This window comes from Dryobates pubescens, chromosome 9 (assembly GCF_014839835.1).
Source record: "Dryobates pubescens isolate bDryPub1 chromosome 9, bDryPub1.pri, whole genome shotgun sequence".
In the NCBI taxonomy this organism is placed as follows: Eukaryota; Metazoa; Chordata; class Aves; order Piciformes; family Picidae; genus Dryobates; species Dryobates pubescens.
The window spans coordinates 38153572-38275467 of record NC_071620.1 but is presented as its reverse complement, the minus strand read 5'-3'; the positions used below and the strand labels follow the sequence as shown (position 1 = coordinate 38275467).

The following is a 121896-nucleotide window of genomic DNA, read 5'->3' as shown; positions in this document are numbered from 1 at the left end:
GGAACCGCCTCGGCAGCCCCCCCGCCCCGCGGTAACGACCACTGCGCACGCGCCACCACTCACACATCTCCCCGGCCGGGCACAGCCACCTTCCGCTTCCGCTTCCTCTTCCACTTCCGTTTCCGTTTCCGTCTGGACACGCCCCCGACCAGGCGTGCCCTGCAAGCTCCGCCCCCCCAGCTGGGCACCTCCTGTTCCCTCCGGTCCCGCCTCGCGCCCGTCCGCGGCGCAGAGGGGGCAGGTCCGAGGCCGGCAGAAGGGCCTGACCGCCAGGGCACTGCTCGCGGTTGGTTGAGGAAGCTCTCGCGAGAGTTGGGATCCGGAAGCGGTAGTGGGACCGGCCGGAGGTGGCTGAGGAGGCGGCGGGAAGGGAGTCGCTGTTTCTGCTGGCGGCAGCGCCCGCGGCAGCGAAGGGGGCTGACAGCGGCGCCGGCCACGCCAGAAGTGGCTGCTGCAGTGGCGGTTCCACACGGCTGTGCCGAGGTGGCGCCTTGGCAGCGGTCGCGCCCTGTCGGGCTGTAAGATGGCGGCGGCGGGCGGGGGCAGTAGTGTGAACCCCTTCCTCAGCGACTCTGAGGATGACGAGCTAGAAGAGTCTAGGCCCGGCGGCGGCAGCAGCAGCAGCAACGAGCCGGGCGGCCCGGCGTACCCGCAGCATCATCCGGAGACGGCATCTGCGGGGAGCCCTGAGGAGCTGCCGGGTTTGCGTACGGCGGTGTCGGTCGATGGCGGCAGCGATGCGGGGGCGGGCGGCGGTGCCGGCGCGGCCCCCGGCGCGGGGGAGCCGCCGCGGGTGCCGATGGACGCGATAGCGGCGCAGCTTCTGCGGGACCAGTTCTTGCTGACGGCGCTGGAGCTGCACACGGAGTTGCTGGAGAGCGGCCGGGAGCTGCCTCGGCTCCGCGATTTCTTCTCCAACCCGGGCAACTTTGAGCGCCAGAGCAGCACACCGCCCACCGGCGGGGCCCTCGGCAGCCTGGGCGGCGGCAGTGTGCTCGGGGGAGCAAGCGGCAGGGAACCCGGGTCTGGGCAGCTCAGTAAGTGACCCTGTCTCTGAGGATGGGGAGGAGGGTTGGGGGCGACGGGCTGAGCGGTGAGGGGCTCAGGGGAGTGATGGCAGCTGTGGCTGGGCGCACGGAGCTGGGCGGGGATGCTTCACGGTGCGGCACTTGCCGGTGCGTGTCGCTAGGGAAGCTGGACGGCCGGGCCGGGCAAGGCGTTGTGCGTCGCATCCTGCTTTCTGTGACCTGCGTGCGGGGCTAGGGAGGCTGTAAGAGCCGGGTAGCAAGGGGGTTGTGAAGAAAGGCTGCCAGGGCCGGTGTTACCTAGGTCCTACTCACGTGTCTTCTCGAGCCCTAGTCTTTTGTGAAGGTTATGTGTGTGCCAAATGTAGAAGAAAGGTGAGGATTGGAACTGTTAACCGTACTTTTTATCTGACTCAGGATATCTTGTTCCTTCTGTAGTGTTTACTGTCAAAGGATTAGTCGTGTGCTGCTAGGGGAAAGAGTTAAGTGTTAAGCTATGGCTGCTATATATAAAGTCTAAACTTGTCAAAAATGGGGTGTCAGGAACCAGCATGTTATTTCTTCTGATGCATTGGAGTGGCTAAGCCATCCAAGGATAGGTCTGAGTTTCACAAGTCATACACCACTAATGCAGTGTTTCCTGTAATTAATGGTGGCACGTTTACCAAGTGCCTGCAGTCTATAGCTAACCATTTTGAGATTTGGAATTGGGGAGTAGTAAATAGACTGGGTTCATATAGTGCAGATACTGGAAAATGACCACAGAGATGGCCCTAGAAGTTCTGAGATATAGTAGTAGAGCAGGTGACTTAGAATACAGCTGCTTGTGTGTCTAATTAAATGTTACTGTCACGAAGGGTAGAGCTGTAAAAAAGGAGGTAGCTTGTGGGATGTAACTTAAGAGAGAAGCTGCCCAGCCACTTGACTTTTAAAGTTGTGCATTGAAATCTGTTATCTAGATTGTGCTTGTCAAACCTGGGGTTTTTTGTCTCATCAAGGTAGTTCACACTGAGTGACTTTGAAAGGTGACAGATCCAGAACAATAACCAAAAATATTTTTGTATAGCTCTGGTAGATTTATTATTTTTTTTTAACTTAATTGCCATCAGATTTTCTTGCAGTCTGGAGTCTAGCATTGTGCCAGCAATTGTGACAGTGCTGTTCTACCTGATTCTGGTTCATGTCAACAAGAGCTGATAGTCTTATGCCTCTGAATTTATGCCAGTTTCCAAATGTTAAAAACCACACTGCAGAGGACTCTGATGGGCTGACAATTAGATGGTCTTTGAAGCGTTCTTTTTACTTCTCTCTTAACTGTCTGGTGTTGCTGGATTTGGGTAGAGGACTAAGCCAACAGTAAGTCTGAATCACATCCTAAGTTAGTCAAAACCAGTTCAGTTTTGCCGAGAGCTCCATTCTGTTGTCCCCACATTCGCGGATCCTCACATGGGGACTTTCAGAGAGTGTATGTAAGAGTAGTGCAGGTAGCTTCTCTCTCTTTCACATGCCAAAAGGCATTTAAGAATAAACCAAGAGTTTTCTTTGTAGAAATGATGCAGAAAGTAGTGGAGTTTGGCATGATTGTAATTTTAAGGTCGCTTAATTTTATGCTTTAGTGAAGAACAGTTCTTAACATGGTCAGGTGGGGATTGGTCTCTTCTCCCTGGCAACCAGCACCAGAACAAGAGGACACAGTCTCAAGCTGCACCAGGGGAGGTTTAGGCTGGAGGTTAGGAAGAAGCTCTTCATAGAGAGAGTGATTGGCCATTGGAGTGGCCTGCCCAGGGAGGTGGTGGAGTCACCATCACTGGAGGTGTTTAGGAAGGGACTGGCTGGGGTGCTTGGTGCCGTGGTTTAGTTGATTAGATGGTGTTGGATGAGAGGTTGGACTCGATGATCTCAAAGGTCTCTTCCAACCTGGTTAATTCTGTTCTTTTCTATTCAGATGAATAAAAAACCAAACCTCAACATCTTTATTTGTGTTGATATCTAAAGTCAGAATTTCTTCTCAGCACTGGCTTTGCACCTGCTCTTCCCTGCCCCCAAGTGAGATGAATTTCTGTGGTTTTACACTGAAGTTTTTGGTAATTTGAGCTGATGAAGACAAAGTGTGACTGGCAATTCTTATTGAATGTGAAGTATGTTTGGAATGCTGCCTGAGGATTTCCACAGAGCAATGGAAAGCTTTTGTACCAAGTGTTCCTATACAGAAGGGGAGAATTTCAGTGCAAGTGTTCATTGGCACTTCTCAGAAGCCTTTTAGGCAAGCTGAACTATAAATACACGATGGAATTTCTTTGGGGGTTTTTTCTTGCCTCGTCATAGGCTGCTATAAAGAGATTTTAATGGAATATCATGGGATTTAAACAACTGGCATCATGTGATCAGCTAGTGACTTAGAAGCTGTTTTGTCTTTAAACCATGCTTCAGAGCACTTGGTTACAGAAGCAAATGGTAGTCAGATGACTAGGATTTCTTAGCTTTTTGCAAAAACATCTTTCCATTTTCCACCAGCAGTGATGTCACATCTGTGAACAGAGATTAAAATACATTTTAATGAGCAACATTGAAATGCATATTGTGCCCTGCACCTTTGCTCTTCTAATTTGAAGCAATTTCATTTTGTCAAGGAGTCAGTACTCTTTTCTTTAGGTGCACAGCACCTGTGTACAGTCATCCTTCATGTCCCACATCTCTGCTAGAGCTTCCCAAGCTTCTATGACAGCTTTGTCCATTGACTTCAAAAGCAGTAGCTGCACATCTAGGAGGCTGTTTTGATACCACGTTTCTATGCTGCTCTAGTGAGTGGTACAGTGTGGAAATCCCTCCTTCAAGCAGTATTCGAGATGATATGCAAGGCTTTGGTTATCACCTACCCATCAAAGTTGAATTTATATTCCATTCCTTATCATCTTTGCATAAAAAAGCACACTATAAATTGAGGCACTTGAAATTTAGGAATGAAACTGTGGCATGCATCTCATCCCTGCTCCTGAACCTCAAATGTTTTCCTATGTATCATAGTATCAGTCAGGGTTGGAAGGGACCACAAGGATCATCTAGATCCAACCCCCCTGCCATGGGCTGGGACACCCCACACTAGATCAGGCTGGCCAGAGCCTCATCCAGCCTGGGCTTAAACACCTCCAGTGATGAGGCCTCAACCACCTCCCTGGACAACCCATTCCATATGATCATAATTCAAGCTTGAGCATAGTGGATGAAGAAACCTTTTTCCCCCCACCATGTGATTGATAAAATGCCCTTTGATTGGTAATGCTTGGCAAATGCCCTTTCCTAAAAGGGTGTAGCTTACACTGTTAGACCTAGATTTAGTCTTAAAGAAAAATAAATTAAATTTAGTTTATGGCTACAGAAGTTTTGAAAGTTTGAGATACTTTTAAAGAAAATCATAAACAAGGGGCTTGAACATTTATGTTACATCTGTGCTTTTCAGGAAATTATTTGTTTCGATGAATTTCCAAAATAAAGTTGTTTGTACCTTTCTGGGGACTCAATTTCAGTTATTTTTAAGCTAGTCTGTGAGTACAGAAATAGAAAGCATTGCTGCTTCTTCATATGCTTTGGGCATTCTTTTACTTTCTTTCAGATATTGTGAAAGATCTCTCTGGTTTTGCTTGTAGCCTTTGAAATTCACAGAATGACAAAATTGTCAGGGTTGAAAGAGACCCCAAGGACCATCTAGTCCCAACCCCCCTGCCACCTGGGACACCTTCCACTGTGTTTTTTCCTGTTGTTTTTGGCCAGTAAGTGTAGGCTAGTTTTCTTCTGGCAGCTTTAGGTTTTTTACCTTCATATGCTATGAATTTGTATGGGTTGTTACTAATAGGAAGAAGGTAAATGTATGGATCACCTGTTTTCACTCTGGTTTGGGTTGCCCAGTTCCAGGTAATTTCGAAGTGAATTGCTCTGGCAGCCCGAAAGTTTGTTTTGTTCTAGTAGCTTTAGTATCCTTTTCATTTGATGGTCCAAGGACTTATTTTCAGAACATACAAACTGAATATCCAATAGGTCTCACTGACTGAAAACATCTGGCACAGAGCAAGGGGCAAATCAAGGATGATGTGCTTACAATTTAGTGCCTGATGCAATTAATGTCTTTAACTAAATAGTACCATCTCAGAGTTACCACGGTGGAGTGGAATATGTTGATCTGTTAAAGTTTAGAGCTACAGGCTGGGGTCAGAGTGGCTGGAGAGCAGTCAGGCAGAGAGGGACCTGGGGGTGCTGGTTGACGGTAGACTGAACATGAGCCTGCAGTGTGCCCAGGCAGCTAAGAGGGCCAATGGCATCCTGGCCTGCATCAGGAACAGTGTGGCCAGCAGGAGCAGGGAGGTCATTCTGCCCCTGTACACTGCACTGGTTAGGCTGCACCTCGAGTACTGTGTCCAGTTCTGGGCCCCTCAGTTTAGGAAGGATGTTGACTTGCTGGAACGAGTCCAGAGAAGGGCAACAAAGTTGGTGAGGGGTTTGGAACACAAGCCCTACGAGGAGAGGCTGAGGGAGCTGGGGTTGCTTAGCCTGGAAAGGAGGTGGCTCAGGGGTGACCTTATTACTCTCTACAACTACCTGAAGGGAGGTTGTAGACAGACGGATGTTGGTCTCTTCTCCCAGGCAGCCAGTACCAGAACAAGAGGACACAGTCTCAGGCTGCACCAGGGGAGGTTCAGGCTAGATGTTAGGAAAAAGTTCTATACAGAAAGAGTGATTGCCCATTGGAATGGGCTGCCTGGGGAGGTGGTGGAGTCGCCATCATTGGAGGTTTTCAGGAGAAGACTTGACGGGGTGCTTGGTGCCGTGGGTTAGTTGTTTAGGTGGTGTTGGATTGGTTGATGGGTTGGACGCAATGATCTTGAAGGTCTCTTCCAACCTGGTTTATTCTATGTATTCTATATTCTGCAAGTTCAAATTGGCTTAAAAAGTGAAACAGAAGTCTGTTTCTACTGTAAAGATTTTAGACTAGATCAGGTATCTGCTGCCATGGATCAAGTTTGCTTTGCTGGCTGATCTGGCATTGGTAAGCTTGGAACAAGTTGAAACATCACAAGTTTTAAATGTAGCACCTGATACTTGAGAAGAAAGACTGACCACCACTTCCTTCCAGCCTCCTGTCAGGGACTTGTAGGCAGCAGTGAGATCTCCCCTCAGCTTCATCTTCTCCATACTGAACAATCCCAGTTCCCTCAGACACTCCTCATAAGGCTTGTTCTCTAGACCGTTCACCAGCCTTTGTTGCCCTTCTCTGGGCATGCTTCAGCACCTCAACCACCTTCTTGTAGTGAGAGGCCCAAATGAACACAGTGTTGGAGGAGCCTCACCAGTGCTGAATACAGGGGCACAATCATTTCCCTACTCCTGCTGGCTATGAAGTTGGTTTTGTCTATGGAATTTGCCTAGGAAATAGCGTTTGTTAGCAGAAACCTGCATATCATAGAGGTGACAGTTCTGGGAATAAGAAATTAATGAAAATTCCTTTTCTCTGAAATTAAACATGTTGTATATTTCAACAAGGAATTAAAACTTCTTAGCTCTAAGTATCAAATATTGATCTTAGGTTTTTGATTTTGTTAATTCTTTTCCAGTGGTAGAGGTAAGAGGCAGGAACTATGCACAAGGTCTCCTTTGCTATCCTGGTCTGGCTCCTGGCATTTCACTGGTATGAGCTACGAAAAGCCTAAGCCTGTTTAACTTGTTTTCTGTATACCTGTGGCAATCTCTTTTTCCATACTGCAGTGACACAATTGCTGCAGTCGTTTTTACCTGCTTGTCAAAACTCTTCTTATTATGTTGTTTTACCATTGCTGAAACATTAAACTGGCAGCAGGGTTTTTGTTTTTTTCCACTATTCACTAGGAAAGCCTTTAGCAAAAAAAAAATTGCTGATGAGAAAGAAAAGTGTTTTGATTTGGAATACAGAAGAAGTGTAAAATCCATGCACAAGAGGCAGTTGGTAAGAACAGCAGAATGGCTTTCCTGTGTCACAGCTGTTGTGCTGGGTTGTTTTTCTAGAAAAGAAACAAAACTCAGCCAAAGTGTACTCCCTTTCAGCAGTTTCCCCCTGCTAGATTCTGCTTTGATTATTCTTCACCAAATAGCTTCAACCTAAGATTGTTAGTTACAAAAATTCAATTGAGAAACCTACATTGTTCTTCCAACAACAACAACAAAATACTTTCTTTTCCTCTCTCAGTTCAGAAAGTAGTTCTCTTTTCTGAATCACAGACTCGTGGAGTCATGGGACCTCTGGAGATCATCTAGTCCAACCCTCCTGCTGCTGTTGAAATGCTTTAGTTGAAATACTTGCACTCAGTGTCCTGGAGTGCAGTGATTTGTACTTCAGAAAAATAGTGATTTCACATTCCTCAGGTGAGCTACTTGCCTGAGCACAGCCCTTCCCTTGCTGATTCCTCTCCTTTAAACAGCCCTGCTTGTTTTCCTGGGAAATGAGGCCATTGCATTGCCATCAGGGAGGTACCATTTTCACCTTCTGATCCTTCACTAAACAGTTGTATCCTTTATGGAAGCATAAAATTTGAGGTTATAAGATGTTATTGCATCATTTTCTGGATGATGGTGGTAGTCTTAGGAGATAAATGTCCACTGATAACTGACTACAGAGACAGTGGTACAGTGAGGGGCAACAGTTAGTTACCCCTATGGTGATGATCTAGGTAGGTGAAGCGATGGGGCAGGCCTGCCGCTGTTCAGTCTTCAGCACAGCTGTGCCTGGCAAGCACTTAGTTGTCTCATTCAGTTTTCTCACCTTGTTATCCCATGGCTGATAAGATAGCTCTATCAGAAGTCCTTCTTTGCTGTTTAAACCCACTAAGTTCCTGTGTGGTGCTTGGCTCTGTTCCTTGAGAGACTTCAATACGCTGTTCAACAACAGCTCCAAGATTCATCTTGCCTGTTACTGGTGGGGTGAGATCCAGGTCACTAGTGCTGCCTTGGCATTTGATAGAAGCAGCAGGTTCCTTTGCTGCTTGCTGTCCCCTCAGCCACAGCCCCACTGCATCTGTGCTTCTGTCAGCAACTGTAGTGTAGCCACAGCAGGCAGGGCAGGGCAGGGCTGTGTGGCACTACAAGCTTTGCAATATGAGTGCAGAGGGGTGGCGCTGCCATTCAGATCTCGCCCAGCCTGGCTTTGGTGGAAGCATGTCTTTCTAGGTGGGTAGCAGAAGCAAGTAGCTTTTGTGGGACTGAAGGCAGAGGGAGTAGCTCCCACATAGCTTCCTTTCCCACTGCTTGAAATGTCTTCTTCAGTGGCAGCTGTAGCAGTGCAGCAGTGTCTGTGACTGGGCATTCCCCGTAGCTGGCACTTGGCACGTGGTATAACCTGAATACTGATGATTCATTGATGCCTGTGGAGCCACTTGGGCCAGCAGATGCCTTAGCTGAAGTGCTTCAGCACTGGTGTCCTCTTGCTTTAGCAGCAGGAACAACTTCTGTAGTCACATCACATAAGCAAAGTGGTGGTAGAAGTCTTGTTACATTATTCAAGCTAACCATTTAGTTTGCGTTGCATTATGGAAGCCATAATTGCCTAACTTGGTTGAGTTCTGCGATATGTATCACCAACTGGAACACTCCACTGCCAAGACAGCGTTCAGCTTGTGTGTGTATAGTTGTCTCTTACTGTTTCAATTCCTTCAGCTTTGAGTTTGATATCTGCAGAGAGTTCACTGTGTAGATCGAGCTTCTGCCCACGCAACGCATAAAGACAGGCAGTTTTCATTTTCAACTTCACCTTCATGACTTCTAGCACCCAAATTACTTTGGTTTAGTAATGACAGCATGCTTGGGGGATGATGATACATGGGGCAGTATTTTTGTAATGGGAAGGGGGATCAGCATTCCTGGGAGAGAGAAATGAAGCTGGTGTTCCTCAGCACATCTTAATTCGATTTAAGTAATCTGAATTCATATATTTATGTCTCTGTAATGCCAACCTGTGTGTAAATAGTGTGTCAATGTTTCCTATTTTCATGAACACAGTAATGATAGGGAGAAATCTGAATGGTGAATGAGCTGCAACCCCACAAATTGCTGCTGTGTGTGTAGATACTTTCTGGGTGTTAGAATCATCCCTTAATTTTATTTAATTTCTATAAGGACCATTAAGGTTGTAAACCAGATTGATGTTCACTGGCTGGGAACGGTGAATCGTGGGATACACAGCTGCTGGTGTGACCTTAAATGGCTTCAGCTGTGTGCATGCTAATAGAGAATCTGATTACCTCATGCTTTTTTCTAGGTAGCTGGTTTTTTCAAGAAGTTTGTGGCTGCTTTGGCAAATGAGTTTGCTTTATGATTCAATTTGCCTTTCTCTGTCTCTGAAGTGTGTCACCAGTCATATGCAAGCTTTGCATGCTTTAATACTTATAATGTGGTTTAGCTTGCCTGAAAATTGGAGCATTGTTTCTCTAATATTAACCTGCTTCATATAGGAAATGGAAAATTGATCTGTGAATGTGGCAAGACTACAGGAAGAAACAGAGTTGTATTGCTGCTTTTGCCATAGCTGTGCTATATATGAGACTGGGTCACTGTTCTCAAGTGTCAGCTTTTCATTGAGATCTGTATTTGAATGTTGTCTGAAGACTTAGGCTGCTATGTATGCAGAATTTTTACTTACTTCTGAACTGAACTTAATCACTCTGTATATGGTTTCCTACATATAAAATCTGTTTTATTTTTGTAACAGTCCCATTTTGCAAAGATGCTATCAAAAGAAGAGTTTGTACTGTGCTGCTAAGTGCTACAGAAAAGCTTAGAGAAAATTATTACATTAGCTTTTGGCAAAAATGCAATAGATAAGACCAGCACCTGCAGATGAGCAGTGAGTTTTAAAACTAAATAGTGACTAGAGACTCAATGAGAAGCTGTTTCATTGCCTGGGTGACAAAGCATAATTATGGGAAACTGTATACTATTATATAATTCATGTCCCTACTAAAGGCAAGTTAGGCTTGCCAGGCACTTTAATTTTTTTCCTGTGTAATTTGGCTACAGTTGGCAAACTTAGTATTCATAGATTCATAGAATGATTTGGGCTGAAAGGGACCTTGAAGATCACCTAGTTCTAACTTCCCTGCCATTGGCAGAGACACCTTCCACTAGACCAGGCTGCTCAAGACCTCCTCTAGCCTGGACTTGACCACCTCCAGGGAGCAGGAAGAACTGTGACCTCCCTAGGCAGCCTGTTCCAGTGTCTCACCACCCTCAAAGTAAAGAATTTCTTCCTAATATCGAGTCTAAAGTCCAGAAGAGGGCCATGAAAGTTGACTGGTAAGAGGGCTGGAGTGCCTTCTCTAAGAGGACAGGCTGAGAGTTGGGGTTGTTCAGCCTGGAGCAGAGAAGACTATGGGGAGACCTTATAGCAGCCTTCCAGTACCTGAGTGGGATCTACAAGAAAGCCAGGAAGGGACTTTTTACAAGGGCTCATAGAGATAGGATGAGAGGGAATGGATTGAAGCTTGAGGGGGGCAGATTTAGGCTAGTTTTCAGTTGAGTGCAGATGCTTTGTTCAGTCTCACTCCAGGTGTTCTTATTTCAGTCTAGTAGAGAGGGTGTCACAAGACCTTAGAAGTTACACTCAAATGCGCAAAAAAGAAACTCATTAATAAATTCTTCTGTTTTTTTTCTTGACACAATGTGGAATTGAGGGAGGATTTTATAAGTTTGTGCTGGTCATGGCAGTACCTGATTGACAACTGATGAAATAGTTTCTATTTCCACTGACAGATATGAGGGTTTTTGACAGCCTTATGAAATTTGTTCTTTATAAAGGTGACAACAGCCCTAGTGTAATTAAATTTATTTCTGAGTTACTGAACAAAAACTAATTTCCAAAGGAGGGAAAAGATATTAAGTTACTTCATACAATTTCTGCATGTTCAGTTGTGATAGGAATTTTGGATTCTGTCACTGAGTAATATCTTTGCAAGTTTTTTCTAATAAAACAGCAAATATGTTTCAGACCTGAAATCATCAAAAGTGCATTTTATTTGGTTTTCTCCCTTTTTTTTCCTTTTATTTTTTACCTGAAATGAAAAATGTCAGAGTCAAATCAAAACCTTGTGCTGGTTACTGCATTTCTTGGGGTTTTTTTTTGGTTGTGGTTGTTTTGGGGGTTGTTTTGGTTTTGTTTTATGTTGAGTTTGGTTTTAGTACCAATTTAGTTCTAGAGTGTGATGATTAATCCTGCAATAGCATGGATTGTATTTGCTTTGCTTCCATTTTGCTGGGTAATTGCATCCATTAGGAAACGTTATATTGGCTATGTATTGAAGTGAATAGCTGCATCAGGAGATGTGTAGAGAAATATGCCTTAAAATATTTCTGAAAAGGAAATAGTGGTTTGGGGGCAGTTACAGGTTTCTGTAAAATGAGAACAGAACTGCTTGAAACTTGTTGCAGAATATTTTGTGGCTGAGTGTTTTGTGCACGTTCATTTGCATTTCAAAGCCAAGGTCCCAGATCCTTGTGGAAAAGGGGAAGTGCTACACTGCACTGTTCCTTGTCTACTGTCTGCAGGGTAGAAATGCTGGGTGGATTTCTTACAGTGTTTGTTTACTGAACTTGCTGTAATGCTGTATTTTCTTTACTCTTTACTTAGACATTTAGAAATGTGTAGAAAATGCAATAAAATTTCGGTCTTGCAAACCATTTAAGTAGTGTTTGGTTTATAGTTTCTGAAATGCCAAGATGTTTTAATTTTGAATATCAAATCCAGTCATCTCTTCAGGACTTTCTTTTTTTAATCTTTTTGTTTGTTTGTTTGTTTTTCCCTTTTTTCTCCCCCTTTCCCCACTAAGATCGTGCTGGAAGCATCAGTACTCTTGATTCGTTAGATTTTGCAAGATACTCTGATGATGGCAATAGGGAAACGGACGAAAGAGTAGCAGGTAAGTGTTTGGTATGATTTAGGAATCATAGAATGCTAATTTTATTGTTTGACTTGTTTCTCTCATAAGTGTGTTTAAAGGAACATTCCTGAAGATGACAAGACTTCACTGGGATGGTCACTTGATATTATCACGTTTCGGACACTTCTGGTATAATTACTGTAAATATTCAGTTAGATGTCCTTCTGTATGCTTCCAGATGTCACCAGGGTAGAAGCAAGCAGTACACTTGAAAATTGTGGCCAGGTTTTGACAGTATAACAATATCTTGATATTGCCTGCTGACTACTACTGGTTAGCTGAAACACATGCTGAAATATTGTATGTGGTAGTCTGTGACTGCAGCAGCCACTGACAGACTCTGTGACTACTACATGGGTTGTAGCTTTCTGATGTAGTGATCTGCAGCAAGTTGTCCCTTAAATATAGCTCATGTGTAGACAAAAAAAAAGCATTACCCAGCCCAGAATAAAGTTGGGGTTTTCTCCATTTCATAAGGCTTAATTGGAATCATAATTGTGCTTTCCTTCTCTCCCAATTGATTTCTTGATCACATAGGATTGTTTCCAAGAAGTGACAGGGGTTTTGCCTCTTGAAGTTGTTCCTGAATTCAGAAGCCTGTGGCATTTGTAATGTTGGAATTTGTGATTATCTCATCAAAAGCAGAGACCGCTTTTATCTTAGATTTGAAGTGATTATAATAATCTCTTCTGCGTGTGAGCCATGTTTCTCTAAGCCAGGCTTTTTTCTAAGTTCAGCTATTAAGTTATTGACAGCTGCTACACAGAAACCCACAAAAGCACTCTGGAAATTGCTGCAGAACTGTGTTTACTTCTTGTCAATTAATACTATTGAATATTGTGAGGACACAAAGCTTGTCCGTGCCTGTGACCTTTGTTCACATACTTTACCTTTATGAAAGCTGAAATTATGCAAGCTGCTGTGTCTCTGCTCTGAACTGCTATGCTTCATCCTAGCAGAAACACTGCCACGTTCTTAAGCAAAGAAGACTGGTGAAACATAATCCTGTAAAAGATCTTTATTCTGAAATTTCATCTCTCAGTCAGTCTGAAATGGCAACCAGTATTAACCCAGAGAGAAGAAACAAAAATGTTGGGAAAATACTTTTCTTACCTGGCCTGTGTTTCTGAAGTAAAGGACTGGTTAAGTTCTTAAACAGGAAGCAAATTCAGGTATTTTGGTACTTTGGTCTTGGAACTGTATGTACTTGCTCTTCTTCAATTTATATGGAAACTCTCAGATTCTTACTACTATCTAATTATTGTCTTTTTTCCAATAGATGTAGTCAGTTTCAATGAACCCATGCTTGTAAATACACAGCTAGTCTTCTAAACAAAGTGTTTAAGGAAGCCAAGAGTGCCTGCATTGTGCCCTGGAATGCAAGGAAGAAACAAGCAATTTATGAATATTTTAACTTTTTCCATAATTTTGGTAGAGTTTTCCTGTTTCTACTGAATATTTTTTGGCTGTAGTGTTACTGAAAGAGCTAGTTTTGGTCCTTGCTTCAAGCTGTCTATAGTAACTGAATTGAGTTAGAAATGCTCATAGAAAGTTAAGACCAATCAGAATTGACATCCAGTAAAACGATTAATGTTCTGATGGAACATTAATGGCAAAATAGTGATTACTTCCAGTGTGAAATCAATATATCCTAAAATTGAATACTAAATTTAATTAAGTACATCCTAAAATAGAGATTTTTGAAGATTAGAGAATATCAGTTGACTCCTGTCATATGTAATAGGCAAGCAAATTATGTGGCAGGATATTTGTATTGCATTTCTGTGTTCCTTCGGAGGTTTTCCAAAATACATCGTTTCTACTTAAAATTCTGGTTCAGTTATAATTCCTTAAAATCTTTTACCTCAGTTCTGTTTAAAACCATCTGCCTGAGCAATATACTTCAGAAAACTTCTAAGTATTTCATTTGCACATTAAAAAATTTCATCAGCCGTGGTTTCAAAAGCTTTTCCTATCCAGCTCCTTCTTTGAACAAATTCTGGCTGAAACCTGCTTTTGAAATAGTTCTTAGCTGCACAGATACACTTTGAAACATAACAGGAAGTCCATCCTGCTGATTTCTTCCTATATTCACTCTTCCCATGAAGAGATTAGGAGATAAAATTGTAATTTGTTGTGAAAGCTCGAGGCCACGGTATCTAATAGTCCTATTTTTCTTTTGCTAGTTCTCAGAGTGAGGTTTGAGTAGTTTCTTTTTCCAGCTCATGCTGTTATCTTTCTTTTTTACTGTTTGGACAGAACACATGATTTCTATATCAATTCCATAGCCAAATGTCAAATAAAGGATAGAGAATAAATGCACATCAGTCACTAAAGGAACTGGTCCTGAGTAAGAATGACTTTTAAAATGTGAGTTAAGACATATCCAGTTAGAAATACTTTTATACCATGACAATGTTAGAAAGCATTGAATGAAAACATGTCCAAAGCCATCATATTTCTGGTTTGCCCCTACAAATGGTATTAGACCTAGCTACCACATTTTTTATTTTGCCAATCCAAAAATTCCTTGAAGTAACTAGAGATGCACTTGGTTGAAATTAATGCCAGTATTTCAGATCTGTTAGTTCAGTTCATTCCATCTGGCATTAAAACAAAATTTTGGCCTAGGAGCATATGTTTTGCAGTGTTAGTGTGAACTTGTCACTTGGAAAGTTTGATTGAATTAAGCTTAACTGAAAAGATGGAAGTCATGAAAGCTAGTCAGGATGTCGATGAGCATGGCAGAACTAACTGCAATTTAGAAAACATCCATTTTCTTCCTCACCTACTTGTTTTTAACACAGATTGCTGTTTAACAGAGTGGGTAATCATGTACTTAACAAAGACTTCCAAAATCTGCATCCCTAATGCTTGCAGTTTAGTGGATGGAAACAACTTTTTCTCTAAGACTAGTAAATCTTGGATCTGAATTCATGTATTAAGTGCTGAAATGGTCCTAAGAGAAATTGAGTATTGAAGGATTTATTAGGGTTAGTAAATGTGAAGGATTTATTAGGGTTAGTAAATGTCCTCCAAGTATTCATTGTTGTGACACAACCAGAGAATGGAAAACCTGTTCCATTCCCATGGAATAAGAATATGCCTAAGTTGGACTCGAATACTTACAGCTTTGGGTGTAAATAGGTCATCTGGCATTCAATCTAAGGAACTGAATCTTTTGCCACATCTTAAACTGATCATGTGCACAGGTATGTTTGTGATCTCAACCTCTCACTTTCCATAATTCAAAATACTTAGTATTGCTAACCTGCCCTTGACATCTACTGTTTGGAGAATCTGATCAATGTTATGTTTTCAATTTTTAATAAAGTTAATTCTCATAATTAAACTCCAGTTCAACCATTTGTGTTCTCAGATGTCCCTGCATTACTGCTTTCTGGCTAGGCTATGTGTCTGTGATTAGCAGAACAAAATACTATCCCTATCAGAACTTGAAGGGAAGAAACCCCACTTGATTATTTTTGAGGATTTAATTTGTCTAGACTTAGGTTCACAATTTCTGGTTGGTTTCTTTTTTTTATAGAGCCTTTTTGTCTCAGCTCTATAAAAATTGTGTGCAGTCAAAATTAGAGATGAATCTTCAAAACAACAGCTTCAGGTCTGGTTCAGGTCAGAGTTGTTAGGGTTGGAAGAGACCTCAAGGATCATCCAGTTCCAACCCCCCTGCCATGGGCAGGGACCTCTCACTCTCATCATGTCACACGTTTCACTGACTGTAAATGTGGTCACCTCTTCCTAGGACTTGTATGAGAGAAGTGGGACTTTAAGAAGCCTCAGGTCTTTATGTACATATTAATAGTGGCTTCACTGGTAATTACTGTCAGAGAATTTAAATTTCTTCTGTTGGATTCAAACTGTATGCACAAATCCATCAAATGTAATGAGATGTCATCCATGTTTTAGAGGGCATAATTTAGGACATCTAGAGTTCCCTGTTTACTTTACAAGGAGGAATAACTCAAAATGACAGTTAAGAAATAAACAACAAAACCTTCTAACAATATGTCCAAATTTGAGAAAAGCTACATAAGCAAGTACTTCAGAGAAGTGCCTTCCCTTCATAAAACTAGCTTTCTAGTGCTGTCTGAAGTACTTCTTACTGAAGTATGCAAAATCTGATGCGATAATTCATATGCAGAATGTAAAATTCTACTACTGTTTGAAAAAATACTGCTTGTACAAAAGCAAGTACTGAACATTCTTGTTATTTCTTCAGCTTTTTGGACTTGGCCCAATATGACTGCTGCTCATGTAGCTCTCAACTCGCTAAGTACCACAAATCACAGGCTGTTCTTCATAGCTAACTGCTCAAACTCTGGTTCAATAATTTATGAAGTCACTAAAAAATGGGGGTGAATAGAATAAAATCCTTGAGCAAACTTCATTTGTAGCGTTTGAAGCTGAACAGACAAGCTGCTCACTCCTGATACACATCTAACGTTTTAAGCTGTATTAGATGAGCTGCATGAAAATGGAGACATTTAAAAATCACTACTCTGAAAAATCTTTGTTTAGTGCTTAGCTGCTTGTGTGAAATTGTTAGCTCTTTTAAGTAAGTTGAAGTAATTTTGTTTTTCAGAATGCTAGCTGTAGAAATTTGAGTACCTTAGAAAAAGCAAGAGGACCACTTGAATCCCCAACAGTTTTCTGCCCTAAGGCAAAAGAGATTGTTCAGAAATGCCCTTTCCTTGCATAAAGATTAATCCATTTCAGAGCTCTAAATTTCTGTCTCTGCTTTCCTGAATATCCTGAGTAGAGGAGTATCAATTTAGTTCTGTTTTTGCCTAGGCTTTCTGCAGCAAAATTGTCCTGCCCTGTTCTTAAGGAGTATCAGGTCCTTTCACCAAGTACTGCAATGAGTTATTCATGTTATCAGTTCAGTCAAGCATAAAGTTAAATTTCAGCTGGCTTTATCAATTCTTTGCTTCTCTTAAGGTACATAAACTTCACAACAAAGGAGAGGGAGGGGAGAGACATGAGGTCATTTATTTTAGAAGTCAGTAACAATGGTTACAAAGAAAGGTGTTAGAGGTAATGTTTTTTTGTTAAAGAGCATGCCATATCATCAACAAATGAGGATTTCCAGTATTGCTTTCATTAATACCCCTGTGGAGTTAAAAGTGATGACACATTTCTGCAGAAGATTGCATTTCAGTATAGCTTCTCAAGAGCTTTTCCTTGCAATGTAAGATTTAACATTATGTTGTAGTTATTTACAAATACTTGTGCTTGTATTCTAAAACCTACAAACAAACTTCTTCAAATAAAAGCTGAGTTTGTATGGTGGTACTTTTATAATGGTGGCATTAGTAAGACTAGTAGATGAGGTACAACTCTAACAGTGTTTGCTGAAGTAGAATTATGTGGCTGTTGTGATATGCTGTGAAGTGACAACTTCTCAAATGTATTACGTTCAGAGTCTTCCACTGTATATAAAGAAACATGCAGCAGAGTAATCTTCCATGGTTGAATGTCTATAATCCTAATGGCTTCTAAGTATTTCCAGCATCATGACAGTTCACTAAAAATGAATTCTTGCCGTCTGACATGGGGTTGTCTGACATGAGGGTTTTGGCTTTCTATGCCTTCAGACATGTCTTACTCCTATTTTCCTTAATGGGATCCCTGAGTTTTTCTAGCTTGTGTTGGTTTTTTCCCTAACTTCTTTTATTTCATTATTTATATCATTCTAGTGCAGGGCACTCCTGATCTGCAACTGTTCTGGTCTTTGAAAATGTGTTCAAGAAGAAGATGTTAATCATACAGTCATTTCCATCAGAGAAATTACTTCATTTGAATTCTTTACGGTTTTCAAAAGCTAACAAATTAATAACAACTTAGAGTAACTGAATTAGTAATTTAAATGCAAGGAAGTGCCAAAATTGTCTGATACTTTACTACAAGAGCATTTTCTGACTTTGTTGCACAGAAGTATTTGCAGATCAGCATTGCTGAATACTAGAGAGATTTTTACATACCTTACTCATCGTATCCTCAGTTGCGCTTTTGTATCGCTGCAGTAAAATTCTGTGCATCAAACAAGTTACTTTCATGTAGCAAATGTGATGTACTGTAGTTATTCCTTCAGTTTTTATGGGTAAATGCAAACTGAGTGAATCTTTTTTTCCATGCATGCCAATTGTAAGCAAATTCTTAGATGCTCAAAAGAGGAAATGGTTTTATTTGCAGTCTTCAGTAGCATTTCTTACAAGCAAGAGCCAATGTGGTGTTTCTGCCATGCATTGTCCTCTCTAAATATTTCAAAATGTCAAATTGTTTCTAGGCAGTGAGCAAAAATCTCATTAATATTTTCTCATTAAAGGCAGTTGCAACATTTTTAGTTTTACATGGGAGTAAAGGAAACATTAGGTGATCTACTTAACACTTCAGTGGTAGCTGTTATGTGCTCGTCTCTTCTAGTTAAGTACAAAAGTCCTCCTTTCTGGTGACTCTTTTCCAGTGTGATTAGATGAATGTGGGGAATTAATGAAATGCATGTAATTATCTGGTAATTCCTTAAATAGGTTCCCCGAGATGCCATAACTGTAGACTGTTATAAAAATAGTATCAGTCAGGATTGGAAGGGACCACAAGGATCATCTAGTTCCAAACCCCCTGCCATGGGCAGGGACACCTCACACTACATCAGGCTGGCCAGAGCCTCATCCAGCCTGGTCTTAAACACCTCCAGGGACAGGGCCTAAACCGCCTCCCTGGACAGCCCATTTCAGGGCTTCACCGCTCTCATGGGGAAGAACTTCCTCCTCAAATCCAGCCTGAATCTCCCCACCTCCAGCTTCAGTCCATTCCCCCTAGGCCTGATATCCTGAGAAGTCCCTCCCCAGCCTTCTTGTAGCCCCCTTCGGATACTGGAAGGCCACAATGAGGTCACCTTGGAGCCTTCTTTTCTCCAGACTGAACAGCCCCAACTCCCTCAATCTATCCTCATAGGAGAGGTGCTCCAGCCCTCTGCTCATCCTCGTGGGCCTTATCTGGACACCTTCCAGCACCTCCATATCCCTCTTGTAATAGGGGCTCCAGAACTGGATGCAGTACTCCAGGTGGGGTCTCACCAGAGCTGAGTAGAGGGGGAGAATCACCTCCCTCGACCTGCTGGCCACACTTCTCTTGATGCAGCCCAGGATCTGATTGGCTTTCTGGGCTGCAAGTGCCCACTGAGAGCTCCTGTTGAGCTTCTCTTCCCCCAGCACCCCCAAGTCTCTCTCCTCTGGGCTGCTTTCCAGCCAGTCCCTGCCCAGCCTGTATTTGTGCCTGGGATTGCCTCGACCCAGATGCAGGACCCTGCACTTGGTCTTACTGAACATCATGAGGTTGGCTTGTGCCCACCTCTCCAGCCTGTCAAGGACCCTCTGGATGGCATCCCTTCCCTCCAGCATGTCTGCTGCACCACACAGCTTGGTGTCATCAGCAAACCTGCTGAGTGTGCACTCAGTGCCACTGTCCATGTGACTGACAAAGATGTTGAACAAGACAGGTCCCAGGACTGATCCCTGAGGGACTCCGCTTGTCCCTGGCCTCCACTGGGACATGGAGCCATTGACAGCCACTCCTTGGGTGTGGCTATCAAGCCAGTTCTTTATCCATCTAGTGGTCCACCCATCAAACCCATGTGTCACCAGTTTGGAGACCAGGATGTGGTGCGGGACAGTGTCGAAGGCTTTGCTCAGGTCCAGAACATTTACTCTGTTTTGCAAAGGTACAGGGCTCTAAAATGTCAAGCCACAGTATATATTGTGACCTCAGCTTCAAAACAAATGACATTCCACTGTAAACAAAGCACTACTGGCCCTTATTGGAGGAAGCATTGTAACATGAGAGACACATAACAGTGATCCAGGGGGTGGGCAGGTGGAGTAGGTAATAAGAGCAGCCAGAAATACCCATTTTTGATTCTGTGACTCTAGACTATTGAAACTGTTCTATAGTCTAGAGTCACTGGGAACTGCTAAGGATGATGGAGCAAAGACATTTTTCTTTCAAGTGTCTCTGTAAGCAATACAGGAAAGCTGCATATTTTGCCCCCTTTTTTAATTTATTTTGGACTGGTGCATCTCTTAAATGTATTCAACTAAATTCAAACTCTTAATCAACTGTAGGATATTCCTGAAACTCCACTATTTTAAAATAGAGATTTTTTTTTAAAGATCTTTTTTAGTAGTAAAATAAAGTATATTTCAAGTTCTGACACTACTGAAATGTCAATGAATAATTAAAAAAAAAATACAAAATCTGTAGTCTGAATGAGACAGTCCACTCACCTCATGGTTTGAGCACCGAGACAGTCCACTCACCTCATGGTTTAAGCTTTGAGACAGTCCACTCACCTCATGGTTTGAGCACTGAGACAGTCCACTCACCTCATGGTTTGAGCACTGAGGCAGTCCACTCACCTCATGGTTTGAGCACTGAGGCAGTCCACTCACCTCATGGTTTGAGCACCGAGACAGTCCACTCACCTCATGGTTTGAGCACTGAGGCAGTCCACTCACCTCATGGTCTGAGCACTGAGACAGTCCACTCACCTCATGGTTTGAGCACTGAGACAGTCCACTCACCTCATGGTTTGAGCGCTGAGACAGTCCACTCACCTCATGGTTTGAGCACTGAGGCAGTCCACTCACCTCATGGTCTGAGCACTGAGACAGTCCACTCACCTCATGGTTTAAGCTTTGCTACATGGAGACAGCTTCCTCTGCTGCCAGCATGTGTTTGCTTAATTTAGGTCTGTCCTTTGCTTGCATACTCCCTTTGTCCCAAGAAATCAAAACACTTGACAGTGTCAGCTGATCATAAGAGTGGGGAAGAAATCAGAAGCATTTCCCAGTAACATGCAAAACCCCAAAATCTTACAGCGAGTCCTTGTCAGACAGCTTGAAGTTTTGATTCAGCTACCTCAAGGCCTATGAAACGATGGAAAATGTTCACCAGTTTGCTTTCAGACCAACTCTGCTGCATGTGTTCATTAGTTCCATAAAGACTGCATGCTTTCTGTTTAATACAAACTGTATCTTTTTTTTCACACCCATCCTTGCTTTTTATATTTTATTTTTGTTTCCCTTGCCTTGGTTGGATGCCTGTGTGTGTTTAATCCAAATCCCTGTCCAGTCCTGGAGTTTGAACTACGGAAAGCCAAGGAGACCATACAGGCCCTCCGAGCCAACCTGACTCAGGCTGCAGGTGGTGTACATAAACCTTTTCTTAAGTCTCTACTTCGAACAATGTAGAAGTAGCTGAGCTCATCCTGTGTGAAACAGTAAAATTTAGTTGCTTTTTTTTCCTCCCCAGAAAATGAAGTTCCTTTGCAGGAACGAAAAAATTATAAATCCAGTCCTGAAATTCAGGTAGGTTGCTGGAGATAACTGGGAGTTGCATGGAATTTAAGACAGATTTGCTTCTATATTTGGAAGGAAGATGAACAAAAAAATGTAGTGTATTATTTTCATATTTTCCAGGAGCCAATCAGACCTCTTGAGAAAAGAGCTCTAAACTTCCTAGTTAATGAATTTTTATTGAAGAATAGTTACAAGCTTACATCAATAACATTTTCAGATGAAAATCATGATCAGGTAACATTTTAATTTGATTTTTATTTTTTTTAAGTGTTTACTTTGCATATTCTAATCTTGTAATAACTTCAAGTGAATTTAAATGGTATTTCCTGTATAAGTAGTTCACTTTGTACATGTGAGTATTCCGAGTACTCTAAATGTACTAGCGTTTTCATGTGTAAAGCATTGTGTGAAAATAGCACTTAGAGGATTCCCAACATTTGTAGGAAGGGGCCAGAATGCTTGCATTCTTTAAAAGAAGCAAAACAAGGAGGAAAATCATGGGAATTATAGGCACTTACACACTTTCCTGTATTCTGATAGACACCCTTTCAGTTGAGGACCTGGGTGTTGTAAAATTTTGAACATCATCTTTTCCTCATCTTATTCGTGCTGGATGTACAATATACTCACTGCTTCTCATCTCCTGGGCTGTATGTGTGTATGAGTATACACTTGATCATACCATAGCATTGAATATAGCCTTGGAGGAGCTCTCCATAACAACATTTTGTCTTAGATAATTCCAAACACAGCTGTGCTGTGGTAAGTTTTTCTTAAGATCATGAGTTTTATGTCTCTTGGGAAAATTTCTTTCAAATGTCTGGAGGGTTCTAATTATGTTCTGACTGTTAACTGGGTGAATGAAACATCCAGTAACATCAGCACTCAATACACATTCATCACAACACAGGAATACTGTGAGAAGAATTCAATATTGAATTAAATATTGAATTTCAACCAGTTCTGCCTATAATTAGTCCTCCAGTATCTTCTCTTCAATTCATATCCTAATCTCTAAAGGAAATGGGTTGTTAAATAAAATTTCTGGATCATCCACTTAAGATTTAAGATTAACAGTGAGAAAAGAACATGGAGTGATGGTTTAAGACAAAAGGTCCTACTACTGGTTACACTTCTATACAATTAGGACAACTATGTCCAGATTTCACTTGAGAACATGCACCTTGTCTGTCAGTCACCTGCAGAGCTGTCTGACTCTGCATCTGGAAAAATTACACTGGCTCTTGTCAATGAGATGGGAACAAAGTGTTCCCTTTTCTATTGACTGCACTGATTTCCTGCTACAATTTAATCAGTGTTATATCTGATTCAAAAGTGTTCAGTCCTAGAAAAACTATAAATGTGATCTATGTGGTTTTGGAAGCTCCTCTCTTTAGCTCCCTTGATTCAAGCTTTCATCTCCTTAATTGCAATGCAGTCTATATGTCATTTTTTTGTTGTTGTTGTATGACTTGCAGTCAAATGAGGAAGAGAAACAAAAATAAACAGAAATATATTGTATGCTCTATTTTATTTCTTTGAAGGATTTTGAACTTTGGGATGATGTAGGATTGAACATTCCAAAACCCCCTGACCTGTTACAACTCTATCGTGACTTTGGCAACCATCATGTTACTGCGAGAGATGTAGTGGATGTATCCGTTGGTGTGGAAGATGATGAGTTAGAGGCTGCTACTCCTGTACTTGGGAGCGTCCCTGTGTTTGAAACAACACCACAGTCAATAGAAGTAAGATTGTACAGAATGAACACTTCAGCTTTTTTGCAGTAGTGCTTAACTTCCTTGTACTAAACTCTTTTGTTTCTATCTTGTATTTAGCAATGTTTAATAGTGCAAAAGTTAGAAGATCAAATTAGTGTGTTAAACAATGAGAAATGGTCTTTGATGGAACAAATCCAAAGACTTGAGAGGTATGTACTTGTCAATATCTGCTCAACTGCTGATAAATGCTGAAATAACTTCTCAATGTTTTTCTAGCACAGACATAAAACCAAACAATTTACTTTAAGGAAATTACTAGGAGTGCTTCAGAGCAGAGTAGTCTTTCCTTTTTAATATGTAGTATTTGATTTAGAAAATGGAAGACATTTCAAACTGACTATTTCCCTTTTACTACTTACATCATTTAACTTTATCAGTTTTGTTCTTTCAGTACAACTTACTCACTTCTTTGAAAACAGAATACATTCTGATGTGTTACGTGTAGGTTTTCTCCTCAGTCAGCTTTATTTCATTTCTTAGCACTAGGGTGTGTACAACTTGCAAACACAGTTTGTAAGATACTTGTTTTAGTAACTTATTTCAACACAATTTTACTTTCAATAGAGCATGACTAGTAGAAATAACAGTATCTTTAACAACAAAGGTTGGGTCAAACCATAATTCTGGAAGGTACAAGATATCATTCCTCTTAAAGAGATGCACCAATGCAACATATGGACAAGTGCCTAATGTTGAAGTGGTTTTACTGGCTTGTGTAGTTACCATTTCAAGCTAGATGGGATGCCACATATTAATTCACCAAGTATTGGAAGTTTCACATCACAAAGAGAGTTCTGTCTCCTGGTGATTTTTGACTCGATGCTTAAACTTCAGCCAGAAGCAGGTAACACTATTGTTCATTTATTTAATGGATTCATTCCCAGTGCAGCATTTTTCCTGCTATTAATTATTGACTAAAGAACACCCTTAAACTAGCACTGATTTGAACAGCTTGTGTGATCTTAAGTTCTTTCTTTGAAAAGAAATTTCAAACATACTGGAGCTGTAGCTACGAGTAGCTGAAGGGAGGTTGTAGCTGGGCTGGGGTTGGTCTGTTCTCCCAGGAAACCAGCAACAGAACAAGTCTCAAGCTGCACCAGGGGAGGTTCAGGCTGGATATTAGGAAGAAGATCTTCACAGAGAGAGCGACTGACCATTAGAATGGGCTGCCCCGGAAGGTGGTGGAGTTGCAGTCCCTGGAGTTCTTCAATAAAAGACTGGATGTGGCACTTAGTGCCATGGTCTAGTTGACTGGATAGGGCTGGGTCATAGGTTGGACTGGATGATCTTGGAGGTCTCTTCCAACCTGGTTGATTCTATGATTCTGTGGTTCTATAAAAAGGGAGCTCTTCAGTGTGTTGTCTTTGTTTCTGTGATTCCAACAAGATTCTCATGAAAACTGCAAAAATGTTTCATCCTTTACTTTTCCCCTCTTTTTTTTTTAGTGAAATAGATATTCTCAAGAATGAAAACTTTGCTGTGTCAACAGTTTATGGTGTAGCTCCCCCACCTTCTTTGAAACAAGTGCCTCTCACAGTCTCGGAGGACAATGGACGGTACTTGGATATCAAGAGCTCTGAGAATGACAATAAACATGGAAACACTGAGGAGACAAGCCTTTCTTTATCAGCTGAAGTGGATTCAAGGACTTGTAAAGATGATCTGTTAAGTTCAGTGCCCCGTAAAGAAATGGAGAAACTGTCCTCCTGTGCTCCATCAGCTAAAGCTGCAGTCCACTTTGATAAACCGAATAGGTTAGTGATACGTTGTCAACTGGAATGCTTTAATTAAACATCCTTGTTAAGTGGGTAGATCTTTTTCTAATAGTAAAGTCATGCAGAATTCACAGATCAATTTGTCTTTTGAATGTGAATAAAAGACTTAACTTTAGGGTACGGTGCTGGTATTTTTGTTTTCCTAACCATTTAAGAATGGAGTACATTTAAGGAAGCCACATTCATAGTATTAAATTTAAGGGTTTCACCTCCTACTTGTTTCTAAAACCAGTCCTTTTCCCAGCAATAACAAAAAAAACCAACTAAACCAACAAAACACACTAAAATCAAAGAGTTGAATAGGAAGATAGGATATTTTCATTCTCTTTTCAAATTTAATTTCATAATGAAATCTCCTCTGCTAGAAGAGTGCTTTGGAAGGTTTTTTCTGTGTAGATGAGTCTAAATTCTTTTAATACTCTGAGAGCTGTATGGATTTTTTTAGGGCTTTATAGTTGTGTTTTTTTTAAATAATCAGAATATTCAATGCCATTCTGCTCCTTGAGCTTTGAATTTAGGGCAAGTCTTCACTGGGTTACTATAATCTTTCAGTCAAAACAGGGTATTCATGTTGTGTTGTTACATGGAGGCTGATGAGTTTGTGTCTGAGTGTTCTTAACACCTCTCAAACCCATGTAGATTTTAATCATTACAGTAAAGAGTGGAAGTGGCATGTTCATTAAGTAATAGACAAACCACTGTGTAGCCATCAGGAGTAACACAAAGCACAAACCTTACTGAGGGCATGTACATCTTCTAAAACTACCCTTGTGGACGCAGATACTTGAGTAGCTCACCTTATGGCTGCTATTCCTATGGGAGCTGATAGTCATTCTGCTTTGTATTTTGGCAGTTCTCTTAGCCTTCTTTTGCTGGTGTTGATACAGCATTATGTTTCTAGAATTATTTTTCATCTGAAAATACCACATAGAAGTCTGTGTGTTATTCCGTGCAGATGTAAAATTAATACAAGATGTGAGGGGGAAGAAGAAGCAAAGCCAGAATTTCTACCCCTGCTAGTAATTAACATTTCTTGCATACCCTAAGTATCCTGTTTCCTTTGGATTTCCTGAACTTCTTGGACTAAACCTTAGGGACACAGGCACTTTTTCAGTGGTCTCTCAACTTTACAATTGAACAGGAGGAAAGATGTTTCTGATTTACAAATATAATACCTTAGAGTCTTAATATAAATCTCTTCCACTTAAATATACTGGTGTGTAATGGGAGAGTAAATTTGGACTTAGATTTGTCTGAAAGACTTCCAGTGCTTCCATTGAAGTTTTCCAGATTTTGTTTTTATAATTTCTTTCCTATCCTAGCTGAATATCCAGACTATGTAATGAGCAAAACTTATGGACATTATATATCAATTGCTATAAACTTGTCTACCTAATTTCCTCTGTGACTTGCTGCCAGCTTTGTTTGCTCTGAGAAATTGAGAATGCTGGGAGGCATTAAGTGCATGAATGTTAGTTTTATGGTTTGGGGGTGGTGAGAATGGATATCAAAATAGGATGAAATCTCTGAGTGAGGAGGGAACTATGAGTATGTCCAGTGGGGTTTGTGACAGTAGTCTCTAGAAAAACAGAATTGATTTTGCTGCTCACAGCTTTTTTAAATATAACTGCATGTGATTTTGAAAAGTAGTTGGAAAAAGCCTCAAATCCCCATTGAGTTAACCTCAGAAGTCCCCTGAAATGCAGTTCACTGCAGAAATAAGTAATGCATGTTTAGTGTGTAGCTATTTTTGCACTGAGTTTGGGGCTTAACATGTCAGTGAAGCGTCAAAGAAGACCATATTTGATAGTGTTATGTAGAGCTGTATGACTAAATTTTCTTCCTGGATTATGCACTGAATTTGTAATGATAGAGTAAATTTTTTTCATTTAAAATTCTGTTATTTGTTGTGTATTGTGAGATCTGTGGGAGAAGCACACTAGAAGTGCAGGATGGTCATTGCAGCCCAGGGGTAATTATTTGTAGACAACAATTACTACCATTTATTCAGAATGTATTCATCTAGCTTGAAAGGCAGAATTTTTACTACTATAGCTAGAGAGTGGATTCTTGGCACAATTCTTGCCCAGATGGGAAGGGAGGATAGAAGATCAAGTGAGCCTGTTTTGTGTGACTGCCCTAGGAGAAGCTGTGCATGCATGCCTGCAAATGAGGACATGGCCATCGTTGGAAAAATGCCTTGTCTAACAGATTGCAGCAGAAAGCACTAGCAGCAGTTTAAATAGACTGTACCATATGTATTTATTCAGCTCACTTTAGGTGTTTGGTAGTTTGCATCAAATACAAGGTGTTTTCTGTATGTAGCAATCACTCTTGACTTTTCCAGTAAATTGACTCTTTTGTCTCCTTTAAGGAATAGAATAGCAGTGCTTAGGTGGTGGATTCATTATACTTTCTTGTATTTTAGCACCTTCACTACTGGAGTCTGCTGGCCCTTGAAAAGACATACTTTTGTGCAAGAGGGGTCAGTCTGACACCATTTCTGTCCAGCCTAGCCATCAAAGATTTTATTAGACTTCATGAAGGAGAAGTTTCCTTGACTAAATATAGCCAGCAATTGTAATGGGATGCATGCTGCCCAGAGCTTGCTGCTAATTAACCCACAGGGAAAGTCAATGGTATACTGTCATACGTTGTTTTCAGTCTCTGCAACAGAGGCATGGAACTTTGACCTCATGTAGGATTTTAATTAAGGTTTCAAGTGGGGAGAGCTCTGCTGTTCTGAAGAATAAACCTTGAGGTACTTCTTCCCTTATATGAAAACTGGTATTACCTCACAAGTCTTAGAATTCTGGTTTGGTTACAAAGTCTAATGGCTGCAACTATGTGCATGGACACATTTTTATCTAATAGATTGAAACATCACACTACTTACAGTAAACACACAATCATTCGCCATTGTCTGACCAAAATGCTGTTTGAGTCCTCTAATGGCATTATGACAACACAGAGTGGGATGGGGTGTGTGCATGTTTTGGAAGACAAGTGTTCCTTTTCCCTCTTTTTAAGCATAGTGGATGTGGCAGTCTTAGATGAGCGTCTAAATACAGGGCTCAGATAAAGCAGAGGGAGTTGTTACTGGGAAAAATGGGATGCCACTGATGTTTGCTTGTTTTATGTAATGATCAGTCCAGTAATAGGTTTCTGAGAACATTTCTGCCAGATTACCCTCCTCACACAAGGTCATTTTGAGACTCTTATCAGGATTCTATGTGTATGCTTAAGGCTTTGAGGAGCTCAGCTGTGTTGGCTGGTGCTGTGCATGGCAATGAGGCAGTACTTCTAGCGATACACATCTACCTTAGGGATTAGAAAGAAATTTAAGGTTAATTTTGAGATTCTCAGCATGCACTGGAATCCATCTTTTATATCCCAGAGTGGCAACTGGGTGATCTCTGTTTAATCCTGAAGTTTCTAAGTGTCTACTCATATGTTTTTATGCAATATGCAGAATCAGAACTTGAAGCAAAAATGCTGTTTCTTGTGATTTCCGCCCCTACCCCCTTGTTTGCATAATTGTGTGCTTCCTCTTGTATTGCTAAAGCTTCCTTTTCTTCCTACTTTAGTCCTATTTTTGTCTGTGCAGTTCAAAGGATGTTACATATTTCAGTACTAAAATGTATTTCTTAATTAGGACACCCAATTCTTTTATTGCTACAGCTGAAACACCCTAAAAGCCAAAGATTATGTGAAAACTTCGGTAGCATGCTTCACTTAAAACACACTTTCTGAATACTGTTTTAGCTAGTTGTTTGAGTCAGCATGAAAGGACTTGCTCAGTCACTTTTCTGATGGATACTTTCTTTTCCCCCTCCCTTTTTGACAATGTTTCAGGAAATTGTCACCAGCTTTCCATCAAGCACTACTGTCTTTCTGTCGGATGTCAGCAGACAGCCGCTTGGGATCAGAGGTATATTTCCCCATTGACATAAACCAGCGGACTCTTTATTCTACATGGCAGCAGTAGTTAAAGAGGCAATAATTGCTTTCAAACAATACTTATTAACATGTATGGAGAGGCAAATGTATGTGCGTGAAACTTAAGGATATGCTTTCAGATTTTAGCTTAAATCTGAAACCTGCTGATAGATGTAGAATTACTGGGAAGTTTAGAGTCTGTACAAGGGGATTCATGCTTTTGAAGTTAGCTGCCAGATCAAAAACATAATGTGTGTGAGGAAAGAAAATGTTTTCTGTTAAGTGAACAGCCTACTGCAATCGTTGTATTTCCTTTGAAAAGATGCTTTTCTGTTGCTGTGCTTCATGTGAAACACACACACAAAGCAATAAACAACCCCCTCGGTTTTTCAGGTGTCTCGAATTGCAGACAGTGAAAAAAGTGTCATGTTAATGCTGGGACGCTGCCTGCCTCATATTGTTCCTAACGTGCTGCTTGCGAAGCGAGAGGTGAGGAGCCCTGAAATTCTGCTTTCTATTGTTATCAAGATGTTTGCTTTTTAGTATTGATGATGTTGTGTCTAATTTCATCAAAGGCTGTTACTTGCAATCATATTCTTACTTTTGTGCATGCATCTCTTCTAGAAAATGGTGTTACACCTCTGTCAGGTGAGTTCATTAAACCCGCATGGTACCCTAGTATTTCTTCCTTTGCTTAAGGCACCCACTAGCATTCAGCAAGACTAGCTGTTACTGTAGGTCCATCTGCTTGTGGTAGCACAAAAGTGTTTGGTTGGTTTGTTTAGAGATCATGGCTAAAGTGTTTTATAAAGACCAGGGGATGTAATTTCAAACCTTATATTTGGTTTATTTTCTCCATTAGTAGTTTTACTAAGGATTCATGTTCAGATTCTTACACAGTACTATGTGTGGAATTAAAAATTTATCATCTTTTTCTAGAAGCTCCATGTATTAGCCAAGATAAAGTTCATCAAAAACATCCTTTCATAAAGAAAAACAGCAATCTTGCTTATATGTTTTCCTTAAATTTAACATTAGAATAGACTAGACTAGAATAGAATAAACCAGGTTGAAAGAGACCTTTGAGATCATCGAGTCCAACCTAACATCCAACACCATCTAATCCACTAAACCATGGCACCAAGCACCCCATCCAGTCTCTTCCTAAACACCTCCAGTGATGGTGACTCTAAGCTAAATAAACTTATGAACATGCAGTATTTATTTTGAATGTAAATGAGGATGGTGTTTTGCATAATCATCCATGCTATATTGTGTAGAAAAGACTTTTGACTGTGGATGGAAAAAAAAGAGACTGGCTTTGTATTGTTGTAAATATTGCTCATTATCAAATGTGTAAAACAAGGGGAAATATGAAGATGTATCAAACGAATGTAACAGCCTTAAAGCTGACACTGAACTAAAGGGTTTGAAGTAGCACAGTTGCAGTATGTTTTTAGTCCTGGTTGAGGGGACGTACTGTATGGTAGATTTTGTAGTGTGTTTTGCATAAATTCATTTGAAGGCTTTGAAAAATCCCTAAGAAATTTGTACTGATCCTATAATGTGAAATTATAGAACATTCGAGCCAATTAGCAGCAGTTGAAATGGTGAGTTGGAAATGTACCATGTTTTGAAAGTCTCAAACTTCATCAAAGGTTGGTTGGTTGGTTGTTTTTTTCTGAGGGGATAGGGATATTGACTTAAGTGCTCAGGAAAGGATTCTGTTAAGAGTCTTTTGGAATAATTCTATGAGTGTTCCTGGATCAGTGCTTAATTTCTGACTTCTTACTCGTTCCTTTCCTTCCCTCTCCTTGGCAGGATGTGGTATTTTGGCTTCTTTTCACAGCTTGTAGCATAATGTGTGTAATGTATTTTAATAATTTTGTGACCTTTTAGGCTAGTTGCTACTTACTTTGTTTTACAGTTGAAGTTAAATTTGATGACACGTATTTTTGTCTTAAATGAATCACCTGTTGAAAAAACCTGCAAGTGAGAATTGTGTAACTGGATTGCATAGGATGCTTAATGTTCCCAGAACTGAAATTTGCTTTTAAAAATAGCTTCTTTCAGTTACCACCCATTGCTGCAACTATTGTAATGTTCTTTCAGATGTAGGCGTGGAATTTGAAGGCAAAGTTGGGTAGACCATCTGTTAATATTTATTAATAACCTGAGAACTAGGCTCTCTTGAACAAAGTACAGCTTTGGGTCACGTTTGAAAGAAACCATATCGTAAGAGAGTCTTAGCACAATTTCATGGAGAAATGGTGTAAAAATGTACCAAAAGATCACTAATTCAAGAAAGATACAGAAGAACTTGAGGTTATAATGAGAAGTGAATCGCCAGTCTGCTCTGAAAAGCTACAGTGGTAATCTTTAAGATCTTATACTGTCAGTGTGTTAGACTTGAGAATTAAACATAATTTGACTTCCTCAAGTACCTATCTTTGTTCTTTAAGCATCCATCATGTTGATATTGGTTGCAAAACCTTATGCTGAAAATGTTGTGCTATATATTTTCATTTTGAAGAAATTGAGTTTGTGGAAGTTGGCAATCTCTCAATAGGTATTGTCCTTCATCAGTGATTCAGGAGCCATTTCACCATTGCTTTCATCCCTCTTAAGGTCCATGGGAGCCTGCTCAACTTGGTAATAAGGGGTCCAGTAAATGTTACAGTTAACATCTGAGCGACTAGTTAGTGTCAGAATGTCTGATGCATTTCTAAAATTATGTTATTTTTGTGTATTGGTGCAGATCTAATTGTTCTTCAATGTCTGGAGTTTAGGTTGTGATGGGAGTTAGGAAAGAAACAAAAATACGGTATCGACATGGTGTGGGTAAGGAGGTCATTTGAGTTTCTAGAAGAGCAGGTCATCTGTGGAAAATCAATAATGCATAATATAAGAAAATTGCCTGAAAGCAATTTGCAGTCTTTAAAATTCCATGTGTCAACATGAAAAATGAATTTTGTTTTTATCCCAAGTGCCTAGGTTACCTTGACTGCTTGAAAAGGTTTATCAGCGTGCAGGTTGGTTTGTGAACGCACTCAAAAATGACAGGGATATGGAAGCCAAATAGTGATGGAATGAATGGTAACAACATGCTGAAAGAGGTTTTTCAGGAAAAAAAGCCCTTTGGCTGGGTTTGCAGTCTGTGATAACACTTCTTGCAGATGTGCAGCTTGAGTTCATAAAATTTAATCTGCGCTGGCATCTGCTTCTTTAATTGTGTTTTTAGCACTTTAAAACATTTAAGATTAAAAAATAATGAAGTCAGCCACCTTGTGCTTGCCAAGAGTTGTACCATAACAAGGGTCCTTCGACTAAATTGTAATTAGAGAAAAGCAATCCTTTCTATTTTTATGATAACTAAGCAATGTGATATTGATTGCTCACCCTTTATACTAATTTTTCCATCTTATCTTTTTTTCAGTTATCAGGAATAACCTTGTTTGGCCTTTAGCAGAGTTTGGGCCAGAGCAAACTCCTTCACTTAATAGAAGGATCTTGTTATTCTTGTTCTTAATCAAGAAACACTTTTTCTTAATGAGTCATACTTTTCAGGATATCTATTATTCCAGGGTTAGTTTCTGTAACTTTCATTTTTCTCATGCAAGCTTAGCAAGGCCTCACTCTGACACAGACAAAAAGTGATGGCGGCAGTCACACGCCCAGAGCGGAGAGGGAGAGGGAGCAATGACTGCAAGGTCTGCTCCTTGTAAAGGGAGATACAGGAAAAGGGAATAGAGTAACAGATGACAATATCCTGTGTCCTCCCCTTGAGGCTGGAGGAATTGATGGTAGGACAGTTAATCCCTAACCTACAACAGTCTGGGGTTTTTTGTTGTTTGGGGGTGGAGCTGTCCCCGCACTCATGAAAGAGAGACATACCCATTTTTTATTGAAGTCCTTTAGTTCTGTTCTTTGGATGTGAGGGGCTAGTGCAGTTTTCTTAGAGGGGAAATGGCACAATCTTAGAGTGTTCTTTTACTCTCTGGTCTGAATTTTAAAACCATGTCTTTAACATAATTCATGATGCAAGGAGTTGAATTATAATGTTTGTGTATTTATGTTTATGCCAATAGTTCTGTCACAGTGTTTCTATATGCACATTTCCAAATAGGAGATACAAAGAAAGAAGTAAAAGGATTTTTGTCACATGTATGTCTGCCTTGATTCTTCTGTAAAACTATTCCTTTGGGTCTGTGAGAGGCATAATTTGAGTCCTGGAATAATAGTCTTATCCCATGAAATGTAATTAGAGTTGTAATTTTAACATGAATAAGATGAGGAGCACAAAGTTCTGAGTCATGGATTAATTGTATAATTAACTGGTTTTTCATTTTAAAACTAAAAGGATTAATTCAGAACTTTAAATCCATTTTTGTGCAAGAGACTCCATATCAGTAGTACCTGCAGCTACTGCCTTTCCTGCAGCTAATCTTATTTTGCTTCATTTACTGGTTGTCAGATGCAGAGCTACAGAAGAATTTTAACACAGCATTGGTTCACAGTAGAAGCACTGACTATTGGAGAAGACTAAATTTGCAAATTCCATCCTCAAGTTATCCTGGTTTATATATTATTTTGTCACCTGTTTGCCATATGATTATGTTAGTATTTGAAATAATAAAAAAGATGACTATCCTAAGCTATTGAAGTAACCAGTCTTGCATTTAACAGTGAGTAAATGATTCATTGAGATAATTATTTCACTCATGAGTGCTTCAAGTAAGACACTAATGAGAGAAAATAACATGTAGAAGACTTTTGTCAGAATATGAACTTAAAAATTAGAGTGAAGGCAACAGAAGAGACAGAAAATTCTTCCTAGCTTGTAAGAAAATGGTCAGCAAATCTGACAAATGCCTCCCATAGGATGCATTTGAAAATGCATTAATATTTTTTATTTTTATACTTCTACCATTTAAAAATACTTCTAATATGTAGGAGAAACTGTTTGACATGTGGTTTACATAAGTGATACCAGTTAGCATTAACATCCATAATCTTTTGACCATAATGCAGAGATGCTCTATGTGCCAGTGTAAATATTGCCTGTATTGAGAACCTGAGTTGGGTCAGTGAATCCTGCTCAAAGGTAACAACAGAGCATGTCATTATAAGTTAGGGAGAAGTTGTCCAAAGGAACTGTGGGGGGTGAAGTGAGGTTTTCTTTGGAGAGACCTGCCTGAACAGTTAACAGAAGTAGAACAGAGAGAAGATGTGCTGTTTCAGTTCTTCTGTGCAATGTCAGCTTCATTCATTCAGTCTAAAATAGAGCATTTTGCTCTAAAATAAAATACTGTTCTGTGTTGATTTCAAACATAGCACATGCTGTTTAGGAGAATGCAGGTTGGGCAGTGAGAATGTGTTCAATCTTGTTTCCATGTGTCCCTTTAGTTCAACAGGCTTACTCTCAAGACCATCATGAATAGGTCACTTAGCAGGGAGGTGCTAATTTCTTCTTGCAGACATGATCATTTATTACAAATAACTATAGGTTTTTCCAGGTTTTGTATAATCTTCACTAGTAACTTCAGGAGCATTTCCCACTGTCATCTGCTTTTCACAGTTTATTAATTCACAAAAAGCTTGTCTGCTAAAAGTGGCTCAAAAGTATGAAACAGGTGGGAGAGTCTCCCTATCACTTGCCCATGTTTTCTCTGAAGGCACCTAGGTTTCATCTGTTTTTTTTTTACCCCTGACCTCTCAGTGCGATAAACGCCTCTAGAAATTATGTGGCTTCCAAATTTGCTTAGAGTGAAGGCTCACATCAACAAGGTCAAGGAAGGGGACTTCCAGTTCATGTTTATAACCATTTGGGTGTTGTTTTTTTTTCTGGGAATGAATACCATTACCTTTGAAGGCATATTTAGGAAGGCGAAAGTCTTCACTATTGTGGACAGCCTTCTGTTTTTGGTCAGTTAATATTTTACACAGTAGTTTCTTGCTAGTTTGTTCCTTAAAGGAATTGAATTGCTATAGAAAGAAAATTCAGCTTCAGATGTTGCCTCTTTATTGAAAAAAAAATCAACAAACATTTAAAATCTTACAGTTTTCACTCATCACAAAACAGAGGGTATCTCCCTGGAGTCACCTTTACCATTGTGTCTTTCTCAGTGTTTATTCTAACTTGTGCTCAAAACTGTGCAGGTTTAATTGGAAACTTTAATCTTTCAACTCCATGGCATTGGCAGTAACTTTTCCCACAGCTTTGTTCCATAGATAGCTGTGGAATTTGTTTCGGTTCAGTAGGTAGTGAAGACAATTTAAACTGTGATTGTCCTCTAAACAGGTTACAGGTGACCTGCATTTGTTAATTGTAATCTTTGCAGACGTTTTTATTTTATCTACTGGTTCTCCCCTGATCTTTCCTAGCAGGAAAACATTTCTAACTTGTGTAGAGTTTCACTTTTTTTCCAGGTCACTTAAGAAATCAAGACTCTAAAACATCTTCTCTGACTGTTTTGGTGTTATGTGGCTAGATTTATCTTCTTAGATTCTTTTGCCATTTATGAATATATGCCCAAAGCATTTTTACTTTGTTTGGTTTTTCCCCTACCCACAACTTTTTAGGAGTTGATCCCACTCATACTGTGTACAGCCTGCCTCCATCCTGAGCCCAAAGAGAGAGATCAACTTCTACACATACTGTTCAATTTGATCAAACGACCAGATGATGAGCAAAGGTGTGTTTGCGTTTGTGTGTTGCGGGACAAGAAGGAACTCTTTTTCTCTGTCAAAGAAGCAGAACATAATAGAAACTGGATATTGTTGGATGATTTTAGTCAAGTTTTGCTTAAGCTGATACTTTGCTGGTGTAGTGTCAGCAAATTTATGTGGATTTCAGCAGTTTCCATGATTGTGCTATCTAGTTAGTGAAGTGTAAGAATATACTCGGTAAGCTGCAGTGTGGCATTTCAGTTCCTCTTTTATTTAAAGAGGATCTGAAAAACTTTGTTGAAATGACCTTTAAGATCATAATTCTTAAGCAGTGGCTGATGTAGACATCAAAACAGCTTTTTTCAAACCTCTGTCTTCATGTATCTTAGTGATCTTGTATGTTCTTACGTTGACTACTATGTTTAGTTGGGGAAAATAACATGAGAACATAGTACTCTCCCAACGTATGCTTCAGTACTATTTTAGCAATAAAAAATTCAGAAGACTGAAGCAGTGATTTAGTTGTGACAAGTGTTAAGAGCTTTGTTTTATGACTTTGAAACAGAAGTATGTTTTATGTGTTGTTGTATAAAGTTAGTTCTTCCATAGTATTCAGAAAATCTGACTTCATACCAGATTCAGTAAGAATATAGTTAAAGTTGAAAGACAGTATCCTAGCTGATATTTTTCCTCCTCTAACTGTGGAAGGTTTTTTCATATTTGTTCTGGAGCTCTTCCATTATTTTCATCAGAAGTGTTTTGTAAAGTGTCTGTATCTATTGTGGCTCTATTCTGTCTTCAGACAAAACATCCTTCATGAAATAGAAGGAAAGCTTTTTCTTTTGAAGATTCTCTGAAACTGGAGTGTTCTAAATTGTTTCCATGGTGAAATTTATAAGTGAGACACAATTGAAAGAGATTGCTTTGGAGGTAAAAAAAAAACCAAAACACACCAAAAATCCATACATTAAACCCCAAATTTATAGCATGGTGGCACTGTGCAGGTTGAAATTACAAAAAGAGGCAGTCCTTGTCTTACTTGAGATTCATTAGGAATCTGCTTCTGAAACATCTACCATTATCTAAAATGTTTTGAATGTCCCATGCAGATTAAGAAGCTAAAATTATTTTGTTGTTGAGCAAGGAAAGAAGTTATACTGTAGTCTTTTGTAGTTAATTTGTCACAGGATTGGTCATGTGTCAAGAAGATTTGCCATATGCCTATTCAGCTGCAGTTAGGTTTGTCTTTTCCAGTTGCTAGGAAAAAAAACCATGCAGCTTTTTCTTGAAGTTGTTCATTCTTTTTTGTGAGTAGAAATTTATATGCAAAAGTAATTAATTTTCATTACAAATCTGGGAAGAAAGTTCTCCATAACCTCCAGGACAAAAATTGCACCTACATAATATGCATTTACACACGTGAAAATCATGATCTGTTTTAAAGATGCCATAACTCCTGACCCAAGAATAAATAAAATTCCATCAAGTAAAAGAGATTCTGAAGACAAATTAGATAAAAAAGTATATTCCAAATTCCAGTATGGTTTTGTTCTAAAAGTAAGTGTATGGAAGTGTCTTATAGGTGCTTAGTTTTTAGAATAAGTTTAAATTGTATTTTGGCAGTCTGGTGCAATATGAATTAAGCAAAGGCATTCAGGTTTAGGCACCAGAACAATGGTGTTAAGGATCTTGCATGTTATTTATTTACCTCCATTGCAGTCACTTTCTAAAAGCTCTGCTCTAATTTCTGCCTTGTTTCTCTAGTGTGAGTCTCAATTTCACTTTGGTTTCTATACTGATGAAGCAAACTAATGCTCTGTTGAATCATACTGATTTGCTTTGTGTTCCCAACTAAATGACCTAAGTGATTATAAGTTCGTAACCTGGAGAGAGTTCTTTGAGGGAATCATTCCCAGGATCTTGTTAACCAAAGGGATCATTATGACAATGAGGATTTCTCTATATCCAGCCTAGACTGCAATTTTTGTGATAGGTTAGTGTTTACATTTTCTCAGTGACCTGTCATTGAGATCTGTCACAACCCACTGTCCCGAGCCAACCTTGGGCAGCAGGGGAGGTCTTTAAGGTCCCTTCTGACCTAAACTGTTCTATGAATCGCTGTGCCTATGAAATTTAAGGAACAGCAGTGATTTCTAGCAAACTTGGAGGAAAGTTAAATGAAGAATATAAATGCAAGTTAGTCAGGTGATCATAGCTACTATTGGCAGATGAATTGCTTCCCTTCTGTAATGGGCTTTTGATGATTTCTGACAAGAGTTAGGTCCAGTAGTTTGAGAGAGGTGACAGTAACTTGGGTGTTACTATGTTGCAAAACCATGTCATAAAATAGTTAATTTACTTGCTTTGACCAATGTTAGTTAAATCTCTAAATAAAAACAGTATGTGTACTTGACTAAAATACCAATGGTATGATGGTGTGAAGTAATTTAGATCCTTTTACTGCATGCTGAATCTTTAATATTCAATAATAATTGTTAAATGAGAGATTTAATCAGAGATTCCTAATCCCAGATATTAAGCAATCAGGTTCCCAAATCAAATATTCTCAGGGTCTGGTTCATGGACTTTGGAGTCTGCAGGTTTCTATAAAAGGTACATTAAATAGAAAACAAGATAGAGTTTTATAGAATAGTTAGGATTGAAAGGGACCTTCAAAGGTCATCAAGTCTGAGTCCTCCTGCAATCAGCAGGGACCATAGTGGCTTTCAGTTTAAGATTCAGCCTTTAAGTCAGTGTGCATGGTGTGAAATTTTGATTGTAGAGATCTATCTGTTGCTTGCCAAGCATCTGTTTTTCCTAACTTAAAGATTGTTTTCTATATGTATTATAGAACTTCACTTTCTAATAGAAGAAACCTTTATGTTTTCAGACAGATGATACTGACTGGGTGTGTGGCATTTGCTCGACATGTTGGACCAACACGCGTAGAAGCTGAGCTTTTACCACAGTGTTGGGAACAGGTAATTGATCACTTTGTGCTTTAAGCTGGGAAATCAGTTGCAAATTGCTACAGGTTGAGTTTTGTTTGAGAGGGAGCTTTTTTCAGTCATGTTTTTCAATAAATGGCCATTGAAAATGTTTTTCAGGAAGATATTTGCACGTTCTTTGTCCTCATTATTTATACATTAATATAGTAACATTAAAGAGAACTCAGAAGCAGAAAATATCTCAAGACTGTCTGGAGATTCTATCTAACTTGCATAGATTTGTTACATTGAAATGTAGATGTGCACATGTTCATCAGCAGTTTTACCTAACTATTACCAGGTCTTTGTAATTTGTACTGTAATGTCCAGGCTACTGGAAATCCATTTTCATTTGAAGATTTATTCACTGACTTTTTTAATGACTTTTTGTTTTTAATTGCATTGAGTCTGTGGAGTGGTGTCCACACTAGAGCTGGTTTAAATTAACAGAAACTTAAAGATCAAAGTATACAGAAATAAGTCCCCTGTAGAGGGGACCTGTAAGATCAGCTGAAGTTTACATGTGTCTTCTAGAATCACAGTGGTCTTTCATTTTCCCAGTCCTCATAAAATTTTAACTGTTTAAAAAGTCTTCAGGAAGAGCCCAGCATCATACTGGTTTCTTGCTAATTGCTGATGCAAAAGAGAAACAGTAGCAGTACAAATAACAGGCTGCCAAGCCATATGTCATCTTGCATTTATTTAATGCAATTTGCCAGACTTTGTTTGCGGTACCAAAACCAGGTCATTCTTTTCAGCTGGCAGTTTGGCAGAGAACCTCATTGAGTTTGTAGAATAAACACAGGTTTCTACATTTCCTCAGTAGACACTTTAATCATGAAAGCATTCATGAAGTTGGTCTCTAACCAAAATCTATTTACAGATGCTAAGTACTGGACCTTCAGAAGACTCGGCATTTTTGTCCACGTGTTGTGGAGCTCAAGAGTTATTAGACTAGACTTTGTGATGTTTCTATGTGCTCTTCACTGGTAGAATTTGGTAGCTTGCTCATCTGAATTTAGATGAAGGTTCTGTGAACACTAAAATGTGAATTGGCTTCCAAAGTTGTACTACTGCTTATTAAATACAAATGGGAAAGAAATGGTAATAAACATTTTACAGTTCTGTTTAAGTTTTGAAGATCTAATAATCTTTTCTGACCACAGACCTTGCAGGTATTTGAATTGCCTGCCTCCAGTGTGTCATTATGGTATTGCATTGCCAGCCCTCATAAACCACTTGAAACTGGTCTTTGTGATTTCCCTCAGATAAGCAGCGCTCCAGTAGGCAAAGTCTCTGTTACCTGTAGGAAATTTTCATTTGGGAATCTGGCATGCAAGCAAAGATCTTTAGGTACTAAAGCAGCCTGTTGCGTGCCCATAGTGTGTCTCATCTATGAAATCTCCATACTTAGAAAAAGTGCTACAAGTGTCCTACTGATATATGAATGCAATATAATGATAGACACACCTAAAGACATTTCTCCCATGTTTGAGACTCCCATGTTTGAGACAGTTTAGTCCTGAGGCTTGTGGTTTGTTCATTCAAGTCTTTTTGAAATGGTCTTTGCCATTTCACTCTCAAGAGAGTTCTTGGTGGTTTCAGATCAAAACCAGGAGAGAGCTGAAGACATCAATACTAACTGAATTAGTGGTTAGGTACCATTGTTGAGTGTGCTGTGGAAATAAAGTCAAGATAAGAAATTGTCCAGAGTTGATTTATTACTGTATTATCTGTAGTTTCTCCTAAGCCAGCAGAACTGAGAATCACAGAATGGCTGAGGTTGAAAGGGATCTTTGAACATCCTGTAGTGCAAGCCCCCTCCTTAAAACAAGGTCAGCCATAGCAGGTAGTCCACCCTGGTTTTGAATGTGTCCAAGAATAAAGGCTTTATAACATGTTCCAAGGTTCGGCCGTCCCCTCAGTGAAACAGAAGTTCCTGTTTTCCATTTCTTCTTGTCCTTTCATGGAGCATCTCTGTTCTTTACCTTTCTGCAAATAGCTATAGATATTTATACATGCACGTAGAGTCCTTCCTGAGCTTGCTAAAGACAATCACAGCTGTCTCATCCTCCTCCATATGTCAGATACTTCTGGCTCTTAATCATCTAAATGTCTTTCTGCTGGACTTCCTCTAATATGTCTGTGTAGCTGGAAAACCCAGCACTGTACACTGTACTCCAGATGTGGTCTTAGCAGTGCTGAGTCAAAATTACCTGCTGGTGATGTTTATCCTAGTACTGGGCAGTGTACCATTGGTCTTCCTGGCAGCTTGGTATTTTTCAGGCCCTCCAGGTCCTTCTCTGCTAAACTGCTCCAGCCATCTGTCCCCATGTCTATCCTGGTGAAAGGGAATTATTTCCACTCAGGTCCAGGACTTTGCAATTCTGTGTCTTGAACTTCATAAGGATCCTGTCTGCACATTTCTCCAGCCTCTTGAGGTGCATCTGAGTGGCAGTACACCCATCTGAATATATCAACCATTCCTTCCAGTCATCTGCATACCTGTTGAGGTGCATTCTGCCTTGTCATCTGTCATTAATGAAGACAAGCCTTCATAATAAAATCAGAGACAAGGAAAGCAAAGAAGACCTTGGTCTTTTCTGTGGTAAGATGGTTGTCTCACCAAGGCTGTATGCTGCATAGCAAGCAAGCAAGACATAGTTACACAACATGTATACATTGCTTTATCTGACAGGATCCAACTAGTCACATTTCCTTCACCATTTTACCCTAAAACTCTTTATTCACAAAGTATGGTGGAACATATCTTGTATCTCATCCTTCAGCTATTGTGCTGGCCACTACAGCTGACTGTTTCCACAAGGATGCAGAATTGGTTCCATACCATCAATATTAAGTTTGTAAGGCAGAATATTCAGATGACCTTGAGTGATAAAAGAGAGCAGCCCTGCAAAGAATGACTTGGGGGTGCTGGTTGATGAGTCACTTGACTTAAGCTAAGGCTCTGGGGAGACTTTATAGTGGCCTTGCACTACCTGAAGGGGACCTACAGGAAAGCTGGAGAAGGACTTTTTATAAGAGTGTGTGGTAATGGGACAGGGGACAATGGTTTTAAACTAGAGCAGGACAGATTTAGATTAGACATTAGGAAGAAACTCTTTACAGTAAGGGTGGTGAGGCACTGGAGCAGGTCGCCCAGAGAAGTTGTGGATGCCTCATCCCTGGAAGTGTTCAAGACTAATCTGTATGAGACTTTGAGCAACGTGGTCCAGTGGGTGGTGTCACTGCCCCTAGCAGGGGGGCTGTAACTAGATAATCTTCAAGGTCCCTTCCAAGTCAAGCTGTTCTGTGAAAAGGGGAGGTAGCACACGATCGAGAGGTTCTTGGGTATAGAAGCTGTTGTTTCATTTTGGAGACTGGACAAGCTAGTGCTTTTTGTTTTAATACATGTGTCATCTGACTTTGGCTGCTCAGCAAGACCTTGGCAGCTGTGCTACAGTGGTTGGCTCAGAGCACTAGAGGGCACTTTTGTCTTTCTTAGAGGAAGACAAAATATTTCATAATGTGCCTGCTCAGAAGTTACTCATATTCTTTAGAGTTCAGCACCCCATATGTTGCTTTCCACCCTTGTTTTTACTGCATAAATGCTTTCCAATTCTTCTCTTACTACCAGCTGTATTTTGTGTGGCAAAGAGTAGGTTGTATCTGCCTTGCCTTTATGCCTCCATATGATAATCTAAGGCTCCTTAGTACCTTTATACAAATTCAGTGGGCACAGTTAGTGTCTGTCTAAGATGAGGACACCTCTTCTACATTTTAATCTTACTGCATTTTCAGTACTGGCTACTGCAAAGCAGCTAACCATTCTGTTTCTCTTTACCAGATAAACCATAAATACCCAGAGAGGCGGCTACTGGTAGCAGAATCCTGTGGAGCACTAGCACCTTATCTTCCAGTAAGTATTAAATCCTTTATTAAATCCTTTGCTAGTGAAAGCAAGGTGCAACTCTGTTGCATAAGACAAATGTCCTTTATTGTTTTAAATTGTTTAAAGTGTGTGTGTTATGCATAGTTATTCACATGGTCTTCAAAAATGTGAGATTCATTAAATCATATGAAGAAGGAGATTGCTTATTATAAAGGAATTGGGTCAATCTAGCTCTATAATGTCTTTTTAAGCACAATGTTCTCTTATGTTAGGACCAATTAAGGAAATAATCTCTTTTAAAATAATTGGCACCCAACAATAGAGTTCTTCAGATACTGGAATGGTGCATGGAGACTGCTACCAGTCAGAAGCAGCAGCAAAATGAAATCAGTGGTGAACTACAATTTGAAGCTTCAGAGAAAGAGGAGAGTAATCCAAATTAAGCCCTCTGCTTCAGCAATGCAGTGATTACTGCTACTGTCTTAAGTCTAGGCCTATAGTAGTGTTTTGCTGATAGTTATTTTTGGTTCTATATAAATCAAAGGCTAGGCCTATAGTAGTGTTTTGCTGATAGTTATTTTTGGTTCTATATAAATCAAAGGACCTGAGTTCTGTGCTTAGTAGAACAATATACTCTCTCTGGTGAGGCTGCTGACTTTTTATATTCATACATTTTCTGTTGTGAAAACGGAATGTCTTAATATAAAAGGATCTGTGGTTGGAGGAAGGGATTTAATTTGTGAGCACTAATAGAAGTGCAACCTATTTGTAAAATGGATACAAACCTATATTTCTTTGTTTCATTGAATTTTACAAGTCTGTTTTCCTGTTTACAAACAGAAAGAAATTCGTAGTTCATTAGTCCTTTCCATGCTGCAACAAATGCTAATGGAAGATAAGGCAGATCTGGTACGAGAAGCTGTGATCAAAAGCCTTGGCATCATTATGGGATATATTGATGATCCAGACAAATATCAACAGGTATAATTTGGTTTGGGTTCTGAATGTATAAAATGCCTTCAGTAGTTATTTCATTAATAGAGAGATGCATAATTTCATGTATTTCTATTGAGTCTTTCTAGATGCTTTTAAAGATGTTGGTGGTTTATTGTTTGAGACTGTGTGCCTTTAACAAACCATAGAGTACAGGCCTCCAGAAGTGAGACAGGTCCAGGAGGTGGACTGGAAAGTGTAATTGTTGTTATTTCATTCCCAGAATGCCTGCATCTGGCCTTTAAAACGAGACAGCACAAGCTGCATCTCGCCTTCTCCTTTCCCTGCTCCCTTCCAACATGGTCTCCCTTATCTCCTGTTTTGGTATGGGGGGGTGTTTTGGCCTTGAGCAGCCTGCTAGCAACCTGGGCAATACTGAATTTCTTGCTGAGTCATTTTGGGCTAGCGGGGTGGAGGGGAAGGGGCAGTAGCAGGGAGGTATGGAGGGGTGCATTTGAAGCCTGGATTTTGGCCTGGTTTGGTGGAAGTTGGGGAAACTTTGGCCCAAGGAGGTTCTTGGATAACCGCGGCCTGTGGATTTCTTTGTATGTTACATGTTTAGCACTGCAGCATGGAGCTATGAATAGCACTTCCATTTAAACTTCCAGTAATATTGTGTATTTCTCTCCAGTCCTGTGTGGAGTTTTTCTTTAACTACTTGGAGAAGAGTTAGAGAGCCTGTCTTGCTCCTAAAACCAAGGCAGTTGATTTTGTTGTATCACCAAGAGCAAAAAGAAAACACATATTTAAAAGTATCATATTTAAAAGAATCATATTTAAAAGTATCATATTCAAATCTTTAAAAGAACCTCAGGTATAAGCCTTATATATAAGTTTCTCTCATATCCCATAATTCAGCTTCAAAACATACTGCTCCAATGCCTACCTGATACTATTAGGCAATTTGATACCATCACTTCCTAAGAGAGATTTGTCTACTACAACAAACCCTTCTTGTAGTTCAACTTAATGCTGCCTAATAATCCTTCTGATAAGTGATAAATTAAGAACTCCTAATCCTGTCTTTGAATGTTTGAAAGCAGAGTGGAAGAAGGAGTTTGTATTGATTCTGAGAACCTGTCTGCAGAGAAATATTGGCCAGGACCACTGAACCACCAGCCATTTACCTTTTAGATGTGGTGGAAATATCTGTTGAGATGTCTCCAAGTACTGACTTGTTTTATTTTTATGGTTGTAGAGTTTTAAAAATAGGTTCTAATCTTTCTAGTTTTCATCTTCCATGTAGGGAACTGCAGCATAGATTATAGGAAAATAATGAAATTCATTGTTATCTTTTTCCAGGGCTTTGAACTGCTGCTTTCAGCTTTAGGAGACCCTTCAGAACGTGTAGTTAGTGCAACCCATCAGGTGTTTTTACCTGCTTATGCTGCTTGGACAACAGAACTGGGAAATTTACAGTTCCATCTTATACCTACACTGCTTAATAAAATAGAAAAAGTGCTCAGGGTATGTGTTCAGCTCTTTCCACACTGGAGAATTTGCTTTGTCTCTTAATTACATATGCACTTTAAAAAAAAAAAAAAAGTAAATAATTGCTGTTTAATGTTCCATGGGGGCAAATTTTTCTGGAGAATTTTGTTGTAACTCCATAACTCACACTGTGGAAGAAGGAGGGGGGGGGGGGGGGGGAAGGAAGGAAAAAGCCCAAACCAACCAAAAACAACAATAAAAAACAACAAACAATACACACCACAGAAAAAACACACCCAAACTAACCAACAAAACACAGCACCAAAAGCAAAAGAAGTGAAAATATTCATCTGTAGTAACATTTTCCTTTATAGCCCAGTAATCGGGGTGCAATTTAGGAAAGGTTTGCTTGGGGTGGTGACTGCATGATCTCTATTAGTCTGAATACATTAGCCCTACCTTTAAATTGTTTTGTAGTGCCATATACCATAGTTTGCAACTTTTATTGGATAAAATAAGTAGAATTTAATGGTTTAATTAGGTCAGTTGCAATGATGAGCCACATTGTCTGCCCAATTCATTTGGTAGATCCCTGGAAAGTTCTGGAAGATAGAGTATCTTGGTATGATCTAATACACTTATCCAAGATGCTTGTTTTCAGAGTTCAAGCCACTAGTTTATTCAGTTGTCAGAGGCATTGGTCTCTGAGACCAAGGAGACACATTTCCAAGATGTGTGGAAAATGTTCCTTCAGAATATCAGTATATTCACTGACATGAATAGTTTGATTCTTTTCAGTAGAAGTAACTTAAGGATGACAAGGGGATTTGGACAGTGACAAAAGTAAGCTTGTGGTTAGGATAAATTATAACTAGAGTCTCTGTATAGAAGCTCATCACAGATGTGTTGATCTCTTGCCAGAGAATACATGCCTAAGCAACAGATTGTCCAAACCAATAACTTGAAGTAAATGTCCTGTTTATTTCAGGAAGGAGAACATGGCTTGGATGAACATAAGCTCCACATGTATCTGTCTGCTCTGCAGTCACTGATTCCTTCACTGTTTGCGCTGGTGCTGCAGAATGCACCTTTCACAAGCAAGGCTAAACTTCAGGGAGAAGTACCACAAATAGAAGGTAAGTTGTTAATTTCTGACCTATGGAATTTATGCAAAGTCAAGTGTAATTCAGTGATGAATCTCAAATCACTATTGGCTGAAAAAGGAAGTATTTCAGGAAGTGGTTTGTACTCCACATGTGGATGGGATTGGTATGTATTTAAGGTTGCTACATAAACATCTTACATGTGTATAAATTTCAGACTTTTATAGCACAGTGCACAATAATAATTCAAGTTTATGCCCCAAAGCCTTTTGTTCTAATCCACTTGTTCCTTATACTGTGTTTTCATGTATAGCAGGCACAGAGAAAGAAATTCAGGGAACCTCTGCTTTATGTTGTGAATTTTCTGTCTTTAATACTGCTGTGTTGGCAGATAGAATTATTTTTTTTAAAGGCATATTGCAGTATAGGAAGATTTTTCTTGACTTGTCATGACTTCTGCTTGTATTCTATTTCCTTTCTGGAAAAACATTTTTTTACTTCCTTTACTCCTTCTGCTTCTACTTTATTGCTATGAAAGAATTCAGTCCCACATGAACCCTTATCAGATAATTGCCTAATTACAAGTATCAGCTTACTGATGCAGAAGAAATATGTAAGTAGTGAATATTTACAAAATGATTGCCAGCAGAATGAAGGAGAACTAAATGCTACCTTTATGCATTAGTTTTTCCCCATATGTATTTAGCAGTGTTACAGGCAAAATGGCTTCTTCGTGCACACTGACATGTCTTTTTGTAAGGCAATGTGTCTTGCAATGAAATATTTCTTGTCCTAATGCACAACATAATTTGTGGGGGAAAAAGATAGCATGCCTTCTGTATTGTCTCTTAAATGTTTCTTCATATTGGTTACCCTTAGCAAATCTTAAAGTAATTCTTCCTGTTCCCACTCTGCCTGAGGAGGTGGTGGAGTCACCATCACTGGAGGAGACTTGCTAGGGTGCTTGGTTGCATGGTTTAGTTGATTAGGTCGTGTTGGATGATAGGTTGGACACGATGATCTTGAAGGTCTCTTCCAACTGGTCTATTCTATTCTATTTCTATTCTATTTCTATGGTTGAGAGACCTGATTATCACCAAAAAACCTCCAATTTATTTAACCTCCCATTTCTCTCCACTTTAAAAAAAAAGTGAGAAAGCACAGCAAGTCTTAATTAACTTCCTAAAGGTTTCTTGAGAATTGATTTGCACTAATAGCCAATAGTAGCTCAAGAAGGCTGGACTCAATTTTAGTTAGTTCTTAACCAATAAAAAAAATTAAGTGGGGAAAAAATACAGCCTAGTGCAGGACCTTTGCCATCTGTTGTGTATTTGTGCAATATCTTAGCAAACTGAATTGCCTCAGAGTGAAAATTATATTTAGATCAGGAATCCCTGCTTGCAGTCCAGAAGGCCAATTGTGTCCTGGGCTGCATCAGGACAAGGAGGGCGGTCCTGCCCCTCTACTCTGCTCTCATGAGACCCCACCTGCAGTATTGCATCCAGTTCTGCACCCAGCATAAGAGGGACATCAAACTGCTGAAGAGGGATCAGAGAAGAGCCACAGGGACAGGGCTGGAGCACCTGACCGGTGGGGACAGTCTGAGGGAGTTAGGATTGTTCAGTCTGGAGAAGAGGAGGCTCTGAAGACACCTCATAGCAGCATTCCAGTAGCTAAAAACTACCTACAAGAAAGCCTGGAAGGGACTTTTTACAAGGCCTGGTAGTAATATGACGAGAGGGAATTAATTGAACCTTGAGGAGGGCAGTTTAGACTGGATATTAGGAAAAAATTCTTTAGAGTAAGGCTGGTGAGACACTGGAACAGGTTGCCCAGGGAGCTCTTGGATGCCCCCTCCCCTGAGGTGTTCAAGGCCAGGTCTTCCTGGTCTAGTGGGAAGTGTCTCTGCCTATGGCAGAGGTGGTTAGAAATAGATGATCTTTGATATCCCTTCCAGCCCAAACCATTCTGTGAATCTATTCTATAATAATTTTTGTCTTTTTAAGGGAGGGTTGTGTAATCTTTTCAGAGATGGATTTAGCTCACTGGTTTTTATAAAGCAATTTGATAACCTTACACAGAAGGCACTAAAAAGCTTTGGACTTCCTTTGCTATCTTTACTGACCTCACTTCCAAGAAATTTTCATCTTTTGTTCATGGTACTTGTTCTCTGCTGTTACAGTCACTAGATTTCCCCGACCTGTGTCACCTCTTCAGGATGTGGCCATCATAATTGGAAGCCGCGAACAATTGGCAGTATTGTTGCAACTCTACGACTATCAGCTAGAACATGAGGGTACCACAGGCTGGGAGACTTTGCTATGGGTAGTCAATCAGCTGTGAGTTAATTTGTATCTTACAGTTCCTCATTTTCAAGTGTTTCAAAATCAATAGTTCTTAAGCATGATGATGTTTACCAGTTACTAAACACAAACATTTGAATTACTAAGGAGTGAAAGATTGCGATTTTTGGTAGGCGTTTTAATTTTCATAGTGAATTGGCTTGGGTTTTATTCAGAAGATATCAACAGTCTAGAGAATGTGTAGGTAACTACTTGCTTCAAGAAATTACTTATTTATCTACTAGGACAATCAATTCTCTGTTGGAGATTGTTTTCTGAATATCTTGTGAATATTTCACGTTCTACAGTAAAAGATGTTAGAAAATACAGGTCAAATTTTCCTGGCACTTAAGCCCTTGCTTTGTTCAAGTGTTAGGAATTGTACAGAACAGTAGGTAATTCTATTAGAACCAATAATGCTGTATGTCTGAATGTATAAATATATATTAATATAAGCAATCAATACAGATATCAATACAGATATAACTGGAGAGAAAGGAAAGGTCAGAGTAGTGTTTAATGTCTTTCTGTTTCCTGATTTTTAGGCTACCACAGCTTATAGAAATTGTTGGCAAGATCAATGTAGCATCAACTGCCTCTGTCCATGAGTTCTCTAGATTTTTCTGGAGACTTTGTAGGACATTTGGGAAAATTTTTACAAACACTAAGGTAAGACATTACCTTAAATATTCTACATACAGAGAACCTTGATGATAAATTCTCCATATTTATAGTGTGTCTGAATACCTGTGCTTCATGTGACCATTTATATTTGCATGTCACATCACCGCTTTGCCACAAGTACATTTAAACCTATTTTAGAACCTCTGTTTGCATCCTTCTGACTTCTGCTTTTTACTGTTTTGGAATGACCTTCTCACCTTGCCCAACATGGAAAAATGTTTTTGGGTTTGGTTTTTGGTTTGTTTTTCTTTTTTGAACAGTATTCTTCATAGTTACTTTCTGAATGGGGTGAAGAGTGGGAGAGTTCATAATAATTTAACAGTTTTCTTTCTTCAGAACTCCCTACTGTGAACAATAGTTGTGGTGCACATAAGAATCCATCCTCTACTTGATTGGAAATCTAAAATTAATGGTTCCCCTGCCCAAAATATTTTCTGTGCATGACATCTAAACATTTTTATCATGGAAAACTACTATTTTCCTCAATAAAATAACTTCTGACTATAATTTGAAAATATTTGAATGGGAAATTAAAAAAACAAGAGCTGATAACTTCAGATAAAATTACAGAACATGGCTAGCATGATGTGCTGCTCCCAGAGAGCAGATTAAAACCGGTCTCTGGTCTTGGAAAGCCCCATTCCTAAGTTATCTTTCAAAACTTTGCTTTTGTAAAATTGTTCTGATAGTGATTATCACAGCTTCATTTTGGCAGAGAGCAATTCATGGACAGCAAAGATATTTAATATATATATATATATATATATATATATATATATTGCATATAGCTTGGTAAACCAAAAAGCCCAACCAAGCATGATGTTACCACAGTGTCTGGTTTTCTGTATCTTCAAAATGTCCTTTTTTTTCTTTCCTTGTTTGTTTGTTTGTTTCATTTGAGGTTTTGTTGGTGGGTGTTTTAGGGGGTTTGTTGGGGCTTTTTGTTGTTGTTTTGTTTGTTTGTGGGGTTTTTTTGGTGGATTTGGTTTTGTGGGGGTATTTGTCTTTCCTTTTTGGTTGGCTGGAGTTTTTTTGTGGTGTTTTTGTGGTTTGGGGGTTTTTTGGGTTTGGGGTTTTTTTTTGGTGCTGTTGTGGGGTTTTGGTTTTATTTTGGGCTGGGTTTTTAAATTATTCTTAATCATTTCCTCAGTTAATTGACACCAGTAACAGCTTTTCTTACATGAGATTTATTATTCTTTGAATAGGTAAAACCACAGTTCCAAGAAATCTTAAGACTTTCTGAGGAAAATATAGGTAAGCAGCTTTTTAATCCAATGAATGAAAATTAGTCTTAACCACAGGTGGGGGAAAAAAACCCTTGGTCTCTTGTTCACATAACATTTTCATACTGCAGTTCTCAAATTTGGCATCTTTCTGGAATGTTGAAAATCTCATCTTGTTCTGAACAGAACACTCAGAGTTGAAAGAAGTGTGTGTTTTGGTAAAGTACAAATAAAATCTCAAGTCCAAATACCACTCGAGCATATTTTAGCATACACATGCATACATATGTATACAAGATTTCATTTATCTATAAAGAGGTGAAGATATATATATTTGTATTTCTTTATATATATAAAAAATATGAAATACTTACAGTACACACACATAAACCTACCCTATATATAAAAAAATAAGATTATATGCATTACACTTACATATTCAGCCTGGAGAAAAGAAGGCTCTTGGGAGACCTTCCAGTACCTGAAAGAGGCCTACAAGAAAGCTGGAAAGGAACTTCTTACAAGAGCTTGTATTGCTAGGATGAGAGGGAATGGACTGAAGCTTGAGGAGGACAGATTTAGAGTAGATACTAGGAAGAAATTCTTGACAGTAAGGATGATGAGATTCTGGAACAGGTTTCTCCTGGTCATGGATGCCTCTTTGCTGGAGGTGTTCAAGGCCAGGCTGGATGAGTCTGGTCTAGTGGAAGGCATCCCTGCAAATGACAAGGGGAGCTGGAACTAGAGGATCTTTGAGGTCCCTTCCAACCATACCATTTAATGAATCTATGAAGATAGATATAGATATATATGTATATATATGTATACAAAGTCTCAATTTTTCACTTTGTTCCATTAGATTCCACCTCTGGAAATGCAGTGCTAACAAAAGCCACAGTTCCCATCTATGCAACAGGGGTCCTTACATGTTATATTCAGGTAGGTTTGTTTTTCTTTGTTAAATGTCCAGTAACATGCAAAATTCATTCTATAAAAAAGCTCTTTTAAGACTTAGAGTGCTCTTGTGCTTTGAAGATAAGTAGAGAAGTTGTAAACACATTTAGAAGCAAAGTTTTCTAGTCAGGTTGTCTACTACATTTAGATCATAGTCATCAATATTGAAACCATTTCAGTAACTCTGAAAATGACATTTTGCATTACAGGAATACAAGGTTATTGTGTTTGCTTTAGCCCACATTTGATTGTTAGAGGCTAAATCTAGTTTGTTCTCATTCATAGTTTATCTTTCATAGCTGTAGGTCATCACAACTGCAGCAATAATTTTACTACATTCAGCTTTCTACACTTTTCTTTCAGGAAGAAGACCGTAAGCTATTAGTTGGATTCTTAGAAGATGTCATGACCATGCTTTCACTCTCTCATGCTCCTCTTGATAGCCTGAAAGCTTCCTTTGTGGAACTGGGGTAAAGAATATACCTTGGAGTTGACTAGATTTACATATCTTAGAAATTCTTATTCTACTAATCTCGTTGTAAATTTAATAAGTGACATTTCAGGTAAATAAAGAATATACTTGAGGGTTTGTTTTCCTTGATGTTTAACATAATGTAAGCTTTTCATCTCTTAGAATAAAAATGTAGTGGTGAAAAAAATTCTGGAGTGTATAAAATAAACACTAAAAGCCAAACAAAAGCCTGCACAAAATAAGTCACTTAAAATAAGGTGGAAGTGCATTTTGTATTTTCCATACAATTCTGATGTATTCTAGATATATATTTGCATTTCAGTTCAGTGTATTCACTGAACAATAATTTCAGTAATTTCATTTATTGAAAACTATCTTCTGAAGGTTTTTCATTGAAAAAAATGAACTTCAAAATGCAGCATGTTTTCCAGAGAGCATCATGTTGCATGTCCTTCAGAATGAGCTAAATGTTAGGAGTCCTTCAGAAAGGATAATTGTTGGAGTTCTGTATTTGTTCAGCAATTAATTCTAGAGACTACATTTTTGTAGGCAAAGAACATATTCTGGGTTTGGGAGTAATGTTTTGTTTGTTTGTTTGATTGCCTGTTTTCTTTTAGTGCAAACCCAGCTTATCATGAACTGCTATTAACTGTCTTATGGTATGGAGTTGTCCATACTTCTGCTCTTGTTCGATGTACAGCTGCTAGAATGTTTGAGGTAAGTGTTATTCAAACTTTTTTTACACCTGCATAAAATCAGAGTTTATTTTTAAATGCTGTATCTCAGATCATGTTGCTATGTTCTTAAAAGGTATGAAGGGCTTAAATAAGTTATGTACTGTGTGATGGAGCAGGAAATTGTTGTACAGTTGCTTCTGTGTGTTTTCTGTTCAACAGCACATCTTTCATTAAGCAATTCTTCCTATCAGCCACTTGCAAGATACTTTTGAAGTAACTGTGTATGTCTTCTTTGTCCTGCTCCTTACCTGATTGCTGCATTCTGTTTATTGCATGCTGCAAACCTTTTTTCTGATGATGAAAATGCATTTTGTTGCTAATCTGTGTTTAAACTAGAAATAAATAGTCAAATGTCTCTGCTCAGGTGTAGAGATAAACATAAGCATCTCTCTGAGTGTTAACATTTGCTTTTGCTATTCAATACATCATCAGTAGCTTAATTCCCAAGTTACCAATTTTCCAGTACTTTTTGTGCTTACTCATGTGGTGGTAAAAACAAAACACTTAACCCATTTTGTATTTCTGAGTTGTGATTACTTTTCTTGCCACATAGTGACAGCTTCATTTTTCCCATAACATTAATCCATTTGTTCAGGATACAGACTGTTATTAGCTAATCAGAAGAGTAAACTTATATCCACATCATGCCTTTGTTTCATCAAGTGTTACTTGAAAAAGGGATATATGAAAACACTGGGTCACATTCCACTTGCTGAAATTGCATGTCAAAAAAACTTAACTTCTAATCACACTGTCACAGTTTCTTGTTTGGTTGGTTGGGTTTTCATGTTTCTTCCACATTTGACTCATGGAATTGTTTTGGTTGGAAAAGATCTCTAAGGTCATCAAGCCTAACTGTCAACCTAAAACCACCATGGCCATCAAACCATGTCCTGAAGTGCCATGTCCACATGTTTCTTGAACATGTCTAGCAATGGTGACACAACACCTCCCTGGGCAGCCTGTTCTAATGCCTGACCACTCTTTCCATAAAGAATTTTTTTCCTAATATCCAGTCTAAACCTCTCCTGGCACAATTTCAGCCATTCCCTCTCATCCTACCATCTGATACTAGGGAGAAGAGGCTGGCTGATCCCCCCACCTCACTATAACCTTCTTTCAGGTACTTGTAGAGAGTAATGAGGTCTCCCCTCAGTCTCCTCTACTCCAAACTAAACAACCCCACTTCCCTCAACTGTTCCTCATAAGACTTCTTCTCTGGACTCTTCACCTCTTTTCAGGGATTTGTAGAGAGCTAGAAGGTCTCCCTTTAGCCTTCTTTGTTTTTCTAGGCTAAACAATCTCGGTTCCCTCATTCGTTCCTCATAAGACTTGTTCTGTAGACCCTTTATGAGATTTGTTGCCCTTCTCTGGACCTACTCCAGCAACTCAATATATTTCTTGTAGTGAGGGGCCTAAAGCTGGTGCCAAGTACAGGGGCATCATCACTTCCCTACACCTACCGGTCACACTGGTGACCGGTACAGGCCAGGATGCCATTGGCCTTCTTGGCCACCTTGAGCACACTGCTGGCTCATGTTCAGATGGCTGTCAACCAGCACCCCCAGGTCCTTTTCCACTATGCAACTTTCCAGCCACTCTGCCCCAAGCCTGTAGCATTGCATGGGGCTGCTGTGGCCCAAGTGCAGGACTTAGCTTCATTAAAGCTCATACAGCTGACCTCAGTCCATCAATCCAGGCTGTCCAGATCACTTTGCAGAGCCTTCCAGTTCTCAAGAAGATCAATACTCCCACCCTATTTAGTGTGATCTGCAAAGTTACTGAGGGAGCTCTCAATTTCCTTGCACAGATCATTGATAGAGATGTTAAAGAGAACTGGTCCCAATACTGAGGCCTGGGGAACACTGCTAGTGACCAGCTTCCAACTGGATTTAACTCCATTCATCACTCTTCGAGCCTGGCCATCCAACCAAGTCTTAACCCAGTGAATCCTTGGATGGATATCCAAGCCATAAGCAGCCATTTTCTCCAAGAGGATGCTGCGGGAAATGGTGTCAAAGGTTTTACTCATTTGGGTAGGTTTGCAGTGGATGTCTAGCTGAACCTATCAGCTTGTATCCATTTGGAGAAAAATCTCCAGTCTGCCTCCCAAAAAGAGCAGTTAGCATAACCATCAGTCTTCTTTAATGAGCATTATCCAAACATGTGAAAAACCTCAGTTACAACAGGCTCTTGTCTGGGCTGCAGTTTCGTTTCAAATTCAACTGCATGTTGAGTATTTTCAGGTAGTCCTGCATGCTGTTTCACTGCTTGTCTCCTAGTACACTTAATTTTCTCTAAAGCATAGGCAGCTTTGTTGCAAGCATGTTTTCTTAGTTGAAAACAGTATCATAGTGTCACTTCCTTGACAGCCATAGCACACATATTTATACATGGAGACATTTGGGATGTCTCCTATCTAGAGGTGGGAATAGGTAGATTCCTTCATTCACAGAATTTCTGACATCCCAGAGGCTACTGAATGGCAAAGCTCAGCAGTTAGATAATAAAATAAAGAATGTGCCACCTGCAAGACAGCTATATGATCTGTACAGCACCATAAAGACTGCCACAGATCAAGTCTGGCAGACTTCATTACCAAACCTTTACAGTCTTCTTGTGGTTTAAAGCGGGACAGATTGCTTTATTGCTCCAAAGGTTGGTAAAAGAATAACACAAAGGTTTGGATAGTATTGGAAAGTTTAAATGGAAAGGCTATTTACAAACTACAATGCTACAGTGGTATAGTACAAAGCATATAAAATGCAAAGAAATCCGTAGTCTGGGCTTAACACCAGAGGCTTATCAAGCCAAAGCTTCACACAAACCTCCCTTTAAACCAAGCCAACAAAACCCAGGCTTGTGTGCTCCCCTCCCTACCAGGCCTCTCTATCCTCTGTGCCACCATTGTGATGCAGCGCAAAATTCAGCTTGGTAACTCCAGGCCCCAGTGAAGCTTCTCCAGGCCTAACTGGCAGCATTGCCAAGGTTGACCAGGCCTTACTCTGTCACCAGGGAGAAAAGATCGTGCTCGTCTTTCCTGGAGGAGAAAGGGAGGGAAAAGGGATGAAAATTGATTTTCCAGCCAGTTTTATAAAGAGACAGGACTATGGGTATGAAATACAAAGATTACACTTTCCAGTACACCTTCTGAACCTTTCTCTCTTCTGGAGGTTTGTAATTCTGGGGTTTTCTTAAAAGGCACTAGCCTCAAACTGCCACATGCCTGTTAAGGATTGGAAGGACAAAGTAGTGATTTGGAACCATTCTACCCGTTCTTCCTTTCAAGTGCAGAGAGCTTTGTGTTACCATTTTCAAGGCATAATGTGCTCATGTGATGATCACACATTGATCTAGAGGAATCAAAGTAGAATAAAGATTCACATTGTTTGTCTCACTGTAACCCTACATACTGCCACGTGGCTATTGCCCACCCAGCTGTTTCCATTGCTTCTGTGTTAATGTTTTCAATCAATAGTTTCCCATTTGAATGTTGATGCAAATGGATTTGATTGCTGCTGGTTTGATGAACAATTGAGTGTGTAGTTGAGTTATAACCTTTGTGGGTCTCTTTAGGTTCAAGGCTAGAAATACTTACTCTCAGAACAACACTTGAATTCTGAAGCATGTTTTACTTTCTCTAAGACAGAACAATGCTGTTTACCATGCTTTACCATAACTAGAAGCATGGCAGACCACGTACCATGAAGCTGTGATCATTTTAAATTGTTTGCTAATTATACAAGTCCCAAGCATTTTGCTTGCCCCTAGTTTAGTAAAGAAAGCTCAAGTCCCTGTTCATTCAAATTTGCAAATAGTAAACATTCTCTATTTTAATCAATGGAAAAATTGGTAAATCTGTATGTGAGAGCAAGGTCATCATAGCCCTTATCAGCTGTTTGATGAGTAGCTCAACACATCAGCACATCGAGTTGTTGCCACTGGAAATAACTGTGGAATGTTTTGCTGTTGAAATGTAGTAGCTGAACTGACATTCCTAATACTTGCTGAGTAGCAGTGTTAGGAAGTTGCAGCTTTCCCCCTTCAGGTGCTTTGCAGCAATGAGACATATGTTCTCTGTCGTGATTTAGACCCAGCTGGCAGCTGAACCCCATGAAGCCACTCACATGGCCCATTCCCTGCTGGGATGTTATCTCAATTTAAGGAGCGAGACAGGCTCTCTAACTCTTCTCAAAGCAGTTGAAGAAAAACTCCACACACACTTGGATAGCAATACAGCATATTTATTGGAAGTTTAAAGGGAAGTGCTATTCATAAGCTACATGCTATGGTGCTAAGCATATATTGACTGGGTTAGCTGTGGTTTCTTACTCTGTGGAGGAGGGACAGCTAAGCCCTCTCTCAACCTACCACACATATAAAGGAATCCATAGGCCATGGTTATTCAAGAACCTCCTTAGGCCAGTGTTTATATCCAGGTTTTCTCACATGAGGTACAAAATAGAGTGTCACAGCTTCACCTTTTTATAAATGCAGATAAACCCTTTTTGCTGTATATAGAAAAATTTTGGGACATGTTACATGTTTTCCTATGTAGAAAACATGTAAAGGGCATCTGCTAGCTGTGCTGTGAATCTATGTTTGTGTATAGATGCACGAGTAATGGTAAAAAAACCTCACCTGAGAACACCTAAATTTGAACAATTTCCACATACTTCTTCACTGGGATCTCAGCTTTTGAGCATCTATTGCAGCAAATGTATCTCTCTTCTTCAGGTTGAAAAAAAGAGTTGGTGAAATACATTTCATGGGTAATCCAAGGATTCTCAATTTTTCACCTGCAGAGACCAGCACATGGGAAGTTTTGCACACATCCTGGTTGGATGGCAGTTAAATAAAAAATGGCTTAGTAGAGCTGAGGAAGTGCTGCTTGTCACATTATGAAAGGTCTGAAAGGTATCACTCAGTGCAGGAAAATTACACACATTTTGCCTAAAGACATCTATTTTGCATGTGAACAGCCACCCACTAAAATAAATACCATTCCTTTCAGTTAGGAACAGCATTTAGATTAAACTGTCAAACTTGGATTGGCATCACTTCAGTATGTAATTATATGTCACTGTGTGCATCATGATAAGACATCATTCCATTAGTATTTTAATTATAATACACAATTCCTTGCTAAACTTTTGAGAGTTCAAGTTTTAAAATAGCTGAAAACAGGAAAAAAACCCCACATCATCATAGGGCTGAGTTTGTCAGGTTTGTGCTGATTAGCAGGCCACTTCAGCTTTCTTCATGCCTCTGCGTATATGAAGCCCTACTGTAGCAGTATTTGCTTAGCTTCTAATTTTGGTTTGCTTTTTGTGTTTTTTCTTTCTTCCTCTTGGTTGTGCCGTTCTTCTTCCATGATACTGTGCTCACGCTTTCCGTGCATCACCTGTGATACCCCCCTGCTCCGACCATTCAGCTGTTGGTGAAGGGGGTACATGAAACTCTGGTAGCTCAGAGAGTTGTTCCTGCTCTCATTACTCTCTCCAGTGACCCTGAAATGTAAGTTTCCTGACTGTCTTATATACCCGGTATCCCTCTTAATACTTAGGAAGAAATAACCATCAGTTCTATTTCTCACTGTAGCTGAATAAAAATCTTGACTGCTTTTAAACAAATGTAACTTCTAAATCACTTACTTGCAAATAAAAAGGTTTACTGAAACACCTGGAACTGGGCTGGATAAAATGGCTAAATAAACTTTAAATAGAAAACTTAAATCAATGCCATGTAATTTTTATGGGTTTCTTATTTGTAATGAATTCCCAGATTTGAAATTTCCTTACCTTATTCCTTGCAGAAAGATGGATATTAATATTTTCTGTAACTGTAAAATTAAGTACCATCTGCATGACTGAAATGCAAAATGGTTTTGGCTGTATCTGATTGCTGATAGCCAGCCATAGTGCTTCATTTCCTAGGCAATCTGATGTGGTATTTCTTTCAAGCTAAGGAGGGATGCTTTGCTTATCTCACTAACAGGTTGTTACTAATAAATGCTAGAGCATGAATAGAGTCTTAATCATTTCCATGTCTTCTGTGGCTAACTAAAGCAAGAAAAACCCCAAGAGTCTGCCTGCCCATCCACAGTCACAGCTAACTCAGTTCTCCACGTTCACCAAACCCTTTTTTATTGCATGTTGACTGGTTTACAGCTGACTCTTCGAGGCATGAGTGAAGCCTTAGTTGACAAGCGGGTTGCTCCGGCCCTTGTTACCTTGTCCAGTGATCCTGAATTGTGAGTTTCAGATTGAGACCTTGAGTTAATCCTGTCTGTCTTTTTCCTGGTCTGCTTTCTTTGTTTTGTCATTGCTAGAAACTAACATAACTTAAAGTACTAATTCTTCAATTTTGCTTTGTTTTTAATAATTTTGTTCTGAGGATTTAGTACATCTTAAAGACTCTATTTTTCTGTTGTAGTTCAGTAAGGATTGCAACAATTCCTGCCTTTGGGACCATCATGGAAACTGTTACTCAGAGAGAGGTAAGACATCTGTTGTCAGGCTGTTGGTTTTGTAGCATAAAAGGGGGTGATTTTTCATAAATCCAGAAACATATTCATGAACTTGGAGGAAAAAAAATATAACAGCTTATAAGTTATCTGTTCTTTTGTTTATGTCCCCTTCAGAGAATCACAGAATGTTAGGGGTTGGAAGGGACCTCAAAAGATCATCTAGTCCTGCCCCCTGCTAGAGCAGGATCACTCAGAGTAGGTCACACAGGAATGCATCTAGGCAGGTTTTGAATGTCCTCAGAAAAAGAGGCTCCACAACCTCTCTGGGCAGCCTGTTCCAATGCTCTGTCACCCTCACAGTGAAAAAGTTTTTCCGTATGTTCACATAGAACCTCCTATGCTCTGGCTTGCACCCCTTGCCCCTTACATTATCATTGGATATCAGTGACAAGAGTCTGGCTCCATCTTCCCATGGCTCACGCTTCACATATTTATAAACATGATTGAGGTCACCCCTCCATCTCCTCTTCCCCAAGCTAAAGAGACCCAGCTCCCTCAGCCTTTCCTCATAAGGGAGATGTTCATCATCTTTGTGGCTCTGCACTGGACTCTTTCAAGCAGTTCCCTGCCCTTCTGTCCTCCAAAATGCTTTCTGGTTTTGCAATATTTTTTTGGTGATTTTGTTTTGGTTTTTGTTTTGGTATTAAACAACCAACCCTCTTTTTAATTAATAAAAACCATTTCTTTCTAAGTATCAAGCCAAATATAAACAAACAAAACCAACCAAATCAAGGGGGAGGCCTCTGCTAGAAAAGGCAAAATCCCATGTTCAAAGTGTTTTGGTTTTCTTTAAAAACATCCTTCAATGCAGTTGAGGAATCCAAGTCCATTATTTCCAAGTGAAATAACTTCACTTTAAAATGTGACCCAAGATGTCACAGTGGGATGCAGCTACATCTGCATATGTGCATTGCACAGTTTTAGGTTATCCTACTTGGGTTTGAACTCCTTCGGAAGGGCACGAGTCTCCTGTAGTTCCTGTCATATCTGCTGGTTTAGCCTGTGGTGTCCATGACATCATAGTGACATAACTAAAATAATCCTTGAGTATAACATGCATATGCAGTTCCTCTTTTTTTTCCTTGGGTTTTTTTTTGTTTTTTTAATGATGAAGCTCTGTTAATAGATCACAACTCTGACACCCAGAATTCTGCTGTAAGCAGTAAAAATACTGTGGTTTGGTTTATATAACTGCACAATCACACTACTTCTTAAGGGCCTCACAGCTTTTTGCAGAGCTTGCATTCTTCCTGTAATTTCAACATATTCTAAAAGAATGTGTTTGAGGAAATGTGAGTAAGAAGTCAGTGATGACTCACAAGTACTTGGAAGATGGATAAGTTACAATTTTGTAGCTTGGAATGCATGCCTATAATCAGTTGTAGAAGAACACTGTTTTGTTACCAGAAAAAAGACTATCCATTACATTAATTAGAATAAGAGTACAGAGGTGATAACATCTTCCAAAACATGTCAGAAAGCTATCTTTACAGCTTTGAATTCAAATGAAATGCTTAAATTATCCTAGATATATTGGTAACTTTAAGTGTCCTAGCCTTTAGCTGAGGAAATCTTTTTAAATCTGTTGATTTTATCATACTTACTTCTGCATCTCTGCCTTCTGAAGAAAAATTTTTAGCACACTAATTGAGATGTATTACCCCCAGAAAAGATAATAATTCAATTTTCATTGCACAGGAAAACTCCAAGGATATTAATAGCAAGAGAGAAATTTTAATAGCAGGTAAACCTGCAGCTCTGTGAAAACGCCTGTCTGTAGTTAAAGGTAGATGAGCTTAAAATACTGCTAGCAGTCTCTAAAATGTAGAGCTGAATTAAAGAGTTTGGAACATCGTGTCAGGAAAAAACATCTGAAATTAACAGAAGATCTGAGGTTTATCATCTGAAATAAAAAACATTACAGGCATGCTGTGAACTGACCATATTGGTTTCTAGCATTTTCATTCTTCTGTGTCCTTTTTATTTCTCTGGGAATATTCAAGCTTCTGGAAAGAGTAAAAATGCAGCTGGCATCTTTCCTGGAGGACCCTCAATATCAAGACCAACATTCCCTACATACAGAAATCATAAAAACATTTGGAAGAGTTGGACCTAATGCTGAGCCCAGATTTAGAGATGAATGTAAGTTGCATTAGTGTAAAAATGCAGTCTTTTTCTTTCTGTCCAAAAGCTAATGGTGTGCTTGTTATATGGTGTGCTTGTTATATGGTTGGGGTTTATTTTGTCTTTACAAAATGTGTAATGAAAACTCTTATTTCAGAATTTGATATGTCCCAATATTTAAGATTTGGCTAATAAAATTTTCACTTGACCTAATATTGATGTACACAGGGCAGAAACCCCAACTGTTCCATGCTGAGCAAGTCAGATGAAAGCCATTTCAAATAGTTATTCCAGTAGTATTCCAGTAGCAGTACCAGAACAAGAGGACACAGTCTCAGGCTGCGCCAGGGGAGGTTCAGGCTGGATGTTAGAAAAAAGTTCTATACAGAGAGAGTGATTGCCCATTGGAATGGGCTGCCTGGGGAGGTGGTGGAGTCACCATCACTGGAGGTTTTTAGGAGAAGACTTGACGGGGTGCTTGGTGCCGTGGGTTAGTTGTTTGGGCGGTGTTGGATTGGTTGATGGGTTGGACGCGATGATCTTGAAGGTCTCTTCCAACCTGGTTTATTCTATGTATTCTATTTACTTTTACAGTTGTTATTCCACACTTGCACAAACTAGCCTTGGTCAACAACCAACAGTCCGTGGATTCGAAGAGACTGGATATTGCTACCCACCTGTTTGAAGCCTACAGTGCTCTTTCCTGTTGTTGTATCCTTTTTGTAGGGGAAGTGTAGCTGTTAATTCTCTGGTGAGGGGGGAGGATTCATACTTGAAAAATACGTAAGTTGGTCTGTGAATGTGTGATGTAAAACATGATCTGCTCATGAAGAGGTTGTCACAGAAGGTGGATGTGGTAGGTTGACCCTGGCTGGATGCCACTCTATCACTCCCCTCCTCAGCCAGACAGAGTAGGGAGAAAATAAGATGGAAAAAAAAGCAGCCTCGTGGGTCAAGATAAAGGCAGCTTAGTAAAGCAAAAGCTGTGTATGGAAGTACAGGAAAAACAAAAAAAAAATATTCTTTTCTTATCAGCAGACCATGTCTAGCCACTTCCCAAGGAGCATGGCTGCAGCACGGCGGTCATTGCTTTGGAAAACAAACTTCATCATAACTAATGCCGCCCCTCCTCTTCATTTCCTTTAGCTTCTATTGCTGAGCAGATGTCGTACGGTAGGGGATATCCCTTTGGTCAGTTTGCATCAGCTGCCCCAGCTGTGCCCTGTCCCAAGTTCATGCCCACCCCCAGCCTACTGGTTGAACAGGGACAGAAGATATTTTACCCCAAAGAAGTGAAATAAAAACCACTCTCACAGAATTGGAGGTTAAATCGAAGTACTAGTTACAAAAATACAAAAGGTATTCAGGGAAAAGGAGATAAATGTATGTGTGTATATATGCATATATATATATATATACACACACATAAACACACACAATCACAATCAGCTCAGGCCCAGCTCTCCAGTGGGGCCCACCAGGTCTCAAACAGTCAAACCTTCCTTCCACCTGTCAAGGCCTCAGTAGGCCTCAGTGTCTTCCACCCCCGCTCCCTCCACTGCCCAGCCAGCCCTACCAGGTCTCAGCTGCAGAGCAAGCAAACAGCTTCCCAGCAAGGCCTTCACTCCCACACAATCCCAAGCGATAGCAGCAGACTCGCGCTCGAAGGAGAGAGGCAAGAGGAAAAGAGCAAACTGGCTGTGAGGTCTGCTTATATATGGAGATGCAGGACTATGGGATGGAATAACAAATTACAATATCCTGTCCTCCCTCTGGGATGGACCATCCACTCCCTTGGGCTCTCTGGCCCTCCCTATGGTAGGACATTTAGTCCTTAACCTACAATGGGGGGGGATGGGACACAGCCTGGACGCTGCTCATGTAATGCTCATCAGCAGCCAAAACACTGCTGTGTTCCGAATACCTTTATAGCTACCAATAAAAACCACAGCACTGTGAGGGCTACTGTGGGCAAAATTAAGTCCCCTTTCAACCAGACCCAATACAGTGGAACTGATAGATACTTCTTATTTTTTATATGCTACAAAAGCAAAGTCCTTGATCTTAACCAGTAAATTAAAAAAGAAAAAAAAAGTGAGAATAATCATATGGATGGATGACACATCTGAAGTTCAGAGTGTTTAAGTTCTTTCTTCTAAGTCATGAAGTGCCAAATGCTGTTCTGTTTCCTTTGGGTTTGCTGCTGTAGCTTGTCCCTGTGTTCAGTAGAATAACATTATGAGAAGACTGATAAAATTTGTGTAATTGCAGAAGACAACACTTATAATACCTTAACAGCCTGGTTATTAGTTATTTCAGAGGATTTAATGGTCAATCACTTTTTACCAGGACTCAAGTGTTTACGAGCTGACATGGAACATCTCTCTCCAGAGCATGAGGTGAGCAGCTGTGTTTACGAACTGAGTATGGGATGCAGGTGTCAACACAAGTTGAATTGTAATGGTATTTAAACCCAAAAGTTAAGGAGTGCTACTCCTCGTGGTGCAGTCACCATCCATGGAGACATTCAAAAGCCATCTGGCCACTGTCCTGGGCAGCTAGTTCCAGATGGCTGTGTTTGAGCAGGAGTCTGGACCAGGTGACCTCTGGAGGTCTCTGCAAACCTCAACCATTTCATTATCCTGTGAACTGTAAAATCAGATTATAGTAAACAGATAGGACCAACATAGGAGCTAACAATACCTTCTTTGATAGAAGGAGCTCACAGAAAGTAGCAGAAGAGAAGATGATGACTTGAGAAATTTGAAAATCTTCCCCATACGTCTATGCAATGTTTTGGTAAATCCTTAGAGGATGAACACTGACAGAGACTGAAATACAGATAGTAAGTCAGTAGCTGAAAATGGGAATCATAGTTTAGTTGCATGTTGGGAAAACCTTGACAATATGAACACATCAAGTGATGGAGGGAAAACTGAAATTACAAAGGAAAGTCTGATTTTGGTAGGTTAATACTGTACTTTGGATTACTTTCCAAAAGTGACTTGGGAATGCTATGTGTTCTCTAGGAGTTCTAGGATCTTATACATGGTAACAAAATACCTTCTTCCAGTTATATTTTCAGTCTAATAGCCTATAGTCTCATTCTCTTATTTCCTCTATATTATGTTACGTAATTTTCAGTATGTGGAACTGCAGATAAATTGATTTGAGGAACCTTTCACATGTAAAAGGAAAGAATCTGACTTCAGAGGGCTGAGTCAGAAGGGACTGAGCATCAGTCAAAGGCAACAGAATAGCACTTCCTTACCGCAGGCAGCACTGGACGAGATCTGGCAATGCTACTATATATTCAGAGAGAGCGGGAAGATGTATTGTGTTTTGGGAAGTCTAAGAATATATCTGAAAGCTGCAGTAGGCAGAGTTGGATTTAGTTTGATTTTCTTTGTTCTATCATGTTGACCAATGGGATAACTGATATCAGCACTAATACTTTGTTTTTGTGTAGTAGTAAAGTGCAACTTCTAAGGTTTAAGGGCATAGTCCATTCAAAAGGTGCCCTGAATTAGAACAAAAGAGCATATTTGATTGAGTGTTGGAGCCAGAAAGAAGCTGAGGACTTAAACAGAATTAAAAATAAGTAAAGACACTACTACTTTTAGTTACTTGTAGCTTTGAGTTTAATATTTCAAAGAAAGTGCTTAGGTTTCTCCTGAGCTGTGAGCAGAGAAAGTTTCCATTTCTGCGGTGCACATGTGTATGCAAATGATTGTGGTTTCACGCTTGGCTGGTTTACATAAGTGTTTCAAATGCTTTTGTCTTAGTGTGTTAAAACAGCACTGCTCTGAGCAGGGGCTTAGGCTAATGAACTGTGTTCTTGCTTTCATAGACTGCTATGGGGAATCATTCCTATATTTTTGGTATGCTGGAGAAACATAAAATGTCCCTGTGGGGACGCTTTTAGTCTTAAATATTCTGCATCAACCTTTAATGCTACAATTGCTAAAGAAAAGAAAAATAGTTAAGAGGTAAAAAGTAAAGGAAAAAATGTAAGGAAGAAAGGAAAAAGCAAAGGAAGAAAGGCAAAGGAAAAAGCAAAGGAAGAGAGAAAAGGAAAAAGGGGAAGGAAGAAAGGAAAAAGCAAAGGAAGAGAGAAAAGGAAAAAGGGGAAGGAAGAAAGGAAAAAGCAAAGGAAGAGAGAAAAGGAAAAAGGGGAAGGAAGAAAGGAAAAAGCAAAGGAAGAAAAGGAAAAAGGGGAAGGAAGAAAGGGAAAAAGCAAAGGAAGAGAGAAGAGGAAAAAGGGGAAGGGAGAAAGGAAAAAGCAAAGGAAGAAAAGCAAAGGAGAAGTGGAAAGGGAAAGGAAAATGCAAAAGTAAAGTTTAAAAACCCCCAACAAACAGCCTTGATTCTGTAGAAATGCTGGCAGACACCAGTGAAATTATATCAAGTTTGTTTTAGCACTTCCTTTCCACTAGGATGTTGTCTTAGGATGCCAGCACACCGTTTCTTTTCTTCCCTTGCTTTTTCTTTTATGCATCATGTTGACAAAGGCAGAAATGTTAAAAGGTATTTGAAAGCTCTCTAAAGGAAAACCGAGAGCTGAAAGTTAATTGCTAATACATAAAAGTACTGTTTGAAAAAGGAAGATCAGGAGGTGTATCACAGAAGTGGGTTTTGCTTTAGTTCTATTTTAAAAAGCCAGGGAAAACAGGAGAGAGTCTTGAACTCCTTGTGACAGTTACAAAAACATCTTCCTCTGGATGGTTTTGTTGTTTCTAGCCACAAGGCATTATCAGATAGTGGGAATTTCAATGTGCTTGAAAACCAACAGAGAAACTTTGTAAAACAGTTCTGCTAATGTCAGAATTAGTTGCAGAGTAGAGTTCAAACAAAGTTTTAATGTAAAAGAAGAACTGTCACGGATGTCTCTTCCTTGTGTGTGTTAGGTTATTTTAAGCTCCATGATAAAGGAGTGTGAACAGAAAGTTGAAAACAGGACCGTCCAAGAACCGCAGGGGTAAGACTTCCACTTCTCTTTTTTTCTTTCTGTGCCTCCAGAGTAATGTTCTGCCAGAGTGTATTCCAGAGTGGTGTCCAAGGCTTGTGACCAGGAATCCCACACTGACATATTCTGTGTCTGAAAGCAGAATTTGGGAATTTTATCTTTAATTCAGTTTGTGGTTGTTACCCTCTCTAGTATAAAACAAAAGACAACACACTTTTATTTCTATCATAGTGATGACATTCCTGTTTGCTTATGATACTTTGTTCTTAATTTTTTTTTATCTATTTTAAAGCAGTAGTTGAATTTCTGATCTGAATCTGAGAAAGCAGGAAGTGCTTGCCCTAAGTGCAAGTGCCTTAAGTGTAGCATGCACCTTTCAACCCTCTTTCATGGGGTTAGCCTGTAGGCTAAAGGTTGTGGTAATGACCACAGCATCCTGGAGGCTGCTGTCTTTGCTTGCATGTGACTAGTGCACACAAGAAGACTTGCTCTAGTGCATAAACTAACCTACCTGTGTGAATACACCCTTTAGTAAATATGTTGGCTTTGGGGAAAAGCCACCTATGCCACATTTCAGTAAAACACCCATTGTACCAATGCACAGCTCTCCAGTGAGGGATCAGACAAGTGGTGTGTGTACATCAATTCACCTCATGGGGTCGAGGTGGCAAGCTAAGCCTGCTTGTTGCCTGGAATGGCATACCAGCAGAAAAACTTCTCATGGACTATCATACAACTTAATGAATCCTTAGCACTGTTGCCAGGAAGTTTGAGAAGAAATAGCAAGTATCTGAAACAAGAATCCATGCTCAGTTCTCATACCTTGCCATGAGAATCAAGACAATTACCGAGACATGTTTATGTCATGCTTCCTTATCTGTAACAAACTGATAGAATTTACTTCTTGAAAGAGCTCAGGCAAAATCTGGGAAGCAACTGGTAGTTTGAGAATGACTTCAGAAAGGTGCACAAGAATAATTCTAAGATTAAAAAAGGCCATGCTTTACAATGAATCACAGTCCGTAGTGTTTCTGTGCTCTGTCTGGTCATGGAGAAATCTTGGCTAAGAGAAAAGAAACACAGAAACTTTAAGATCTGAAGAATGCACTGTCAGTCACCTTCTTCACTTTTTCCTGTTCATGTGGCAATATTATGTGCTAGGGACTGTGTGCATTCAAGTTGAATGGCTATTTTCATTAGGAAGTAGTTATTTCTTTAACATATTAGCTATTCACAGAACAACAACAGGTTCATTTGACTTAATCCACAAGCATATTCCTGGATTGCAACATAAGCAGCCAGTCTAATGTTGAAAAATGTTTGCCATTTTAACTACAAACATAGGAAACAATGGCATCATTACTAATATTCCTGCTTATCATACATTGGCATTCTTGCACTCCATCTTGAGACCGTTTACTTCTATGCAGAACAGTTGCATGTATCTGAAGTTGAGCTCACTGATGTGTTATAAATTAGTTAATTAATAAACTAATTTTGCAGAATTGGGTTAATTTTGTAACATCTAGTATAGTGGAACACTGGAACAGCTTGCCCAGGGAGGTAGTTGAGGCCCCATCCTTGGAGATACCTAAGGTCAGGCTCAACAGGGCTCTGGGCAACCTGATCTAATGGAGGATGTCCCTGCACGCTTGTGGGGGGGTTGGACTAGATGACCTTCAGCAATCTTTTCCAACCCAAAACCATTCTATGATTCTGTGTTGTTTGAAGTTGTAGCATCTTGTAGGTTCAGTATTGATTGGGTTGCTCATTCCAGTCCAGTCTGTGGGAAAACTGTAGACTCTCCATTTTCTTCTCTGGTGCACATGATGCAGGAACGCTCAGGCAGTAGTAGTAGGAGTCACATTCACAGCCAAAAGCAAGGGTTAGACCTAGTAGGACTCAATGTCTCAGGGTGAGATTTAAAAGGAATTTACAAAGGGATTGGAGCAAAGCTGAACAAGTACTGTCAAACAGAGATTCTTTGGGAGTTAGTAGACTGACAGTCCACACCAACTTTAAATGTTCCTCAGATAGAAATATTCAGAAATATAAGAGAATTATGTTCAGAACCATTCAGTTCAGAACTCAGCGTTCAGAAATGTAAGAGAGCTTTTATTAAACTATACATCTGCTAATGGTCACTGTTGGAGGCAGGATAGATGCTTGGTCTGAATTAGTACTGTTGCCCTTAGATTAAATAAGACTGACATTTCAAGTGCAAAGGTAAAGCCAGTCTTCCACAGAGATATCTGTCACTAGAGCAGTTTTCAAATAGGTAGCAAACACTGCTGTGGTGACTTCTCAAAGTAGTAAAAAGTAATGTGCACAAAAAATAGCTTACAGCTTCTCACTGGAGCCGTGAGGGCATGACCATTCACTTAACAGTGTTCTCTTTGTGCTTGCTGGTGATGATTTTTTGGTTCTTCTTTCAAGGTCTATTGTGACCTTGAAACTTCTGAACTGCAAAGGTCATGTGGATGCTTACTAAATAGCAGCACGGTGTTCTTTTTTCTTTGTAGTCTTGTCACTAAATGTTTTCCTTTCCTAGCTCCATATCGATTGCAGCAAGCCTTGTGAGTGAAGACACAAAGACCAAGTTTTTGAACAAAATGGGCCAGCTGACTACATCAGGAGCGATGCTGGCAAATGTCTTTCAGAGGAAGAAGTAAGACAGGGAAAGGAACTCACAGCTAACACTAAGGTGGACCTCACAGAGACTGGTTCCTGTACTTGAATTACTTGCCTTTTAATTTCTTCTGTCTTACGTTCTTGTAGTATAATTCTATTCTAACCTCCAAAGATATTTGCACTGCTTTTGAATATCGCTGTGTATCTGTTAATTTGGGGTTAACTGTGGGTGGTATAAAACTGAGATCATAGTCTGTACCAAGTCCCTGTTCTGTGTTCTTGTCTCTCCAGCATCATTTTTTTATATATATAGTGGAAGGATTGGTTGTTTGGGGGTTGGTTCTGGTTTTTTTTAATTGTCTGACAGGATATCAGCAAATATCTGTACTATACATGGAGCTATTATCACGGTACTTAAAATGATGTAAATTTGAAGTCATTGTCATGAGGTAATAAAAGTGGAGATTACTTATGTATTTAAATTATGGAAGAGTAATGCAGATTTTTTTATTATGTTTCTAAAAAGAGGAGGAAGAGCCACCAGCATTTGTCTGTGCTTCTAGGGTTGTTTTTATAAGTATTGTGCATCTTGAATCCAGAGGAATTGCAGTATCTAACGGATGAGACTGGTTGCACTGTATCAGTCTGCGAGAAATGCTCATGTTTCAGATGCTTTATGCTGACATTGTAAATGCTGTACAAAGTCCTTCAGATAAACTTCTCCCATCTCTTGTGGGGTTTGTTTCGGTTTGGTTTTGGTTTTTGAGGTATGTTTTCTTTTGTTGGGGTTTTTGTTTTCTTTTGAAGCACTTTAACAACCAGTCTATACATCCAGAGGCACATCCACTAAGTAAAGAAAAAAACCCTAATAAATTACTTAATGTGGACAAATGTATAAGCTACTATACAGGGGTCCCAGTACAGTTCTGCAGGCAGAGGAAACTTATGCAGGAGAAAGTGCTTTCATCTTGCAGTCAGTATGCAGTTCTGTGTACTGTGAAAGCTAAAATGAAGCTGTTTTGCTATTCAGATTGAATCTCAGCTCAAAATTCATTTCAGAGTATTTGAAATAATGTTAAGATGAAAACTGAAATTAATCTGTTTCGCTGTTTAGATTGAATCTTGGCTCAAAATTTATTTCAGAGTATTTGAAATGATGTTAAGAGAGCTTGACATGCAGGTGTTTTTAAACGTTAAGTGGGCCGCATACAAGGAGTACCTTCAACAACTACCAATTAGTTTTGATAGCAAGGAAGCATTAACAACTAAATACATTTATTCTTGTGCAGCACTTTTTCTTCCCCCTTCTTTATGTCAATGTAAGCTTCCTAAAGTAAACTCAAGTGCATGCATGAACTGGTATGAGGTAGCAAAATACAAAAGCTCAGGCATTCTCTGAGATGGTACCATTCAGGTGTCATTACTAACATCTCTGAGGACAAGGGAATCCCCAAGAGTGAGAGAAGAAAGAATTCTTTTCTGAAAGAGAATAGGGACAGAAGTAGCACTTTGGGTGTTGTCCTTAGATGGAAATAATGGAGATAATTTGAGACTTTAACTGCTTCATGTCTCTGCCTGTTGGCTCTGCCTATAGTTGCCTGCCATGTTTGTGTTGTGACAGCGCCTGCTGCACACCTGCACTGTCGGTCCCTTTACACTGCACTGATGAAACCTTTTTCTTGAGATTACAGACAGCTCCATGCCTTCGTGTTGCTTGTTGCCATGAAAGTATACTTTTAGCAGACTGACTGTGAAATTCCTGGAGACATTCCTGAGGAATGGGAAGTGGTGACATTCCTCTCTATTGTTCCGTTGTCAATAAAATGTTTTCTATACCTGCCTTGTCTCATTACTTCTACTCTTCTCCAAATAGATTATTGCATCAAACTAGCTGTTACAGGGGAGAGGTCTGATGCACAGAAATTCTTTAGCCTTAACCTTTTTTTTTTTCCCCACATAGCAGATGGGAGACTGAACTTGTTAGATTTCCCATCTCAGTGTGCCTTTTTCACTTTGGCTTCTAGTCATGTGGCTTTTATTGGCATTTTCATGCAGGGTCTCTTTCTTTCCCATGCCACAGGTTTGTTTTAATTTACTTTTTTCCACTGTCTCTTTTCCAGTAGTTGCAGAGATAGCTCTGTAGTCATGAGACCAAAATGACTTGTTTATGGTTAAACTCCTACTTACCAAAGCAGGGCAGCTGCCTGCAGGCTGCCTGTGAAAGTGGCTCCTAACCCGCACTGAAGTTCAGCCAATGTTTGGAAACCTGCTAATTGGCACAAGGCAAAAATCTGACAGCAATTTAGCTGGATGACTGTGGGATGAGACTCTCTTAATATAAATGTAGCATCTTTGCCCAGCTAGGTTCAGTCTCTCAAGCTCCTTGCAGTGTTTAATCAGCAGTTTACTTCACACAGGTTGAGCCAAGAAGGAATTTGAGAATCCTGACCCAGTAACTGCTAAGGTGAAAAAGAAAATATCTGTATAGGCAACACCTCTTAGACAGGATGTGTTCAGGAATTTTGTCTCCTAAATTTCAGGTCTCTATTCCTAGATGTCAATTGCAGGAGGTCTTTTAAGTGTTTCCTTGTTTACCAAATGTTGATAAATTTTTGAGATTTCTAGTTGTTCTGACTGGGGTTGTTTTACTTTTTCTTCCTAGCTATGGCACTAGCATTCAGGAGATGGAAGGTGGTGTGGTTCGGGTCCAGTCGGCAACCAAGCCCCACGCAGCTGCTCACACCACTGCCAGCTCCCACACTTCTTTCCCTTGCTGGGACAGGAAGGAAAATGGGAAGAAAAAGGCAAAAGCTGGTTAGTTGAGATAGGACAGAACAGCAGAAAGAGATAAAAACAATCAGGAAGAAGGAATACTGATGAAATAGTCTGTGAAGAGAGTGATACAAAATGCAGCACTGACCACAGTGGCCTGGCCTGCTCCCACCACACCACAGTCACCTGCTCAAGGTACCCAATTTTGCCCCTTCCCCTGTATGTAGTGGGCCTGATGTCAATATAGTATCAAATACCCATTGGCTAGCTGGCTTGGCTCTAGTTGGGGGGTTGGAGTAGATGATCTTTTGAGGTCCCTTCCAATCCCTGACATTATGTGAGTCTCTGGCTCTTCTCAGGTTCTTGTGAAGGGGAAAAATAAAAAAAGGGGAGGGGGGTAGGGGTGGAACCAAAAACACAAAACCAAACAACCCAAAAACTTAACCCTACCCTTGCTGAACCCAGGACAGAAAGAAAAGTGAGTAATCTCTAAAGAATTACCAGAATATTTTAACTTTTTTTCCCCTCTGCTGTTGTTATACAAACAACTTAAGTAAACCTTTGTGGGGGAAAAATGCTTCATGAAAAGACAACAGCTGCGTGGAAAAGCATGGAAAACAGTGAATCCCCAAGTGGTTGTCTTAAAATGTTTATGTTTTGGATTTATGTTTGGAGGTTTTCTAACAATCACAGTAATTTGTTATTCCATCCCATAATCCTGCATCTCACTATATAGGGAGGCCTCCCAGACAGCTCTTTCTCTCCTCTCTGCTACAGGCGTGTAGCAGCTGCTGCTATCTCTTTGGCTTGTGTGGGAGAGTGGACTTGTTGGAAAGCTATTTCCTTGTTGTGCAGCTGAGGTATAGTAGTGGCAGCTTGTGGAGGGGGCATTCAGGCCTAACATGAGGCTTGGTGGGCCTGTCTCAGTAGGGGGAAGCGAGGTGTAGTGTTGGGGTGGGGGAGGGTTGACTGATTGAGGCTTGGTGGGCTCAGCTGGAGAGCCAGACCCGAGCTGATCGTGACTGTGTAGATACCTATGTTTTCCCCTGAATGCCTTTTATACTTGTATTTATTTTTGTAAATAGTATTTTTATTTAACCTCCAATTCTGTGCAAGTGTAGTTATTCACTCCTTTGGGGTAAATTCATTCTGTCCTCAATCCAGAGCTGTTTCAGCTCTAAACCAAGACATCAGGATTGGAATGGATTAGTGGATAGAGAAAATGAGGAAGCTGATGCTTGCAAATTGAAAATGTGAAGATTGAAAGATAAAAATTATCCATGGAAAGATCTGTTGTGAGAACAAGGAGTTTTTGTCATATTTAGCGGGAATTCATTGCTATGTATGGATGATGATTCAAAATGATGCAGAAAAAGCAGAAGTGTGGAATATTTCTGTTCTGTCTCCTGTGACAATGTTAATGGCATTTTTTTGTTCCAGGCCTGAATGACTCTGCATTGTAGTACAGTTTGTAAAGGTGATTATCATCCATTCCAAATGTTCCAAGGAATTTCCCATGTGAAACTTGCTGTTGTTGATGTTTAAGTGACCATGAAATACCAGCAAAGCTTCACGAGGTAGAAAATCATTAATATGCTGGTTGGCATGGCATTGATCCAGGCTAGAATCACAGAATCTTGCACCAGATGAAAATGCTGCTGAATTACAGGATTGCAGTGTGGTACTGGGAGACAAGACTTGAAGGAAACCGGTTTGATGTTTACTGGCTGCACTTGGCTAGCCTTTCTAGCAAACACATGCAGCTAAGTAGCTAATTTGTTGTAGATTATAAAACGGGTTGTAGGTAGAAGGGCTGTTGAGTAAGTAGGCTAATCAGGTTCTGAGTAACCAGAAATGAGTGATTATTTTCCAGCAAAGCTGTTTCTAAAGTGTTCTGCCTTTAGGTTTAATGCTGGTCAGGTTTCATGCTTACAGGTAGGTTGTAAGAAAGGATTCTGGTTTTGTATGGTTTATAACACACAGGCAAGTTGGTGGTAAATAGCCCGTTTTCTTTGGAGATATCTACACTACATACTGAGCTTGAACTTCCATCATACTTCCAGTGTAGTGAAAAGCTGCTTTAGCCTGAAGAGTTCTAGTCCCTAGAAACATGGAGCATGACTAGTTCTACTGTGTAAGTCATTAACTTGAAAAGGTGACTCACAAATCGGTGTCAAGAGCCAACACCATGCTGGTAGTCTGTCCAGTTCCTTTCACAGCACTGGTATTGCACATGTTCCTCACTGGGGCCTAGAATTATTTTGTTTGAGGTCTTGTGCTGTTGGTTTTTGCCTTACACTTCAATGGAGATTTTTCCCATTCCCCAGAAAGGGGAAACTTCTTCAGCTTCGCTTGCAGCTGAGGTAGTATGATGGAGTCCTCCTCAAGTCACAGCAGCTGCAACATGTGCTTTGTAGGATCCCATGTGGCATCTTGCCCGGGGCCTGTTACACCTTCCCTTTAAATATGCTGCAAGGGGATCAGGAAGTGGGAAGAAGGAAGAAGCAGCTGTCATATTTAATAGGCAATAAGGTGTCATTTAGATTTGATCCTTTGCTAAGGGATGAATGCACTCTATTGAGCCAAGTCTGAGTCATTCAGCAGAGTTTTCAAAGACATTCAAGATCATTCCATGTGTTGATAACAGGGTGACTCTGCAGAACTGATAATGGACTGTTGCACAGTGTTTCTAAGGTCTCAGTCCTCTTGATGAAGGGTTGGTGCATGTTTGCCAGCCTCGAAGTTTCCTCTGCAGGCAAGACAGACAAGCTTCATGCCAGTATTGCTCTTGCCCTAAGGATGGATATATGACTTGTCACCATTTCAGGACTCCAGGGTAAAACCTCCCCGGGACAGATTTTAGATTACCTTTCTCTTCCCCCTCCCTCTTCCCCCATAGGGAAAAAGTAGGCAGAGGAAAGAAAAGGGGTAGACAAACCACTTACGTGGAATTGGAGTTAAAATTTTAACTAGAAATAACAGGTATTAAGGAAGAAGGAATATACAGAGAAAATAAGGGAGGATATATATACACAGATCACTCCTGACCTACATAGTCAGCAGTTCTCTCAGGCAAGGCAGCTCTAGAGGTGAAGGCAGGAAGCAAGGGAGAGACAGATCCTGGACCTGCCCCCCCACCCCCCAGTAGAAGCAGGAAAGGGGAAGGAATAAACCCAGTCTAGTGACTCCCATGCATTAACCCACAACGTGACCTAAGTCTTAGAAGTCACCCGGCTGGTATCTCTTACAAGCACAACCAAGTATTTAAAGTTAAAAATTCACCACAACTTTGTATTTCTTTCTAGAAGTATGCAGGTATCATTATTGCAGGTGCAGTGGCTGGTGTTTCCCTGATCAGCTCAGTGTGTTGCTTGCACAGATGTCAAATATGTGATGTATTAATGATGGCTGCTTGTGAGCTTTTTTTTCTTTTGAGACTTCAGGGTTTTGACATTCAGGACTTCTGCGGTTTTGTGGGATTATAAAAGTTGAGCTGTGTAAAGCACACCAATGTGACTAAAAAGCTTTATTATCCGTAGATTGATAGAGTGGTTTGGGTTGGAAGGGGCCTTAAAGATAATCTAGTTCCAAATCCCATGCCATGGGCAGGGACACCTTCCACTAGACCAGGTTGCTAAAGGCCTCATCCAAACTGGTCTTGAACACCTCAAGGAAGGAGACACCCATGTCCTCCCTGGGCAACCTGTTCCAGTGTCTCACCACCCTCACTGTAAAGAATTTCTCCCTAATTCCTGCTCTGAGTCTCCCCTCCTCAAGGCTTTGCCTCTCATCCTATCACTACAAGCCCCTGTAAAAAGTTTCTTCACAGCTTTCTTGTAGGCCCCCTTCAGGTACTGGAAGGCCACTATAAGGTCTCCCCAGAGCCTTCTTTTCTGTAGGCTGAGCAGCCCCAACTCTTGCAGTGTATTCCCACAGGGAAGGTGCTCCAGCCTTCTGAGCATCTTTATGGCCTTTCTCTGGAGCCACTCCAGCAGTTCAGTATCCCTCTTACGCTGGGGTCACCAGAACAGTGCTGCAGGTAGGGTCTCATGAGAGCAGAGTAGAGGGGGAGGATCACCCTTGTCCTGCTGGCCAGCATGAAAAATATTTTTATATTTGACAATCTCAAAGAGATTGGGCAAAGACTGCTATGGGAAGTTGCACTTCACAGGAAGGAAACAGTTTTAAATTGCTGGCACCATTTTGTGTAGTAACTTTGTTTTAAGTTAAGTAATAACATTTATTTTTAATGGATTAATTTTAATAGCTAGAGACCTCAACTGAAATTAGAGCAGCCTGTTCTAGAAAGGCACAAATATTTTTCTACCTTTTTTTTATCTTTCAGCATGGAAAGCTCCACATAGTGGATGATCCAATAGAGCCCTCTCCTTGTAGCAAGTGACGAGGCAGCCTTTCTCCCTCGCCCCATAATGGACTCTGTACATCACTTGCTGACACTCTATAAACTGCACTGCAAGCTGCCTGCCCCCCAAGGCATCCCCCTAATTTAGAGAGCCCTCCTGGAGCTCTACCTCTGCACATGCATTGGGCTTCTCCCTCACCTGCTGAGAGACAAATGTTTGTATTTGCAAAGCTTGCATTCAGTTCAGAGTCCAAAACCCCAACCAAGCTTTATGACATCTAGTGGAAGAAAAACCTTGATCTTGATCCAGCAAAGACCTTTATCTTATCCCTCATCCTTCAACAGAATGTGAGAGACAGGTGAACAGAAGCACCTTCACAGCCTTCCTGCACATTATGAACAGGTATGCTGGGGTGCAGCCATGTGCCTTTTACTGCTCTGCACAGGTTTCCTTTGCATTGTTTCAATGACCTAGGTTTAACACACAGCCTCCTAGTTCTCTATCCTAGTGAAAGGAGCTATCGGGAGGAGCTGGGAGCCTTGTGCAGGTAAAGGGCAGGGGAGTTCAGCAGCGTGGATAAAGTGAAGGAGTAGTGAGGGTATGAACGTAAGCCTACAGGTACTGTTCAGATGCCCAGCATCAACTGGTGTATACACCAAACCAGTCATTAGCTTTGCTTTTCAGGTTGAAAGTTTTGGAAATGAGTCAAAATCAGGGATTCACCTGGGACTTAGCCACTTACCCAAACTCCTGGAAAAGAGGCATTCTTACATTGATTCTGAAGTGGTTCCATTTTCAGACAGTCACAAAACTTGCAGCATTACACTGAATGCTGTAGTTCTTTTTAAATATTGTTTAGTATGCACTTTCCACTTTTTGCTCTCTAGGAAGCAGGCAAGAAGAGATCCATACTGACTGCAGACCTGCTAAGTGATGAGATGTGCTCATAGTTTATTTACCATGGCAGGCTTCACCGTAGAAGCGATCCTGATACTACCCAAAGGAGTAATTTGATTTGTCACATCTCTACGGCTGCACGTGATCTTCCATCTCTCTTCTCTAGAAAGAGCATCCCAAAGGCCAGTCCAGTTTAGGCTTGCATGCCCTAGTGATGAGCAGAAACAGGAGGTACCCAAATACCACTGTAAGTTTGAAACTTTACTATTTTAAGCATTTTGGTTTTATTCAAGGCTGTTTTGGAAAGGGAGTAAGACCTTGTGAATAATAATGATAATAATAGTAGTAATAGTAATAATGATAAAGCCTTCTGTATATAGTTAAAAGCTGACAAGCCAGTTTGGGTATAAAATTTTAGTTTTTCCTTGTGCTACTTAGAATGATACACATGACAAATACAAGAGCATTGATAGCACTTTCTCCTATACATTCCCTCATTCGTATTTTCAAGCACTCCCCTTCCAGTTTCTAACAATCTACTGCAATGCATAATTAAGACTATAAAGCACCCAGTAGTGGCTTCTGTGGGTTTTGGCTCAGAAACCTCAAATCTAACTTGGAGGAAAATGTCTTGAGTTTCCAAAAAGAGGCTGTTTTCACATAGTGGTAGAAAATGAGAGAAATTTCAGCCTGAACAAGACATGTCAGACAGAATCAGCAACGACACAAAAGTAATGGAGCTAAACACAAAATAATTGAAGTGTCTGGAGCTCCTCTGAGCTGACCAGGACTTGGCTTCACTCAATGGCTTCAGAGCCTTTAATCAACACCTTCAGAGTTAGCCCACAATATGTGTAACTTCTCATGACAGTGTGAGTTTGCTCCTGTAAATCTGGTTAGAAAGAGCAGCTAGTAAATAAACACAGCCCATAGCCTTAGTGCTGTGCTAAATGTGAAAAGGGGAAGAGACTTGGCAGACTTCTGTTTAAAAAGAAACATTTCCTTGTACTTTAAATACAAACATTTTAAAACAACCTGTCCAGCACAGGGCTGCAAATTTTTGGTTGTGGGTGGATATGGTGCTGGCAGAAGGACCTCCATCTGATGGTGCCCTACCATGCCACCAGCATCCCCCCAGGACCTACACAGAATGGCACCACAACCAGCAGCTGGGCACATACGTTTCACACGCCTCATGCAAAGCCCCTGATGAAGTTGTCTTTGCACACATTGCCTACCAGGCAAGCCGGGTGACAAAGCCACCCCTTCCACCCCTCACTCCAAACTCAGTTTCTGTTCAGTATTAGAGCTGTAGCCTATCCAGGCCAAACGCATTGAAGAACCCTGACTTCTCTGGCAGACCAACAGGGTTCTGATGCTGCAATTACAACTTCCACAGCCTTCTAAAACTGATCAGCATATTCCTTGCCCTAGCTCTTCTTGAGGTGAATGGGCAGCAGGACCAACCACTGGCCCTAAGCCAAGAACATTTAACCCCAACTGGCACTAAGCATCACACAGTTGTTCACTCACTCCTTCCCAGGGAGAGAGAGAATCAGAAAGGTGTAAGTGAGAAAACTCATGGGTTGAGATGAAGAGAGTTTAACAGGTAAAGCAAAAGCTGCACATGCAAGCAAAGCAAAACAAGGAGTTCATTCACTGCTTCCCATTGCCAGGCAAGCGTTCAGTCTCCCGCAACTTCATATGCAGAGCATATGGCATGCTGACATCATACAGTATGGAATAGCCCTTTGGTCAGTTGGGGTCAGCTGTCCCCACTGTGTCCTTCCATTTTCTTGTGCACCCCCCAGCCTTCTTTCTGATGGGGTGGTGTGAGAAGCAGAAAAGGTCTTGCCTTTGTGCAAGCTCTGCTTAGCAATAATGAAAACATCTTTGTATTATAAACACTGTTTTCAGCACAATTCCAAAACATAGCCCCATGCTAGCTAATGTGAAGAAAACTGACTCTATCTGATCAAAACCAGCACAGCGTTAAAAGGAACTTTAGGAAGGTTGAAAATATCTGGGTTTATGGCCCCTTGAAACTCCACAGGAGTTGGAGCTTCATTTTGCAATGCAGTCAGGCCCTCCCCACTATCTAAAGGGGAGAAACCTGGCAGTTCTTTCTATCACAAGTGCTCCCTGGCTATGAGGATTGCTCATCTGAGCAGAAATCAGACGATGGCAGCACAGGTAAGGGGGAGGGGGGTGGTGGTGGTGTATCCTTTCATCTTTTATTTTACATTTGTTTGCAAACATGGAGTAATTTCTAAATAACCTTTTTTCCCTCACCACTACCCCACACCCCCCTCCTTGGTCAAGGGTCCAATCTGAATACCTAAGTGACGAACAACTTCCTTATTTACTCCAGTCAAAAGCAGTATCCCAGCTTATTTCACAGCAGCATGTGAACACAGGGAGGCAGAGAAGATGGGACTAATGGCATGGCCCACTCTGCTGGATGCTCAGCCCCTGTGAATTGGTGCTGCTGAGAGGCACTGCCCTGTCCTGCTCCTTTTGTGAAACTGAGAGCATTGCCAGCTGCAGCCACTCTTTAGCCAGATGAGGTGGCTGGTGCTGAGTTGATGTTGATAAGGACTCTTTCAGGGGTCCCAGAGGCTGCCTTGCACTGTCCCAAGTTGGGTCGCAGGTATTGACACTGTACATGGTGTGTAGTGTTTTAGGCGAGCTCCCAATGCACATCTTCTGCTTTTCTTTCCACTGGCAGCAATCCAGCCTATCAGCTTCTGCTATCAGGTCCGAACCTGCAGATCTGTTGCATGGGAGCAGAGAGGGGCTAGGTGATGGGATGGACTTTTTCCAACACTGGAGGCAGAAGGGTGGTTTCACCGGGGTGGATCACAGAGCTCACTGGGAGGCCACCCGAGGCATGGCTGAGACCAAAATGTTCTCTAACCGCATAAAGTAATATCCCGAGGCGACGAGGAGAAGGCAGCGACGGTGGGGCAAATGCACGGCGAGGGACGGCGCTAGGTGAGGGGAGGGCTGCGAAGGGAACGAACGCGGAGAGGGTGGGAGGCAGGTGGATAGATGGCCCTGCCGAGCGCGGGAAGGCAGACCCGGGCGGCAGGAGGAGGGACGTGGGCCGCGGTGACTAACTTCTTGTAAAAGGGGGTGGAGAAAGGAAAGGGAGGGACAAGTAGAGGGGAAAAAAAAAACACTCTGCATGTCAAGCCTGAGGAAATGCTGTGGGAACTGCAGCCGGGCACCTTTTTTTGTTTGTTTGTTTGTTTTTGGCGTGCTGTGTTTGGGCTTTTTTCCCTCTCTAATCTGTCTTCCCTCGTGTAGCTGAGAGGAAGGAAAGGAAGAAAGAGAAGTAGCTAGGTCAGATGTGCCTCACTGTGCTGCCAGGGTGCAGGGGCTTGGCTGGAAGGATCTAGTTTCTCTTCGGTGGCAGGAAAAGGAGCCACAGGAGAAGGCAGAGACGGACACCAGACATGCCCGTCCCGTCAGGCTGCTGGCTCCTTTTCCTTTGCCTCGCTGCTGCTGGCAAACAGGTAAGGCTGAGCTGCCAGGGCTGCGCCGGAGGAGGGGAAGGAGGGTGTCACAGCTCACGTCGGAGGGTGGTTTCTTCGCCTGTCGCTCGCAGAAGGTGATGAAGTCGGGGCCGTGGTATCTTGCACGGCCAGCACTCCAGAGTGGGGTTTAGCAGAGCAGCTTCGCTTGCCTTCTTTTCCCTCTGTTTGGGCTTTGGCTTTGGTTTTCCTTTTAATTCGCCCTGTCTCACAAATGTCTCTCGATTCTTTAAAATCGAAATAGCCCAAAGCTCTGACAGGAGCCAGAGGATCTGCAGAGAAAACAGCCTGCTCCTGCCCAGGGCAGGGTGTTAGAAACCAGAAAATATTTGCAGTGAGGTTGTTGAGGGTTATAATTTGCATGCAGAATGAAAATACGGCAGCCTCCACCCTACTGAACGGATTTATTACAGAGAGCGTGGGCACACTTGTCCCTCAGACACGGGACGAGCACATACCATCCTCGCAGCCTAGCTATAGATTTCAGCCTTTCCCCTTGTGCTCTGACCACCTTGCCATCCTGCATGTAACACCTGGCGGCCCCAGGTGGACATCAGGTCCACAGGTGGAAAACTGAGGCCCAGCCCAACTACGTGAGTTGCTTGGAACTTCATGTGCTGCTCATGAGAGAGCTGGGGACCAAACCTCAGTCCCAGGTCAACTGCCCCAAAGAGGCAGCCCTTTATGTTCAAGGGAAAAGTTCTGAGCAAGGTTTGGCTCAGTGTTTTTTTACAAAGAGAGCATCCTCTCTTTGCAGCTTCATGCAATGCAATGGTCAGTATGTTTTGCAGCTGAGATTGTCATTGGCCTTCCCCTGCTTTCAGAAAGACCATTTTCTACAGTCAGCTTTTCCCAAGCCGTGTGAGTGACATTCATTAGGTTTCCTTCAGTGATTTAAATTTTCACTATCTTGCTTTGCTTTTTCTTATTACACAGCTCAAAAATTATTTCATTCCCTTCGGGTTATTTAAACCCTTCTAGGCTCTCAGACTGTTTGCAAGTCCCATGCTACAGGTACTTTATTTCCTTCATTAATCAATGTTTGGCAGCCTTGCCACTGTTTGCACTTCTTTCATCTGAACTTCTAGTATTTCTCTGTCTCCCATTATTCTTGATTAGTTGTGTCATTTCAAGTGCTTCCCTCAGTGTAGTGCTGTAACTGGGCCATGGCTGTGTTCCCTGAGAGCAAGGTGCAGCTTCAAGGGAAAAAAAAAAAAAAAGACAAAGATTAAAAACCAAAACAAAAAAAACCTCTGCTGTCTACAGCTTACAATTTAATGTCTGACCACATAGTCCTGAGAGCCTTTCCTCTGAATCTCTGATCCTAAATATGTTGCCTAAAACCACACAGGCCTTTTTTTCCCCTGTAAAACATATGTTTCATTCTGTCCTCCCTTGCTGCTTAAGCTTCTCTTAAATTGCTGCTTTCCATACGTATATGAACGAGCTCCACGTGTTTGCAAAGTGACTTTTACATCATAGCTTTCAGGTGGTGTGTCCCACTACTCAGTACCCTGTGTATTTCTCTGGGTTTCTCCTGTCCTGATGTTCAGGAACGTGATCAAATACAGCCTGATGAGGAGACCTCAGTGTTCTTTGTACCTTTGCTTCAGGTTGCTGGCATTACATATTTTCTTCCTACCAGAGCCATTTGGGTTTGGGGCAGTTGTTACCCTTAGAATCTCCTCATTGCCTGGAACCTGCTCAGCTCCTGAACAAAACCTTGGAAATTCAGATTTCCGTTCTACAGCTCCCGGCATGTTTCACATACCCAGATGCAGAGACACTCCTCATTATTTCTCACCTCTCAACTCATAGCCTTTCAGAGGATGCAAGAACAGGGAACTTGTGTTTGAGGGTGATGTTAAAATCTTTCCACTTCATTCAGCACGTGCTTAATTCTGAGCCTCTAAGTGGTTGCACATGGTGCAGCTTTCCACAGTCCGTGCTCTGCGCAAGTAGCAGTATAAAGAGTAAGGGGCTTCAGGAAAGTTGTCTTGTCAGTTTACATAAAATAAGCCACACTTTGTTAGAAAGCCCTTTAATCTTAAATCCTGTGTGCAACACTACGCAGAATATGCAAGTCAAGAACGTGAAAGCAAGGCAAGCATGGAGACGTGCTGCTCCCAGCCTGCCTTTCAGGTTCTCCATTGCCTGGCTGAGTTCAACAATAGTTTCTTAAAAGAATGTGTTTTCTGACGGAACAAAATGTGAGAGTAAATGTAGTAGGGCTGAAGTCTGTTGCACTTGTGTTAGTTTAGAGTGGATAATATGGCAGAGTAGTGGCAAGGCAGTGCTATTTGCAGTGTATTTGCTGCAGAGAACGAGAAACACTTGGAAATGTAATTTAATGAGTAGTCATAATTCTGCTGAGAACAGGCATGATCATCATCATCATTTTCACCAGAGAGGAAACAGGAACAGAAAATTCGTGACTTGCTCGAGGTCACACACCAAGTACGGAGCAGAACTTCTGGGAGCAGAGCTCAGCCCTGCTCGGCTTGTGCTTCAGCCACAAGTTGATCTTTCCAAGTGATGTGACTTGGATGCCTGTCAGAAGTGTTTTGCTTTCTGAGACATGATGTGCTCAGCTTCTTTCTTTGTACAGAATAGCTACATCCCATTCTGTGCTCAACTCTGGCAGAGAGCATAAATGTTTCTTATCAGATGGGAGTTAGAGCCTGGGAGAATGTGTGTTTGCAAATATGCAGTAAAGCAGTTGCCTGGTTTAGTGCAAAGGACTCTTCCCTTCTGTGGCAATGGGATGTTTTCTTCCAGTAGTCCATAATATTTACTTTATAGGGAAATTTTGCATACTGCAAGCCTCTGGAATTCTTTGTAATGCAGAAAAATCTTGTCCAAAACACTTAAAATACACAGCCTTTATGATGAAGGGGGAAAAAGAGCATAAAAAATTCATAGAATCATAGAATGGTCTGGGTTGGAAGGGACTTTTGAAGGTCATCTAGTCTGACCCCCCCCTGCAGTAAGCAGGGGCATCCACAACTAGGTCAGGCTGCCCAGAGCCCTGTCAAGCCCCACTTCAAATACCTACAGGGATGGGGGTCCCAACCGTGCTGTTATTTCATGAGCTTTCCTGATCCAGTGTTCCTGCTCCGATCAAGGCCCAAGGAATCACTCAGCGGAGCAAAACTTCTATAATAGCTCAGCTCTTGCATTTACTCTGTTGTTGACAGCGTGGGTTTCAGTGACTGCAATTCAATTAGTTCACTTGACAGAATGCCCTCACAGGAATGGTTCCTATGGACACTGGCAAATTTTTCATTGCTTTGCAATTTCCCCCAGAACACGTGGACATCTTGCAGCACCTCTTACAAAGGGCATGCAATGCACATAAAACTGAATCAATCCAAAGTTTGAGAAACCTCTACCACTTCCCTTTTCATGTTAAGCATTATCTTCCTGATGTAATTTCTTCTTTCCCACAAATGGGACCAAAACAAGCCTGCACTGCATTTCACAAGGCAGTAGATTTCCAAGCTTGGTAGCCACCTCGAGGGTACTGATTGACATAATTTATGGCACAGGGCTTCTTCATACTGTGCCAGAAAGGGCTGGGGGGAAGGCAGGTCAAGCAGAGAGATTAACTGTGATCCTAAGGATATGTTTCTGTAGCCTATTACTGGTATCTCAAGCACCCTCAAGCTCAGAAAAATGGGATGTAATTTGATCACTCCACAAGAACCATTGGAGATGGTAAAAAGGATGCATGCACAATCACTGAAACCTTCACCTAGTGCCTTCTGGTATTTATACCTTGATAACTGTTCAGAGGAATCCTATCAAAGTCACTTCACTGTGTTTCTCCATCTATCCTTTGGAATTCAAATGCTGTACTGGATACTTGCATAGATGCAACGACACACACCCCCTGCTGCAAGTCCTTTTTCATGCTCTTCCCTGCCAGCTTCCTGTCTGTATGACCAGGTCTCCAGGAGGTGGTCACAGTGACCAGAGCCAGCAGGCTTCTGCCACCACATGCTGTGACTGCAGAATTCACATCTGTGAGGGTCACAGAGCACTGGAACAGGCTCTGCAGAGGAGTTGCAGCGTCTCCTTCTCTGGAGACTGTCAAGACCCATCGGGATGTGTTCCCGTGCAACCCGTGCTACATTCTGTGGTCCTGCTCTGGCAGAGGGGTTGGACTCAATGATCTTTGTTGGCCCCTTCCAACCCCTAATGTCCTGTGATCTGTGATCTCCTTCCATCCTGCACCCAGTGCTGCAAGGGGCTGCTCTGCAGTATGGAGATTGTTGGACACTTGGAGGAATTGGTTGCTTCAGATGCTGGTTTAGCTTAGTGGAGGCAGGTAATAGGGAAAGGAGAGAAAAAGAGAGATGGCTGGTGCAGTGCATCCTCAGCTGCGACCGTGCTTCTTGCACACACTGCCCTCTTCGTTTCAATGGAAACTCAAACTTGCCAGGCACTGGCTTCTGCTGCAGCTGCTCACCCTCTGGTTGAAGCATGCATTGGCATTGCCTGCACAGAGAAGCAGCTGCCCTGAGGATGGTTTGTAATTACTGATGGAAAGCGCAAAGGCAAATATTTGTGGGTTACAAATGCACTCTGAAAATGAAGTGCTGTTTAACTAGGCTGCACTATGGACTTGGTTCTGCCTCATGCTGTACACAGCACAATAGTCTGCCTGCAGGAACTTGCCCCGTTTTATGACTAACTCTTTGTTGAAAACGGTCCAAAGTTCATAAAGTAGAAGAAAAGCTGCTGTTGGACCTCCATGAGCAGCTAAGGCTGAAAGTCACACTGAGCTGCAGGAAGGAATCCTGCTCCGCAGCCTCCTCTGGCACTCACAGCAGTCTGCTGTTCTTTGGCTCAACGGCAGCAGGGTTTGGTGGCCTTCAGCTCTGATACTCCTTTGTCTGTCACCTCAGTGTGCAATTGTATTTGCAGCATAGTGTGAGAGCCCAAGGACTCTTGTCTCAAAACAATGCACGTGGTGGGGCAAGGCTGCTTAGCCCCCAGTTCCTCTATTGTCTCAAACAAGATATTACCTGGTCTGAATAGATAAAGTGATGGGTTTGATTTACTTTAATAGCTCCACAGTCCCTTACAAAGGGCTTAACACACCAGAGCAGTGATACTGACTTAGGCCTAGTGCTCCAGGACATCCTGGGTTTTGTCCCATACCTATACAGCCGCCTTGGTTGTTCTTCACAGTGCTTCCCGTGGTTACATTTTTGTTTGCCTTTTCAGGGCGTGAGTTCTCTGGACCCAGTGCTTGTTTTCTTCGGTGTTTGTACAGCACATAGGATGTCATAGCTGCCAACAAAGAGCCATTAATCACTACAGGATAGAAGCCTGTCCAGTTCCCACCAAAGTCAGAGTGAGATCTTTCCTCACAGGCCCAGGATGGGACTGGTTACAGTCCCCCCGGCCAGCTGCTGTCACACAAGATTCAGCATCCAACCCTCACCCTTATTCTCTGGGTCCTTTTGTGCCCATGACCCCACCAGCATCCCCACGTTCCCCCGCACCACATGGCCAAATGTGTTTGTAGTGGATCCCTGCCTCTTCCCTGTGATGTCCCCAAAGGACTGGCTGGAGCAGGGGCTGCAGCAAAGGATGGAGGCACAGTGGGCAGGCGGAGAGCTGAGACTCAGAGCCACCTCTTAGCTCAGCAAAACCCACTGGCTGCTTCTCTCTTAAGTCTAGATAAAAGAGACCAGGAAAGGCTGTGTTCAGTAAAAGAGCCAAGCTGGCTGGTTTAATCCACTCTGCAAGAGCCAATTAGCCAAGGAGGGAGAAAGAAAATTAGGTCATTCACCCTCACCACTTTGTGGCTACTCCAAAAGGAAAAAAAAAGTATATAGGATCTGTTCAAGAATGACAAAGAACAACATTTGTGACTGCAGATGGGTGCAGAACATATTTAGTCAGTGGTCAAAGTGGAGGGAAAAGCAAAGAAAACTTGTATGGAAAAAAAAATACTGTGAGGTTTTGTTAGGCAACCCATTAATCTAGAATAGAGATAGGGAAAAATGTGCTACTAAGTTCATATGAAGTCCTAAAAATTGCTTATGTAGCACTCAAGAGAGTCTATTTTGAGCGTGTTGTTTTGCCACAGCAAATAGTTTTGCCTTAGGAGCATCATGTTCTTCAGTAATTTTTCATTGTTCAGGAGCAAGGATTGAGATGATTCCTTGAATTTGCTCTCACAGGAGAGAAAAAAAATCTCCCCTGTGATACCACATGTAGTGAAGCAGGCTGCTTTGCACAAACCAGCCAAAGTCTGTTCAAACGAGGAGGAACTTGACTGGCCCACAGTAACCAACAGAATTCCTTGTGGTGACACCAAAGAGTAAACAAACCAATTCTCAACCCAGTCCTGCTCTCTTTAATAACAGCAGTAATTCCTTCATGATGCAGAAGGTACAGGTCTGGTCATGCAATTCTTACTATAATTCGCTGCAAGCCAGAATGGTTTGTGGGTGTTAGATGCATCCTCTCTACACAGCCATTGTCCAGAGTAAGGGCTACAGCCCTACCACGACCCTTCCATATTTCTGCCTGCAGAGTATTCAGCATATGTTCCATGTGCAATGCCAAAATCCAGAAGGAAGCTAAAGCGCAGGTGGGGAGAGCAAGCTTCCCCTGTTCCCTACAAGCTTTCTCATTCTTCCTGGCAGCTCAGCTAGGACTGCAGGATCTTGCCTCACACTGAGGTTAATGTGTTGTGTTCCACTCCAGTGGCATGCTGCAAGGAGAGGGTGCATAAACATACAGATTTTTAACCATAGAAAGCTGAACTCCTAATCTGGCATCCAGACATAGCCAAGCCCAAGGAATCTCTCATGGTCATTCCTTCATGAAGACTTGACTTCCACTGACAAAACATGAAAAAATAACCTACTAAACTAAAATGGGAGAGGAAAGTGCTCCCCATAAATAACTGTATTCAGTGTCTTTATTATTATTGTAATTAAGCAGGAATGGGTGTCAGGTTACTCATGGTGAGTCATTGAGACTGTAACCAGAGAGGTGGGACTGCTAAACTTTCCTCGTGAGCTCTGCTGCACCTGTTTAATCTATAGGATTTGCCTTTTCACAGAATCACAGAATTAGCCAGGTTGGAAAAGACCTTCAAGATGATCAAGTTCAACCTATCACCCAACACCATCTAATAATGGCACTGAGTGCCTCATCCAGTCTTCTTTTACACACTTCCAGGGATGGTGACCCCACCACCTCCCCAGGCAGCACATTCCAATGGCTCTCTTTCTGTGAAGAACTTCTTCCTCACATCCAGACTAAACTTCCCCTGGCACAGCTTGAGACTGTGTCCTCTGGTTCTGTCACTGGTTACCTGGGAGAAGAGACCAACCCCCACCTGGCTACAACCTCCTTTCAGGTAGTTGTAGAGAGCAATAAGGTCTCCCCTCAGCCTCCTCTTCTCCAGGCAAAACAAACCCCAACTCCCTCAGCTGTTCCTCGTAGGGCTTGTGCTCCAGACTCCCTTTTGCAGGCCTTTTCACAAGCACATCTGGGTATTATCTGTAGTAATGCCATTATTCTGTAGTTTTTCTTTCTGCTTCTTCTGGGCTGTTGTCTTGCTGTCATGCCTTTTTGTTAAATATTTTGATTTAGGTTTGGGTTTTTTTACTCTCTGACTCATCTTTAAAATATTCTACCTAGTAGTTATTAGTCTTTGAATTGCTGTGACAGGGAGGACAGGCAGGTTAAAGCTTGAGGTTTTGCACCAAAGTGGAAGCAACATGCAAAAGCTCCCAACTGCCCAGTCAGTGAAAATGCGAGGTGTACCCTGCTGGCAGCTGTATGAAGAGAGCTTTGTCTGTGAATACCAAAATGCTGTACATGTGACAGTGAGTTTTGTATCCACAGGAGGAAGGTGGCTAATGCACACAGTTGACTGATAGCCACTTTAACCCTGCCATCTATTGTCTCCATCATCTCCCATCTGATACACCTGAGGTTTCTGTCTGCTTTACCCCCGCCGCTGTGAGAGTGGTCAGTGTAGCACTTCTCCTTCACGTAGTCTGAGAGCTAGAAATAACTCTGCTGGGTTTCAAACTGTGGAATGGTCCTTCCTATTGGTGGAGCAGCACCAGTTACTTAGATGTTTGCTTTTTGCCCTGCACTAAAACAAAGGGAATAGTCAGGATGGGGCTTTTATTGCTGTTTGCCTGTTTCCTGGTTGCAAGTTAAGTTTTCTCTTGACCTCTTTATTACCAGTTTTACCCCTCATGTTCTTTCAGGCCTTTTCAGATACACTAACTCCAGCAGGGTTTCAAGGACCTATTTTTAAGAGTGAAATAATATTTAGTTTATAGCTGTTGCCATTTCCCGGCTCTGTTTTACCACGTGGTGGTAGTTCTGTGATGTGGTTTACTGGTCACTGGAAAGTTGACATCACCAAAAGCATTTCATTCACAGTCTAAGATTTTTGAGATGAATTACAGACCTGCAAGTGAATAACTGAAATTGCAAAGCTGTGACTTGCGTGCTGCTTTGATAGAATTTTTATCACCAGTGAAGTTTGTCTATGAAGGAACTGTTGTATTCAGCATTCATGGGGGTCTGATTTTCTTTAACATAAAGACTCCTCTTTTGCCTTATAACTTGACAATTGTAAACAATCCCAGAGTTGTTCATGGAGACCACATCTGGAGTACTGTGTCCAGTTCTGGGCTCCCCAGTTCAGAAGGGACGGGGATATGCTACAGAGTGTCCAGTGGAGGGCTATGAGGATGAAGAGGGGACTGGAACATCTGCCTTAGGAAAAAAAAGGCTGAGAGACCTGAGGCTGTGTAGTCTGGAAAAGAGAAGACTGAGAGGAGATCTTATTAATGTGTATAACTATCCAAAGGGTGGGTGTCAAGAAGGTGCTAGTCTCTTTTCAGTGGTGTTTGGTGATAGGACAAGGGGTAATAGATACAAACCGGATGCAGAAAGTTCTACCTCAACAGGAAGAAAGACCTCTTTACTTTGAGGGTAAACAGAGCACTGGAACAGGCTGCCCAGAGAGGTTGTGGAGTTTCCTTCTCTAGAGACTTTCAGGACGCATCTCAGTGCGTTTCTGTGTGACCTGCCTTAGGTGATCCTGCTGGGCTTGGACTCGATGATCTTCAGAGATCCCTTCCAACCTCTACCATTCTGTGATTCTATGATGCATTATGCACCCCATAAGAGTGCCTGGGAGCACCAGCCAAGGAGCAATGCACACTGAGAGCAAGAATTCATTTTTGTTCCTAAATATTTTGTTAGGCAAGTCTCTGAAACTGGCAACAAGCTGAAGAAAGCTGGATTTTGCTTAGCAATAGTGCTGACCAATTCAGGTAGGAAGCTTGAAGGCTGAAAGCATATAGTCCATGCCTGTGAGAGGAAAGGGAGTGGCTCATATCTGAAGGAGAAAAAGCAGTAGATGACTGCAGAGCATGGCCCAGCTGGATACCAGAGTGCTGTGCTTGCAGGGGCTGCTTTGGATCAGGAAATGTCATCAAAGCTCAGTCCTCTTAATGAAGATAACTAAAGCCCCAAATCACACACAAATATTATATTTCTACAGCAGGCAAGTTGAAGGACATCAAATGAAGTGCTTTGAATAATCTCAGGCTCCAAAGTGCAAAGAACAAATGGTGTGCAAGGCAGGACAGAGTGTAGTCATCTCTTCCATGGGTGCTTTGGTTCTCTAATACCAAATGGAGGAAACAAAATGTGCTTTGTTGAGTGAAATGATGAGAGATGACTTGAATACTCTCCAGAAACAACTACACTGAGCAAGAAGGTGTCAATTTAAGATAGTTAGCCCTTGACATGTCCCTTTACATCTCCATTTTTGCCAAACTGAGATTATTGCTCATGAGCAATCCTCACTGAGGTCTCAGGTCCTTGTTCAGAAGTGACATGGGAAAAAGACTGTGGAAACCCCCGAGCTTGTTCTTCCAGATTTTTTCTTTTAAAGGAAGGAGGCCCATGCAACTCTATCTTCTCCAAAATGTCTGTCTGAACATTCATCTGAGTGAAAAGTAATTTTAGCATCCGTGACACACAGCTTCTGCTGCCATTTGATTGCTCAACAGCACCAAGAATAAACATTTCCTTAAGCCTGAGGACAGGAATCCAAATGCTGCTGGTTCCCCCTTCAGAAACACCTGTGTATGTGTTTTTTCAAGGTCTGAGTAACGCAGTGGTGCTTTGGAGCTCTGAGTCATCCAAGCTCTCCCATACTACAAGCACAAGCACACTCCTGCTTAGCGTCCTTTACAACACCAACACCACCGCATTAAAGTAAAATGCAGCTGAAAAGACTGCTTGCAGCTTGACTCTGAAACACACTGCTCCTGCAAACCTTGACATGAGCATGCTTGTTTTTCCCAAGAAGTCAGTGGTGGATGTGTTGGCATTCTTGACCTAGTGGATCCACCAAGCCCAGAGGAGGTTTATCTTTTTTCTTCTGGACTCTTCCCCTGTGAGATATAGTTGTTCTGAAATAGTGTTACTCAGGTGGGAAGGTTGGCTGGTTTCTTTAGAAACCAGTGCAAATCTGTGTGCTTTATACACTTGCTAAGTGACAAAACAGGCATTGGAATGGCTGCCCAGGGAGGTGGTTGAGTCACCAACCCTGAATGTGATTAAAGGTCATTTGGATCTGGCGCTTGGGAATATGGTTTGGGGTGAACCTTGTAGAGTAGGGTTATCAATTGGACTTGGTGATTCTGAGGGTCTTTTCCAACCTCAATGTTTCTGTGAGTCTGTGAAATTAATTTGCACAGGATACTCAGAGCTCTTTGAAGCATTCATATCCATGTAGTGGTGGTATTTATTGGGCATCTTCACCCATAGGGAGGTAGTTAAAGGAATGACCAGGCTGGGTTTTGTCTTTCTTAATTACCTCAGAAGTGGTTTGATGTCCTCTCATTCATGGAGCCCCTTCTCTCTCTAGAGAAGAGCTCAGTGATGCCCAAATCACTCTGACCCACAGGCCAGCACCCGATGAGAGGAAGGATGTTCCAGGGGTTACCAGGCAAACTTGAGACTTGGGAGACTTGATTTGGTTTGCTGTCACTTCTGTAAAGACAGCCTGCCTCCGGGGGCAAGTTCCTCATCTGTGAAATGCATTGCACTTCCCCGTCTCAGGACACTGTTGGCGGGAATAATCTGGTGATGGCGAAGCATCAGGTCATCATGCTGCCAGCAGCACAAACACTGCTCAGACCCCACGAGAAGCTAAAGTGCAGTTTGAGACTGGCAGAGGCTCAAGAGAAAACCCAACTTCGACAAGGCCCCAAGTTCAGCCCTCACCCTAAGAAAACCCAAAGTTGCTTTATTTCCCTTCCTGTCCTCTCTACCTGTATCTTTTGTGCTCAGCAGGTCCAACCAGTCCATACCAGGCCAAATTCCCTCACCTTCGTGAGGAGGTTGGGCTCAGACGGACACCGAGAGCCTTGTCTTCATGCTGTTGAGCATAAATCAAAGGAGGGAGTGTTGCATCTCTGTGAATGCATTGGCTTGTGTGAAAAGGGGAAGGCTGTGGTTGCAGCAGAGACTACTTCTTGACAATAGTGTAGATTTATGCAGCTGCAGCTGTGAATTACACTCTTAACAATTGCCCTCTTTACACAGTGAAGTGTGGAGGTATGAAACAATTTCTCAGCGGTGGCCAAACAATTGGCCTGCTCCCCTAGCCTCAGCGCCTGTGCTGCTTCTCCTCAGGCTGAGTTGTGAGTCTCAGAAATTATTTCAGACCCTTTAGCTGAATGTTCTTTATTAGATTTGCATATCCTTCCTTAAAAAGGATGGCTTGCCCTTGTTTGACACTTCAGTAATTTTTTAGTCCTTTCTTCTGAAGAGGAACTACCAAAGTAGGGTAAATGAGGACGAAGAGGGCATTTCGTGAGAGAAAGCAAGTGGCTGGACCCATTTGTCTCATCAGTTTTGTTGCCTTGAAATAGGAAATCTGTCGCTCAGGACCTCTCTCCGCTGTTTGGTCCTGCAGTGTCACCTCACTCCTGGGATGGCCAGTTTTGTTTTCAGCATTTCCTCAGGGATAGTGAGTGGGGTAGCTGTTCAGCTGGCCCAACTTGCCATTTCCTAGGTCCCCTCTCACCCTGTCAGCTCTGACGGTGATCCTGTGCCCCTCCTGGGAGGTGCTGCACAAACACAAAATGCACTGTTTTTCCCACAAAGCATGTAATCCTATTGCAGGAAAGGTACTGCTAATGAATGCAAGGAATCAGGGAGGCAGCAGACTATTTCTTGCTAGTCTAGACTCTTAGTTTGACCTAGAACTGTTGTAATGACAGCCTGCAAAAATATAAAATCATAGAGCCATAGAATTGTTTTGTCTGGAAGAGATCTTTCCGATCATCAACTCCCAACTGTCAGCCTAGCACTACCAAGACACCACTAAACCATGTCCCTCAGCACCATACCTACATATCATTTAAATACCTCTGGTGGTGGTGACTCTGCTACTTCTCTGAGTAGCCTGTTCCAGTGCCTCACTGTGAAGAAATTACTCCCAATATCCAAGTTAAACCTTCCCTGGCACAACTTGAGGCCATTTACTCTTGTCATATCACTTGTTATTTGGAAAAAGAGACTGACCCCCACCTCACTACAACCTCTTTTCAGGGATTTGTAGAGAGCTGGAAGGTCTCCCCTTAGGTTGCTTTTTTTCTCAGCTAAATAATCTCAGTTCCCTCATTTGCTCCTCATAAGACTTGTTCTGTAGACCCTTTATGAGCTTTGTTACCTTTCTCTGGACATGCTCCAGCAACTCAATATGTTTCTTGTAGTGAGGGGCCTGAAAATGAACAGAGTATTGAAGCTGCAGCTTCACCAGTGCCAAGTGCAGGGACATGATCATTTCCCTTCTGCTGCCCACACTGTTCCTGATACAGACCAGGATGCTGTTGGCCTTCTTGGCTGCTGTGAGCACACTGCTGGCTCATGTTCAGTTGGCAGTCAACAGCACCCTCAGGTCCTTATCTGCCAGGCAGCTTTCCAGCCACTCTGCCTCAAGCCTGTAGCATTGCATGGCTTTGTTATGACCCAAGTGCAAGACCCAATTTAGGACCTCTAACTTGAGGTGCATGTTCTGTTGCAGTGACAGCTAATGCACTTTTGATAAACACCAGTCATGCACAAACCCATGGCTCAAACTCCAAACTAAAGGGTGGTGTCTGAAAGAAAAAAAATCAACTTTTTGGTCATCTTTAAGTTGCAAGACTCTTCCCAACATTAGAAGAGGACAAGGTGCCTAGGGAAAAGTATTTTAAATTTAAAGAGATTGCTGTTGGTGAAACTAGAAAAGGAGGAGAGAGAAAAAAGCCAACTGTTTGTAAGATGTTGAGTTTGCCTGGAGGACCACTGCTAGGAGACTCCTGGGCAGTCAGAACAGGGTCTTCAAGGGACTGGGCACAGTGCTTGGCTGGCCAGAAGCCCAGCACAAGTGATGCCCTGAAGTCTGGCCAAAGGAGCCCTGTGTTCTGGGCTTTGAGTAGGATCACTGTGTGTACAGGCAGAGGAGGTGCAAAGGTATGTAAGAGCTAGAGGCAGCACTGCTGCTTGCCTTGCAGATGCCCTCTCATATAACACTTTCAGGTGGTTTGAGGGGGTGGTTTTATTTGGTTTGGGTTTTGAGAGGCAAAAAGCTGTTGGCTTAATTGTATCACCTCCCTGGATGGCTGCCTTGGTTCCATGAGACTATCTCTGCAGGACACAGTGGGAGTCATAAAAAGCTGCAAAAATAAAGTCCAGTATTTTCTGGTGCTAGCCAGGGGTATCCCAGTGGGAAGCTGGAACTTCTTCTTTTTCAGGAGTATAAATTATTCACCTTACTTGTTAGCTCAATGTTATACATTAAAACTGTCATTTGCCCAGGTCTTGGTCTAGGGTCCTATCTGTGAAAGAGACTACAGAAGTATCTCTGTCAACTTTTTTTCTTTACAATTGTTTTAAAGTCATAGATTCCAAATAATAGAGGACTGTAAGAAGAGGTTATATAGCAGGCCAAAAGTTCATTGTGTTATATATTTATCACTTGGCTGTATTACAAGTCCCTGTGTGTGCAGCACCAAGTAGGTATTCTTGGTGTGTCTACAAAGCACCTCTGAAGTCATAAATGTTGTGCAATTTTTATTGCTTAGCTATCCAAAATGCAATGCAGGAGAAGAGTTTTCCTTGTTACTGTCAGAAGTAACCAGGTAGGTCTGAAACTCTCTTAAGTATACTGATTCTTATGTTCTCTCTCTCCTTCTATGCTCCAGTTGTCACTAGAAATAACTCCACCATGTGAAAGCGAACAACACTATGAATACTCTGGACGGTGCTGCAAAAAGTGTGAACCAGGTATGTGAGCACTGAGCTGTACCAGTGTCTTAACTGTTGGCACATAACCTTGTAGATGTATTATTTCAGACTTACAAGTGCCTTCTGGTGCAGGAGTGGTCCTGCTGACCTCAGCAAAAGCCACAGTAGCTCTTTGTTTGGATAGCACTTCGCAACTGCAGGAGAAAGGAGATAGCTTCTCATGCGTGTAGGTAGGACTGTGGGCTTCACAGATGTTTCAGTGGCACACTAAATGGGGGCCAGACTGGGGAACTGAAAAGATGGCAGGAAGAAATGTTTGTCCACAGCAGTACAGGAGTGTTACCCCTAGCTGTTATTTTCCCTAAGCATGGTGTGCAAGTTGCAAATGACCTACTTGCCCTTCTCTTATTCACAGGAAAGTATATGTCTGCTAGGTGCACTAGCACTTCTGATACTGTGTGTCAGCCATGTGGCCCAAATGAGTATATGGATGTCTGGAATGAAGAGGATAAATGCTTACTACATAAAATATGTGATCAAGGTGAGCTGTTCATATGGGGAACTTGCGTGTGAATTAGTGAAACACGAAGACAGGAAAGCGAATCTGGGGAAGTTGCTTTGTTCAGGTACCTGACACTGGAGGCCAGGAAGTGCCTGGCAGAGAGGGAGGTCCCCAGGCAGCAGAGATTCTGTGCTGAGCACCACACCCATAGTCTTTGTGCTGCTGATAATGATTATCTTCACTGAGGCTATTCACCTTTGTGAGTTGAACCTGAAAGGCTGTCCTTTTGCCCAGCATACTATGCATTCATTTCCCATAACATGTTTGTCTCACCCTTGCAAAAGATCCATTTGCTTTCCACAGCAACTACAAGGAAGTATTGCTTAGGAGTGCAGTATTTTTCAGGAGGGTGAGGAGCCCTGTGCTGATCAAGGGTGTCTCATGCTTCTAGAAAGATAGCATTTCCTCTAACACAAATGATTTTACACCTGGCATTCAAACAAAGCAAACAGACAGAACAAGAGGTTCATACACTTGAGCATTATTATCTGAGAGATTTTTACTCCCATCTAAAGGAGTAGGATATGTGCAGAGTCCTTCACCTGGGAAGGAATAATAAACTGCACCAGTACAGGTTAGGAGGCAGTCTGCTGGAGAGTAGCCCTGTGGAGAAGGACCTTGGAGTCCTTGTGGACAAGAATTCTCCATGGGTCAGCAATGTGTCCTTGTGGCCAAGAAGGTCAATGGGATCCTGGGGTGTATTAAAAGGAGTGTGTCCAACAGATCAAGGGAGGTTCTCCTCCCCCTCTACTCTGCCCTGGTGAGGCCACACCTGGAATATTGCATCCAGTTTTGAGCTTCCCAGTTCAAGAGTGACAGGGATCTGCTGGAGAGAGCAGAGCTCTCGGAGAGCTACCAGGATGATTAAGGGACCGGAGCACAGCCTTTTGAGGGACCTGGGGCTGGTTAGTCTGGAGTAGACAAGACTGAGAGGGGATTTAATAAATGTTTATTAATATCTGAGGGCTGGGTGTCAAGAGGGAGGGGACAGGCTCTGCTCAGTTGCACCCTTTGATAGGACAAGGGGCAGCACAGGAGGTTCCACCTCAACATGGAAGAGGAACTTCTTCACTGTGAGGGTCACAGAGCACTGGAACAGGCTCTGCAGAGGGGTTGTGATGTCTCTTTCTCTGGAGACTTTTAAGACCCATCTGGATGTGTTCCTGTGCAACCTGTGCTAGATTCTGTAGTCCTGCTCTGGCAGAGGGATTGGACTCAGTGATCTTCATAGGTCCTTTCCAATCCCTAACATCCTGTGATCTGTGTTCTCTTTTAGGGAAGGCTTTGAAAGAAGTGGCCCCAGGGAACAGCACGTCCCAGCGGCGGTGTGCTTGTACGGTGGGCTACCACTGGAGTGAGGACTGTGACTGCTGCCAGAGGAACACCATATGTGCTCCAGGATTTGGAGTCAAGCACCCTGGTGAGATACAGAAAGGCAACGTGCAAAGTGAAATGTCTGACTGAGGCCTACAGGAAAAGGCCAGCATCATGTGGGTTGTGATGTGAGAGAGGACACTTGTGGCAGTTTTAGGCTGTGCCTAGGAAATTTTTCACAGATTGAGTAGAAAGTAGTAGAATGTAAATAAATTGCCATTGGATGTCAAAAGGAAAATAATTAGAAGTTCTAAATAATCTCATTGGTCTGATATCTAATGTAGAGTTAGTTGTGTAAACTCTTTCTCTTCTTGGTTTCCTTGCTCTAGCAGATACTTAGCAGGCTTTTGCTTGGCTGTTCCTGACCTTGGCTGCATTTCTTTGTTGTGGCTAAGTACTAACAAGCTCTACCCTTTTCCTTGTCCCATGTACAGGGGGGAAAAGGGAGGGAGAGGAGGAAGCTGTTGGTAACCCCCTGGTTTTGTCCCTGGGGTTCTTATGTTGTGTATGAATTGTAAATATTGTATATTTCCTACATATTGCATTCCATATTTCTAGATTTTAGTGTGCTTGTAACTATAGCTTCATTTGCTTTCAACTGAGCTGGTCTGACAATTTTATGTTGGGAGGTAATTTCAACCCACCACAATACTCTAGACTCCCAGGTGACTGCCAACAGAAGATGCATATCTAAGTTGTTGTTACTACTGCATATAATTCTCCTGGACTATTTGCATTTTGGAGGCTTCTGTCCCTGCAGTTTAAATAGTATCTTGTGAACCCTTGTGAACAAGTGACTTTTGCAAGGCATCATACAGACATAGCAGTAGTTGCAAGGTGTTCAGTATATTTCTAATGTTTGCTGTGGTGTGACTGTGAGTCACTGGGTCATGCATTGCCTCCAGTATTCAGAGAAGCAGTCTGTTAGGGATTGCTTCTAAGACTGAATTTGAAGTTCAGTTTTTGTCCAGTGACTTTGCTCTGCCATTTCAAAATGTTATAAGCAAGTTAAAGGTGATTAACAGCTTTCAAGTAGTGCAACTATTCTGTTTCAGACGACTTGCAATACAAAGATTTGTTACAGACTTTTATAGTCTGAAGTCTGATCAGAGCCAAAACACAAGTGTTTTGTGGGTGGAAAATAGAAACAATCAAGTTCAGAGTTGTAACAAGCACCGGGAACACCTGTGCCAGGCATGAGGAAGCCCAAAAACACAGCCCGTAAGAGGGAGAAGTGAGAGGATGAAATGCTGCGTGGGCCTGGAGAATGGTGGTGCTGTTTCTTCTGCAGTCTAGCAAATCCTGATACAACATTTTGTTTGCTGTGCTTTCCCAGAAATGACAAGAGCAGTTAGTGTCACTACCCGTGGCACAGCATCAACACGAGGAAGTTAACGGAAGAGGAAGGATGTAATAGCTCTGTGTTACTTTACAATGACTGCAAATGGCTCCTGCTCCTGCAGATCATGTAGAGAAGTGCTCAGATGAGACTAGCATACTTTTTTTCGGCTTGCATGGGAGTGTCATTGCTGCTCTAATGTAATCTAATATCCTTCTCTCTTCAGGGAAGCTTTCAGGGGATTTTTGGAGGGGGTGGAGCAGGAGGTTGGGGAGCATAGTCACCTTCTCCTCATGTGAAAGGAACCTGCAAAAACTCAGCTATGAAATTTTTCTTCCTTTACTACACACAGTGCAACAGGACAAGGACACGATGTGTATACCATGTCCCAGAGGCTCCTTCTCAAAGGTCGCTTCATCCACCAATGAGTGTAAATCCTGGACCAAGTAAGTCCCTGTACCTTGTAAAAGGACCACAGCAGCCAGAAGGCAGGGAGATGCTTGAATGAAAGCATTTTTCACTGGGGTATCTTAGGCTGTCTGAGCATCTCTGTTGGCTATGCAGCAATAAAGCCTTCTGAGAATGAATCTTGAATTCCTCTTGTTGGGGGGAGAGCAATAGAGAGCAGTAACAGTAGAACTGTTGACCTGACACAGCTGAAAATAAAACATACCTGGCTTCTTAAGGAGGGAGAAAGGCAAGAGAAGTCTTGTATGTTACAACAGAAAGTACTACTCTGCATAAATGTAGGAGTCATGACATGCTTCCTCTTTGAGCATTTGAGAAGATAAGCTCTTTGTCTTTCTTTTCTAGCTGCACAGCTCTCGGAATGAAAGAAATCTTGCCTGGGACAGACAAATCGGATGCAGTTTGTGTGGAACGGAAGGTGCCTGAGCCATCAGAAGATGGTATCTGCCCTCATACAGATTAACTGTTAGAAAGTAGCAGAGAGGAGGTGGGGTGTGTTTGCTAAGGATTTTGGCTGGCTTAACTCCCATTTCCACTGTGGGTGACTCCTACCAAGCAGAGCTTTCCATCTCTCACTGAAACTACATAGCAAGCAGCTACACCCATGACCTCCATTACATTTACAGCTCTCTGAATCTTTCAGGCTGCTGATTTTCATACACACATTATCTGTATAAATGCTAGCAGCTTCTCTCCATCCTTATTTCATAGAAATGGACAGTCTCAGCTGAAGGTAGCTGTTCCTTCTTGCCCACTGCCTATTTCCTTCTCCAGTGTGGATATGGTATCAGGGAGACTGCTTGCTTGGCATGCAGTGATCCCTCATAACCTGAGATAAAGGACAGATTTTGCCAGCTGAATTCTACAGTCTCCATGAGAAGTATGTCCTCCATGCCCTGAGGGAGAGAGCAAGAACAGCACATTGGCTGCTGTCAGATTGCAGGGGGGCTTTCAGAGGAAACTGCATCATGGCTCTAAGACACCAAGCCTGTTTTTTTATGGAGGGGGCTCAGTAGCAGGTACCTTCAGTAAGGCTACTTGTCACAGACCTGCATGAAGGCTACAGCTGTTGTTCTTATTCTAGAAACTGAAAATCCAACAGGAAGGGTTAAGAAAACCCTCTCCTGTGGGAAAGAAGGTAAAATGAGCAAGAACTGTCATACTCCTGAGCACAACTGGAAGGTGACAGCATTATCTTTCTTACACCCTGCAGGAACAAACAGGATCTTATACGTGTTGATCCCCATCTTGTTTTTTGTGGCACTAATTGGCATTGTCATCTTCATCATATACTACAAGAATAAAGGGAAAAAGCTGACAGGTACGTGACAGCTAATGACAGTCATGAATGTGACACCTGCACGCCTCTCTCTGCACTCTGACCTCATGGGTAAGAGCCAGGTTAAGAAACTCAGGAGTTACCTTGCAAGTTCTATGCTATCCCTGTATCTGTCCATATGGATGTGCTTTAACTAGTGCAAAACTGGGATCAGATTCCTTTCCTCTAAGCAGGCAGCATAATGTATAATGCATATTGCTTGGTATCCTCCTGCAGCCTTGACCTCCCTCAGGGTGACTGCCCTCAGAGTGGAGACACCCACTATGTGAATGAAGGAGGCCTACTGCTGGAGGCTTTTATGGCAGTATGGCTGCTCTGCATCACATGGCACAACACACCTCTTGGCTGAAGGGAAGCAGTGAAAGGCTTACAGGGCTTTCATCACTTCCTCTCCTTCCTCCCACCTTCCCCTCTCCCCTGAAAGCTACATCTGGACAGGTTAAAATAGGGCTTTAAAGGAAAAGGCCAGATGTGTATTTGAAAATATGATAGAGGTAATGTTTTTATCTGAAGGCTGAATTACTGATAAAGTATGGAAAAAATACTAGAAGGAAATAGAATGAACAGTAAACATAGAAAAAGAGAAGAATTCTGGCAAAGACATTGGGTAACAGCAGAGCACTGAAGATGTTATTAATACAGTGAAATTATCTGCAACACTTACTCAACTTGTGTTAAGCCCTGGATCGCCTTAGTTAAGGACACATACATATTGTTCTGTTGTGGGGATTTTTTCCCTCCCCTTAAACAAGGAAAGCTTTTTCTATTCTAGTTTTTCCATCATCTCTTTTGCCTTAGCTCTAACAATTTATGAAACGTTTTGGGAGCAGCGGAAGGGAAGACAGCAGCCCTCTCTTGTAAAGCGTATTTCAGCCTATGTTTTAGAAATAGGCTGCCTCTGCCACACTAAACACAGGTTGTGCTAAATCTGGAATTCCTGGGATGGGCTGGAGGAAATGGTGACTCTCCTTGCAAACCAAATACTTATGATGCAAAGCATGTTAGAGGGGAGTGCTCTTTATTTGACATTTCTGTTGCCCTGCTGTTCTGCAGTGACAGTCTTTCATTGCATTTGCATGGTAAATCCTGCTAAACTGGAACCCCAGAGACTTGCAGGCTCAGGAAGAAGCTCTGCCTGCTTGGAGGGGTGAATGTGCAGCTTCAACATCAGAGGAACAGTCATTGCTGGGAACTGGCAGTGGCTATGTAGCTGATTTATCTTCAGACATACAAAACCAATATAAGCTTCAAATGTAAATGAGACTTGAGACTACAAAATCTCCTGAAAGCATAAAGAGACAACAAGAATTGCTAACTGTTGAGTGGCAGCCTTTACCATAAAGCATTGCTGCACTTAAAGGTTTTCCTTGGGAGATACTCTGATTAAGAAATTTCTCCAAGAAGTACACCCTGATTAAGTGGAATATGCTGTATTTGAGCCTGCCATCCTGTGGTTTCAGTGGCTTACCCTCTTCTCTCCAAGGTCCTCACTCCTGTCTGAGTGCCTTTGTGCTGTCCATGTGACTTCTCTTGAAATGGCGGGTCGGTATTGGGCCAGTCATAGCTTGGTGTGACATATGACCAGGAAAGAAACCCCATTTCATGTGGAACACAGTTTAACCCTGGTCTATTTTAGGAGCTTGGAAACTTTTGTTCCACAGAAATCTATCCCTGTTCCAGTTACAATGAATCCTCAGCTACACCAAGGCTGGGACACTGGAACAGTCAGTGAAAACGGTCTCGCTGGTTTCTATTTAGCACGCTGTTGCAGATTGTGAGGGACTGGGTGTTCAGGTCTGTGGCTAACTTCAGTGCCTGCTGTATGTTACAGCTACGCTTTCTGTTTTCCCTACAGCAGATCTACACAACTGGGCTAATGAAGTGTGCAGCCAAATAAAAAGAACTAAGGTAAAGTTAAAGACACTCTCACTTTCTCTCTGTTTTAGGTTTTCCTTCTGGCATTCCTGGCACTCCTCCTGAAGCAGAGTCCATGTTATTGTTTGGCTAGAAAACAACTTTTGAGTTCCTCAAAAAACACTCACAGCTTTGGCTTTTTCAGTCTGATTTTCTGCAAATCTGAGGCATATGAAATCACAGTTCTCAAATAGCTTCTGAACCTGCTCTCTGGTTTCAGCCAGCTTTAACAGTGGTGAAAGTCTCTAAGATGATTAAATATTTATGAGGAGAACGTTAAACATGAGTCCAGTGAACACCTGAGATTCTGCTAGGAGAGGGCCTTTCTAAATCCTAGGAGCAGGAAATATTTAAGTTGAGTTTGCACCTTTTTATATACCAGAGTGCTCACAGGGGAGAAACCTGGATTTGAGGCAATGCCAAGAATGCCAGACATACAAAGCATAAAACACAGAGCCATCAGCTACAGACACCCTTAATTAATAAGATGTGAGACACCTTTATTACAGTGCTTGAATAAACCCTTCTTGTCCATTCACATGTGAAGAAAGTAAGATCTTACAAGAGGCTTTGCTCTGAGATCCCACTCTTAAAATGCTCCAGATAGGTTCAAATTCGTTTGTACTGCCTGCTTCACGCTATGGATGTAGACTGAGCTGTCCCAGGTGCATGCTCTCCCTGCCACCCCATCTAAGAGCTCTCTCTAGCTTAGCTGTTGAAAGACTCCAATTCCACTATTACCAAAAAACCTCTTACCAACCAAATCTACCTTTTTGAGCAGGTAGTTCCTTCTCTGACTTGGAAGTTTTCATGCAACCTCCTGTATTGGCATATGCTCAGGTCCTTTGGGACAGAGTGAATCAGCAGTAATTAGTGGTTGGCAGCATTTACACTCTTCTATCCTGGAAGATCTGAACAAACACTAGAAATTAAAGGTATCAGCTCTCAACTACCCAGCTTTGCAGCACATCTGGCATGAACTGAAGGGAATCCTTGCAGTATTTCCCAAACCTTTTTTGTTGTTGTTGAAGCTGCAACCAAAAATACAGGTTTACTTTGACAAGTACTGGCAAAATGACATCGTGGGCCTTTGCATTTGTTTTCCTAACATTTTCCAGGTTAAAGCAACCTTGCCTGTGTGACTTCTTTTTTCCTAGCTTTTCTTGGGCCCTCTGATTTAACCCAGTTTCTTTCTTTGATTCTTGCTGATAATAAAGATTCTGCTCCCAGTAAGGCCTTCACAAGTCACAGCCCTTCAGGTACACTGCGGGGTTCCAAACCCTTAAAAGCAGTTAGGTAAAGTGTTAATGATGGTTTATAAGGAACAGCAGAATAGAGCAATTTTTCTGGATTTACTAACTCTTAAGTGCCTTTTTCAGAACTATGAGTAGTTGTCCCCTAAAAGGAACCATTAGTGCCTCCCAGACCTCCAGGTATTTTTCTGAACACCTGCTGAGCCCAGCATCACCAGGCTAGTTTCAGACCAGACCAGAATTACACTTCAAGACTTGAGTACAGCACATGCTGCTCAACCTCAGCAGCTCCACACCAAGGAAGAACAGAGATGTGCCTCTTCCTTCTCTGTCTATACAACAGCTTTCTGCTGGTGTATTTATGAGACATGCTTTTATTTATTCTTTCTTTCAGGAGCCCCCCCGAGACGCATTTGTTACCGTGAACATCACGAATGCTGCTGTCCCCCAGACCTCTGAAGGCATGCATCTCCTGGGCCCCACTGTCTCTCCTGCCCCTGGAAACTCATGCTGCACCGGTGGTCATGCTCCTTGCAGGAATGGGAGCCCCAGCAGGGTGGGAGGGAGCCTCCAAGAGTTCTCTGAGGTAACTGAGACTGATGATGGCAGTTTTCCACCAGTTCCTACAGAAGATGAATACATGGATAAGGATCTTGATACAGCTCATTATTTGTCTTTGCTAAGTCAGAGGGCCAGTAAAACCATGTCATCGTTTTCAGAACCAATGGAGGCAGGGGAGAATGACAGCTTAAATCAGTACTTTTCAGGGATTGGGAGCACAGAGGATGTGTCAGTCTCTCAAGGCTGTCACCTGTCCTCCAGTGTAGATGGGGAACACACTGCAATGGACAAACTTCTTCAGAAATCTTGCCAACATGCCCACACTTGCCTGAAAGAAATGGGCAAGAAAGACACAGATGGTTTTGCAACAAACTGTGACTCAGAGAAGATCTGTGTGAGGTGTGGCATTTCATATAGGGAATCTCCCAGAAAGTGGAGCAAACCCTGTGGTGCTGTGGCTGACAACGCTTCCACCTCCCCAGAAACTGGATCTTATGCTCAGTGTACCTGGGGCTTGAATTCTCTTTCTGCTGCTCAGAGCACTCTAGCAAGCGATCACAGTATGGAGGATGCATCTTCGGACAGTACCAACGTGAAGTACCAGAACACAAGCAGAAGCACTTCAGGAACAAACAGCACCACTTCAGACCTCCCTCCAGCATCTGGTAAGCCCCTTAGGCTTGACCCATAGGCAGTCATAGAGGATTATTCAGAGGGTCTAACTTATGAGAACAATACAATTACGCCTTTTCCCTTAATTGCCCTGAAGCTAATCTGAAAAGCAAAACTGAAATGGTAAAGGCCATTCTGAGTTTTAGTGAATTCTGCAAATCATATGAGCGCTGTGAGGGACCATTGTCCTACCCTGATTCCTCCAGCAATGCTGAACCCATCTTTTGGCTGTCACCACAGAGGCCAGGTAGTTCTGTTGATGAAGTAGTTTGGTGATAGCAGGTCGGTGTACCGCAGAAAACTTAGAAGAAGACGAGTATAGGGACCTAGAGGCTGAGTCAGGAAAGGAAGCATAATGCTCAGATGATTTTCCATTCAACAGTCTGCACACACATTTTTGCCATTAGGTGTAAATCCAGTTACATTTATATGGTGGCCAGTGAAACACCAGCTGGAGCAGTAACCTGATGGTCACAATTGGGTCTAAGAGATTATGTTCAGTTTTCTGCTTTTAGCTGTTTCTGGTTTAATTGTAGCTCTTTCTGGTTTTATTTGCTAGGATTTAAGTGTTCCCCTAAATAATTTCCTACAGACATTATTTCTCCATACACAAGTGCTCTGTCCCAATACAAACACTGTCACTAATTAATTGACTACCAATTTATTAATTGAGTAAATGTATCAAAACTGTCACTGCCAATTTACTAATTGAGTAAAGACATCAAAATTGTCAAATGAAAGCAGGGAAAAGAAATCACTGAACCAAAACTAGCAGAAGGGAAGTTATGATGTGCCTTTTCTGGATTAAACCTTCCTCCCTCAGCCTTTTTTTCAGTATAAAAGTCTGCAGCCTGCCTGTCATGTGGTATTAGTCACTTTAGATTATAATCTCTTAAAGTGAGATGATCTATCTTCATTTATGTTGATGCACTGCCAAGTGCAATGAGACCTCAGTTTTGACTGGGACATCTTAAGTATGACCATAATACACACAGCAGTTGTAAGCAATTACCCTTCTTTAAAACCATGTTGTGCCTTAAAGTTTCTTAGGGAGGCATTCTTGTCAGGCTATAAAACCCCAAAGTGACATTTTTGAAGGCGCTTCACTTCCTCTCTCACCATGCCTGCCATGTGAGAATTTGGAAGTGTGTAGCACACATCTTTCTAAGGCAAGATACTCCCTCTGCTGCTTCAGTTTCCTGAAATCATGGCACAGTTTCACTGCCTGGTCTCTACAAAATTGAACAGTGCTAAAGAGAAGACAGATTCTCTTTTGTCATTGTTACTGGAAGGTGACTCTGAGGTGCCACTGAAAGTCAGGCTACGTTTGGCGCTGCAGCAGTGCTACTTTCCTTTCAAAATCTGACACGAAGAGGAAATTAAAACATGAAGGAATAATAGGGCAAACAGGAGAGCTTGGATTTAAGCAAGATGCTAGGAATTGCCATCTTAGATCTGCAGCATTACTCTGTAATTTTCTGTAACTGCCTGAGTCTTTGGGTATGTCCATGCTATAGTGCCACCTGGTGAAACCTGAGCACAAATACTCTGTTCCTAGTTTGTCCTTATTTTTTTGGCATGAGTGCCAGAAGGCACTACCTGAGCTGTTGGGCAGTATGAGAGTGGTTAATCTGTAGGTAAGGTGGCTGGCTGGCAGAATGGCCATGCCCTGCTGGCAGCACCTAGTTACACTGGAGGAGAGGGACAAGGCTTAGCTGTAGCTTCTGGACTGAAACAATCTGGCCACACTTGGGGCTGCACATGGAGCTTTGACAGCATCAGCCATTTTGCTGAGCCTTGTGCAACACCCATATGGAATAAATGGGCATACAACATTCTGTAAAGCTTCTCAAAGCAGCTGAAGCCACCAGGCTATGCACACAAGCATGCTATGACAGAACAATACAAAAGAGGGTAGATGATCAAATGGAAAGAAAAGGGCTGTGGGTAATTCGATGAAGTTTTGATTTTAGTTCCCTAACACTCACAATGACAACAGAAATTGCAAACTGGGTGCCTCCTGTGAAACAGCCCTAGGAGACCACAGTAAACCTCTGGAGAGGTGCCACTTACAGAGATGGACATAGGCCTTGAAGTGTTGTTTCAAACACTCCTCCCCCTAAATTCTGGAGGGAGTTGAATGTGAAGTGCCAGTTCCTGACCACTTCAAGTCATGTGAAGGGCTACAGCATCAAGCATGAGTGCAGGAAGACCTAGGTGAATCACAATTAGGAATGGTTTTGCAGAGCCTTTCACTTCCAGAACAGCGGCAAACAGTTCCTGCCACACAGAGACCGTTAGATGGCTCAGAGAAAAGTAACTGCCTGCATTGTTTCAGTTCTTAGTGAATAACAACCACAAAACTGATTTTGTCATTGTAATTAATATAACCAGGTAGTGTGAAGAGATCAAAAGGCTGAAACATTGCAGAGAATGATGCCTTTGCGTATCTGAAGATGTCCCTTATACCTTCCAGGTTGGAAGCACATCTCTTAGTGCAGTCCAGAGAGGTCTTGTGTCCATTTTCTGTGCTTTTGAGCCTCAAATATCCTTTTATTGTAGCATGATGCCTTCAAAAAGCAGGGAAAATTTGCCAGCCACATTCAACTGAACATTGTCAATGTGTTAGTCTGCCTTTTTTTTTTTCCCCCACTGTCACACAGATTTCTAAATTCTTGATCTCATACTGAGCAACCTATAAACTCTTCTGCAATACCTTTTGCAAGTGACAGGCAATCTGTACAAAGGCAAACAGCTATTTTTGTACTCCCATTATGCTTAATAGCTTTGTTGATGGCAAACGGCCAAACAGAACTGAGCACAGGGGAAGCAACTGGCAGGGAAAAAACTCCTGCAGAGAAAACTTATTGACACCTCATGTTAATCAGCCACATATGGAAAGAATGCAAGGAATTGGCAATACAGTGGTTTAGCTGAAATAAATAGGATTGCCTGAGGGGGATTATTAGATTTGAGTGCTACCCAGGCTTGGTCATGAACGGTCACGGGTCCTATCTCAGCACAGTGGCCACTGCTGATAAATAAACATTACCTGTGGCTGCTAGGGAAAAAGGCATTTCTCTGGGCTGGGCCATGCCTAGCTACAATGAGAATGGGAATGTCTCAAACGTTGAAGAACGTAATGAAGAAAGGCACAAAGTGTCTAAAAGGCATCAGATAAGTTTGCAGGTAATGATTAAGTGAAGCACAGCAGGTAAAGTGTTTCATAGGAAGAGTGTTCACAGTCTGGTAATATTTTTATTGTTATTATTTGGTTGCCTTTTTTTTTTCATTTTCAAGCTGTAACAAGCTTGTTAGTTTGTTATGGAAAGTTTGCTTTCAGCTCTTTTCTTTCTGCCCTGAGGGAATTTACATTAATTCTCAGAGCCTGGTTCTGTTGTCACTTGAGCCAGCAGCCAGCCTTTGATTGGCAGGAGGACTGAACTGATACTGAAAATCTTTAACAGCAGGCAGACTGTAACTCCATGAGGCTTCTATAATATAAAACTGCATCCAGGTAAATCCATGAGGGCACTGAGTACTGGAGTGTGCTTACACAGAGGATCAGGGAATACAAGATAACTGTATAAGCTTCATGTCATTTGAACACTGGGTGGACCTATGGTCTGAGATTAAGTCTTTCAAGTATTTATTCAATAAACCAGCTACCTAGCCCACACTGTACAACTGACCAGAGGGATAAAAAAACCCCAAACCACTCCTACGTGATGCCTGGGACTCTACCAAAAAACCTCATAATTAGAAATAATGACCATTTCCTCACAAACTACAAGCAGAGGCAGTTTGGATGCAAACATCTGCATGAGGCAGCAAGGAGAGCACGAGATCATAGTGCTCCCTCTTGCTTCACAGAGCGCAGCTCAGAGAGAAAATGTTTCCAAGCCTTCCAGACAGGCCCCCTGTGGATGACAGGCTTCATCCTAAGGAGGCAACAGTGGAAATAATGAAAAGATCCAGTGGAAGGCATTGGTTATAAGAGCAACCTCGTGTTATGGGGGAAAAAGAATGAAACAAGTAAGGCTACCACAATGGATTAAGTTCACTGTGCTAAGTGTCCATCTCATGAGGGGAAAATACTGATCATGTGTTTCTTCTTTTCTCTCCCCCTCCTTCCCCAGGAAATGTGACTGGAAACAGTAACTCCACCTTTATCTCAAGTGGACAAGTAATGAATTTTAAGGGCGACATCATTGTCGTTTACCTTAGCCAAAACTCCCAGGAGGGGGCAATGGCCTCAGGGCCAAGTGAAGAAAACGTGGGCAGCCCTGTGCAGGAGGAAAACCTCAGCCGATGTGAGACTTTTGCCGGCAACGCCCAGCACTACAAGGAGAAATGTGCAGAGCTGCAAGGCACCTCCCTGGTGGCAGGGAGTGAGGGGCTGCGGCGGCCTGCTGGACTCCTGGCCCAGGAGCGGGGCCCATCCTGCTGCAGCCAGGCCTCCCAGCCCGTGCAGGAGGAGGGGAAGCTGGGACACTACTCAGAGAAAGTGTTGAACTGAGGCGAGCCAATGCTCTTGCTGTGGGCCAAGGCACTGACCAACAGCCTGCGAGGGGGCGTGAGGCTGCTCCCCTGGGGCTGCCACAATCCTGGGTATCACTACAGATTCAGAGACTACTACTGCCCATGGTGTCTCCTGGGAAACTTTACAGCTGGAAGGGACCCTTGTGGCTCACGTGGTGGTGGTGGTGCTCTTATTGAGAAGGTCACCAGTGGGAACAGGTGCACATATGAAGCTGGGCACACTGCCCCCAGTGCAGAAGCAGCAGCAGGGCTGGCTTCTCTCCCAACTGGGGCAGCACTCTCACTGCCCACCACCCCCTACTGCCTTGCATCTCTTTCCAGCAAGCAGTGAAGAAGAGTTAGAGATCCTTCGGGCTAGGGACCTTGTGAGGAGACCATTGCTGGCCAGGTGTGCAGCACACTCCCAGAGAGGGCACAACATAGCAGAGGACTGCACTGAAAGTGACCTCTGAGCTCTGACTCGAGGTTTTATTTTTGCAACTAAGCTGCACCCATTTTGCTGGGTCCTGGGCCTCCTCCATGCCTCTGGGATGGAAAGAAGCAGCAACCACCTCTGTCATTGAGTCCACTACTGCTCCTTTGCCTCCCTGTGGTGATTTGGCACATGGCACGAGCCCTTTCCTATCTTTCCCCAAGGGAGCAGTCTCCACCAGCACCAGAGTCAAGATCCCTGTCTGCCCCTTCTTAACTTGTGGGTATGGGTAGGTACAATATCGCTCCAAGTGCACAGTAACAGGCAAAACACAGCTGAGATGCCTTGAAAGCCTGTCAGATTAATCCCAAGTAAAGAACATTTATAATTTTGGACTCTGATTCACCTCTATCTTATTGCTCCTTGTCTGAAGAACTCAAGCCCCTGAAGAAGAGAGTGGCATGTGCCCAGCCATTATTACTGTCACTGAAGTTTAAGACACAGAGCTGTTTAGCAGGTGGAGGAAAGGTCTATGATAACCAGTTGTGAACATTTCTTGAGTGACAGGAGAGGGAGGAGTTACCAAAGGATGGAGAATTTGGTCAAACACACATTCCTTCAATTCCTTAAAAAAAATTGTCATTCCCTCTGGTATTTTTATTAGTAAGCAGAGCTTTATTTGGGTAGCATGAAGCTATTTCCAGAGCTGAAATCAGAGTGTAGCCACTGTCACACTGAGAGCTGGTAAGCAGCGGGATGTTCAGATTTAAGGCACAATGCTAGTTGTAATTGCAAGGGAGTTTCACCTACTCGGTTGGGTTTAACTCAAGTCCTGTATCTTGCAGCAACTGTGGAGAGCAAGGTCAAGGGATCAGAGTCTCAATGAACTCCCAGGACAAAAAGATGATACTTTAAATTATTTTCTGACAAGAGGTGGTTTTCTCCTGCACATGTGAATGCTGCAAGAAGCTATCTTCAGTGTGAGCCTTCAGGAGGGTCAGTGCCATGTTTCCTGTCAGACAGAAAAGAGATCTCTTATCTAGTGGATCTCATATGCACTGATGGAAAAGTTCTCTATCAGAGAGGTGTTCTCCCTGGGGAGATTTTAAAGCTGAAGGGTTTACTATGTATCTGCTCCGTTTGCAGTGCACTTCTCTGTGGGTGAAGAGCACCTCTAAAGCTGACAAAATGATGACTGTGTCATGATGAGCTTCTCATCCATAAAACAAAAGGATGAGCTTAGCCACCTCCACCTCTCCAGAGAACAATTCTATTGCTTATATATCTGGGATGCAAAGTTCAGTACAAACATGCAAGGCTCTCTCTTGGGTGGCTGGCAAAAAGGGTGCATGAACAACCAATGTCCCTTTCACCTCTATACAGCCTTCAGAAAACAAGACCACCCTATTCTAGACTCAGCCAGGCAGGTAGGTTGTCCAGTGGTGGCCCAAGCTACTTCTGCCTCTTTGAAGGTGTGTAACTGAGGCTGTCTTAGTTGTGGTAATATTTTATCTTTCCTGCTGGATCATTTACAGTCTTTTTCTAGGCTCTTGTGGCCTAATTCTATAATCCCTAGGCACTGGTGCAATAGGGACAAGGAAGTAGAGCCACCTTCAAGCAAGGTGGTGCAGATGTTTTCCCACTTAATTTTCTTCATTTGTATTTTCCTGGAAAGCATTTATCCAAGATATCTGCCCCTGGAAAGCGTTCAACTATCCCCACTTACAGGGCAGGAAGGACTGAAATGTGTTCAGCTCTGGGTAAACTTCCTGCTTCCCTTTGCAGCTTCTTTCTTCCTGTGGTTCCTATCTGCCACCAGAGAGCAAGTTCCAAATCCTGGTTTCATAGAGAAGTTTACTGTGTGCCCTCAGTGAGGACACATTTTTCACTCGCTGAATTTCAGGATCCTACTAAGTAAGGATTGAAACTAGGATCATCAGGAAGCATGGAGAAAGGGTCATAATGATCTCAGTGCTATGGCCACTCCCTTATGGCAAACACTGCACCAACAGATATGATTCCTTTTTTTCCTCCAGAGCCTACCCAAAAGTGAAGAAACCACATCACACTCATCAGTGTGCTGTGTATTCCCTGGGTCTCTGCCTGGCTAGTTTGACATGGACCCCAAAGAGATTTCTTTATCCTCTTGACCTCTTTTGTCATCAGTTTGTAGCTGGGGCATTTTAACATCTGTTTGTACAAGGGGGCCTAAGCATTGGGCACTATTTTGGAGGCTTCTGGCTGCTATTGCAATACACATAATTAATGACAATAAAAATCTCAAAGATCTACCTGAGAAAAAGTGAAGATTTTACTTGAATTAATGGAGAAAATTCAATACATTATTACATGGCTATGCTTACTTTGACCAAACAACAAACAGACCAAACCATTCCTGGCTAGTGTTGTGTAACAATTTTTGTATGTAGCATTGCTTTAATAAAGGTGCTTCCCTACCCTAGTACATGCCATAGTAATGCACAAGCACATCCACAGACGGGTGTGGAACCAAAGAGGAGCTCTCATAGATCTGGTGTGGTACTGCTTTACAGCTAAGAACTGGGCACCAGTTCCAGCTCATTCCTGGAGTCTTCTCCTGCACAGTATGCATTTTTACAAGTGTTTCAGTCTGAGGAGTCACAACATGCATTACCCATGATGAATATACCAGGTGCTCTTGAAACTCAGTCACTTCAGGCCTTGAACTGCAGCAGTAATTCTGCATGTAACTGTGGGAAACTGAGGAACAATCTTGTGCTCAAGAGCACTTCTTACCCCGTGCAAAACAATATGGCATTAAAGATCAACCTAAACAATAACTGCTGTTAATCTGTGTGCTTTGCTGTATGTTCACACAGAGATTGGAAGTGACTCTGCAAGGCTTACAGCATTAGGAGTAGCATCACCAAAATGTCATAACTTCTACTTGTCTATTCAAGTTTCCTTTGTTTTATCATGTTGATGGTACCTGAGCAATTACATCCCTGTGTGTATTATAAAACAGAAGCCTCCTGAAGGATGTCTTTATGTTAATTGGGTATTTAAGAGAGCTATAGTTTTATCAGATAGTTCCATGCAAATTGGGCACCACCACCCTTAAAAACCATCTACAAGGATTGGAAAATTCACTTCTGCCAGCACATGACACTGGACATGGTAAAATGGCTGCAAACTCTTCATGTGGAAAAGTTATTTCTGGAGTATGTAACATATATTATTAATAGACACTGAATAATAGTCACTGGAAAATTGAAGTGGATTTGACCAAGTTGCATGAGGTTTCTGGCAAGGGATGCTGAACCACTCCAAACCTTACAGCCAGTATTTCAAACCTCCTTCCAAATGACTGTTGCCCATTTCAGACCCTCAGGAATGCCTTGATGTGGACCTGAAAGGCACGTGATAGGGCAGCCTGCCCACAACACTGCTTTACAGCACTCTTCCTTGGAGATGCAGGCACCAGAGATCTCTGCCTAGCAGCATTTGGCCTGTGATGATTCCCATCCCCTGCTCTGCACAATCCTAAGTACCAACAATTCACATTCACCTTGGCTGAGTTGTAGTGGTATCTGGACAGATCAAACTGGTCATTTTGTGGCAGTCACAGTCACTGCTGAAGCAAGAGGCAATCAAGACACTCCCTGACATACAGGGCCATGCCGCTGCCTTTTCTCTCTTGCCTATTCCTTCTGAAGAGTTTGTAGCCATTGATTGTGGCACTGCAGTGATGTCAGACATCCCACTGTGTTTCTGTAATGGCCACTAGATCATAGTTTTCCTGATACACAATGGCTTCCAGCTCCTCTTGTTTGTTTCCCATGCCGTGTGCATTAGTTTAGATGCACTTAGTTGGGCTAATGGTCTTGTCAGCTTTTTGTAGAAGTCCCAATTCCCACCTGGCTGTTCTCAGGTGCTCCTGTGGTTGCTAATTCATCAGTGACCCATGTGCCATTGCTGCCATGTGGCTCTCCATTCCCTACCTCCACTGACACAGCAGACTGACAGACCTCACTAGCACACCATCCTTCAAATATTGGTGTGCTGTCCTCAAGCTTAATTCTAGTATACCAGGTTTTGTACCCTACCCCCTTCTGATCCAGTTTAAAGATCTTTCCATGAGCCCTGATAGCTCCAGGGCTAGGATCTCTTTTCCACTTTGCAACAGCTATACCTTGTCTGTTGCCAGCAGGCCTGGGGTCCTGTAAATCAACCCATGACTGAAGAACTCAAAAGTCCTGCTGGTGACACTAAGCTCAGAGCCAGGGGGAGATCGGTTAGATATTAGTAAATACCAGACACCAGAATGGTTTGCCCAGGGCAGTGGCAGAATCACCATTCCTGGAGATATTCATGGACCTAGTGCTTAAAGACATGGTTTAGTGTTAACCCTTCAGTACTGGGTCAAAGTTTGGACTGGATGGTCTTTAAGGTCTCTTCCAAGCAGATCTCTTCCGTAATTCTGTCTGAAAGTTTTATCTTGTGCCTGTGCACAGGCCTTCAGATTTCCCACCTGTAGGAATGGGAAGATGTGAGGCAAGGTCTGGAGGTGGTACAAAAAGGGGAGGCTGAAAGAGCCCTGCTCGCTCCTCTCACTGCCCCGTGGGGATGCAGGGAAGACAGCAATTTGCTGCTACCAAATAGCCTCTTGCCCCTCTTGTGAAGACAAGATGAGCAGCAGCATCACAGAGGCTTTTCTGTGTCTAGTGTTCAGCACCAGGTGTAACCCAGTGAGACCTGGGTCCTTGCTTTCCCATAGAGAAGATGACTGGCAAGCAATCCAGGGTTTCCATCAGACAAAACCAGCCTTATGTGTCTCATACAAAATGAAGTGAAATTAGCCACAGGCAGCCATGAAGAGACAAATGAGAAGGCAGCATATAAAGTCCAACCATTTCAAATGCAGAAAACACTGCCCTATGAGGCTGTTTCTATTGATCTTCACCCGAATTTAATGGCAGGCTATTTAAATGAACTCTCAATTATTTGAAGCATCTCAAATGAGGATTTAGCAGGCATGTTTTCAGCTCCTAGAGCTGCCACTGCAGCTCTCAATTGCTTAGCCTTTAAAAAGCACCTTGCTTTTTTTTAATTCTCTGGTTTTGATCAATTCTAACATTTCTTTCTCTTTGTCTATTGTAGGCACTTCTAACATACAGAAGGTCTTGATCCCTGTGGGAAATACAAAACAATATCCCCAAGTATATTTCCTTTCTGCGTCATTTCAGTTCCTCAGGCTTTCTACAAACTTAGCTGGTGATAAATGAGCTAGACAACAGATGGTAGAGCTCATGCTATAACACAGAAAATGTTTCTTTAACAGAGGTGCCCACTGATGCACAGATGAAATTTCCTTCTGAGGACACACTTTGCATTGAAGAATGGGATGGATGCCAGTGACTCTAATGATTATCTCAGCAGTCTGCTCATAAACATTTCCTGCAACTCCTATCTCTTTCATCCTCATCCCCTGGATCCAAATTGTCTGCTGAATGGGTAACACTTTGTGGATCCATCTTTGCTTACACTAATAATTATTGCAAGGGGTTTGTCTTCTTTGAAAGGATGCTCCAAGTATGTTAGAGAAGGCACATAAAAATAAATCCAGTGCTTAGGTTTTGACAGTCAGGCCAGACAGCAGTATTTAAATGTTGATGCATGTTAAGTCTATTCCCTCCAAAGTGATGTCCTTTGTCAGGTCCCATTCAGGTCTACCAGACAACAGGACAATCTTTAATGACTATAACCTGCTAGGAAGGGGTGGATGTTGTAGTTTAATGAGTGGGCAGATTGCTCTACTGCTCCAAAAGGGGCAAAAGAAAACCACTCACAAAGGATTGGACAGTATTGAAAGTTTAAATGGAAAGGCTATTTAGAAAACTACAATGCTACAGTGATAGAGTGCAAAGCACATAAAATACAAAGAAATCCATAATCTGGGCTCCTTAAGCCAAAGCTTCACACAAATCTCCCTCTGTACCAGACCAACAAAACCCAGGCTTCCATGCCCCCTGCCTCCCTACCCTCCATACCACTCCATTTGTGATGCAGCACAGAACAGCTTGGCAGCTCCAGGCCTGACTGGCAGCATCACTAAGGCTGACCAGGCCTCACTCCCCTGCTAGGGAGATAAGAACCTGCTCATCCTTCCCATGAGGAGAAAGGGAGGGGGAAAAAAGGAAGGATTTTGGTTTTGCAGACAGTTTCATAGGGAGGCAGGACTTAGGGGTAGGAAATACAAGGATTACACTTTCTGCTATACCTCCTGGACCTTTCTAGGTTCTGGAGGTCTGTAACCCTGTGGCTTTCTTAAAGGCACTAGCCTCAAACTGCCACAGTGGGATATGCTTGTCTCAAAAGGTCAAGGGGAACTGTGGCAGTAGGCTGGCCAACTTAGTCAAGAGGGCTTTAAACTGAAGGGTTCAGGGGGGCAGTCCAAAGTGGCAATGCTTATACCGTTGCATCCAGCTGGGGGATAAGCCACAGCAGTGACAAATGCTCTTTAAGCTGCCTTCCGTGATGACAGCCAGGCGGCCAACCACCTCAAGGTTGGGCATGATTATGGTGGTTCTTCTTGTTCCCCTCCAGGGCTGCCTTCTTCCTCAATTAAGTCTCTAAAAGGCCTGCATGCCAATGCACACAGTGTGGGGAATAAAAGGGAAGAGATCTGGGTGCAGTCACAAGGCCATGATCTTATTGCAGCCACAGAGCCATGGTGGAATAGCTCATGTGACTGGAATATTGTCATGGATGACGATGTATGTTTTAGGAAAGGCACACCAGCAAGGTGAGGTGCTGGAGTTGCTCTTTATGTGAGAGAGCAACTGGGATGTACTGAGCTCTGCCTAGTGGGGGATGAAGAAGGTGTTGAAGGCTTATGGGTAAGAATTAAACGGCAGGCTAATATGAGTGATACTGCTGTGGGTGTTTACTACAGACACCAGACCAAGAAGAAGAAGTCAATGAGGTCTTCTACAGACAGCTAAAAGTGGCCTCAAGATCACATGCCCTGGTGCTCATGGGTGACTTCAACCACCCTGACATTTGTTGGAAAGGCCACATAGTGAGGCGCACACAGTCCAGAAGGTTCCTGCAGTGCATTGATGATAACTTTCTGAACGCTGCTGCACCTTGTATTAATGAGCAAAGAAGGTCTGGTTAAGGCAAAGGCTGGGAGCAGCCTTGGCTGTAGTGACCATGAGATGGCAGAGTTCAGTGTCATATGAGGAAGAAGCTGGGCAGTAAGGAGAACAGTAACCCCAGACTTGGTCATCTTCAAAGATTTACTTGGAGGAATCCCATGGGCTAGGACTCCAGGACTAGAAGGTAAAAGAGACCAAGAGAGCTGGTTAATATTCAAGGAGCACTTCCTCCAAGCTCAAAGTCAGTGCATTCCTTCAAGTAAGAAATCAAGTAGAGAAAGCAGGAGACCTGTATGGATGAGCAAGGAGCTGCTGGAAAAAGTCATATGGAAGAAAGTTTATAGTACGTGGAAAAAGGGACAGGTCACTTGGGAGAATTACAGGAACACAGGAATATTGTCAGGGAATGTAGGGATGCAACAAGGAAGGCCAAAGCCCTCTTAGAATTAAATCTGGTAGAGGAAGTAAAGTATCGTGTCCAGTTCTGGGCTCCCCTGTTCAAGAGAGACAGGGAACTACTGGAGGGAGTCCAATGGAAGGTAACAAGAATGATCAAGGGAATAGAATGTCTTTGTTATAAGGCTGAGCGACCTGGGGCTGTTCAGCCTGGAATAAAGAAGGCTGAGAAGGGATCTAATTAATGTTTACAAATACCTGAAAGGTGGGGGTCAGGAAGGATGGGGCCAGCCTCTTTCCAGTGGTGCGCAGTGACAGGACAAGGGGCTGGACACAAGAAGTTCTGCCTCAGCATGAGGAAAAGCTTTGAGGGTGACAGAGCACTGGAACAGGCTGCCCTCAGAGGTTATGGAGTCTCCTTCTCCAGAGGCTTTACAGATCATTTGGACGTGTTCCTGCATGTCCTGCCTTATGTGATCCTGCTTTGGCGGGGGGGTGGACTAGGTGACCTCCAGAGGTGCTTTCCAACCCTCACAGAATCACAGAACACACATCTGGTTGGAAAAGACCTCAGAGAGCATCCAGTCCAACCTCTGACCCAGCACTCAAGGGTCAGCACTAAACCATGTCCCCAAGCACCAGGTCTACTGCCTCTCCTTCCAGGCCTATCCATTCTGAAGAGCCTCGACACAGCACTCCAGCGGTGGGATTCACCCCATCGTGTTTCCTGCAGGGCAATATCGCAGTTGTCCTGATGGACAATAGCTTTGGGCTCTTCTCGCTCGTTACCACGCTCTGTGTACTGGCACAGGTATTGGCATAGACACCCTTCACTCACCACGCCGTGATGCAGTGACTCTGTGGACGCTTTGCTCTGCAGCTGTGACGTTTCCCGCCCTTCTCGTCTGTTAACGACATAAACGCCACCAACCACACCTCTCCCCTCCGGCGCGCCCGCCGCCGCTGCCCCGCCCGCCCAGCCCGCCCGCGGCCGCCTGCCTCCTTCCCACCGTGGGCTGCCGCTAGGTGGGGCCCGCGGGCAGGGCGTCGCACAGCCGTTACCGCCGCGAGCGCGGGCGCCAGCCGGGCGGGGGGCGCGGAGGAGGAGCAGGCGGAGAGGTATGTATGGCTGCCCGCCCCTTTCTGCACAGGCTCCAGCCCTCAGGGGGAGCGATTTTCGCGCTACAGCTCCGTTAGTATCGCGTTGACAAGTGGGCGGAGAGGGAGGGCTCGGCTTCCGTGCGGCTGGCGGAGCGGGGCGCTGGCGGCGAGCCCTAGCAGGGCGCAGACGATTGGCCTTGGCAGACCGCAGGTCTAGGCTGCGCCGCCGCCATTGCCTTGCCGCCAAACAAAGTGCTTGCTCTGGAAGCGCTGCGAAACTGCAGAGCCACAGAGAGACAGCCTGAAAGGAGGCACAGCTAGAAATAAAATACTGTATAATCTAACCCTTCTTTAAAAATAATCCGAGAATGGAACAAAACTAGAAGCGGGTAGATTCAGATTGGAGGTTAGGAAGACGTTTTCCCCCGTGAGGGTGGTGAGACACTGGCACAGGTTGCCCAGGGAGCTAGTGGAGGCCTCGTCCTTGGAGGTTTTTAAGGCCAGGCTATGGATGTGGTTCTGAGCAGCCTGATCTAGTGTGAGGTGTCCCTGCCCATGGCAGGGGGGTTGGAGCTAGATGATCCTTGTGGTCCCTTCCAACCCTGACAATTCGATGATTCCATGGAAACACTGTAGTAGCCAGGGAGGACTTAGAGCAGCCTTCCAGTACCTGAAAGGGACCTACAGAAAAGCTGCAGAGAGACATCTTGTAGGAGGCTGGGGTTTTACACTAGAGCAGGGTAGATTTACATTAGATATTAGGAAGAAGTTCTTAATAATGAGAGTGGTGAGACACTGGAATGGGTTGCCCAGGGAAGTTGTGGATGCCTCATCCCTGGAAGTGTTTTCAGACCAGGCTGGGTGAGGCTTTGCACAACCTGGTCTAGTGGAAGGGGACCCTGCCTCTGGCAGGGGGGGTTGGAACTAGGTGATCTTTAAGGTCCCTTCCAATTCAAGTCATTCTACAATTCTACAGCAACGTAGTCTCACTACCTCTATTCCTTAACAATAACCTCTACATTAAGTCAGCACTGCCACAGTTGAAGCTCATACTCTTGTGTTCAGGCCACTATGTACACATAGAAAACATTACTCCTGTGCCCTTCTGTTGCCCAGAGCTGTGGTAGATGGCCTGTCCCTGGAAGCAGTCAAAGTTGGATTGCACCAGGCTCTCAGCAACCTGATCTAATTAAAAATGTCCCTGCTCACTGGACTAGATAACCTTTAAATGTCCCTTCCAATCCAAAGCATTCTGTGATTCCATGATAAATAAATCTTTTAATCTGTTTTATACATTCACCAGTCCTTAAGTGAAACATAAATTTTGTGCCAGAAGCCCATGAGTGTGCTGTCACAGAGCCTAACAAAGGTCTATAAATAGGGTAACTGGGATTCTTCAAAGAAATGTAAATAATACAGACATAAACCAGAAAAATGTGTCTAAATCTCTGAAGCTGCTTTGAAATTCTTAGTCAATGAAGATAAACTGTCCTCAAAAAATAATGGAACTGAAATTGGAATGAGTGATAATGAAATTGTGAACAGATGATGATAGTTTTAAAATGAGATCTTATCAGCTGTCAAAGTCAGTGGGACTTTAGGCTGCATGTATGTAATATGCATAATTATGCATTTTATCAAATGGATAAACTAGGGCACTTGGTGAGCTGGGCTGCAGCCAGCACTGTGTGCCACTCACTAAAATGCTTTACAAGAACAGACATTCAATTAGTAGAAAATAAAATCTGAATAGGAAATCACTAGTTTTATTCAGCCTGTGCCAACTAGAAATTAAACATTTGAGGTCATAGACTGTTTTGTGTTAGTATTAAAGCTTTCTTATCTGACATGTCATACAAGGGCAAGAGTTGCCTTGATTTGAAATCCTTTCCTAGGAGTTTCATTTTTGAGCTGTCTTTGAGAGCAGAAATTCTGGGGGGAAAAACCAACCCACAGTTTTCTTAGAAGAGAAAAAAATAAAAATCTCTGAAATCTACTGTATTGAAAATTACAACATGGAAGCAGTTCTTGTCTGTTGAGTCTAACCTGGACATACTTCCCTGAAGTATTTTATTTCATGTGATCAACTCAACACAAAGGAAACAAACTTGTGAAATATATACTATAACCTGTGCACCTTTGAGTCTGAATGACAACATTTATAGTATTAAAGCCAGAATAGGCTTGTGTGTATTTTTCCATCAGCATTTCTGTAAAATACACTGCATGGGTAAAATGTAGCTTGTATGTGAGGAACATGCATATAGCCTGAAAAGGAAAACACTGCTATAAGACTGTGGATTTGTGAACAAAGACTATGCACTGAGGCCCCCCAAAAATTTGCATGGAGGTGTAACACATCTAGTACTGTCTAGTGCTGTCTACAACTAACTGAAGGGTGGTAATAGCCAGGAGGGGGTTGGTCTCTTCTCCCAGGCAACCAGTACCAGAACAAGGGGACACAGTCTCAAGATGTGCCAGGAGAAGTTTAGGCTGGAGGTGAGGAGAAAGTTCTGCACTGAGCAAGTCACTAGCTATTGGAATGTGTTGTCCAGGGAGGTGGTGGAGTCACCATCCCTGGAGGTGTTCAAGTGAGGATTGGACATGGCACTTGGTGCCATGGTTTAGTCATGAGGTCTGTGGTGACAGGTTGGACTTGATGATCTTTGAGGTTGCTTCCAGCCTTGGTGATTCTGTGAGTCTGTAGTAGCAGCCTAGTAATATCCTGGAAGACTTTCATTGCACCATACACAGTGTTAAAAAAATGTTAAAATATTTGTATTTAGAATGAAATGTCATTGAAAATGCAAACAGGACTTGGTTTTCCCTACAATTCCTTTTAACCAATTGGAGGCTTTACAAATAAGGAGTGAATGTTGTGATGTGAAGCTGATAAGTAGTATTAGTAGTATATATAAAACTAAAAACTATACTAAACTCTGGAGAAAATGCATTTCTTCTGAAAGATGTTTTTTCTCTGTTTTCACCCATGTTAGGTGCATATAGATTTAAAGAGAAAGTCACCAGAAACATTCCCTTGCTGAAGATCTTCTCTTACTTCCTAACACCTTGACATCCCAAGGTGAGGTGTTTGGTGTCTCATGGGAGGCTGGTGAGCTTTAAAGGCTTGGTGGCCGAAGAGATGTCTGGCAGGATAGAAGGAGAAATGGTGAGACACAGGAAGAGGAGGCATCAGGTACTCCTGGTGAATCAGAGGAAAAGGTGATGTATTTGACAAATGAGAGGATGAAATGCTGAGGAGCACCAGCTTGAGGGTACAAGGAATTATTTATTGACAGCAAAAATCAAGAGAGGAAGGAAGTGAACCCAATTGCAGTGGATTAGGTGGTGAAGTTGTGTGTAGCAGAATGTCTCAATGTCAGAAAGGTCAATGACATCCAGCTCATGAAGGTGGAGAAGCAGAGGGATGCCCAGAAGGGCTTCTTTGATCCCAGGAAAGCTGTCACAGGTGGTTGGTTGAGTGCCTATCTTATATGGCACTCAGGACCAGTGCTCCTGGAGAAAGACCAGCAGTTCCAAAGTTTGGCTGCCAAAAGAGAAAAAGCTTCACTAGAAGGAACAGTAGCAGCACATCCTCTTGGTTGCATGGCTGTGCCCAGGTCTCCAGGTGTGGCCTCCAAGAGGCAGGACTGCATTGGGAAGTACTCATAAAGGTACAACCTTGTTGCACTACGCTTGGTTTCAGAGCACATTTTCACGTCCTCTTCTTTTCTGTACAGCAAACCACTGTTAAACAACATCTAAATCACATGGTGAACCAGTCACACCTTGCATTTAGAGACTTCCTTGCTCTGGCAGGGCAGGATAGGACATGTCCACTTGGTCTGATGCACTGGCCATTTTGTTCAGGGCCCATGCAGTTATCACCACAGAGCACTGTACTTTATAAGAAGAGCTGGTTCAGAGGGCTTTTGTTCAGTTCTGGTTTTAATGCCTATTATTTAAAACAAAAACAAAAACAAAAACAAAACAAACAAACAAATCAGTTGACTTTGTTTTCAAACCAGTCTCAGTAATCTGGTTCTGTAAAACTCAAGTCCCAAAGTCCCATCACACAAAGCTCAGGCTGCTCTTTTGCTTCTGTAGACTGAAGCAGTGCTTAGTGTTCTGAGTATCAGAGAATGAATAGAAGTGTTCAGATCTGTCACTATATGTCACTATAAAGAAAAATGATTCTCAGGGGTGAGCCTTACTTCACCCTGCTCCTTGAGAGATAGCTCCTATAGAGGGCTTAAATCCTCATCCCAGTAGGACACTAGCTTGTTCACTGTGTTTTGAGTCTTTAGGTCTTCTTCTGTCTGTTCCCATGCTTGTTTTCAAGTCAGCTCTGAAAATCTGGTT

At 42.0% G+C, this 121896-nt stretch overlaps 2 protein-coding genes across 5 annotated transcripts; both read left to right on the top strand.

The window, feature by feature from the left end:
- Positions 1-291: 291 nt before the first annotated feature.
- Positions 292-68931, top strand: RELCH (RAB11 binding and LisH domain, coiled-coil and HEAT repeat containing). Of its 4 annotated transcripts, none has more exons than XM_054164037.1 (29): positions 294-1037; positions 11864-11953; positions 21125-21196; positions 21305-21360; positions 21472-21585; positions 22896-23099; positions 23190-23281; positions 24578-24886; positions 28763-28838; positions 29240-29335; positions 35429-35541; positions 38406-38496; positions 42350-42421; positions 43235-43375; positions 44690-44854; positions 45807-45954; positions 48104-48260; positions 48809-48932; positions 50153-50201; positions 51030-51109; positions 51488-51594; positions 52214-52313; positions 58504-58586; positions 58769-58832; positions 60866-61004; positions 61581-61697; positions 63297-63385; positions 65894-65964; positions 68504-68931. In XM_054164037.1, the coding sequence occupies exons 1-29, from the start codon at positions 524-526 to the stop codon at positions 68622-68624; spliced, it is 3654 nt and encodes a 1217-aa protein (XP_054020012.1). In that variant the 5' UTR covers positions 294-523; the 3' UTR covers positions 68625-68931. The 4 variants fall into 4 exon arrangements, with proteins under 4 accessions (XP_054020011.1, XP_054020012.1, XP_054020009.1 ...); XM_054164034.1 differs by lacking the exon at positions 58504-58586 and adding an exon at positions 57768-57850 and having other exon boundaries at positions 295-1037; XM_054164035.1 differs by lacking the exons at positions 21125-21196; positions 58504-58586 and adding an exon at positions 57768-57850 and having other exon boundaries at positions 295-1037.
- A 10993-nt stretch (positions 68932-79924) lies between these two features.
- TNFRSF11A (TNF receptor superfamily member 11a) lies at positions 79925-108824 on the top strand. Its single transcript, XM_054164390.1, has 10 exons — positions 79925-80134; positions 94420-94501; positions 94878-95003; positions 96301-96444; positions 98090-98183; positions 98551-98645; positions 99419-99526; positions 101400-101452; positions 103106-103937; positions 108084-108824. The coding sequence occupies exons 1-10, from the start codon at positions 80075-80077 to the stop codon at positions 108461-108463; spliced, it is 1974 nt and encodes a 657-aa protein (XP_054020365.1). The 5' UTR covers positions 79925-80074; the 3' UTR covers positions 108464-108824.
- The last annotated feature ends 13072 nt before the right edge of the window (positions 108825-121896 follow it).

Excerpts from the sequence above, each read along its gene's own strand:
- RELCH (XM_054164037.1), top strand. The coding sequence starts at position 524 with ATGGCGGCGGCGGGCGGGGGCAGTAGTGTGAACCCCTTCCTCAGCGAC. Across the intron at positions 48,261-48,808 it reads CTATGGGTAGTCAATCAGCT|GCTACCACAGCTTATAGAAA; the intron begins GTGAGTTAATTT and ends CCTGATTTTTAG. Across the intron at positions 58,587-58,768 it reads TTGTCCAGTGATCCTGAATT|TTCAGTAAGGATTGCAACAA; the intron begins GTGAGTTTCAGA and ends TTTCTGTTGTAG.
- TNFRSF11A (XM_054164390.1), top strand. The coding sequence starts at position 80,075 with ATGCCCGTCCCGTCAGGCTGCTGGCTCCTTTTCCTTTGCCTCGCTGCT. Across the intron at positions 94,502-94,877 it reads CTGCAAAAAGTGTGAACCAG|GAAAGTATATGTCTGCTAGG; the intron begins GTATGTGAGCAC and ends TCTTATTCACAG. Across the intron at positions 101,453-103,105 it reads GCCAAATAAAAAGAACTAAG|GAGCCCCCCCGAGACGCATT; the intron begins GTAAAGTTAAAG and ends TCTTTCTTTCAG.